Here is a 128090-nt window from a genome sequence, read left to right as displayed (position 1 = left end):
CTACTTACTTTCACCTCTGCAGGTGTGGCATAATGCTGAAGGAGCAAGGCGAGTTCTCTACCTGGGGGAGGGCTTAACTGGGCTCAGACTTCAGTCCTGGGTGGTTGGGTGGCAGAGACTTGGGGTGGTTGGGTGGCAGACGAGGGCTCCAACCTTGGGGCTGCAGACTCCAAGCCCTGGCTGCACAGCAGCAGGCTCCAGTCCCTGGCTCTGACCATGTGGTGCTGACCCCTAATCCCACTAGTGGCTGCTGACCCCCATCCGTGTACTCTGACCCCCAGCTCTAGTCACTGACTAGGAGTGCTGGCTCCAGGCGCTGACCTTGAGCTCCAGCCACTGCCGGCCCTGGGTGCAGATCCCCAGCACAGGATTTGGGCTCTGGCGGGTGCCGTCTCTGGATGCTGAACCCTAGCCCTGGGGCAGCAGGCACAGACCCCAAGCGCCAGGCCCAAACTCAGCATCAGCCAATCCCCGGCCCCGCACTCTGACCCCCAGCCCTGACTGTCGACCCTGGGTTCCAGCAGGTGCTGGCCTTGGGCACCCATCCCCAGATACCAGCCCTGAGTACAGATTCCCAGTCCAGGTCATGCAGCAGCAGGCACCAACCCCAGGCTCTGGCAGGTGCTGGCCTTGGACACCGACCCCCTGTCCTGGTCACACAGCAGCAGGCTTGGGCAGGTGTTGGCCTAGGACAGATTCCTAGCTCTGGCTGTGTAGCAGCAGCTGGCACAGACCCCAGGCATCAACCCTAGGTGCTGACCCTCAGCCCCAGTCACACAGCTGCATTTATCTGGATGTGTATACATGCATATGTATTTGTTTCTCCTAAAGTTAAATTAAGTAGTTTAGGGAAAAAAGTGTCAGTGTGGCCACTAGCAAGAGTTTTACCCATCTCTGACTCAATAACAGCAGGAGGGGCTTTTTTGCATGCGCGCCATTGCGAGGAAAGCATCCGCTGTTATCTTCACTCTGGTGTGTTGCCAACCAAGTGTGTTACAACGGGCCACAGTTTTGCTGAGAGTTAGATGGATTTGCAGCTTTGGAATAGGAAAATGTCTCTCTCTTCCCTTCCCACACCACCCCCGATCCTCTCTGCTTCTAACCAGGGCCAGCACATGTGGACCTTAAGAACTGATAGTCAGCCATACTTCTAGCCACAGGACATTCAAGAAAACTTACTTGCTCTGCTGCAGGGAACCCCTTGCCTGGGCTCAGTGTGGTCCATAGATGTACAGCATTCTTTGTTCTTCCAAGGACCCATTTGCCTTCTATTAAGGCAATCAAGAATATCACCAAAATTGGAGGCCTTGCCAGGAACCAGCTGGGCAGATCTATGTTGTCACAGCTGCATACACACCTTGCCTTACCTCTGCCATCAAGTACGTTCTCACTTTGCTGCATCATGAGCCACATTAACTATAATACACCAGTTTGGGATATTAGAAGCACAAGCACCAATAAACTCTCCCTGCTGCTTCTGCTTGAGCATAGCAAGTTAAGAACAGACTACAAGAGAGCTGGCTATGAAGTCTGCATCAATCTGTTGAGTTCCTTTTAAAAGGTAGCATTGCAGTGTGTGTGTGTTTTGGCAGCAAGCAATCATTGCAGAGGGGAAATCAAAGCTGAGAAAGGAAAAGCCATCAGTACACCACCTTGCCAATAAAGAACCTCTTCCCTGTTTTACAGGAGAGCTTACTACTGCTGCTGAGCAGGTTTCACTTTGAAGTGGAGAACAACTGCGCCCTATTGGACTGTAATCCCTGGCCTTACCTTGTGGGTTCAATAGACTGCTCCGAGACACAGCACTTCAGCAGCGACAGACACAGTGTTACTGAGACAGCTATACAGAGCTAGGCCCATGCACTAAAGGCCTCACATGAGCCGAGAATACTTGAGTCACCAGAAAACTTTTAGTGCAAGAACAATTCAGCATTGGTTCCCAGATAGAGATTTCCACACACACCCTGCACTGTCTATGGATTTTTTCATGTGGGAGCAGGCACATGTGTGTTTTCAACAAGCAAAAGAACAGATAAAGGCCACTCCCATTGCTGCTATGAAGGCCTGGTATTTTTAAATTAATCTTTAGAAAAAAACTAAATGCACATAGCCCTATGCTCCTCCAGCTGCAACCAGGCATTTAGTGCCCCTGTAACGAGGAAGATCTCAGGTGCATTCTCACCTATGAACATGAGCATGTTCACCTGGAACACTTTTTAAACCGACACCATACGCTGGAAGAAATTCCATCCCTCCTCTGAACAGAAAGACAAAATGTACCTAGAGCAGCACTTTGCTGGGGTTTGCCTCTACTGGTAATTCAAACAACTAACTTGCCATAAACCTCAGCCCAAGGTATCTCCCTAAAGCTTGGCAGTTCCCAGAGTTTTCCCCTAGCCCCAGTTCTGTGTCCAGAGGAACTCTCCTACACTCCCTTACACCAGGGTGGAGTTAGAGAGTCACATCTGCCATTATGAGTCAGCATCTCCCAGTAGGATTCCAACACCTGCTACCAATCTGGGTCAACCAAACACCCCCATGCCCTCCCATCAGACACACATCTTTCTGGAAAGAAAAAAAAAAAAATCTGTTACTCACCATCATTCTAAGCAACACTTCAGATTACTGGAATAGTAATGGATTAGAGAGAGGCAAATATTTGTCCTTTCCCTCCTCCATCCATGTTATTGTCTGTGTATAGCCAGTTTCACTGTTTCCCTTATGGCTGAGTCTTTCATACACATTAAAGGAAAGCACAATTGTAAAACCACTGAAGTTACCAGAGGACTCTGGGGATGGTGTAGTACACAGACAGAGCCACACACATAAAAACTAGTGTGCAATAATTACAGCTCCAGTCCTGCAAGGAGCTAAACAGGGCCAGAGCATGAGTCAAGTGGGGAGGGGAGGGTGTCTGCTGACAGAATGAAACTGGTTTTGCTTTAAAGCTGTTATCTGTTATTGATTAGACTGACAAGTTTAACATTAATGTGGAGAAGAAAGTGAGACTCTAAACGCCTTTCTCTAAGCGATAGGTATAAAATCCTAGGACAAGCTTTTCTAGGAGTGCTTGTACAATGGGCATAGACAACTGGGATCTGGGGAAATTTATTAATAATGAATAAAGAAAACAGTTCGGAATAGCTGCTCATCTCACTTTATTAAAAGTGGACAAGTTCAGTCATGGAAAAAATACTAAAGTTATATTCAACAGCTACTCTTTTGCAGCGCTACCCTCTGATAAGAGAGTTGTCTGAGGGCCGCCTGCAGCAAGTGGAGGAAGGGGCGGCAAGCACAGGAGAACTCCCCGCCCCAGCTCACCTCTGCTCTGCCTCCTCCCTCTGCATGCCATGGCCGCTTCTCTTCTCTAGCCTGCCGGGCCTGCGGTGCTGCAAGCCTAGGAGGCGGGAGAAGTGAAGCAGTGACGGCTGCTCTGGGTGGAGACGGAGCAGGGATGAGCTGGGGGGGGGGGGGGGAGAATGCCTCAGTGTGCAGGGGGAGAGCTGCCGCAGGGGGGGCTCGGGGCACAGAGGGCGCAAGGTGGAAGTTTGGCCTAAGGCACGAAACATCCTTGCACTGGCCCTGGAAGCTGGGCAGCCCCAGGAGAGACTGGGGAACAAGACACTTATCTGACCCCCATTCAGCCCAGCCATCCGTGCAGCACTGAGTCACCCCGGCAGGGAGCAGCGTCACCACCAATGCAGAAAGGGGGGGGAAGGAGCAAGGGGTTAGAAACAGGGTAACCGTTCAGAGAGATGTTTACAGGAGCACAAAAGCCAGCAGGACCCATCTGTGTCGATTCCCTCACCCCGGTACAACTGCCACACAGACACCTGCTCCCCTTGGGGCCGGCAGGGGTGTCAATCAGGAGAGAGCCCGCCGAAGCCGCTGAGTGCCACCTGCCCGGGGATCAGGCCTTTGTGTCGGGCAGAGAGACAACACAAGGCAGGAAGCAGCCGCTTTGCGGAAAGCGGAGGCACCCACACAGCAGAGCCGAGCTCACTCCCCACGGCGGGCGGGTTGGCGGCGGCCAGACAATGTGCTACGAAGCCACGCTGCCAGTCAGCAGCCGCCCTGCCTCCCCGCAGCCGGCCGGAGCGATCCCAGTGCAGGAGGGGGACACGAGCGGCCTCCCTCCAGCCCAACGCCTCCCTAGGAGACGTACCCCATCGCGGCAACAACACGCCCCCACTTCCCCGCGCACACGTGTTCCTACAGCCCGGAGGGGGCCGGGGGCTCTTCAGCAGGGTCTCGGCTGGCACCCAGCCGCCGCCGCCAGCACAAGCCGCAGCCATGTGTCTGCTGCGCTGGGCTCCCCGTGCACCGACGCGGGGACCAGCTACCCCCGGCTCCGCTGTCCCCCACTCACCTTGCCGCTGGCTGTGCCGCCGCTGACCCCGATCAGGAAGGGCTCCCCACTGCCGGGCTGCTCGTGCTCCTGCAGGCTCTGCTCGCTGTCCCCTGCCATGCTGCTGCTGCCGCTGCCGCCGCTCAGTCTCCGGCTCACCAGGCGCCTTGGGGGGGCTGGATTTATCTGATGAGTCAAGGAAAGGCCTTCCTCCCCGCCTGGTTCACATCCCCAGCGTACGGCTCCCTGCCAGGTGCCTGCTACAGCTGCACATGCTCCCACCACCCCGGCTGATGCTTGGGTTTGCAAACTGGCTGGGGCTCTGGAGCCGCAGAGACCCAGCATCCTTCCGCCCACTGCCTCCTCCAGCTCCTGCTGAGGACGGAGGACAAAGCGGAACGTCTCCGGAAACGCCTCCTACAACACCTGTACTCAGTTAACTCTCTCTAGCACCGAGGCCGTCTGCTCCAGGTTGACAGCACTGTGAGTTGTGTTATGCCTTTGAGGCTCCAAATCTTCCAATTATCCTACTTTGCTCGCTTCACCCCAGGGCTGGGCCCCTTTCATTTCCAGGGGAGGCTGCCCAGGGAGGACACCCTGATTTTGCACTGAATGCATTTGATGAATTCATTCTTTACCCGAAATCAGTTTAGAGCAGCCCTTTTAGCTATGAATTTCCCCAAGCCATTTCCAGAGATTCAAATCAGCTTCCACTGGAATGCCACTTGGGTTGAACCACCGTATTGCTCATGGTGGGAACTCAAATGTCACCCATCCTAGGTTCATCACCCTATCCCCCCATAGCCCTGATCCAAGCACTTATGTGCATAATGTATGCATGTAACTTTACACACACTAATAAACTTAAGCATGGTCAGGGCCCAAATTCCAGCACTGACCACTCAGGATACAAATTGTGAGAGAAGGAAGCATTGAGAGGAACTGGAGTCATCTGTTCATCAGTGCCATCTCTCCTGTCCCCACATCCCTGCAGAGTGTCTCCTGTAATGTCAGAGGGTCCCACCTCAGCACCAGTTGTGCTCTACTTCTGCTAGTGCCAAGTAAGTAAGTGCTATAGGCAGAGAAACAAATGAGAGATTCCTGCAACGGTGATTTCCAATGGGACTCCCATGACCCTTTACCAACTTTAAAGATGTGATTGGGGGCACAGTGCCAGGCACAAGGAACCATCAAAAGTTTGTAACAAATAATACAACAGTGCCACAGCACTTCAGTGCTCTGGGCATTATTTAGGCCTAGATCCTCAAAGGTATTTAAGAGTCTAACTTCCATTGGCACCTAAATACATTTGAGGATCTGAGTCTTAGCTGCATTTCTCCCATTGTAGCCATCTCTGTAACTATTCATAGTATCTTCAGGTCATTTTGCTCTCCTTGTGCCCACACAGATCTGCACCAGATTCTACCTTCTCTGAGGTCAGAGTTCAGTTTCTCTCCCAGATGCCCATCATTGATTTTCATCACCTATTAGTAGCCATAGTCCAATCCCTGTCTTAAAAACAGGGATTTTTTGGCATATAAAAGCAATTGAGAAAACCATGAATAAAAAGATAGGATCCTGTCTTGTTAGGATACTATGAAAAACTAGGCCAAGCCAGCACAAAGCTTATGTTACAAAATACAGAAATATTACCTATGGCATATCAGAATAAAGACTCTATCCCAGTCTAAAGTTATCTTTCAGTATCCCCTTTGTCTTAAAAAAGCATATGTAAGCAAGGCCAGGTCTTCACTACAGACTTACACTGGTGTAACTACATTGCTCAGGAGTGTGAAAAATCCACATCCCTGAGCGACACAGTGATGCCTACCTAACCCGATGTATGCAGCGCTCTGTTGATAGGAGAGCTTCTCCCATTGACATAGCTACTGCCTATTGTGGAGGTGGATCAACTACATGGATGGGAGAACCTGTCCTGTTGGTATAGTAGCTGCAGCATTTTAAATGTAGACCTGCCCAGTGTAACAAGAGCTCCTTTTCTCATAGAAAATATATATTTTGTATTTCCCCAAAAATTAAGATCCAAATCCTCAACGGTATTTAGGTACCTAACTGCCATTGAAATCAATGGAAGTTAGGTGCCTAAATATCTTGAGGATCAAGGACTAAATGCTTTGTAATGGACATGATAGGCAAGACACTACTTCAACTTTCAAAAACAGTCCAGAATGGTAAAATGGAAGTGAATCAAGTTCAGGTACCAGTTTGTGCTACACATAAAAAACAATACAATTTCCTATACACAGGCTAAAAGCTTACTAAAGCTCATCTGTCAGTCTTATGGGATCCTAGTCGGCCAAAGTCTTTCCCACCCTTCCACAAGGTTTGGGCCCCTGTTGGACAGAAGGTCCTGTCTGTTTGCTGGATCAGAAGGAATGCCCTGAGTCAGTTTAAATGCAGCCTTTTCATACAAAAGCCCCTTCTTTGTCTGTTGGTTTCTGGAGAACCCAGTTGGAACCATATATGCAAGCCTCCCCCAAGGGTGCTACCTCTTTAGAGATGTTACAATCTGAGTGATTCATCTTAATACCCCCCATTGTTTTTGGTTCCTGAAGGAGCCATGGTAACCTATCTGCGGTAGGTGTACAGTAATACATAAGCTGTAATACAATATGGTCCCCAAAGATAATGCATGCAGTTGCAATATCTGTCACAATTGATTTTTTATGCTTCTCCATCCCATTAAAGATTGTTATTTTGGATTATTTTTCCCCAGGTGTATTAGGTTGCATTTCTCCAATCTGAACCTCATTTTGTTGTTTTATACCCATGTGTCTAAACTCTTTACAAGTCTGATCCAAAGATCATTGAAGTCAACCAGTTTTTCCATTGACCTCAATGAGTTTTGGATCAACCTTAAGTGAGTCAACAAGTCCAGTATCCTCCCTTTAGCACAGTGGTGTCCAAACTGAGGTTCGTGAAATGTTACAGGGAGTTCTCAGGGAAAAAAAGTTCCTAATGGCAGACAGAGCTGTCCCTAGGGACCCAGGACAGCATGGGGCCAGCAGCCCAGCACCCCTGGACTTCCAGGAGCTAAGCAGATCAAAGCAAGCATATCTATAAGACTGAGGAGATTTAAACTTCAAGACTCCTTATAAGAAATGGAAAAGGTGGATATTTTTTGCTGTTTTTAAAATTAAATACACAGCTAGTATTGTTATTAAAATTATGAAGAAAAAGTTTAAGCTTTGTTTTAACATGCATTATTTGCTGGACTGCTCAACACCTGAATGCTTGTGTAGGAGGAACGATTTGAGTTGGCTTCTCAAATACTGCATTCTGTTTCACATCTGATACTCCTTGATGAAACACAGGAGCCTTGTCTTATAACAGGCTTATTCAAAGTGATACAAGCTATGAAAGTGAGATCCTGGAAGAGTGTTGCTGTTTTCATAATGTAATAAAAATACTGTAATGATCAATAATTAATAATAAATAGTGTGTAATAAGCACATCATAAAAACAAATTTTATATTTCCAAGATCGCTGCTTTTATAATTTATACTCAGGTAACGGAGAAAATCCCTGGAAACATTCATTTTTAGGAGGTGTTTTGTGAGACTTGACATTTTAGTTAAAGGGCTTCAGGGGTTGTTAAAGTTTGGGAACCACTGCTTTAGCAGTATCTTAGGTTTCATAGGATGGCTCATGGTGCACCTTCCCACATGTGCAGTAATGAGGGGAAGGAAGACCCATGAAGACTAACGATAAAGAGCAGGTAATGGAATATTTATAAAATTCAATTATAGAATATCAGCCAGTCTTGATGATCTGCATTGTTGAGTATTAACGGGATCAGCAAATGAACTGATTATACAGTTTTGAAAAATCTTGACAAAGGGGGAGGTATTGAAAGACTGGATGAAAGCAAATGTAATAGCAGTGTTCAAAAAATGAAAGGATCCCTTAAATTTAACATTTATTCTTATGAGAATAATGGAACAAATATTAAGAGGGAAAAAACCTGAACATTTTCAATAAACAGGTGGAGTTATAAAGCACAGATATTGCAAATCAAAAGGGGTCAATTGTGGCTTTGCACAGGCCCCACATATGGGCCAGTGCATTGTGTTGCCCTATGAACACATCAAGAAGTAGATTGTGACTGAGGAAATCAAAATGGCCAAGACTTGAGATCCTCTAAGTATTTAACTGTCTGATTCCAATTGATTTCAAATGGAGTTAGGCATCTAATTACCTTTGAGGATCTTGGTCAATGTGCCTACTAGTCCCCTCAGCTCCAGGTGAGGGGGGGAAACATACCCTGCCCCAGCTTTATACCTATACATCCCCCAACACTAAGCAGTGGTGCTAAGGTTACCTACTCCCCATCTCTTCCTGTCCAAATGTGCAGAGGGACAGCCCCTTGAAAATAGGAAGCTAGTGCAGGGAAGCAAGGGAGTACTTTTTGCTCCCTTACTCCCTTTTGTAGGATGGGCCACAATCTGGCATAAACTTTGATGCCTTTGTTTTGATAGTATTGTTACCCCTTTTGACATGAGTGGTTGGCCAAAGTTTGGGGCCCTACAGATTTTTTCCACTAGGATGGGGTCGGGTATTTCTTTGATGTAATCCTGTTTATTTACAAAGAATGTACAAAGTCATGTTTCCCAGACACAGCAGGAATCAAACAACAGCTTTGCTCACAGCTTCAAGATTCTTTTTGGCAGCACCCACCTTGAAAACTCTTTCTAGGCTTTTCTCACGGCCATGCACTGTGCTTGTTCAGGTCACCCGTGTCTGGACTCTGGAGCTTCCTTGCTGCCTTCTCTGGTGTTTCTCCCCGTTCCCTTCTCTCTCCCACACACATAACTCCACACAACAATACCCAACAAGAACCCTCCGCCCACATCATTCTAAGTCCTGAGCAGACTCACATGTGTGTGCTTGTATTCTGGTTTGATGCCCCTATTGTTTCTAACATTTATTCTGAATGAAGGACTGCTGCTTCATGCATCAGTTTCAATAATATTCTGCCCAGCCCACAACAGTATTAGGCCTAGTCTATGCTTGCAACTTAGGCCAACATAACTACAGTGCTCAGGGATGTGAAAAACCCATCACATAACCCTCAATGTAGACGCAGTTAGGTGGATGGAAGAATGCTTCCGTTGTCCTACCTACCTTCATTCAGGAAGGATGAGTTCCTACAATGATGGAAAAATCCCTTCCATCACTGCAGTTTGCATTTATGCTATGGGGTTACCAAGGCATAGCTATGGCACTGTAACTATGTATGGCCTGGTCTACACTAAAAATACCTCATGGATATGAAAAATCCACACCTGAGCAACGTAGTTAAGCCGACTTAAACCCTGGTGTAGACAGCGCCAGGTCAACAGAAGAATTTTGTCAACCCAGTGTGCCACCTCTCAGGGAAGCTGATTACCTATGCTGGTGAGAGAATCCTTCCCATTGGTGCAGGTGGTAGTGTCAACACTGAAACACTGCAGCTGTGCTGCTGTAGTGTTTCAAGTGTAGACAAGCCCTAGGCCACTAAAGCACCCATAATGTAGACCTGGCCTTATTTAGGGCCAGATTCTGCTACCCTTACTCATGGTGTGAAGTACCAGACTCTGCAAGTAGTAGAAATGATTTCAGTGGGCCTATCAGACAGCATGAGTAAGGACGGTGGAACCTCCAGATCCAAAGGGCTAGATTGTACTTTCAGACAGTCCTGGGCGAGCATCAGTGCATAAACTGCATGACTCCAGAAGCAGCCTCAGGAGGAAAGGTGACTCAGAGATATCTCTTGGAAGCACCACCTTCTCTTGGTTCCCCTCTTGCAGAAGGGTAGTAATCTACTGGTAGCCTATGCCAGCAGCATATTATAACACTTCCTTATCCCTCACTGGCTCAGATGTGCTGACCAGCACATGGGGAGGCAGACTCAAGGCTCCAATATTCCCTATTCTTCTCTGCTCACTAACTCCAAAGAATGAGTAAATGGGCACCACAGTACCTGTTTACTTTTGCCCACTTAAGTTCCAGGTAGCTTCTGCAGGGTGAAAGGGGAGTCTCCCCCTTATGCCCCTGTGCTAGTGCATATTTCAAGTCAAAATCTAGCCCAGGGTTAGGCAACCTATGGCACGCATGCCGAAGGTGGCACTCACACTGCCGGGGTCCTGGCCACCAGTCCGGGGTCCTCTGCATTTTAATTTAATTTTAAATGAAGCTTCTTAAACATTTTAAAAACCTTATTTACTTTACATACAACAATAGTTTAGTTATATATTATAGACTTGTAGAAAGAGACGTTCTTAAAATATTAAACTGTATTACTGGCACATGAAACCTTAAATCGGAGTGAATAAATGAAGACTCGGCACACGACTTCTGAAAGGCTGCCAACCCCGATCTATCCCATAGCTAGTGGATGAAGTAGATGCACTATATTTGACTTTTACTAAAGCATGTGATACCATCTTATGAATCACTCTTGAAATTACTTCAAATTGGCTTGAATAGGAACTCTGTCATGTGGACTGAAAAATGGCTGAAGGACCATAAACAAAGGGTAATAGCAATGTATTGAGCTACGGGGAGGATTTTAACAAGTCAGTGTTGGGTCCAGTCTTATTTAATACCCTCATTAATGATCTCGAGGAGACAGTAAAGAGCATGATATCACAGATGACATTGAGGTGGAAGGAACTGTGAATACCAGTGATCACAAAGAAAATAATGAAAAGGAACCTAAGGTCTGAATCAAACCCCACTTAATCCACTTTGACATTGACTTCAGTGGCCTTTGAGTCAGGCCCTTAATGAGGGTAAATATATAGAAATAAACCAACAACGTGAGATTCAATTAAAAAAAATGCAGACTAACACACCTGGAGAATAATAATCCAAAACCCTATCTAAAAGAAAGAAAAACTTGGAAAAAAGATAGAAAATAAGAGCAAATTAGATACAAGTTTGCAAAAGGACACAGCTGTAGAAAGGCCAGTAAAAATGTACACGGTAATCATTTCACAGCAAGGTAGGCTACAGCTCTTAACGTGATCATACCTGAAATAGAGTATTTTTTTGAAGAACAAATTACCAAAAAGATATTGACAAAACTGGAGGAAATTTAGAGAAATCAACAAAAATGACTAGGGAGCTGGAGGGATTGGTTCATAAAAAGAAGCATAAATAAATAGTTATTCCACGGTAGGGTGACCAGATGTCCCGATTTTATAGTGACAGTCCCAATATTTGGGGCTTTGTCTTATATAGGCACATATTACCCCCCACCCCATCCCGATTTTTCACACTTGCTGTCTGGTCACCCTATTCCATGGCCACTAAGAGAGAACTAAAGGGGATACATGTAGAAGTAATGGGATGAAATTAGGAAAGCGAAAAATTATGCTGAAAGACTTTGGGGGAGTCTCTTAACAGAAGTTCAAGAAGCCACATTGTTCCGGACACTTAAAATTAGACTGTTCAATACAAAATGTAAAGTAGGGAAAATCCCTCACTGAAGGACTATGCACTGGGTATTTGTCATCTATTTCCAAGACTGCATCACGGTGGAAACGTGTCCCTGATTTTCACCCAAGATAAGCTGGGGACTAATAAGGCATTCAGTCCTTGAGGAGGAAGCATGGGCCAATGGCTTGCTCCGGACTCAGGAGACCTCTGATTTGCACAGGCTCTCTTGTGCAAGTCACGTAGCCCCTCTGTGCCTGGGTTCCCCACCTATGAAGTGAGACTAGTGACATTGGGAGGCGCTCAGCTGACGGGGGCCATGCACGTACCTAAGGCAGCACTGGGCTCTCCTGGGTTGCGACAGCCCGGGGGCTCTCCGCGCTGCCTGCCAGCTGGGCGGGTCCCGGGAAGCACCTGCCCGCTAACAATGGCATCAGCGCGGCACTCTGAGGAGCGCTCGCGGGCCGGGCCCCCCAGGACAGGGCTCTGGGGAAGGCTCCCAGCCTTTGGGCGAGGGGCTGCCCGGGGCTTATCTACAGCGGGGCCAGGAGCTCGGCACGCGCCAGGGCCGGGGGGGGGGAGGACTCAGCACTCGCCAGGCCCGGCTCCGCACGCCCCGCAGGCTGAGGGGGAAGCCGCGGGCCGGCCGGGCACTCAGACCAGCCTGGCGCTAGGCACGCTGACTCCGGCGCCCCTGACCCAGAGGCTGCAGAAAAATCCCCATGACGGGGAGGCGGGTTCCAGCTTGAGGGAGTGAGCGGGCGGCGGGGCGCCGGCGCGAGATGAGTGTAACGTCACTATTGGCAGGCTGCTCGCCCAACTAGTAGCTCTTCCCGCCCCTCACCTGTAGGCGGGATTTCCACTTGGCGCTGCTCCTTGTTGCCGGAACTCTGAGCAACATCACTTCCGGAGACTGGAGCCAGTTGATAGGCTGCTTGTGGGACCCTTTGTAGCTTCCGGTCTAGTCGTGCGTGTGCGTCTTCCGGGTTTGGGGGCACCATGAGTACTATGTTCGCTGACACTGTCCTCATCGTCTTCATCTCGGTGTGCACGGCGCTGCTCGCTGAGGGTAAGTGGGGTCGCGGCCCGCGCTGGGGTGGCCGGGCTGCCGGGCGGTCTCCTAGGCCTCCGGCGTGTTCCAGTAGGGAGAGGGCGCCTGTCAGGCGTCACCTGGTGAGCAGCCTCCGAGCCAGCCCCTTCCCTGTTCAGGAGCAGGCAGGCTGCGAGTGGGGCTCCTCTCTGGTCACCCAAAGAGCCCACAGTCGGGCTCCGGCCTGGGTCCCCGAGTGCGATAGCCCTGAGGCCAAGAGCCAGTCCTGGCTCTGCCACAGCGACCGTGGGTGTCTCTGTGCCTCAGTTCGCCTTATCTGTGCAATGGGGGCAATAGCCCTTCGCGGGAGGTTGTGAGGAGAAATGCATTGCAGCTTTTCAAGGGCTCTGGTGATGGGGACTGTCCCCAGATGTGGCTGGACAGAGTGAAAATGACTGTAGAGCCTTAGCTGTATGTGTATCTATTTCTATAGATTTCTGAGGTAAATAACTTTCAGCAATGAAAGTGCTGGGAGATATGAGGTCTGCTTCTCACAGAGGTGTCTGTGCCATTCAGTGCATCTAATGCTTCCTTGACAAAGACAGCCCTATGCTTACTGTATGTTGCTGTTTTCTGGTTTCTTTCTCCTTGTTAATGAACCTAAATCTAAATATTGCAGCAGCCGTGGGGTAGTTGTAATAGAGCTGTACAGAAAGTCATTGTCTCCTTATTTTACCTGATGCTTTGTTTCAGGTATAACATGGGTGCTGGTTTACAGAACAGAGAAATACAAGAGACTGAAAGCTGAAGTGGAAAAACAAAGCAAAAAATGTAAGTGTTGCCTTTCAAACACCGTACGTAATATGGCTGTTCTTGTCTTCTCATTGTTTTCTGCTCCAGGATTTTTCAGAGTAGGGTCTGCTCTTGACAAGAGGTGCCTTCATTTGCTCCTGAGAGTACCTACCTCACCACAGAATACTTGGGAGCTATAAACATGACTACTGCCATTGTGGTCTGAGGGAGTAACTTTATCCTTTTTATTGTCCTTCACTGGAAGGAGAAGGGTTAGTACTGAGACCTGTCCTGATGTTAATTCCACCCCCTACCTAACTTCCATTGAAGAACAGGAGGAACAGAGATGGGTGTAAACCTCTCTTTCCTTAGTATGGTTAGCCAGTGGTTATGTATGTATAGATTCCACCAGCTGCGCTGAGGTGAGCTCAGGGATCCTGCCTTTGCTCTTTGAGAGGGACCCCAGATCTGGGGAGGAAAGAGGAAAGAACAGGAGGCGTTACTGAAAAGAAGAAAAATTGTGGTTGGCTGAACGGTATGAGTGACTAGGGAGCGATAAATGAGTGAGATTAACAGTGCCAGAGGAGAATGAGGGAGTATGATTTTTGTAATGGGAGGGAAAAAAAGTGATGGAAGAAAGAAGACCTTATACATACACATACAGAAGTTGCATGAGTTTAAACTGTTTTTGAAACTGATTGCATCAGTTTAAGTACAACCTCACTATATAAAATGATCCTGAAAGGACTTGGAGAAGGCTGGAGGGAGTACAATGCAGTAAAAAGAGAAAAGGAAATGAGGGATGGAGATAGAAGGAAGAAGATAGAGAGGTGGAGGAAGAGTTGGAAGATCTATGGTACAAGGTAAAAATGGAGCACAAAAGCATCAATAGAAATAATTGAAGTAAGGGGTTGAAGCAAGTGACAGCTCGACAGAATCAGAGGGGTAGCCGTGTTAGTCTGGATCTGTAAAAACAGCAAAGAATCCTGTGGCACCTTATAGACTAACAGACGTATTGGAGCATGAGCTTTCGTGGGTGAATACCCACTTCGTCAGATGCATGGATCTGACGAAGTGGGTATTCACCCACGAAAGCTCATGCTCCAATACGTCTGTTAGTCTATAAGGTGCCACAGGATTCTTTGCTGTTTTTACAGCTCGACAGAAGTTTGGCTTGGCTTCTGTCTCCCTCTCTCCTGAGCCTTGAGGAGAAGACCAGTTGGAATCATAATCATAGAAGATTAGGATTGGAAGAGACCTCAGGAGGTCATGTAGTCCAACCCCCTGCTCAAAGCAGGACCAACACCAACTAAATCATCCCAGCCAGGGCTTAGTCAAGCTGGGCCTTAAAAACCTCTAAGGATTGAGATACCACCACCTCCCTAGGTAACCCATTCCAGTGCTTCACCACCCTCCTAGTGAAACAGTGTTTCCTAATATCCAACCTAGACCTCCTCCACTGCAACTTGAGCCCATTGCTCCTTGTTCTGTCATCTGCCACCACTGAGAATAGCTGAACTCCATCCTCTTTGGAACTCCCCTTTAGGTAGTTGAAAGCTGTTATCAAATCCCCCCTCACTCTTCTCTTCTGCAGACTAAACAAGCCCAGTTCCCTCCTCCTCGTAAATCATGTGCCCAAGCCTCTCTGCTGGACTCTCTCCAGTTTGTCCACATTCTTTCTGTAGTGGCGGGGGGGCCCAAAACTGGACGCAGTACTCCAGATGTGGCCTCACCATGTATAGGCATGTATAGGCATCGATGCTGGGGCTGGAGCTACAGGTGCCAACTTTCCAATATGCCGGGGGGGTGCTCACTGCTCAACCCCTGGCTCTGCCACAGGCTCTGCCTCCAATCCACCGTTTCCCACCCGCCTCCCCTGAGACTGCTATGTCCTCACTCCTCCCCCTCCCCAGCCCAGAGCCTCCTGCACAACATGAAACAGTTGATCAGGAGGTGCAGGGAGGGAAGGGGAGGCGCAGATTAGCAGGGCTGCCGGTGGGTGGGGGAGGGGTGTGTGGAGCTGATGGGTTGGTGGGGCTGCTGGCATATTACTATGGCTCTTTGGCAATGTACGTTGGTAAATTCTGGCTCCTTCTCAGGCTCAGGTTGGCCACCCCTGCTGTAATTCTCCTATCTCTGGTTAGTGTTTCCACAAAGAACCAGATATGAGGTGCGTACACCAGTAATAATTGCTAATATTAATGCTTGTGAGTTCAAGCTTGAGTGGCAGAGCTGAGAATAACAATTTCATATTTGATTAGCATTTATTCATCATAATTTATCCACATATCTATTTTAAAAGGAGCACTTATCTGTTCTTTGACAATTCTTAAATATACAACTGTAAAATAGACCACTCTTGCCACACCTTTCAACCATTTGTCATTGTACCCACAGCAACAACCAATAAAACAGTGAAAAAAAAACCACGGATAAGATCACTAGGCTCCTCTGCCAGAACCTTGCCATTCTGTCACAGCTACAGAAAACAAATGGGTCTTGAAATGAATAAACTAGGGCTGTTAGATTGGGGGAGTGTTTATAATTTAATCTCTCAACAAAACATACTTGTGGTATATGGCACAGCCATGTCTCAAAACTCAGCAAGCCTGAACGTTTCAGGATAGATGTCTGATTATCTGGCAATGGAAGAAGTTGCAAGACTGAAGCATGGTTATAGTGAGAATAAAAATGATGTTGTGCCACTTTATTTACCCCTAGTGACCTTTCTGAGCAAACTTGCTCAGTTTGTGTCACCCTTGAATAATCCTACTGGCCTGCTTGAGGTGTGTGATAGTTTATGGATAAGTAAATTTCACCAATAACCTTTTCAGCAGCAGCATGTGGTAAAAGTAGATGAGTAGGTTTGTGCCTGGGCAGTTGGTTTTTTGACAATTGTGCAGGGTTGGCTTATGAGTCATTAGAATTTTATTGGTTAGCACCACAAATTCTCCTGTCATCTGGAAATTTAGCAGTAGTCTTTCTGTCTTGGTCATCACCAGGATTAAAAGTTCTGCCATTAAAACTGAGCTGATATACTAATATGTGAGACAGAAGTCTTCAGCACTGACGCTATGGGACAACAGGAGTGAAAATGGGTTTGTTGTTAAAGTAGATATACAGAAGTGCTGTTGGAAAAAGGCAATCAATATCACTTATCATAACTACTTTAACATTTATCATCCGATTTTCGTATTGTGATATTGGCTATATAAACCTGAAACTAAAACTAGGCTTTCACTCTCTGGGAATGTCAATCAAATTTCTCTGCTGCTGGAGGTGATTCCATTTGCAGAGTGAAAAGTATAATTGCTGGATCACAGTATCAACCGATCAGCACTCTGGCTTGTGACTATCTGGCTTTGCTTGGAGCAATCTGTAGAGTGTCTACTGTCTGGATTGGTCATCACTTGGTTTTCTGGTAGCCTTGATAACTAAGTTTAGACTAGCTACTTAATTTTTAATGTTAAAATATTGGAAATATTTCAGCCGTAACTGGATGACCAGCAAGAATGGAGCTGGTTGTGCCAGACTGTTGGCGCAGCACTTCCACTGAGAATGCCTGCCTGTGAAGAAGGGATATAACAGAACACAGGCCTTTCTGTGTTTTGTTTCACACTGCAGATAGCTAGGATCAGTGTTTCCCATAAAGCTTGTTTCATCACACTTGTTGAATTGAAAGTACTGTCTAGAATTCATAATGACAAATCAGCAAGGGCTGTTTAAACCAAAATGATACTCAAGCTCCTTGGTTCACAGTGCAATGGGCTCCTTTGCCAGGCTTTAAAAGTCTGACTTTTGACAGGAATTGAAATTGTTCTTTTCCTCAACTGGGATCAGGGCCTGGAAAATATTCCTGGTCTTGTAAACATTTGTACCAGTCCAGCTCTGGCAGGTTATAAGACATTGAACATATATCATAGATATATATCTGTATCTTGTTTCCTTCCTCCTCCTGTCTGCATGAGGGTTTTGGGTGTAAGGGAGAGGAAAAGAGAAGGGATTAGTAGCATAACTCTTCATTGTTTGTGTGAAAGTGATTCTATATTGGCTTTGCCCTTTGCAGTGGAAAAGAAGAAGGAAACAATAACTGAATCAGCAGGACGACAGCAAAAAAAGAAAATAGGTAAGATTTGGGGATGGGGGAGGTGTGATGCTCCAAAAGTGAGTGGGGGGTTGTGAGAAGAAGCTGCTGGGGGTGACTTTCCCTTTCCTTCTGCCCACCCCCGCCTTTAAAACTTTAACACTTTATTTGGGAATGAGAGGAGACTTGGTTCTTGATGGGATGGCTAGAATGTGACTTTCTCTTCTTTCCTGTGCACTCTTGGAGCCTATTTCAAGGGACCTAGCGTCTTCCCTTCTAAACTGACTTTGGGCACTGGGATTCCAATGCATGCTGCCTTATAAGCGAGACTGCTCACGTGGACCCAGACCAAGTAGTCTTTTAGCCTTAACTGTTCCCAGATGCTGTCCCTGAGAGCTCATTGTTGCAATGCATTATCGCCATGCAATAACTGTGGAACAATCGGAATACATGTTAGCGTTTGTGGTCCTAGATTGGATGAAACCTATCTTTTTAGAGGTTAGATTTTTCATTTTTTTCCTCATAGCATGACTGTAGGATGGAGTGAAGGGTGTATGGGTGTCATAACAGCATCTTACTCCCATTGTCTTCATTTGGACTCGAGTGCCTAGCACTCATGAAAAATCAAACCCTGAGGGTCTCAATCTGGGCATCTAGAAAATGAGAAACACATAATCACTGGCCATTTCTGAAAACAGAAGTATTAAAACCTATCAGTGGAAGAGGTGAGATTTCATCTCAAGGTTTCCTGGTTCCCAGCCCAGTGCAACTTCATCCAAAGTTATAGGGTATATTGATGAAGGGGATGGCAGGCAGGCTAGTGCAGTGCAGGCAGCTCATTGAGGCTTCGGACCATGCATGTTGCCCTTGAAACATTCTGAAAATTAAGGAGCAAGTGGTGAACAGGTTCTGTTGAGCATGTGCAAATTGCAGTTTACCCCCCTCCCCAGGGCTTCTAATTCAGCCAAAGCTGGGTTGATGTTCATGAGAACAGCAAGAAATACCTTTCTGAGCTCTTGACCCCCCCATGAAATTGTAAATTCCTGCTCCAAACAACAAAAGTGCTAGAGCTGTTCAAAGAAACAGTCCACAGTTTTAATATAAGGAAAATAATTGTTCTCAAATACAGCTGAAAATTTCCGAAACCAGAGTCATAAAGCAAGCCTGGGAAATTCTAGCCTAAATAGTTTGTTTGATAAAGTTATAAGTGGGCTTGGAAGGATTAGATATTTATTGGTAAATGTTTGTAAACGTCAGTTTCATTGTACACACGAACATGAAAAAATATTTCCATCTATGATTGAAGTTTAGATAGGCAAAGTAAGAAAAATGCTGCTTGAGACCTTTATTAGAGTCAAAATCCACCGATTTAGACTTTTGAATTCGGCTTCTTACAAATGGACTTGTGAATGAGTAGTAAAAAGAGAGATCATGTGGATTCAAGGATATTTATTTTGTATATTTTCACATGTGATGTTGACTGTTTTAATGGTTATAAAGAATTAACTTTTTGAATCTGTGTCCAGTCATAATTGTCTGACACCCCCCCCCAATAATTTACCACAACTGAACATTTAAATGGTTAAATCTAAAGAGCTTAAAAATAAACATCAATATTGTTTGTCAAAATTATTTTTAAAAATTTGATTATTGTTAAGCCTAGTTACGAGAAACTGGAAACGGGGCAGGGGGTAAAAGAGTTACTATTGCTTCACCTAACACTTCCCATTGTAACCTTCTATATTCAGCTGCTTTTAACTTTGGTGTTTGAAGGACTCTCCTGGTGCTACTGTCTCACAGCAACTGTGCTTTAGGGCCCACCTGTTGTGTTGATACCCCAATATAGAGATGCTGGACTCCCAGACACCTTGCACTGCCACAGACTGCTTCCCCCAGGCCTCACTCACATTCCCACTCCAGTATCTCTTGGTTTTCCACATTCCTACTCAATGCCATATCTGTGGCTTTTTTAGGCTGCCTCTGGATCTTTATCTGCTGAGAGGATCAGGACTGGCGAGATGGGGCAGTGGAAAGAGCAGATGGAACATGACAGTTCCATTGGCTGATCTTGACATAGCACAAAACAGCCCTCCTGAATAAGGGAAATAAAAATAACTTTTTAAAAAAAATTTAAGTGGCCTTTGCGTGAGATGTATCAGAGCGGTAGCCGTGTTAGTTTGGATCTGTAAAAGCAGCAAAGAGTCCTGTGGCGCCTTATAGACGAACAGACTTTTTGGAGCATGAGCTTTCGTGCATCTGACGAAGTGGGTACTCCCCCACGAAAGCTTATGCTCCAAAACGTCTGTTAGTCTATAAGGTGCCACAGGACTCTTTACTGCTTTTGCATGAGATGTTATCAGGATCGTGTGAAACTTAGAGTTTGTGGTGACTGAAATGGCAAGGGCAATGCAGCACAATGTTTCCAAAAGGAGTATCCTAAAGTATTCTGTGGAGAAAGCTAGTAGTACATATTTTACTTAAATATTGCATAGAAAATTCAGTCTTTGTATGAATGGTTCCTTAGGCTTTTGAAGTGTGAAACAGTAGGATTTTTATCCTACATTTAAATGCAGCTTTGGTGATCTGACCTTGGAATCCCTACAGACACCTCTGCAATGAAGTATGAGTTAACATATATAGTGCATTTCTGTACAGCAGTGGTTTTCAAACTTTTTTTCTGGTGACCCAGTTGAAAATGTTGATGCCCTGCGACCCAATGGAGCTGGGGATGAGAGGTTTGGGGTATGGGAGGGGATCAGGGCTGGGGCAGAGTGTTGGGGTGCAGAGGTGAGGGCTGCAGGGTGGGGCTGGGAATGAGGGGTTTGGAGTGCAGGAGGGGGCTCCAGGTTTGGGGTGGCTCAGGGGTTGGGCTGTGGGAGGGAGTCAGTGTTCTGGGCTGGAGTGTAGGCTCTGAGGTGGGGCCAGGGATGAGGGGTTTAGGGTACAGGAGGGGGCTCGGTTTGGGGGGAATCTCAGGGCTGGGACAGGAGGTTGGGGTGCAGAAGGGGGTCAGGGCTCTGGGCTGGGGGTGCAGGCTCGGGTGGGGCTTGGGATGAGGGACTAGGGGTGCAGGAAGGGGCTCCAGGTTTGGGGATGGGGCTCAGGGCAGGATGCTGGAGGGAGTCAGGGCTCTGGGCTGGGGAGCAGGCTCTGGGGTGGGGCTGCGGAAAAGGGGGTTGGTGTGCAGGAAGGGACTCCGGGTTGGCGGGGGGGGGGGGGGGGGGCGGGGGGCGGGGGCTTACCTCAGGCGGCTCCTGGACAGTGGTGCAGCGGGGGTACTAAGGCAGGCCTCCTGCCTGTCCTGGTACCACAGACCGCACTGTGCCCCAGAAGTGGCCAGCAGCAGGTCTGGCTCCTATGTGGAGGCACAAGCATCTCTGCGTGGCTCTCACCCACAGGCACCACCCTCCCCCAGCTCCCATTGGCCGCTTCCCAGCCAATGAGAGTGCGGAGCCGGTGTTCGGGAGGGAGGGGTCAGTGCGTGGAGCCCTGTGGCCTCCCCTGCCTAGGAGCTGAACTTGCTGCTGTGTGCTTCCGGCCCACAGCGTGGTGTCAGAACAGGTAGGGACTAGCCTGCCTTAGCCGGGCAGCACTGCTGGTGGGACTTCTAATGGCCCGGTTGGTGGTGCTGACCAGAGCTGCCGTGACCCAATGCCTTACGTTCTGTGACCCAATACTGGGTTTGAAAATCATTTCCTTACAGTAATAAGATTTGATGTGCAAATAATATTCTTAGAACAACACTACTTCAGAATAAAATATGCTGGCACTACCTGATTTTTATAAGCACTATTTGATTTTCTAGTTGACATGTCCGTATGTCGTCATGCCCATTGTCTGAGTTGTTGTGCATTGCCTTTAAATGTTGACAAACCTCATATACTTGTTCTGCTGCATGTTGTTCTGACTCAAGGACAGTTGGCTGTGTGCAGTTTTCACACTGTAAGGTCTGGCATACAGAGCTGGAGTCTGTCTTGGAATTATTCCTGGCTTGCATAGCAAGGAAGGTTTAGACTTCTTGAAAGTGAAATGATTCTGGTGTCTGGGTTGGTATAACGTCTCTTCTCTTTCCTGTTTTACAGAGAGGCAAGAGGAGAAGCTGAAGAACAACAACAGGGACCTGTCGATGGTAAGAATGTTGTAAATTAGAGGCAATGCCCAAACTAGTGAAGGGCTGGATCTTGAACTCTCCAAGAGGTGAAGGATCACCCTTAATTTCTGTACTCTTAAAGCACAGATGGTAGGTGCTCAGATTCACATATCTCCATGGGCTGCACTTCTGACATCTGCAAGCTACAGTGTGGCTCAGAGTTCTACACTAGTCCCCCCTTCACTCCATACATAGCTTCATTAATTCTCATTCCCCTCCACCCCCACAAGCTCTCTAGTGCTTCCAAAATAAAAGCAGTTTTCCTGACTTTCCACTTACCCACCCCATCGTCCTAGTGAGCCCACTGCTTTTGTTATTTCCCTTCCCTCCTCACAGTTCCTGTGGACTCCTGTTTCTTTATGCATGGTCAACCTCTTGGTTAACAGGACAGCCCTGAGCGCTCCCTTTCCTCCATAGGCTCTTTGCCCTTATGATCCCTTTCATGGCTGTTCTAGTACTCGTAGCTATTCAACCCTTCTAAGAGTTTTCTGCCTGGTCTCCTCTCCTACAAGCTGAGAGAGCGAGTTGAAAAATTGCCTTCTCTTCTGATCCTGGTGATGCTGCACAAAACCCGTTATTCAGCATTAAAGCCCCGAAGCCCTAACTGTGAGACTTACCTTTATTTTTAATCTGTTTGTTTCTCTCTGCATTAGCTGTCAATAGTGAATGACTCTGACCTCTCTGGTTGCAGGTTCGAATGAAGTCCATGTTTGCGATTGGCTTTTGCTTTACCGCCCTCATGGGAATGTTTAACTCCATGTAAGTATCAACTCTCTTCTTCCCTCCCTCCTCCCGCCCCTCCCCCCGGCTTCAAAGTGAACGTATCCCATCCCATCTCTCCTTTGCTACTTGGACTCATTCTACTGATGTTCATAGGGTCCCACTGAGAACTGCACCTAATTTGTATAAAATGGATCAAACTGCAGCCCTCCTCATCTTCAGTAAGGAGGTGCAGCCTGTGAATCTGCAGGTCACAGCACTCATTGCTTCTGCTCAGCTCAGCATGGAGCATTGCCGGGATTCTCTAGTCTGCACTTTAGCCACAACTGAGCATGCTTGCTGTTCTGGAATATGACCAGGATGAAAGTGTGGCTAATTCAGAATAGCTTTGCAGAGATCAGGCAGACTTCCACAGTCTTCAGACCTTTCTGTCACATCTGCATCAGCTGCTTCACTGCTTTCTAAAGCAGTACTGGCTATTTTTTGTTTTTTGGGGGTGTGTGGTTTTGTTTTTTTTTCCCTCCCCAGAAGCTGAGATTCTTGAAGAGAAAAAGATTTTGGAATTGACTAGGGTATTTATATAAGCTCTACTTTTCATATGGTTATATGTCTAAAAAGTACTGTCAGAATATTTTGTTTTTAAGAGTGCAATAGTAGAGCGATGCTTGAATTTTCTCGGAGGAACTACAAAACTTTTTCTTCCTCCCTACCCCCAAAAACAAACAAACAAAACTGGAGGATTTTTGTCCACAACAATTGTGACAGTAGTTCCGTGGTTGGCCTCCGGATTTGTGGATGTCTCAAACTTCACTGGTCATTCTAACAAATCTACCATGCCCTGGTTATCTGCTCGTGTTGTCACCTTCCCCATCACCAGTAAGGCCGTCCTCAGCTCCTTATTTGTCCACCTATCCCACAACCATCCTTGTGGTTTCTTCTGTGGAGGCCTTTGTGTGGAACACCCTCTCTGAACTGGACCATAAAGCCACTTTCTAGTCCCTCCTCAAGTCCCAACTCTGCCATGATGCTTACATGATACTTAAAGGCTGCATGAAGAGCCAGTGAGGGGGATAGTTGATGTACTTTGGGACGGCTGAATGCAGCTTGTCTCAGATGTGCACTCTTCAGATTAGGAAATCTCACTATATTTAGACAGTACCTAGTATATTGTGGGTGCTCTGTGATACAAATAATTTATGTGAAGGGACCTTTCAGTCTGGGGCCAGGAGAGAGACTTTCTGCTGGTGAAGTGAAGCAAAGTCTAGCCTTTTGTATTCAGGTCTGGGCATAAATGCCAGCACTTACAAATGTTCTGCCAATGACAATTCTTTGTTGTACTAAGGTCAGTTATAATGCAGCTATAGGTGCAGAACCAGATCTGTCCCTCACTAGCATGAAAAGATGGGTCCCTCCCCACTGAGGAGTCTACCATTTCATTTTGTCTTCACAGCAGCTGGCAGACAGGTCTATGCTGCCCTGCTGTAGAGCTTTAACAAAAGCACCCTTCCTTCCATAGTGTCTACTTTTGCCCCAGATTCTCCAGCAGTGCACTTGCAGGACTAAGTATGTGCCTCTTTCCCTGGCTGCTGAAGAACACTAGAGGCAGGAGCCCTTGTTCATCCACAGGGAGTTCAGTATGTTGGGCAAAGAGAGAGACAGAAATATACACTTTGTACCATTCCCCTCACTGAAGCACTCTGGAGGGATCTGCTTCTTTTGAAGGGCCCAGGTTATGCTCACAAGCAGCTCATTCTGGGTGAGAGTTGTTCTGACCCTTATCTCTGGGGAAGGAAAAGTCCATGGGAAGTGCAGGCAAACAAGCACAATTAGAGGAGCAGTCAACCATCTAGAACCACCCCATGCTCCTCCTATACATAGTTGGAAGCTGCACTACAAGGCCAGTGTTCTGCATCCACCCGGCAGAAGCAGTTGTGTTCTGTGTGCTTTGCTTTACGGAGGGCCTTGGATCGTGGTCCCAATTCTTTCTCTCCCCCCCCGCCCCCACCTCTCTGTGCAAGGTTTCCATGTTTGTCCATCTGCTAAAACTACTTTTGAAGGTTCTCACAACTATGTATCATTCCATCCTAGAACCTACTGATGCTTGTGATTAAACTTTGAGCCTTCTGTCTCTTGATGTGGTTTTGAAAGTTTCATTCTTGGTGGCCATCTTCTCAGTCTCTGGAGTACAGTCTGCTATCGCCTGCTTCCCGTATACTGTACTCACATGGGCCTACTAGAACTTGGGCCTCACTCAGTCTTGACTTTTAAAATTATCTTCTTTAAAAAAAAAAAAAATCTAAATCATGCCATGTTGCTGTCTGTGTTTTCTAAAGCTATCGCAGGAATGTGAAGCTGCACATCCTAGATGTTGCATCCCAGATGTCCAGAGAGCTTAGTTACTGTTTAAACAGGACTAACCCTTTTAGCAAGTCCAAGAGACTAGATTTTTCTTGAAGTGCCATAGACAAAGTTTTGACAGTTTTGGCATAATGGCAATCTAAGTGGCCAAGACTATGCTTCCAGTCTTATGAGCTGGCTAGTGTACCTGCATGTGAAGGGCAGCTTCAGTGACTTGTCAGTGCCATGCTCTCATCTGAAATCTGTAGGGCTGTTTGGGGAGAGGGGAGAGAGCTGGTTGACACCTTCACCAATTGCTGTTCTCTTGACATGGTATCAAGAAGAGATGTTGGTTTTAAGAGGATAGTGTTCAATCATTGTTCAGCTGGGCTCCTCAGGCCACTTCCTGGGAGGTCATGGCTACCTAGCCACCTACAGAGGTGCTCTGGATTCAGCGTTGGGAAGGAGAAAAGGCGATTGCTTGTGCTTGGAACAAGAGTCAGTGTATTGCTTTATTCACCCACTTCTCTCCCCCACTGCTGGAGAGCCCAAAGCCTAAAGTTTTGGAGGAGAGGGACTATAGGTTATCTGGAGTGAGCATGCTGTGTATACCTTTGGACAATAGAATGTAGGTTGGCTATGTACCCTTTCTGTCAGCTACTGTCTAAAAGCCATGGCCACACAGTTAGGCATATGATTCCTACAGAGAGGCTTTGTACATGCAACACACAGAGAGAGAGAGAGAACGGTAACTCGCCCCTTTCTTGCTGTTGAAAATGGGAGCTGTAATACACGGTACAGAGATGGGAGGGACAGGTGCAGGAAGGCAGGCTTGAACATTAAAAGCAGAATGCCAGGTTGAGGAACTAGCATGAGGATCCTGATTATCCATTCAGGGCAATCTTTTTGTAGGTTGGTGGGATCCAGGCAAAACGTACGTATGCTAGGGGTAGGGCGATCTGCAGGTGATACTAGACTGGGATCCAGGTAGATAGGGGTATCTAGTGAGAGAAGTTACCTTGGTTCTCTCTGGACATTAACATCTTACTCCATAAGTCCTGATCCATGCAACTCTGCCAAAGCATCAAGCCTTACAGAATTCCCTACAAGAGTGTGCCTTAGAACCTAGGTTACCTGCCAGAAGAGAAGGTAGATATCTCAGGGTACCACCTCTGAGCTACTCTACGTTCTCACCGCAGGAGTAACAGAATCCTAAAACACCGGGGATGTTACAGGGAGACAAACATCCGTTCCTAGCCCTACTGCCAAACTGCCTGTGAGATGTAAGCAAAGTCGGCACATGTTAGAACTATAGCTCTGTGTGAATGCCTCTCCACAGGAAAGAATGCTCGTTTAGGAGCTGTTGAAACCAGAAACACCTGGTAGAAAATCAGCACTCAAGAAGAAAATAACATCAAACGCTGAGCATACACTGATGCAGCATGATACGCACACTGCTTCAAAGGGTAGCGTTGGCTGTCTGGTTTCAGAGGCTGAATCTCTTCAGTCTGTCCAAATTCACACCATGTCTCCATCTCTGGAATGTAGTACTGAATGCTTCCCAGCTCCTGGAGCTGCACAGGTACCTTGGGGGAATATACAATGTCCCCTGCTTCTGAAGAGTGAATGCGGAGAAGGAGTATTGTATGAAAAGGAATTATCTCCATGGCAGTTGCCCACATCCCTTTTGGTAACTGATAAATATAGCAATCTGGAGAGAGGAAAAAAAAGAGTTGGGCTTTGGTTTGTCTTCTGAAAGCTGAGCACACACCTCTAGTACAAAAATCCATCAGTCTGCATAAAGTAACTATTACAGGCTTGTAATTCAGTCTCTTGACTCAAGTGTTACAGTACTCTGGGAGAAACCTGTGTGTGACTTGGATTTTAAATACACCTGTATCCCGATAGAACATGAATTTGGATATAACACGGTAAAGCAGTGTTCCGGGGGGTGGGGCTGTGTACTCCAGTGGATCAAAGCAAGTTCGATATAACACAGTTTCACCTATAATGCAGTAATATTTTTTTTGGCTCCCGAGGACAGCGTTATATCGGGGTAGAGGTGTAGCGGGTATCAGTACTTGAGGATGTTGATTAGAAAGTTCCTAGTCTTTGTCCCGCAAACCTTGGTCAGCAATTTATCCAACCAATAATCATTAATAGGTTGACCTCCAGGAGGGACCCCTTGTTATTCCACAGCATCTGCTGAGGGAGGCCTGCACAGTCCATCCAGTGGATGGCAGGCCGCTGTGATATGCGGGGGCTTTAGGATGGCAGGTGTGTATATTAGTCTCTCTAGAATTGTGCATGTGAAGGTGGGGCAAGATCACTTTTTTCTAGGCTTTTGACTTGATCTTGCATCTGATTTTGTCCTCTTGGAGGCCTGTTTCATTTAAAACACTTAATCTGTTTTTCTGCAATCCAAGGACCCAATTACTGTCCCAGAGTGAAGCCCTTCGCTAGGCTGAGTACTTGGTTGACGTCTCGCATTAAGTGATCTTTTCTCTTCCAGATTTGACGGCCGGGTGGTGGCAAAACTTCCTTTTATCCCCCTCTCCTACATCCAGGGCCTGTCCCATCGCAACCTGCTGGGGGAGGATTACACTGACTGCTCCTTCATCTTCCTCTATATTCTCTGCACCATGTCTATCCGGCAGGTGAGTGCTGAGCTGCTTCCCATGGGTGAGGAATGGGGTAGGTATTGATCTGCCACCCAGTAAGGAATAGCAAGTGCCTAATAACCAAATTTAGCACATGTAGGTCAAAGACAGACGACATTTGTTTGAAGCTTTCTTGTTGATCTCTGGTTCCCGTAGGCTTAGCTGTCAAAGGAAATATAGTGCAGAAAAGTCTAACTTTGTAGGAGGTCTTCTCTCCTCCCATGAGGGAGACCTGGCTAAAATCAGCAGGACTGCTCCACGACACTCAGACCAAGCCAGTGGAAATAGTTTCCACCCTGCTATGTGTCTCCAGGTAACTTTGTGGGTTGACAGGATCATTATTGGCAAAGAACAAGTTGCATGATTCGCTGACTTCACTGCAGGCTTCAGAAGATGCCTGGATTGTTAAGAAAAAGCCCTTACTAAAAACCTGTCAATACAGTCATATCAGAAAGAAAAACACTCCTCCTTTAGTGTACCCTGAGAGCATGTCTACACTGCCTGTGGAAGTGAGCCATCTAGCCCAAATTCTCAGATTCATGGTAGTGGGGCTTGTGCTATGTAGATGAGTGGACTCACCCCTGCGGCACCTCCTGCTGGTGAGTTCCGGGAATTAGCTCGATTTCCAGCCTGGAGCACCCTCTGCAGGCCAGTGATCCACTACTGCTTGGCCCCCATGTCCCTCCCTGGACTCCGGTGCTCTGTTAGCTGGGTTGCTGTCCCCTGGCAGTAACCCCTTTCTCTCAGGGTCTCCCCTCCCCGGGAAACCCCCACCCACTATCCCCACCTCACTTCGGTATCAGGCTACTGCCAATCATCGTCTAGCCCCACACCCTGGGGCAGACTGCAGTATCGGCCTACTCATCACTGGCAAGGTTGGGTTTGGACCTGCTGCCTTTGCCTACCCCTGGGCTGCCCTCTGCAACCCCCAGTACCTGTTGGCCTTGTGCTCGGCCACAGGCTGGAGCTCCTCAGCTCCTCTGCCTTTCCCCAAATTGCTCCACTCAGGTACCCTGTCTCTAGCTCCCTACAGCCAGGCCCTTCTCCCTCTACAAACAGAAAGAAACTCCCTGGGCTTCTGGCTCACAGCCTCTTATAGGGGCCAGCTGGGCCTGACTGGGGCATGGGCACAGCTGAGCCTACTTTCCCTGGTCAACCCAGGCTTCTTGCCCCAGCCACAGCCCTCTCCTGGGCTGTTTTAAGCCCCTCAGGGCAGAAGCAGGGGACCACCCCCCTACAACTAGCACTCTAAAAATGGCTGTGTGTACATGTTGTGGCTCAGGCTCTGAAGCCAGCGGGAGTGGGCTTGAGACCCTGAGATACGACATCAAAGCACGATCTGCATGCTATTTTTAGGCCAGGCACAAGTCTGTGGACCCAGGCTGGGATGCTTATTCCCAGATGCAATGTAGCCTTAATGTAAGCTGCTTTTGTGCTCTAAAAGGCTCAATTTGTGTCCAAAAAATCTGCTGAGGCAGCAAGGAAGTCGGGGGTTAAACCTGCATTTTTTTCTCAAGTGCCTTATTCTCTTCCCTCCCCTTGCCTGCTTAATACATGTCTCTCTTTGAAGGCTGAATAGCTTTCCCTTCAGAGTTTTGTCTATTCCCAATCACCAGTGGGTGGAGTAATTTATAGAATGGGGCTCTGATGTGACAAAATACAAGGTCATCTTAGAGAACACTGTTAAGAATTTGCCACCGTGGTGGACTGTGACCCATATACAGGCCTTTCTGCTATAAGGGGGAACTGCTGGCCCTGAAAATGGGAAGTTTCTTTGTGGTTGGGAATAGCTTGCCACAGTGATGCCATCATTTTATCAGCTGCAGTGCACTGAAGCAGGGATAATGGTGAAGCAGCTGTTTAACTGACAGTGGATCTGCTATTAGCACATGACTAGGTTGGATGGAGTGTCGGTCTATGTTGGTGAGGACCAGTGGAACTTGAGTGCTGCTGAAAGTGTGTTCTGCTTGTTGAATTTCCCCCAGGGAGTGGGGGGAGGCTAATAGACCCTGGAAGCTGGATTAATGCTGATGCACTTAGCTGGTTCTCTATTTTTATCGTTCCTCTCACTTTGGTTCATTTCCTGAATGCTTGCTGCTTATTTCTCCTTGATCTGCAGATCTCTGTTGCTTCTTCCTCTGGAGGTGCCAAGGGACTTAGAAACCCTTACACCAGGTCAGCAGAGGAAATGACTCTTGTGCCAACTTCTAGCAGAGGGGTCAGGATGGGCTTGATGAAATGGTTCAATAAAAGAATGAAAGCTCCTTTACCTCAGAATAAGTACATATTAATGGCTCAAACAGATTCTCTCCCTCCTTCCACAGCAAGATCCTTCATTACATCAGATCTGTGTCCAATCTTGTGTAAAGGAACAAGGCATACAAATTAGCAAAAGCCATCAAGTCCACCGACCCCTAATAAAATGCTGTCAGCACAGCAGATCTTGTCCAGTGCTCTTTCCCTGACCTGGAACTAGAATAGCAGGTGTTGTTGTGTGCTGAAGGGTTTGTCTAGTTTTTGTGTCACCCATTGGGAAGCTTTTGTGTTGTTTCTACAGTGACTGCCCCCCAGTGAATCTCACGCCAGATAGCCTGTGGTTTGCAGTACCCTGGGGAAACTCTCCCTGCCATCAGTCTCTGTTGCAATGTGCTCTACGCCTTTCTGTTTTGACACCAGTAGACTTTCTTTTGCACCCTGAAAGGCCACGAGCAGTCAGAGTGAAACTCAGATTGTGCTGGCTGCTGCATGTCTTCTCTGCACCAGTTGGATACTTGGAGAATTCGGTGGCTGAAAAATCCCAAGTGGCTTTTTTGTATGTTTTTAAAATAAAAAAAATCCCAGTGCATTCCAGTTTTGATGATTTCCTGCTGTCACCTTCTGCGATGAAACAGACTAGAAGTAGTGCGAAGTGAATGGCTAGGCATAAATACCTGGGTTGTTCAGCTTGTTCAGTCCAACAAGCCTTCAACAGAAAATTCCAGGAAGGGTCTTTACTTGTGACCAAGAGTCCCGGCTAATGGCCTGGTCGGGGGAGTAGCACCGTTGCCTTGGAAAGGGTATTTCAGCTGTGTAGCTTCATATGCCGCAGCCTCTCTACTTTAACGCTTTTTTTTATTCCCTGTAGAACTGATGTACTTTGTGTTCCCAGCACTGCATTAAAAGAGGTAGCTGCTCTTTTCATACTCAAGTCTTTACCTCTAAGCTGTAGTTTAAACCGGCCCCCATGGAGCTGGGAGGTGGAGGAATCCCTCTACATTCCATGAGGGCAATAGCCCAAGAGAAGAGCTGCAGTGAGGTGGGGCACTGGAATTAAATAGTGGGAGAGCAGGGGAAGATCCCAGAGTCCATTTAGGGGGATGGGTGTGGGAGAAAATCCCCAGAACTCATTAAGTTGAGGCAGAGCCTGGATTTAGTTCAGGGTGTGAGTGTCTCAATCTGCTTTGAGGGAGGGAGAGGACTAACTGGTGGGGAGCGATTTAAACAGGCATTGCTTATGGGGTGGGGAGTGGTAGCACAGCTATGCTTCACCTAGGCTGTTAGTCCTGAGCCCTGAGTTTCCTGAAGCTCTGGCTTGACACCTTTTTGTCTGTGACCTGGGGCCAGCATCTCCAGAAATATCCAACTTGCAGTGAGTAACTTCCTCTGTGCTGTTCCCGTCTCCCCCTGCACGTAAATCCTGTCCGGTGGTTTCTCGTGCCTTCCTGTTTGGAGAGAGGACTGCTGCTGGGAGAGGCTTTCTGCAGCCCTTGAGCTGCTGCCTTTCAGCTGGGGAAGTCTGCTGCTGAATTGGGTGTGATGCAGAATGTTAGTTATATCCTCTGCCCCTCCTCCTGTTAGTGCACCTGTCCTGTTTATGTTGAGTAATAAACCTTTATTACACAAGCGACAGAGTCCTATGGCACCTGATAGACTAACAGACGTATTGGAGCATAAGCTTTCTCTGGTGAATACCCACTTTGTCAGACGCATGTAGTGGAAATTTCCAGAGGCAGGTATAAATATGCAGGCACAAATCTGATCTGGTTAGGTCCTGTGATGATGTCGCTGGTGTAGATATGTGGGCAGAGTTGGCATCAAGGTTTGTTGCATGGATTGGTTCCTGAGTTAGTTACTATGGTGTGGTGTGTGGTTGCTGGTAAGAATATGCTTAAGGTTAGTGGTTTGTCTGTGGGTGAGGACTGGCCTGCCTCCCAAGGCCTGTGAAAGCAAAGGATCATTGTCCAGGATGGGTTGTAGATCACTGATGATGCATTGGAGAGGTTTTAGCTGAGGACAATAGGTAGTGGCCAGTGGAGTTCTGTTGGTTTCTTTCTTGGGCTTGTCTTGCAGCAGGAGGCTTCTTCCCTTGCAACTAGAAGAGGGCCTCATCCTCCCTGACTGAACTAACCTCGTTATCTCTAGACTGATTCTTGCCTGCATATTTATACCTGCCTTTGGAAATTTCCACCACATGCGTCTGACAAAGTGGGTATTCACCCATGAAAGCTTATGCTCCAATACTTCTGTTAGTCTATAAGGTGCCATAGGCCTCTTTGTCACTTTTTACAGATCCAGACTAACACGGCTACCCCTCTGATGCTTGATACCATCACAGGACCTAACCCGATCAGCCACGACATCACCGGTTCATTCACTTGGATGAATCACACCAATGTAATATACGCCATCGTTCCAGCAATGCCTCTCTGCTATGTACATCGGCCAAACTGGACAATCCCTATGTAAAAGGATAAATGGACACAAGTCAGATATTAGGAATGGCAATATACAAAAACCTATAGGAGAACTCTTCAACCTCCCTGGGGACACAATAGCAGATTTAAAACTTCTAGACCAGACTTCAAAGAGAAACTACTGAACTTCAGTTCATTTGCAAATTTGTTTAATCCTGAGCTGATGGTGTCAGTCTGTTATTGAGTGACCAGGGAGATTGACGTGTTCTCCTACTGGTTTTTGAATGTTATGATTCCTGATGTCAGATTTGTGTTCATTTATTCCTTTGTGTAGAAAGTGGCAATTCTTCAACAAAAAAACTTCAAAAACAGATTGCAATGTGAAACTGCAGAACTGGAATTAATCTGCAAACTGGACACCATCAGATCAGGCCTGAATTAAGACTGAGTGAGGCTGGGTCATTACAAAACCTAAACCTAATTTCCCCAATACTAATTTCCACCTCACACACCTTCTTGTCAACTGTCTGAAATGGGCCCCTCTCGTTACCCCTTTAAAAGTTATTGTTCCTCCCTTGGTATCCTGCTGTCAATTGAATTGTCTCCTTAGACTGACCTCACACGTGGTAAGACAAACCACATCTTTTCATATATTTATACCTGCTCCTGTATTTTCCACTACATGCATCTGATGAAGTGGGTTCTAGCCCACAAAATTTGTTAGTCTCTAAGGTGCCATAAGGACGACTCATTGTTTTGGTGATACAGACTAACGTGGCTACCACTCTGAAACCTGTTGATAGGTAGGTCTACTGTACCATGTGTCTTAGGAGAGAAAACACTGTTTCCATCTACATCATTAGCAAAGAAATCAGTTCTGTACTCAGACTTTTGGCAAGAGCTCAGCAATTCCTCTGGTGGCCGAGTGCGTGAGCCACTTCTGATTGTTTTGTATGAGATCCTTCCTGTCTCGGTTGCAGATTCTCAGGCTTTAATTACAGCCTCCCTTGACAGTGGTTTTTGGAATGTGTGAAAACAGAGAAGTGCTGCTCCTAGATTTTCTGCCTGTAAGCAGAGAACAGGAAGCTGCTACTGCGTATGCATTGTAGTTGAATTGCAAAGATATCTAATGTTGTTACCATCTTAATTTAAAGAAAACAAAATAGGCAAAGGCTGCAGCCTGCAACAAGAACTCTATTACCTGCCCATTGCCTTTATGACTTATGTAGGTGAAGGTGAAATTGAATTGCAGCCCTGGATTGGACCCCACTTCACCTGTGGGAAGCTTGATCAGGAAACAAACTCTGGAGCTTAGGCCCACCTCTAATTGCAGTTAATTATGCATATAAATCAGTTAATCTCTCTTGGTTGCATTTCTTCTGGGCTCTTTTGCATGGATACAGATATATCACATACAGGGGCACACCAGCGGGAGGTCCCCGGTCTTGCAGATTCGGCAGCGCACCTGCGGGAGGTCCTGCAGATTCAGTGGCATGCCTGCAGGAGGTCCCCGGTCCCGTGCATTCAGTGGCATGCCTGCAGGAGGTCCGCTGGTCCCACGGCTTTGGCATACTGACCGCTGAATTGCCACCGAATCCGTGGGACCGGCGGACCTCCCGCAGGGAAGCTGCAGAAGGCTGCCTGACTGCCGCTCTCGCATAGACCAGCAGGCTGCGCCGCACCCCCCACCCCACCGCAGCTTGCCGTCCCAGGCACATGCTTGGAGCACTGGAGCCGCCGCTGATCACATCTATACACTGGATAAACTGAGTTGTAAAACCCTGGAGGTTGAAGTTAATGAGAGGTTTGCCACTGGTCTAAACGGAACCAGGATTTCACCTGTGTATTGGCTTCCTTTTCACCACACCAGCATCACATCATTCTGTTTTTCATTTTCACAGAATATTCAGAAGATGCTTGGCCTGGCCCCTTCGCGGGCTGCCACCAAGCAAGCAGGGGGCTTCCTTGGCCCCCCTCCTCAAGCTGGGAAATTCTCTTGAAGTATAGTCATAACACCTTCTACAGCAGCTCCCACTGATGTCCAATATCAAAGACAGATTGCCCTCGGTTTGCAACAAGATTGGATTCCACAGCAGGCTTTCTATTCATTTGAAGCAGCCTTTGGGATGGGTAGTGCCTTCACAGAAGCATCTTTGTGTTTGGCGTGTTCTACGAGCAGCCTGTCATCATTGAAGCAAAGTTCTTGGCAAATAACGTGAGATGTGTTTTGTGTAATAAATGTTTAAGCCGTTTGCATTTAAAATGTAGTAACCTAATCTCATTGCAGGGACAGTGGAACTGTCTTACTTTATAGAACTACTGTAAGAATAGTAAAACCTTATTTGGAGCCATGATAGAGAACCTGCATCAGGTGACAAGAATCTGTAAAATAAACAGATTTTGGAAAGCCCTGCACCATCATGCTCTAGTACCGATTGTGTCCCAGTTCTCTTAGACAAACTGGCTAGATACCTCTGTGTATTAGGAACCCAGCTACAGGGAACTAGGCATGTTCAGTTCCATTCTATGAATGGGAGGGAAAATACATCGAAAGCTGGAGTTCTTCTTCATTAGTGCAGTACCCAGGTCCCCCTGCCATGCTCCAGTTAGCGGTTGTTGGTGCAATGCTTCTGAACATTCCCCCTCTCCTCTCGAGGAGCTCAGCTTGGCAGTGGTTTATGTAGCATTACGGTGCCCACATTCTAGTTGTCTGCTTAGCTGGAATCTGTTCAATTGCAGTCATAATGTAAACAAACCTGGCCTTTAGTCTTACCTTGATTAAACAGTTACACAATCTCTTGTTTGTTGTATGCCAGTGATACCAACTGCAACTACCCTTTACAACCTAAGGGTTACAATGTACACACACCACGTGTACCGGACATAGAAGGTTGCTGTGCTGTTCACTGTACTTCTAAAGCTGAGTGAGGGGTTTGCCTATCTCAAAGGCCTCTAGATTTGGTTACTACTCACCCACATGTTCTTAGTTTAGTTCCCGATGCTATTTCTACATTGCCAGATATTTACCTAGCTTAGTTTTATTAGCTGGAGCCCAACTCACTTTGTTTATGAGGGGGCTTAAAAAATAAATCTTGAAGCTAAACTTTTATCAGGCTCACTATAGACAAAGTTCTAGAACTGCTGAGAGGTGGAATTGCCTTAAGTATCATCTCTGTACTTCTACCGCCACAAATTATAAACCCCGCTGGAGGATGGAAGTCTGTACCTGTCTTTGGAGGCATTTATGTTGTGCTTATCACCCATAGTACCTCTGCACTAACGACTGAACTAAATGTGATAAGATGTGCTTGATTAAATGATGTGCTTGAGGTAGATTCAAGACTCTCTGTATGTGGCAGTGTGGGGCATATCCACTTGATTATTTTAAATAAATAATGGGAGAGTTCAGAATAATAAACCCTGCCCTTAAATCGTAGCAGAGAGTGCCTGTGCATATATAAACTTGGTTTAAAACTGGCTACGGTTGCTTAAATACCATCCCCTCAACACAAGCCCTTAAAAACAAAGAAATGCCAAGTTAAGGGACATATTTTTATCCTATCATGCAGATGGCACAGCATTATCAGCCAGTAGTGCCAGATTCTGCATCTCTGCAAGAAACTTTTTTGCCTCCAAGAAAATTACTACCAGTACATGCAGCACACGAAGTTTCCTCACATGCAAAACCTTCTACAGAATTAACAAGTATTCAGAATTGAAACTTGTGCACTGGTTAGGTGTGTAGTGTGATGGGTTTAGAGGAAGTATGAAATAGTAGTTAAGATTTGTGTTATCGTTCATTATGTTGTGTTTGTTCCCTTAGCCTTAGAGACAGAAAGGAGTTAATTCCTTGGTCAGACGCAGAGTGAGCAAACTATAGGTCACATCTTGCAGTTGTTGCATAGACAAAGTTCCTGTGAAGTTCCAGGGCTCATTTGGCCTTGTATAGAAACTACAAGATCAGGTCTTATTGGACTTCTTTTGTATAAACACTTATAATGGATTCAGTCATGGACTGCCATTAATTCCCATGTTCTCACTGAGCTAAAATCATGAAGTTTGGTTCAGTGGTAGTCATGATATAGAATCAATTCTCTCTCAAGCAGGATCTGTTAAAGAAAACAGCTTTCACACAGTTTGGGTTCCAGCTTTGTCTCACTTATTTATCTGGCACCACACCCTGTCTGGACCTCTTATACAGCTAATGGTTCAATAATGCACTGCAAGTAGGTCATTCCACCGAGTAGAGGAAAAATCTCATGTTTACTCCTGAGGGAATTCTATGGCCAAAAAAAAAGAATAATTCTGCACACAATTATTTTAAAATTTTGCAAATTTTATTTGTCAATTAATTAATGTGGAGGCACCAGCGTGGCAGTGGGGAGCACAAGCCACTGGCTGCACTGAGTTGAGAGATCACCCTGGAGCTCCCCCATCCCAGGACGGGGACTTAACAGTGAGGCTGCACCCAATCCTGACACAGTGAAAGGGCCTTGCCTGCCCCAGAAACACACTAGTGCCCTGCCCCTCGTTACCAGGTGCACCCGATGTGGGCAGGCAGGCTTGGCCCAGCTGGATCCAAGTGCAGAGGAGCTTAGTGTGGGTGAATCCAGGTAAGAAGGTTCTATGTGGGGGAATCTGGGTGTGGGCAACTCAGTGTGGGATCTGGATGCACAGGGGCTCATTGGGGGTTCTGTGTCTAAGGGCAATAGGACTCTACTGGGTATAAGTAAAAGTGTTCAGAGCTCAGCAGTGGGGGGTCTGGGTGTGGTGGAGATGGGGCTCAGCAGTGGGAGCTGGGGGAGTGGGGTGGAGGTCCAGGTGCAGCTGTTTGGAGCTCAGTGGGGCAGGGGTCCAGGTGCGGGAGGTTCGTCAGGGTGGTCAAGGGGCAGGGGCCGTGGGGCTCTACAGGAGTGGGGGAAGGGGGGGTTGAGATGGGCCTGCTTAACTGGTGAGCCCCTGCTGCTACTGAGAGGACACTGCATGCTGGGCTCCCTTTTGTCTCCCACCATTCCCCATCCCCTTCTCTTCCCCATCCCATTCACTTCCCCACACCCTCTTCCCCTCCTCTCCCTCCCACATCCTGCTCCCCATCACACTCCCTTTCTTCCCCACTGCCCCCCCCCCCCAATCCTCCCATTTCCCCACCCTGGCCCACTGCAGGCACTCACCGTTGTACAGAAAACAGGATGTGCTGTGTCAGAGTCAGGTTCAGTCTCACTGCCAAATCCCTATCCCAGGGGGGCGGGGAAGGCTGCAGGGTATTCTGCCACCTCCATGCAGCCAGTGGCCTGTGCTCCCCACTGCCGTGGTAGAGCTTCCACATTTATTTATTATTAAAAAAATCAGAATTTTAAAATATTATGCACAGAGTTTGATGCATTATTCCCTCAGGAATATGGGGCACTGTACAGCTGTGATGGTGGGACTGTGTGTGGGTGCTGGACAGTAGGGGATCTGTGGGTGGGGGAACTGGGCAGGGGGTAGGGTATGCAGGGTGCTGTGTAGTTGTGGGAGGTCAGCAGGAGGGGTCTCTAGGCAGGGGGTGCTGGGCATAGGGATCTGTGGGGGAAGTCTCTGGATGAGGGGGTGCTGGCATAAGGGCAGGGCACTGGGCAGGCGGGCAGTGTGGAAGGGGCACACTGGCAGCACAGGGCTGGGTGGACCGGTGTGCGTCTAGCAGTTTTGGGTTTGTAAACAGTGACCTTGTGCTGGGCTGAGTGGGGCCACTCCCACTGTGCCTCACTGCCCCCAACTGGCCCCTCGTGCTGCAGATTGCCCCCCATCACATGCCCTTTTTCCCCAGTGGGGTCCCACAAATATGTTTGGGGCCAGGCCCACAAATATGTTTGGGGCCAGGCCCACAAAAAGTTAATCCGGCCCTGCCCCTCCCATCGTGGAAACAACGCACAAACAGCTTTAAGAGCAGCCCCCCCAGCTGAGTCTCAGGCCTTCCTAGCTGCTCAGTGCCACGGCAGCCTCAGGAGATGATTGCTGTGGGCATCTTGGCCCGGGGGAGGCAGTGACTCCTAGAAGCAGGGAGAGCAGCAGCACCGTAGATCAGGGAGGTCTGGCAATGCCAGTGGGTGGCTGGGATCTGACAGCCCAGGTGCCCAGAGCAGATTGTCAAAGGCCAAACCCCTCTCACCACCGGCTCTGTAGCTCCCCCTTGCTTTCGGTCTGTCTTAGGCACCACGCTGGCCCTCATCCCCATGGCATCAGAGCACTGCCCAACCTCGATTGCATTTATTCTAACCACCCCCTGCAGGGCAGGGCCTGGTTGCTACCCCCAGTGTATAGACGGAATAAAGGGCTTGCCCGAAGGCATGCAGAGCATCTGTGGCAGAGCTGGGAAATGACTATGGGTCTCCTGGGTCCCAGGCTGGCACCTTCTCTTCCAACCTCCTGCCCCCTTTGTCCCTGGTTCAGTGTGAGCTGTGAGAACTCTCTGGGGCACAGAAGCTGGCTGGTGCCCAGATGGAACTATGTTGCCTATTGCACAGATCTCGCTTTTCCCAAACATTGAGTCTGCTGCTACAACCATAGCAGGGCCTGCCAGGATCCTTGCAGCTGGTCAGTGCTAAGTTATGAACTGTGCTAGGTAGCGACTGATATACCTGCTCTGGGAGTCATGGGGCCAGTTACTGGCTTGTGGATTGGCTGGAGCCCAGTACAGGACGGACTCAGCACCTTACAGATGGCTCCAGGGTGCGCTTGGCTTCCGGCGCCGCTGGGTACTGACATGTAAGGTGCCCCAGGGCCTTATCACCAGCCCATTCCCAGGCTTGGCATGGCAGTACATTTCCTTCCCAGTCACCGTCTCCTGGCATTAAACAAGGGACTCCGCGCTGGGGATGTGCACCTGGCAGCACATGGCCCCTGAGAACAAACAGGCCAGGCTGCGAGGTGAGGGCTCCCAGAGACAAACTGCAGGAGGGCAATGCTGGGACCTCCCAGGCCGTCTTCAGCTAGAGCACGAGGGTGCCCCGGCATCCTGGAGAGCACACATCTAGCTTCAGCTCAGCCTTGTCCCCGTCATTGTCTGCGCTAGATGGGTCGGTCTCCAGGAGGAACCTAACGGTCCATCAGGAGTTCCTGGCTTATGCAACGTCAGTTTCCAGCTCTTGTAAAAAAACTGGTGACTTCCCTTACATAGGAGCTGATGTTCTTCAGGCTGGGCTGTGCCTGTAGACGTTCCACTGTAGGGGCGTGTGCACCAAGGGCACGTGAGTCGCAGACGTTTGCCAGCAGTACCATGGGGCAGTGCCTGCACCCACGCTCTCCCCATGTGCTCAGGTACAGGCATCAAAAGGGCATGTCCACCACCTCCCTCTCAAGTCCTTAGCACCTGCGTGCTGCCAGGTGAACATCCCCATTTCTACTGAGGCCTCAGGGACAAGGTTTATGATGAACTGGCCCTAGACTTTTGCCACTCGAAGCAAAAAAAAAGGGTGTCTGGAATGCCATCCCTGAAAATATGCTGCCCCAAGCACGTGCTTGGTTTGCTGGTGCCTAGAGCCGGTCCTGGGTGAATCTCCAGGGAGCCCATTCCCAAGAGCAGTGAATGGCAGATGATGACTCCCATGGCTGGTGCCGGGAATGGCCCCAGAGCCGGCAGCCCCAGCTGGGCCTTCACCACCTCCTCTACCATCCCCACCCTGCCCTGGGGCCCGGCAGTTCCAGCTGGGGTCTCACCGCCCCGTGGCCCCAGCCAAGGCAGGGTCTGCACGAGTCCCTGAGCCCTTAGCACCAGCAGGGTGTGATCTGTCCCTGGCGGGCCTGTCTGGGGAGCAGGCTGCCCCGCAGCCTCTGTGGTTTGCTTTGCTCCAGAGCCCCACTAGCAGGCCCTGGCAGCCTCGTGGGGTGGCATCTGGCTTTGTCCTGGGTCACCCTGCTGATGCCTTTGCTCACTCCCACGGAAGGGGTCTCATTAACCCCATGGGCGGTGCCAGGAGCATCCGAACGGCCCCGCTGCAGTGTATCTCCGTGGTGGAGGGACGCTCCAAGACTGTTCTCTGTGTGGACACCACTGATGAGACGCTTTTCTCTGGATCCAAAGGTGCGTGCCTTTGGGGCGGGCTGGCTGCTGAGCTCTGGGTGTGGTCGCTGGGGAGTGAGCCTGTTACCGCGAGGAGGGGCTGATCCACCCTGAACTGCGGGGACAGGCCACGAGCCTCCTGCTTGGACAGCACCGGCCTGCCTGAGAGCCCCAAACGCCACAACGGGCCAGTGCAGTTCTGGGTCTCCCCAGCAGAGGGCAGCAATGCTGCACAAGTCATTAGGCTGAACAGCTGTGTGGTGACATCCATGAAGCGAGTTGTTGGGGCCTCTGCCCAGCCTCTAGTGGCCAGATGTTCGCCTCGCACCTGGCACTAATTGACCCTCCCCCTATTGGCAGTTCCGGGATGCCAGGGGCTGGATGGGCCACGAGGACTGAGTTCCCCTCTCGCCCCAGGGACTCCTTGAAGCAAGGGGAGGCAGTGTGTGTGTGTGTGTGGTGGGGAGCCGTGGGGGTCCTCTGCTGAGGATGGGAAGGTCCCGCAGTGTCATGTGCTCCTGCCTCCTCCCGCAGACAGGAGCTGCAAAATATGGAACCTGGTGACGGGTCAGGAAATTGCCTCGCTGAAGGGCCACCCCAACAATGTGGTGTCCATCAAGTACTGCAGCCACTTGGGGCTGGTGTTCACTGTCTCCACTTCCTACATCAAGGTGTGGGACATCCAGGACTCAGCCAAGTGCATCCACACCCTCATGTAGGTACCTAGTGCACTGAGGCTGCTCTGGGGGCCTGGCCAAGCACAACACACTGCCCTGCCAGTGTCCTGCACCCAGGACAGAATTGCAAGGCCAGGAGGCCTGTCCGGTTTCCAGGGCTGAGTCTAGGAATGCTGCAGTGCTGGTCGCCCGTGGCTTGGTGTTCTGCTCTCAGGGAAGTTGCTCCTCTCATCTGTTTCAGGGGCTACCGTGCACCCTCTACGATTGCTTTGATGGAGCAGCTGCCATTGTTTCCAGACCCCAGCGAATCAGCCCCTCTCTCTGGTGCCCAGTCACAGACTGAGACATCTCTTTTCCTGCAGTCCCTCCCCAGGCCTAAAATCTGACTGGCGGGAACGTGCCTGGGCTGCCTGTCAACATCAACTCCAGGCCAGGGGTGGGGTTTGTGTCGCTCTGCCCTGGGCATGGAGTGGGCACGCCTGCTGGTACGGGTCTGGCTGGCTGCTCGACAAGGCACTTCCCTTGGGGATGGCCCCGAAAGCTGCTGCCTGGGTCACCCTTGCTGTGCCATTGCTCTTGGCTTGAGGGGATGTGGGACTGAGAGGAGGTCTCATCCTGGCACCACTAGCGCTGCATGTGGCCAGGAAGTGGCGTTGCTTCACCCTCTAGATGGCTGGGGACAGATGCTCTCCAACCTTCTAATCAGTCCACAATGGGCTAGATCTTCCATTCCACACAATGAAAATTACCCCCTCCCTCCCCCGAGGGTCTCTGCCTTGAGGCTTACCTGTTTCTATCTCTATGGCTTAGCTCTTCGGGTCAGGTGATCTCCGGGGACTCCTGTGCCGGGACCATGACCTGCACCATCACCAGCATTCAGGGCGAGCACCAGATCAACCGATCACGCTCAATCCCACCGGCACCATGCTATACGCCGCCGCCAGGAACTCCGTCCGTATCTGGGAACTCAACAGGTCTGGGCAGGGCTAGCTTGGGCGCCCAGGCAAGAGCAGCCCCCGGCCTCACTTCCTCTCTCTCTTCCTTCCCCAGCGACCTGACAGTGAAGCTCTGGAGCAGGAGAAGAATCCTGAACGGCCCGACCTAGGTGCTGGAAAGGGGAAAGCCAGGGCGACTCTCAAGGTCCCTGGCGGCCCCAGGCCCCAGACCCTCTCCCTGGCCATGAAGAGCTCGGAGCGGCCTGGCCTGTGTGTGCTCCAGTTCCCAGGACTCTGGGGTGATGGCATCTCAGCTGGGGCTTTGTGCACTGCCAGCTCCCACGGCTAGGGGACATCATTCCCATGCAGCCCCACGCTGGGTTTTCATGGTGCATAGGGCTTTCTGCTGACCGGGGCGTGGCCAGGTAGTGCTTCGGTACATGGCCTTGCCAGCCACGGAGGGGACCCCAAGCTGTGAGACCCAATGGGATCATTCCAGTCTGTCCCGCAACCCGTTCAGCACCCCCCACACCCTGGAGCCTGGACGTGTGTGAGGAATCCTGCCACCTGCATCCTGATGCTGGCTTCCACACTGCTCTGGTGCCTGGGGTCTCGTGCCCTCTGGAAGCGGCTGCAGGCCCCTCTCCACACCTCGTTGTTGAGCAGAGCTGGGTTGTGCCAGCCGGTACCGAAATACAGAGGGGGCTTGTGTACTGCCCAAAAATCACCCCAGCACCACGCTCAGGGCCAACCCCAGCCTGGCACCAGCAGGGTGCATGGAGCACCGCTGGGGAACGACCCGCTCCCAGAGACGGCTTCCCAGGCCCAGCACTGCACTGAGGCTCCTTGCAAGGGGCTCCAGCAGCAGCTCCATCGCTGGGTCTCCTGACCAAATCTGCATGCTGCAGTTGTTGACCTCTGCATCTGACCCACCTCGTTCTGAGCCAGGGTGTCCCCCGCTTCTGCCCTGGGGGTGGAGAGAAGGAAGCTGGCACATCAGGAAAAATCCCTGTGGGCATCTCCAAGGAAAAGTGGAGTTTCTGGATCTGTTCACTCTGGGCACCCCCTGACCTGACTGAGCCTTAATCACGCACTGATCCGTTCGCTTTTCCCTGTGGGCCCCTCACTGCCCATTTGAACACCCGGCTTGGTGCCATCTCTGCTATTTGTGGGTCTAGCTTGTTCCCAGATGCTGAGGAAAGGGATCAAACTTTCATAGTGGAGTTTTAAAGAATATTTTAAGCACCCTTGAGAATGGATTGGGACCTGGGGATTTTTAATAGCCGGGAAAGGCTTTAATGCTGGGAAAAGGGCTAAGCTCTCCACACCATCTCATAGGAGGGGTTTAGGTTTCCTTGGGGCAGTTCCCTGTCTGCTGGCCTGTGGGGCCTGGCTTGGGAGAGGTCCAGGATTAGAGTAGTGGAAGGGCGGGCAAGGGGCGATTATATGGTCAGGAGAGAGGTGCATTGGCAAAGGCAGAGGGCATGGAGCGCTCTGGATGGGATCTGCAGCAGGGAGCAAGGCAGGGCTAGAATGGAGTTGGACGAGGGGAGGATGGGGGTAGCGTGAGGGGCCCACATGAGACTTGAGGTGCATTAGCAGAGCTGGGGGGGGCAATGAGGGGTTGCCTATGGCCTGCCCATGCTCTGCTTGCCACCTGCCTGCACTGCCAGTCTGGCACAAGAGACTGAATCACCAAGGTCACCCCAGATTTGGGTTTTATAATGGTCAAAATTCCGTAAGGTCTCTTGCCACCATCTCCCACCATGCTTGAGTGCCCCTCTTCCTCTGGGGCATCCACAGCCAAGTGCCTGCAGCTGCCATAGCCACATGGGCATCCCACAGCGCTGCACTCCCCAAAGCACATGGACTCACTTTCACTGGGGTCTTTTGCTACCTTCACTCCCTCCTCCCCTAATGACTGGCTAAGGCATCCCAGTCCCATGCAGCCAACGCCCAGTGCAGTCAGACCTTTCGTCAGCCAGCTTCTTGCTGCCGCTTAACACCTTGGGGTTGCAGAACTTGCCGCGAAACGGACCTGAGGGAACCGCAGCAGGCTGGCCGTTTTCCCCGGGTGTGTTTCTTGTGTCACTATGCACATAAGAAGCGGCAGTTGGAGTCTGATTTTACAGATTGATCCCAGTCGATGTGCTGGGGGTGGTGAAGTGTTGGCTCTTCAGCTAACTCCATCAGCAACGGATTGTGTGTTCTCTGGTTAACAGGTGATTTCCCCTGATGTCCTTCTACATGGCAGCTCGAAGGACAACGCCAAGGGGTTCTTACCCTAGATTTGACCTCGTTCAAATGTATAAACTGGATGGGAAATGTTTCAACTTTCTAAACAGCAGCAGCCTATTTATTTATTTATTTTGCCTTTTGATAATCCAGCTGCCACATCTTGTAGTAGCAAACCCTACAAAAACAATGATTGATCTCCCCCTGCTGGACAAACTAAAAATTGCATCCAATTGCTGCTGCTCTGCGGAACCAAAGCCTGTTTCTTAGGTGGGAAAATGTGTTTATTTCCATCATGCCTCTTAGCATCTGGCTACTGATCGGGATGGAGAGCTCTGAAGTCCTCCCAGGGTGCTAGCTCTGGTGGGATCCAAACACAGTGACTTGGTTTGCTCAGCTACGCATGACAACCACCCATCATTCTCCCACTGCTGTCACCAACTAAAGGAGAAGTGTCCCCAGGGCTCTGCTGATGCCATAGGGGAGGAGAATGCAAGTTAAAGTGTTGCATTCCAGCCATCGAGAGAGTGGATTATATCCAACATCCCCCCCCCTGGCCCCGATAGAACAGGATTAAACTGGCTGGGAGAGAAAAGATGGATTTTTTCCATTTGGCAACAAGAGGGACAAGCAAATGTGAATCGTCTGAAATGAAGAGAATGGGAGCAAGGGGCTCTGAGTTGCCACTCGTGTAGCTGGTGCGTGAGTAGGTGGTCTGTACCCTGGAGGAGGATGTCTGAGTCTCTGCTTGTCACAATGGCTGTTGAATGCAGCTGCTCTCATGGGGTAACGCTTGACACCCGCTCCGCCTTGGCAGATGTGAATGGCTCTGGGGGCAGGAGGGAGCCAGGGCAGTGGTGTCTCTGCTTTATTTGGGCTTCATCTGATCTTTAAGAGCCTGATCCAAAGCCAGCGGAAAGTCTTCCATTGACCTCCATGGATTTTGGATCAGGCACTCAGTGGAAGTCGCTGCATGAGAAGGGAAGATTTCACCTGCATGTAGCCCAGTGGCCACCTCTTGGGATTCCCTCAGAATGAAACAGAGGAGTGGGGCTGCTCTCTATGAGGAGGGATTGCACATGGCAGGGCAAGCGGCCAATGGGGAAGAAGCCAAGATCTGGGGTGGTGGGAAGAGCCTCCCTCGTAAATACTACGTGTTTTACCCCACTCAGGCAGGCTTCAGTGCACGGAGTCCCAAAGGAGGGGGACTGGCTTTTAGCAGAGCGGGGGCAGCCGGGGGCTCCAGTGACTGGGCTCTACCTAGCACACATCCTTCTCATCCTGCGGGCAACAGTCTGTAGGTTGCAGCCGGAGGGGGGTTGGTCCCCGAAGGCATCTAGGATCAGCATGGTCTGAGGAGCCAGGCAGCAGACCTAGGACTTGCTGTCCTGCTGCAAGCCTTTGAGGACTACGATTGAAAGGAAGGAAGCAGAGGTCAGAGCCATGGCGCTCAGGAGAGCCCGGGCAGACCAGGCCAGCGCTGTGCCTCTTGGCCAATGACAAGGAGGCAGCAGGCTGGGAACAATCAGCAACTCTCACTAAACGTCCCCTCCACAGCTGAGGGGGGCCTCCAGACACAGTCAAGAAGTCCCAATGAACCCTGTTCACTCACTATTTCTAGTACTCCCCCATCACTGCAGTTTCTGAGCACCTCATCCCTGCCTGTATTTACCTGTAACCCACATACCTTCTGGGTGTGGTGTTCTGTCCGCTCTAATGACACTGAGACCACTCAGAGAGAGAGAAAATGAGTCTGCTCTTCAGCCTTAGCTAAGAGCCATTTACTAAGCTCCACAGGTCCCAGGTTCGATCCCGCCTGCTGATGACTGGGGTCTGTCACCGTTACAAGTGGGGGGTTGTCTGGGATGAAACCTGAGACCTTGGGAGCTTAGCTAAGAGCCAACAGGCTCTTAGCTAAGACTGTAGCAGAGACTCCTCCCTGCCCCAAGTGGGCTCAGTGCTACTAGATGGGCCAGAACACCACACCCAGAAGGTGTGTGGGTTACATACCCTCCCCCTACCCCCCCCAGCTGGGCACTTAGGCCCAAGGAGGGGGCAATCCACAAAGGGGGCTAAGGTTTTGTCAGGCTGCGCCTAACTGTACGTGCCCTTCTGCTGCCATGCAGGCTTCCTGGATGCCAGCCTGCTGAGCCACCCCGGAAATGCCAAGGAGAGTGCATGCGCTAAGCCCGGCCTGCCCAGGGAACGCAGCCCTTATCTAGCTCCAGTTGGGAGGCCCAGCTGTGAACATGCTCCGGGAGTGAGGAGACTGAGCCATGTCAGCCCCTGCTTTTCCCCAACAAATGTGGAGGAGATGCTCGCCCAGGGGTCCAGACACACAGCAGGGAGGTGGGAGATCAGACGGCACCTTGGCCTCATTTGGAGCAGTGGCTTGAACCCAGGTGCCCCAGGTCGTGAGTGACTGCTCCAACCACTGGGCTAGTGAGTGCAAGGGGAAGGGAGGCAGCACCCCACCTTGGCTGCATTTGAGGGAGGACCCAATTGTTTGCAAAGGCCAAGCAGCTGAGGCCCTGCAGCTGAGGCCCAGTTTGGGGATCTGCCAGGCCACAAGCTCTGAGGTTAGGACTCAGGTGCCTGGACACATGCCCACACACGCAGGCATCTACAGGGTGAGGGGGCAGCTGATCGGGGGCTGGGGGATCTACGTTTTGCAGTTAGATACCTTAATCCCTTTGTGGTTTCTTCTATCCTGGATAATGGATAGGCATCCTTTCGGGTAATGCTGTTCAGTTTTCTATAATCCACCACCATCCCAAGAGCTCCAGTCTTCTTAAGCACCACCACCACATGTTGTTTGTTAGTCCCACAGACAAACTTTGGGAATCATATCTTCAAGGTTATGTATCCCAGGTGTGGAACCATTTGCCCTCCTGCCCCTTCTGTCTGAACTATACTGCTAATTGCCTGTAACTTTTGATAAGATAAATGCTCATTACAGAGTTTCACATATGCAAGTGTAAGCAGAGTCAGGATAAGCTCTACCCTGACATCTGGTGGAAAGAATGTGAGAGAGTGTATTTGCATAGACACGCCCACCCTATCCCAGACTGCCAAGCTGTGGGACTGCTTGGTGACAAATTGCTCACCCTCAGTTGGGTGGTACTGGCTAGACATGGGACATGGGTTCCAAAACCCAGAGAACTGAGGGAGGTTGAGGACAGGTATTTGTGCTTGGTGGTGTAGTTGCCTTGTGGAGCCAGAAGCACCAGTTGTACCCCCTCCTCTCTCTACTGTGGAATGTCAGAGTTGTTTTTTTATTCCCTTAAGAATTTAATTACAGGTTACTGAGCTGAAATCACTTTGGGCTAATGGTGCACTAGCACTGGGGCTCCCCTACTATGAGCTGGAATCACTAAGAGCTGAAAATCACTAAAGAGCTAAAATCACTGAGCTGAGAGCACTGAGTACTGTGCTAACTAGTGGGGAGCCTAAAGCTATACTGTGGAACAGAGCTGCTGGCGGAGTGGAGCAGTTTGTGGGGACGGCTGGAGTGGATCACGGGACAGCTGGTGGCAGCGGAGCGACTGGCAGAGCGGAGTAGCTGTGAGCGGCCTGCAGAGCTGAGCAGTTTGCAGGGACAACTGGAGCAGCTCACAGGACAGCTGGTGGAGCAGAGCAGCTGGCGGAGCGGAGCAGTTTCTGAGGACGGCTGGAGGAGCAGAGTGGAGCAGCTGGTATAGCGGAGCAGTTCGTGGAGAAGGCGGGAGCAGAATCCACGGAGAGGCAGGGCAGTTGGCCCCGGACCACGTAAGGTGCCCCTTTCTACCAGGCTGGGGGGGAGACCTGCAGATAGACTCTCGAACTTTGGGCTGCACTGACCCAGGACAGAGACTTTTGGGACTGTGGGTGATTTGGGAGTTGCTGGACTCAAGAGCCCAGGAAAGAGGACACAGCCCAATTTCCTGGGGTGGGTCTTTGCTCACGGTTTGGTCTATGAACTCTAGTAGAGGTGTTTTTCCCAATTTAGTGTTTGTTGTTTATCTCATGTATTAAATCTTTTCTGCTACACCGAGACTCTGTGCTTGCGAGAGGGGAAGCTTTGCCTCTTTGAGGCGCCTAGGGGTGTGTGTAAGATTTTCCCAGGTCACTGGGTGGGGGCTCGAGCTGGTTTGGCATTGGGTTATTGAAACGGAACCTCTGGATACTGAACCCGGCCCTTGTTGCTGCCAACTTAGAGGGGCAGAAGGGTTACACAAGTAACTTGAGAACCAGTATCTATTAGGCAGGTACTCTTTACTCCATCTAGCTATACAGAGCCATGACAAGCAGGTCCTGCTAACTGCCGGATGGCCTCACTGACACCCATTTGGGTAGCATCTGTCTCCTGAACCCATTGACTAGCAGCCTTGCTCTGAGAGTTGTTAGTTTCTTTTCTTGCTGGCTTAGACTTGCTCTGATTTGAATGTCTACCAGTCAGCTGCTGATGTATTAAATTGGGGTTATGAGAATTCTGACATTCATTTTGAAAATGTCCTATTTGCCCACAGTTAAAACATAAAGGATTTATTCTGTTAAATCTTGTTATTGCTTGTTTATTAAATGCTTTGGGTCTTTGAGGAGTAAATCGTGTATCTGCAATGGACATTTCAGAACTTGGCGGGGTCAACTGCAGTCCTACCAACTGCTGCTCAGCCTGCAGATATTTCTCCTTCCAGTCTTTTGCAGTGACTTCTTCATGGGCACTGGGAGTATTTTCATATGCCTTCATCAACTGCAAACTACTTCTACTCAATGGCCTTCCTTTTTCTTCTAGTTCTTGTTGAAGTTTTCTCTTCTGTTTATCAGAGTGCTCCCTTTCAACGGATCTCACCTCAAAAAGGAGTGTGGCATAAGAATAAGGAGTACTTGTGGCACCTTAGACTAACAAAATTATTTGGGCATAAGTTTTTGTGGGCTAAAGATGCTCTTTTTTTCTACCACTACAATTAATTCCTTTTAATAAGAGCGTATTTAATAAGGATTCATGCCAACAACCACGGAAAAATTGATCTTGTAGATAAGAGTCTAATTCAGTATCTTTTACCCCACCAGCCTACTAAACTTCTGGGGCTATTGTGAGTAGTCTAGTCAGGTACGCAGATGGTGGTTCTCTAGTGAGTCTCAGAAAATTGAGCCTTAAACTCAGATGCGTTTATGACACTTCCATATGCCTTCTCTAAAATATCAAAGCATTCTACAGCGGATGCCTTGTTACCAGTTCCTAAGGCCACCTTCAATGCTGGGAGTAATAAACTTTCAATAATCTTCCTTCTTTTGACTTTGTCAGAAATCTCACTGTCTTCCATCATCTCTTTGGCTTGTGCTCGCCAAGTAGGATAATTGTCTTCTCCATTGGGTCTGAGTGAACTACTGAAAACACATTTCAATTTTATTTTCGCATCAGTCACAGTTTAATTGGTAGATTTCAGCACCCTCTCTAACAAAAACTGTTGCATGTCAGGGGGAGACTCACAGCAGGAATAGACGCTTCTACTGGACCTCGGTCTATAACTGGTGTAGCATTTGTTAACCACCTAGTCTGTCAGTCACAGGTGTAACCACAGCCTGTGTCTCAGTTTTGAACCCTCTGTCAGAATACACAGAATATCCCTGATTCCTCCTGTGAGGTACTCTGGGCACAGAACCAGTGGATATAAATAGCAAAACCTCAAAATGAATAGGAGTCACATGGCATTTCTGCCCTAGCTTCTGCAACACACATTTCCTTCCTATGTGTCTCACAGAAGAAGAGTCTTCAAATTCACAGAGAATCGTATCTTTTTGGTCTCTGTTCACCTGCCTCATATTAGTCACATGCCCAAAAATTCTAATGGCTCTCTTCATTTCTGCTGTACGTACTATCAACAGGGGACACATCACTGACCAAAATGTCCTATAGGGATCTAACGCTAACTGTGTACAAGTTTCTATTATCTTAATAATATTAATACAGTGCACAATTTCAATAATATTCAATAACACCACATTCTTTTATAACTAATGGCAATATTCCTCAAAAGAATTCAGAGGTGAGCTCTGAGCAATCCTGAAGTCCCTGTCTGTTTGGGTGCCAATTTGTAACCTCACTTCATTTCCCGTCTCCAGTGCCTTAAATAAAAAAAAGCCCAACTCCCATAGAAAGTAACTGGAGACGCAGAGTTCAGTCTCTAAGGATTTTCAGCAAGGATTGCACAGGGTCAACCTCCCCACATTCAAATCCCAAAAGGAACAAAAATGAATTTAATTAAATAACTTTATAAAATCTTATGATAAAGAGACAAATAATCATCTAATTGTTACAGAATGACATGGCTATTTTATAATCCACAGACATTACCTTCACAGTTATACATAAACACAAATAAAGAAAACTAATTAAAATCTGAACAGTTCAGTCCCCACAGAAATAGTGAGAAGAAACTGAAAGTTCCCAAACGCTTAGGTTTTGTTCATCCAAGTCTCAGTTAGAGTCTTTGATCACCAAAACTAGACAGTCTACTGAGTTTAAAACAACATCTTCCCTCCATTGCTTGTAGGAATCTTCAGCTGGCATCCAGGCAGACTCTTCCTCTGCTGAAATCCCTGCTAGTCGACCAGCTGACTGTTAACCAACCACGCAGTTACGAGTCTAGATTTAAAGAAAACCCTGTTACATGAAAATACAAAACTGAGAAGAGCAAACTAGAAATGACTCTTTCTCCATTACTGCATTTAAAGAAAAGTTGGTGACTCAGAAGAGTTGAGACAATGTAACTAGAACAGTTTGGCTAAAATCAAAACAACATTCAAAACATACAATTAAAATAGAAGTTATTTTCCCTCCCAATTCCCCCTGGCTATAATTAGCATTGCCCATGCATCCCTGAAGGGCTGGCTGTAGGTTTTTTGCAGCCCCAAGCAAAAAAAATTTTGGCTGCCCCTGACCCCAGCTCTGGGCTCCTCGCTGCACCCCCTAGCCGCCCCAGCCCTGCGCTCTCCCCCCCCACCCACAGCCCCCTGCTGCCCCAGCCCTGGGCTCTCCCCCTTCCCACCTGCACCCTCCTTCCACCACAGCCCTGGGTCACTGGTAACTCACACCCAGGGCGGGTCATTCAGCAGGAATTTTGGATATGCACAGAACAGACAGGATTGGTTCCCATATGGTTACAGAACTGCAGTAAAGTGGAACAATTTTCAGCTTGTGTGATTGGAGGATATCTGGATGCATATTATAAGACTGTCCTATATAAATGAGGAGAAGTTGAGGTGCCTTTATTATTCTTTTGTTCCACTCTTTGTTTCCATGGGGAATTTGCCAATGCAATATCACTGTCTTCCTTTTAAACAATTAAAACTAAAAAAAAAAGAAAGGCAATGGCTGCTGAAAATAGCAATTCCAGTCCTAATAACCACTGGGAAGCATTTCTTGCTCAATTTTCTCCTACTTTTTCTACAGCAAGTTACAGTGGATCTGTATATTTGATTTGGGAGAAATGAAGTAACAGCTGCCTGAATTGAGTTTGAGCACTCCTGAATTTTGAGGTGTTCAAATCTGGAAGGCAGGTGCTAGATTTCCTTTCTGAATATTAGCTAAATATGGAAAGGAAAAATCAATTTCTGCTTCCATGGCTCAGAAGTGGAAATCCTCCTACATGCCTGGTACTGTATCTAAAGCTGCTCATGTCCAGAGCCTCCCCTCCCTTACTTATCATTTTAGCTTCTGGTGGGATCCACGTACCTCCCTTGCTAGGCTTCAGATAGAGAGGTGCACTGTCCATTTAGTCCACCCAATTCCTTCTTTGGGGGCTGCAATGTGAGGTCACACCAGTACCCCTAATCCAGTCAGGGGAAGCCTTCTGAACGGGATATCTGGGCCAAAGCCTACTCCTTAGGCATACTACTAGGGTTATCATACGTCCGTATTTTCACGGAAATGTCTGGGTTTTTGGGTTTTAAATAGACGTCCAGGAGGAATTTGTAAAACTCTCAAAAGGTCCAGGATTTCTCTCCCAATGCAGAGTGCGGTGCGGCTGACAGGGCAGCTCAGCCGGATTGAGCTGCTCGCATGGGACCTCCAGCAGCCAAAGTCCCTCCCCTGCTCCCCCTTCCCCTCTGCTCCCCTGCTCCCCCCCTCCCCTGCAGCCTCAGCGTGCCACACCGGCAGCATTGGGGGGGGGGGGGGCGCTGTGTGCTCCACAGGGGAGCACAGCAGCATGTATGCAGCAGCGTGTCTGGCGCCACGTGGAGCCAGACACGCTGGTCTGAGTGGCACGGTAAGGGGGTTGGGGGGTTGGAGAAGGGGTAGAGGGTTCGGAGGGGCAGTCAAGGGACAGGGAGCAGGGGGGTTGGATGGGGCAGAGGATCGGAGGAGTAGTCAAGGGCAGGGAGAAGCGGGGGTTAGACGGGTCAGGGGTTCTGGGGGACAGTCAGGGGACAGGCAATGGTTGGATAGGCATGGGAGTCCTGGGGGTTTGTCAGGGGACAGGTAGGGGGTGGGGTCCTAGGAGAGAAGTGGGGGAGGGGTCTCAGGAGGGGGCAGTTGGGGACAAGGAGAAGGGAGGTTTAGACAGGGGGTGAGGTTCCAAGGGTCAGTCAGGGGCAGGGGTCCTGGGAGGGGGCAATCAGGAGACAAGGAGCAGCAGTGCTTAGATAGGGGATGGGGTCCTGGGGGCAGTTAGGGGCAGCAGTCCCGGGATGGGGTGATCAGGGGACAGGGAGCAGGGGTGGTTGGATGGGTTGGTGTTTCTGTGGGGGGCAGTCAGGGCGTGGGAATTGGGATGCAGTGGATAGCGGCAGAGCAGGGCTAACCTCCCTTCCCGTGTCCTATTTTTTGAATGTTAAAATATGGTATCCCTACCCTTCACAGTGCAGCTCTCCATTTACAGCAGGCTGCAGAATGAGATCTCAGCTACCTCCCTCCCTCTCCTGTTGATGGTGGCCAAGGGAATGCTAGGAAATGTAGTTCTGTCCCTGCTCCAGGGCTGGCTCTATAGGCAGGGAGCTAACCAAGGAACTACAGCTCCCAGGGCCCCCTGTTGGTTCTCAGCTCCCATGCTGGATCCCTGCTGCCCCTGCAAATGGGCTGCCCCAAGCACCTGCTTGCTTTGCTGGTGCCTAGAGCCGCCCCTGCCTCCCAGGCACAGATGGGCTTTGAGGACTTCCTCAGCCATTCTGCAAGAAGCCAGGACAAGGCATTGCTTGTGAGTGATGAGAGGTGACTGCCCCATTCAGCATCAGGGCCAGCCCAGTTATTTCTGTTCCACCAGCACCTACAGATGCCAGCTGAAATCAGGGCCCTGTTGCAGGTGCTGCAGACAATCCCTGGGCTATAGGGCTCAGACTCTAACTAGCCACAGCAGCCAGCAGGGAAACAAGCTAAGGGATGTGCTCAAAGTCACCCAGCAGTACAGGCAGGATTAGAACCCAGGTTTCTGGACTCCCAGGCCAGCACCCCATCCCGCAGGCCAAATGGCCTCCCCTGGGTCACTCCTGCCTCTCCTTCTGCTGGTTCATAAGCTGCACAGCAGACAGCCTGGATCCAGCCACTCAGGATTCTTCCTGCCCAGGGATATTACCCTGATCCCTTCCTCCCAGTAATATTGGGGACATGGCAATTCCCAGGTGGGCAAGGCCAATGGGGTCGGGGAGCTGGGGCGGGCTCATGAGCAGCAAGAGTTGCTCAGACACCCCTGGAGCAGAAGGCAGGAGAGTGGCAGGGAGGCTGGTACCTTCTCTTCCAACCTTCTGCCCCCTTCGTCCCTGGTTCAGTGTGAGCTGTGGGAGCTCTCTGGGGCACAGGAGCTGGCTGGTGCCCAGATGGAACAACGTTGCCTATTGCACAGATCTCGCTTTTCCTGAACATTGAGTCTGCTGCTACAACCATACCAGGGCCCGCCAGGATCCTTGCAGCTAGTCAGTGCTTAGTTATGAACTGTGCTAGGTAGGGAAGGCAAAATAGATCTGCCATCACTAATGCAGCTCTGTGTTACTGGGAACTCACTGCTGGCTCAATCCAACCAGCCCTCCTCAAATGGAGCCTGTAAATCCTCCAGAGCTGCTGTTCTCCTTTGTATTTCTGTAGTGCCCAGAGGTCTCAGTCCTGGGGGTGGCACAGCTCTATTCCTCACCCAATGTCTCCTGCTGGCAAAGATGCTCTGGGCGACGTCTATGCTCTGGGCTTCCCGGGCTGGGAGGCAAGTGTGGCTGTCTCAGGGCGGTTCTGCTGACTCTTCAGCAGCTGCACTTCAGGTGTCCTAATGCAGCCCTAGTCCTCTCCAGCGCTCAGGGGCACTGTCCTGGCATCGGACTGTCCTGGTAAATAGAACAATGGCGCCTAGCAACCTGAGAATGCCTGTTCCCCCGGCAACCTCAGTGCCATTCCCTATGGAAGTGATGGTGTCAGCAAAGGTGATGGAGGTTGCCATGCCTAGTGGTTAGAGCTGGACTCAGGAGACCCGGGCATGGGTGGAGCGAGGCTGGAGCAAGACCAGGGCTGGAGTAGGACTAGGAACAGGGCTGGAGCAGGTTCAGACTGTTGCCTATGTCAGGCAGGAGCGAATTCCTGGCCCTGGAGTGATGTTGAGCAGAGTGAGCAGCTGCTGTGAGATGATATACCTGCTCTGGGAGTCACAAGGCCAGTTCCTGGCTTGTGGATTGGCTGGAGCCCAGCACAGGAGGGAATCAGCACCTTATAGATGGCTCTGGGGTGCTTGGCTCCCGGCCCCGCTGGGTACTGACATGCCAGGTGCAGGGGGCGAGGTGCAGTGCCAGGCAGGAGATTGGGGAGGCAGGAGCACTGAGGTGGGTCTGCGAGGGCAGGTGCTGAGGAGCTGTGGCTGGCTTGCCATCAGAGAGAAGGAGCAGCAGCTTGGCTCTGGGGGGCCCAGCTGCAGCTCCACACAGGGCGCTGCCAGAACCTGGCAGGTGGCTGGCTGAAGAGGCACTTTGTGATCTGGCGCGGGCAGGAGCTAGCTCCCCACATCTGAATGCTCCACAGCACCAATGGAGAGCCAAACCCGGATCTGGCTCCAAATTCACAGCTGGCTCCTTCCTCCTGATCTGGAGCGGCTGAGACTCCAGCGCTATGTGAAAGAGGATAACAAACACCAGCTCTTGGGGTGGTCATCCCCCCGGCTGCAAGGCAACCTCATGCTGGGAAGGGAGATTCCCAGAGCCGACAGCTCCACCACTCACACTCCCAGCTTCCTGGGAATGAGCCAGGATTAGAGCTCTGGGTAGCTTGCAAAGCCAGGATTAGCACCCTCAGGCATGCAAGAGACCCGCACCGTCTGGGGGTGCTTGATTTCACAAGAGAGGGGGCTTCCCACAGACTTTCCAACTCCCTCACTGTGACGAAGTGTGACTGTTCTTAATGTTTCTTCTGAATACTGTAAGGGTGCCTCAGTTTCCCCTATGCATTTCTAAAGTCTCTAGGTGGTAGGATAAAGGCCACTGTGCATAAATGGCCAACACTCTGTCTCCTGGCAACTAATGACTGGGGCCCTTCCCCCCTGCAAGGGGATAGCTAAAGGTGTTGGAGAACAAAGAGATCAGGTGACCTCCTGGCCTGGGAAAGAGACAAAGGCCAGAGAGGAGGGGCTGCAGATTTTCAGTTTGGAGATGGCTGGGGATGAGGAGTGAAGTGCAGATATGAGTGTCTGGCTTACTGTCCCACAAAATATACCCAGCTGAGGGGTCCTGTTCTCTGTACCCACAAGCTCTGTTTTAGACTGTGTTCCTGTCATCTAATAAACCTCTGTTTTACTGGCTGACTAGGAGTCATATCTGACTGCAAAGTCGGGGTGCAGGACCCTCTGGCTTCCCCAGGACCCCGCCTGGGTGGACTCGCTGTGGGAAGCACAAGGCGGGGCAGAGGATGCTGAATGCTCCAAGGTCAGACCCAGGAAGGTGGAAGCCCTGTGAGCTTCTGGCTCAGAAGACAGTCTGCTCTCAGAGAGGAGACTTCAACAGAGTCCTGATTGGCTTCATAGGGAGCAGCTCCAGAGCATTGCTCGGGGACTCCTTGACACACACCTCTCATGCTTCTTCCCATTTGCCTTTCATCACCCCCACATGGCCTGTGTTGGCCACCAGCTACCTCCCTGTCTGGACACTTACCTGGCCACATCATGGCAGTGGCTGAGCACACGGGTCTTGTTGTATTTAGCCTCTCAACCCCCCCGCGGAGCAGGGACTTGCTCTCCCTAGTTTGCTGAGGCCCAGAGTGACAGGGACTCACCTGATCTCACACAGAAGACTTACAGCAGAACTGGGAACTGAACTCAGCTCTCCTGAATCCCAGCCCAATGCCTCATCTACCAGCTGTGCTGCCTTCCCGTGCCCTGCCAGCAGCCCCACCAAACCCTCCTCCTCATTTCTGTCCCCTTCGGGCTCGACTGGTGCGACCCCTTCTGTCTAGCTGCCCCAGACACCCTCCTGTGCTCATGCCACTGCCCACTTCCTCACTGGCACCAAGCTAGACAGCTGGCACCAGGGCACTTGGCAGACGTGCGCTGCCCAGCCAGGAGCTCGGGGAAGGCTCGGCGTGGCTGGCGATGCAATGGAAAAGCAGAGGTGGGCAACAGAAGATTCTCCTACCTGGAGTCAGGAGTGGGCAGAAGCCGGTGTGTATATGTGCTACCCACTTTGTGCTACCAACGGCGGAGCTGAAATGGCTCCCCAGTGGCACGTGCCAGCACTTGCTCTGCCAGAGCCAAGCCTAGCAATGAGGGGGTGAGGCTGTGCCAGCCAGCATGGGGCATGTCACAATGGGCAGACGAGTCACAAGCCAGCCAATGTGTGACTGCCCAGCCATGGGATGCCCCAGCCCAGACTAGTTCTGGTCTTGCTGGGGCTTTAGAGCCTGTCCTTCCCCACTGGGGTCATGGGAGGGACCTGTGATGGGTTGGGTCACAGAAATCCCCCGGGAGCTGCCACCTGATATGCCAAGACTACCTCTGCTCCTGTTTTCCCTGCTAGCTCAGGATTCCAGCACCCTGTCTTGCTGAGCCAGACACTCCTGTCTGCTCCAACAAAGACCCAAGGTCTGAATTACTTGCCCCAAAGCTGCAGGTTTACCTGAAAACAGCTCACAGAAGTGTTCTTGTCTTTAGCACTCAGATGCCCAACTCCCAATGGAGTCTAAACCTAAATAAATCCGTTTTACCCTGTATAAAGCTTATGCAGGGTAAACTCATAAATTGTTCGCCCTCTATAACACTGATAGAGGGATATGCACAGTTGTTTGCTCCCCCAGGTATTAATACAAACTCTGAGTTAATTAATAAGTAAAAAGTGATTTTATTAAATACAGCAAGTAGGATTTAAGTGGTTCCAAGTAGTAACAGACAGAACAAAATAAGTCACCAAGCAAAATAAAATAAAATGTGCAAATCTATGTCTAATCAAACACTGAATACAGATAAGATCCTCACCAGTTCCAGAATACTCCCTTTTACAGACTAATCTCCTTTTAGCCTGGGTCCAGCAATTACTCACACTCCGTTGTTCCAGTTTCTTCCATGTATCGTGGGGGGTGGAGAGGCTCTCTCTTTAGCCAGCTGAAGACAAAATGGAGGGGTCTCCCATGGATTTAAATAGACTTTATCTTGTGGGTGGAGACCCCCACTCCTCGCTCCTATTCAAAGTCCAGCTCCAAGATGGAGCTCTGGAGTCACCCGGGCAAGTCACATGTCCATGCATGACTCATAGTCTTTACAGGCAGAAGCCATTGTCCACATGATATCTTGTATGTCTCCAGGAAGACTTCTTATGTGGATTGGAGCATTCCAAGATGCATTGTTCCCCAAGTGCTTCCTGATCGGGTACTTAAATTCCTTCCTAAAGAAGCTGACCAAATGCCTCACAAAGCTTACTTAGAAATCAAGAAAGTATACGGCCAATATTCTTAACCTCAAGTACAAAATGATATATGTGTACAAATAAGCTGAATAGATATAGTAGACCTTAACCTTTACAGAGATATGTTACATGACACAGGCAGCACAAAACATATTCCAGTTATGTCATGTTTCCATAAAGCCTTATGGGAGGTACTGTCACAGGACCTTCCACTCCCCACAATCACAGACATTAGGCTGGAACGGACCGCTAGGCTCGTCCAGTCCCAGCTCCTGCAGACCCCAGGCCAGAGCCCCTCCTCGTATCTATGCAGCTGGAGCCAGGAGAGTCTCTGGATCCCCGAGTGGGAGAATCAGTTCCATCCCAGCTCCTCCTCTCCTGACAGCGCAGAACTGGACTTCCCGAACTCTCCCTACCCCCAGCTCCCAAGCCCACATGGGCGGCTTTTTGCACCTGCCCAAACTGCCGGGCGCCTTGGCCATGGGATGTAAAACGTCCCCATCTCTGCTTCTCCTCCCCAGTAGCGGATTTGCCATGGCGCCATTGGTAAATAGCAGTGCTTAACTACTTTTAGCACTTGAGCATTTTAATTCCTTGGCATCCTGTGGGAAATCCAGCAATCTTTATCTAGATCATTCTGACTTTGGAAAGGCTTTGATTTTTTCACTTCTGAATGTTCTGAATTCAGTTATGACCTCAGCTGCCCATTGGTGGACAGCTGGAGAGTTGAATGCCAGTGCAGCCTTCAGAAAGCACTGCCTCGCAAATTGATTCCATGCCCCTTGCTCTCTCGTAGATTCCAAGATCAGAAGGGACCATTATGTTCATCTAGTCTGGCCTCCTGTATAACACAGGATACAGATCTTCCCCAAAATAATTCTTAAAACAGATCTTTTAGAAAACCATCCAATCTTGGTTTAAAAATTGTCAGTGATGGAGAATCCACCATGAACCTTGGTAAGTTGTTCCAAAGGTTAATTACTCTCACTGTTAAACATTTATGCCTTATTTCCAGTTTTTATTTGTCTACCTTCAACTTCCAGCCATTAGATCATCATGTTATACTTGTCTGTTGCTAGTTTGAAGAGTCTGTTATTAAATACTTGTTCTCTACTTTTTTTCAAGGCAATGATGTTCTGGGGTTGTCTGTATAATTTCACTGTAATTGGTTTCTTTCCTCTTGTTGCAGCTCTTAATTAAACACATTGGTTCATAACTAACCTCAAGTGCCTAAGCATACTAGTGAGAACACAGGAAAGTATATGGGGTGTAACTCCCTTGGCCGGGTTTTTCTCAATATGCAGTTACTAATATTTTAAACCAGCATTCCTGATGCTCCTGCGTACCCAGCATTGACTTATGTAGAGAGGCATCATCCACCCAAACTTCAATATTTCAGCAAGTCTCTGGGGAATTGGCAGATACACTGGAACCTTGGGGGAAGTTTTTCCTACACAGCAATAAATTTCTGGGCGATAGTTCTGGGTTGATGGCCACAATCTTGGGCATTTTAGGAATGTAACCTCAGTGCAGCAAACAGCCAGTTCTACAACAGAAGCTTTTCTGTGTCCTGCAACTGTGTGATTGTAACAAACTCCCTCCACCTTGTGTGATCCTTTCTATTACAGTGTTGCCAAATCTCATGTTATTTGATGTTTTCCTTTAAAACCCCAGTACTTGGAGTCATGTGATTATAGGAAAAACACCTTTTTCATTAAAAAAAGTTTCTAGCTCAAAGGATTGCACAGTTTTAAAATGTGACTCTGAAATGCTTCAAAAACCTGAAGGCAAATAAAAAACAAATTGTATTATTATTAGAAAAATCTCATGCTGTTTTGGCAATGACTCATTACAGTTTTTGAACACTTGGAGTTGCAAATCCTGCAAACCTCACTGGCATGCTTTTTGCTTTTCAAAGCTGCATTAACCCTATGCAGGCACACAACTCCCTGGGAGATTGGCAGCCACACCATTACTGCATTTAGCCAATCTGTGGCATGGTGCTAGCACAGATCTGCACACATGCTTTCCCCCATCTGTGATAACACCAATAGGGTGGTTGGTTGCAGGATTGGCTGCATGCCCCTCCTCTTACCCTTGAAATTATCACTGCCTATATGTTGATGCTTGTCTGTTACAGAAATGCTCTGCTGTCTGGGTCTGAACACCTGCTGTTTCATTGGAAAGACTGTGAGTTCAAATCCTGCTTGAACAGTGGGAATTTTTTTGGAAGGCTAAAAAATAAGTTTTAAATAAAACATAAAGTTAGTCAAAGCAAATTGGGATGTGATCCTCTCCTCAAATTCTAAGGTAACTTTGGGAGTATGCAAATACTATGATGGATTTTAGTGGATCCTAATTTAGATTCTGTCACACTGTGTGGAGTGGCTCACAACCGTGAGTGTCTACCTCAGCACAGACTGTCAAAAGCAGACACTGCAAACTGGTGGTATGTTCTATAATTAGATTTCACCAACTTTCACCAAATGCGAAGTCCCAAAGTACCACAGTACTCTTATAATGGAGCCACAGATAGGCACTCCTCTATCTTGCCATCCAGGCAAGCTGGACTATGTGATAAATGGCCACTTACACCAGAAATCACAAATATTCCAGGTTACACCCAGTCCCAAGAGACTTGTCACTCACCCATGTTAATTTGCACCTCAGATCTCACACCAAAGACAAAGCCTGTAGTAAACTAAGTAAAGGTTTATTAGCTAAGAAAAAGGAATGAGAGTTACTGAAGAGGCTAAAGCAGGTAAAATATATGTACAGGTGAGTCACAGTCTATACATCCAAATGGTCGTAGAGAGGTAGTAATCTGCCAGTTTCCCAAAAGTCTCTCAAGGCTACCCAGAGTAACTGGGGATCTCTGTCTTCTCATTCAGTTATTCTGTCCTGTTAGAATCCAAACGGTCAAGAGATGATGAATTTTTCCTTGTGTCCATACTCATAGCTTCTCCTCACAGAAAACAAGCTGACAGGGTAACTACCCACATGGGGTCCTTCTTGGATGACAGAGAGAGAGGAGTACATTTGATCTCTGATTATCACCACAATGACCACTTGCTTTCAACTGTGCAAGAATTAGCACTTTCCTGTTAAAGTTCTTCATTTGCATTGCAAAAGGCTTCTTTCTCATTTGATTGGTTATTTAGTTATGGGATATATGCAGTATAAATGTTTTCCATGACATTATAAGAGAATACAGATAAGTGAAAACAATGCATACAACATCCCATTAATTTTCATTAAGTTTAAACGTCGAACACATTCTTATATATCTAACCGTCATTTTGATCTATACTAATACACAAGTGAATTGGCCTAGCTTCCAGCTATGAGTCTGTCTGTTCTCAGCTGATGCTGAGGCTTTAGTCAGAGCTGGCACTTGGTTTCCCAGAATCACAGATTCCATCTAAGGACCCTATCCAGACAAGTGGTAAGTTCTCTGACCTCCAATTTACTTGAGTGAGACTGAGGGTGATCAGCACCTTGCAGGACTCATAGTGAGGAAACTACAAATTTCAGCTATTCTACATGTTGTGGGCCAGATCCTCACTAGTATAAATCAGTGCAGCTCCATTGAGTTGAATGACAAAATTCTCTTTAGCTACAGAGTGCAGAGGGATAATGAGAGGTCCTCCCAGACTACTAGCATACCCATTCTCTCCCTCTGCATCTCACGGTAACTTTCAAAGAGGGGCTAGTTTTAATGTTTCCTCTGCTAAAGTTATGAAACTTAAAAGGAAAAACCCAAACTCAGCCCTCATAAATTGTAGGTAAGAAAGTACATGTAGACACACTTCCCTGCATGCATTCCTTCATAAGCTATTTCTCAATGCAGCTGAAATCAAAGTTAAGGGTTTTCATCTGAGTGACATTGTGAAGAACTGAACATGAGCCCTGCATAAACACTTCCACATTAGGAATGAGAAAGAGTGTTTGTGACTGCATGCAAATGGAAGAAGCTTTGGGCATTAAGGCATTAGGCCGAAGGGCAACGAGTGTGTTGTAGAACCTACCTGGAGTTTCATTCCTCCCACTAACACCTCACTGAGAGCTTGCACTCTGGGTTTAGGGTCCTTTTGTTTATAGGCCTGAGAGCAGAGAAGGGAGAGTAAGGGAGGAGGGGTAATTGGCCCAGGAAGAGGTGTCCGTGGGGTTACACCCAGTCCCAAGAGACTTGTCACTCACTCATACTGCCCTAATCACTGTAATACCCGAGCACCTCCAAGTGGTGCATTAAGTGTAATGATTAACATCTGTCATTGTATTAGAAGTAATTTTTCTTTATTATAGTCCTGTCTAAAGGCCAACCAAGGAAGTGGCCTCATTGCACTAGGTGCGAAATTGAGTAGTAGCTAGTCACTCCTCCAAAGAGCTTGCAATAGAAACAGACCAGAATGACACAGGGGAAGAGCACGCCAGCAGAGTGAACAATGTGTAAGGGTATGTCTACACTACAGGATTATTCCAATTTTACATAAACCGGTTTTGTAAAATAGATCTTATAAATTCGAGAGCACGCGGCCACACTAAGAACATTAATTTGGTGGTGTGCGTCCATGGTCCAAGGCTAGCGTCAATTTCTGGAGCATTGCACTGTGGGTAGCTATCCCGTAGCTATCCCATAGTTCCCGCAGTCTCCCCTGCCCATTGGAATTCTGGGTTGAGACTCCAATGCATGATGGTGCAAAAACAGTGTCGTGGGTGATTCTGGGTAAATGTCACCACTCATTCCTTCCTCCGTGAAAGCAACGGCAGACAATCATTTCGTGCCCTTTTTCCCTGGATTGCCCTGGCAGACGCCATAGCATGGCAACCATGGAGCCTGTTCAGCTTTTTTTTACTGTCACCGTATGTCTACTGGACACAGTACTGCAGCGCTACACAGCAGCATTCATTTGCCTTTGCAAGATAGCAGAGACGGTTATCAGTTGTTCCGTACCATCTGCCCAAACCTTACCTCACCAACCCTACCCAAATTGCACAATACCCAAACACTAACCACAACCCACGCAAACCCTACTTATCTAGCCCTACCCAAACACAATATCCAACTCTACCAAAACCCTACCTATCCAATCCTACCTACGCTACCCCAAACCCACCCAAACCCTACCTATCCAGCCATAACCAAATGCTACCTCAATCCCTCCCAAACACTACCCAAACCCTACCTATCCAACAGTACCCAAACACTAACTCCAACCCACCCAAACCTACTGTGAGGTTGCACTCTATCTGATTTTATGAAAGTATGCTGATGAGTATGAATATAATGTAACTGGAATATGCTTCATGCAAAAGGTCTCTTATACGGTATCATTACAAAGCTTATAATCTACTGTGTGGTCAGCCTATTTGTATATGGGGTGACTAGTGAGGAGCCAATACATTTAGCACACAGGTTTGTGGAAGCTAAAGTGGGCTATCTGAGGCCCTTTGGAGGGGACTAGTGAGTTGGTATAGTAGGGAATGTGATTTGTCGGGACGACAAATTTTTGGCTGGGGGAGGATGTAAGCAGAGTTAGGATGAGCGCTACCCTGACATCTGGTGGTGAATTGTAGGGAATGTGGAAAGAATTCCAAGAATTTCAAAGAATGGGGAAAGATTTGCATTGGCATCCACCCTCCACTTAGCATAAGCCCACAGCAGACTAGGATAGTTATTTTAACAGCTCTGGGATCCCCAATTTCTTTGTTATTGGGGCAGGAGGAAAAAAAAAGTTTGTCACCCTGATTGTGTGAATGGGGAGCTGTGGGACTGCTTTGTGACAGAGATGACTCAACCTCAGTTGAGTGGTACTTGCTAAACATGGGACATGGGTTCCAAAACCCCATGAAGGAAGAGAGGTTGGGGACTGGTGTGTGTACCTGATGGTATAGGCCCCTTGTGAGGGCCTGAAACACTAATTGCACATCTTCCTCTCTCCACTGTTGAAGAGTAGAGCTAATTTTGATTCTATTAGCAGTCTATCTAAAGACTGCTGAGCTGAATTCATGTTGAGCCAATGGTGCCCCAACACCAGGGCTCCTCTACTAAGAGCTGAAATCACTGAGTGCTGTGTTAACCTGTGGGGGAGCCTGAAGACCTATTGTTAAGCAGCTGGCAGAGCGGAGCGGTTTGCAGTGTGTTGGAGCAGCCTATGGAGCAGTGAACAGAGTGAAGTGGTTTGCACGGACAGCTGGAGGAGCGGCACGGCTGGTGTGGTGGAGCGGGTCGTGGTGAAGGCTGCAGCAGAACTTCACGGAGAGGTGGAGCAGTTGGCCCTGGCCCACGTAAGGTGCCCCTCAACACCCTGTGTGGACTCTTCCCCCCTCTTTCCACCCAGGCTAGGGGGGTAAAACTCAGCAGATAAACTCTTGAATTCTGGGGTTGCACTGACCAGAGACTTTTGGGTTGTTGGACTTTGGGGTAATTGGACTTAAGACCCTAAAGGGGAAAGGACATTGCCAAATGTACTTGGAGGTGGGTTTTGTTTATGGTTTGTGTTATAATCCTGTTTGTGGTGTTTCTCCAATTGGATGCCGCATTGTTTCCTTCCTTTATTAAAAAGATTTTGCTACACTCAGACTCCGTGCTTGCGAGAGGGGAAGTATTGCCTCCTAGAGCCGTCCAGGAGGGTGTGGTATGTAAGTGTCCCAGGTCACTGGGTGGGGGCTTGCGCCGGTTATGCATTGTGTTATTAAAACGGAACTCCTGGATACTGAACCCGGCCCTTGTTGCTGCCAACTCAGAGGGGCAGAAAGGTTACATTGGGTTCATAGAATAATAGAATATCAGGGTTTGAAGGGACCTCAGGAGGTCATCTAGTCCAATGCCCTGCTCAGTGCAGGACCCATCCCCAACTAAATCATCCCAGCCAGGGTTTTGTCAAGCCTGACCTTAAAAACCTCTAAGGAAGGAGATTCCACCACCTCCCTAGGTAACCCATTCCCGTGCTTCATCACTCTCTGAGTGAAAAAGTTTTTCCTAATATCCATCCTAAACCTCCCCCACTGCAACCTGAGATCATCACTCCTTGTTCTGTCATTTGGTACCACTGAGAACAGTCTAGATCCACCCTCTTTGGAACCCCCTTTCGGGTAGTTGAAAGCAGCTATCAAATCCCCCCTCATTCTTCTCTTCTGCAGACTAAACAATCCCAGTTCCCTCAGCCTCTCCTCATAAGTCATATGCTCCAACCCCCTAATCATTTTTGTTGCCCTCCGCTGGACTCTTTCCAATTTTTCCACATCCTTCTTGTAGTGTGGGGCCCAAAACTGGACATAGTACTCCAGATGAGGCCTCACCAATGTCAAATAGAGGGGAATGATCACGTCCCTCAATCTGCTGGCAATGCCCCTACTTATACAGCCCAAAATGCTGTTAGCCTTCTTGGCAACAAGGGCATACTGGTTGGTTTGGGATAGCGTTTGAGGAGGGTTGGATAGGTAGGGTTTGGATAGAGTTTGGGTGTGTTTGGGGTAGCATTTGGGTAGGATTGCGTTGGTAGGGTTTGGTAGAGCTAGGTGGGTTTGGGGTGGTGTTTGGGTAAGTTTTGGGTAACATTTGGGTAGTGTTGGCTAGTTGGTGTTTGGGTACAGTTTGATTCGGTTTGGCGTAGCATTTGGGTAGGGTTGGATAGGTAGGGTTTGGATAGAGTTTGGGTGGGTTTTGGGGTAACATTTGGGTAGGGTTGGATAGAGTTTGGTGGGTTTGGGGTAGCGTTTGGGTAGGGTTGAATAGATCAAACTGTCTGCAAAAAGTATGGGGTGGGGTTTTCTGAGGCAGGCCTGCCCAGAGGATTCAGGGGTCCTGAGGACAGGGCCGGTGCAACCATTTAGGCAAACTAGGCGGCCGCCTAGGGCGCCTAGTGGTTGGGGGTGCCTAAAAGTCCCCTCAGACGAGGAGGTGGAGTGGAGGTGAGCTGGGTGGGGGGGGGGCCGCGCGGGGAGGGCTGCCCGCAGTAACGAGGGAGGGAGCGCACAGGGGAACAGCTCCCCGCCCCAGCTCACCTCCACTTCGCCTCCTCTGCTGAGCACACAGCCCAGCTCTAAGCCTCCTCCAACCAGCCCCGCAACCCTGGGCGGGGAGAATTAGAGCAGCACCCCTGTGCTCAGTGGAGGAGGCGGAGCCGAGGTGAGCTGGGGTTGGCTACCCAGGCAGGGTTAGCTTCCGCAGGGGGAGGAGAGGGGGGAAGTCTCCCCAGGCAGGGCTGGGGGAGGGGGAAGAGTCTGCCCAGGCAGGGTTAGCTGCCGTGGCAGGGGGAGGAGAAGGGGGAAGTCTCCCCAGGCGGGGTTAGTGGGGGGGGGGGAAGAAGTCTGCCCAGGCAGAGTTAGCTGGGGGGGGGAAGAAGTCTGCCCAGGCGGGGTTAGCTGCCATGGCAGGGGGAGGAGAAGGGGGAAGTCTCCCCAGGCAGGGTTAGCTGCCGTGGCAGGGGGAGGAGAGGGGGGAAGTCTCCCCAGGCAGGGTTGGGGGAGGGGGAAGAGTCTCCCCAGGCAGGGTTAGCTGCCGTGGCAGGGGGAGGAGAAGGGGGAAGTCTCCCCAGGCAGGGTTAGCTGCCGTGGCAGGGGGAGGAGAAGGGGGAAGTCTCCCCAGGCGGGGTTGGGGGAGGGGGAAGAGTCTCCCCAGGCAGGGTTAGCTGCCGTGGCAGGGGGAGGAGAAGGGGGAAGTCTCCCCAGGCAGGGTTAGCTGCTGTGGGGGGACAGGGGGAGTCTCCCTGGGCAGGGTTAGTTGGCATGGCGGGGACAAAGGGGGAGAGGGGTTAGCTGTTGCAGTGGGGGGGAGTAGCTGCTGTGGGGGGGGGGCTCCCAGGGTGGGGGGCTGAGTTAGCTGCCATGGGGGGGCAGGGTTAGCTGGGTGGGGGGGGGAAGCAAGGTGGAAGTTTCCCCTAGGGCTTGAAACTTCCTTGCCTAGGCCCTGCCTGGGGAAAGCGGGGGAGCTGCAGTGCCTGTTCTCACCCAGCGGGGGTCCGGGTCATTTCAGCGGCGGGAGGGCCCTGCAGTCACTCGCATCTTCGGCAGCACTGACGGCCCCCGCCCAATACCCAGACCGCGCTCTCTGGGCGGCCCTGCAGAACGGCGGCAGGATACTGGGGCAGCGGAGTTCTCCCCTCCCCCCGGCGCGTGTGGACAGAGGGGGAGAGGGCGAGTGCCGGTCTGACCCGCCCCGCGCCGGGGCTCAGCCTGGGACACGCAGGACGGCCCGGGGGGGCGCAGACCAGCGTGTCGGGTCACTGCCCGCGTTCCAGCCCTGCTCACTCGCTGGGGCAAAGGGAGCCCCGCGCCCATGCGCGCGCTCCTCCAGCGCGAGCCTTGCGGGGGGAGCTGGGTGAAAAACGGGGCTGTCGCTCGCAGGGCGCGGGGCGGGGCCGAGCACACAGAGGGCGCTGCGCCGCCTCGCGCCGCTCTGCGCAGCCCCAGGGTAAAGTCGAGCCGTGCGGCTGCACTGAGCTGTTCTCGGGGTGAGTGACGCCGGGTGCGCGGACGTGCGGCTCTGTTCTCTCAGCCGCGGGGCTCCCGCCGCCTGCCCCGGCGGTAGCTTTGTGTCCTCCCCCTCGGATTTGCCCCCACTCGGCGCTGTGCCCCGCGGGGGTTTATGGGGGATTTCATACAACGCCGCTCGCTCCTCCTCCCCCGTATGGCGGCTGTAGGGGATTCCATGTCTCTTCCCCCCCGTGCCAAGGTTCCCTCTGCAGGGGGGTTCTGGGGGAATACCACACCCCTCCCCCTTAGTGCCAGGGTTCCCTCTGCAGGGGGGTTCTGGGGGAATACCGCACCCCTCCCCCTTCGTGCCAAGGTTCCTTCTGCAGGGGGTTAGGGGGTATTTCATTCCCCTTTCCTGCTCTTCACCCACCAGTGTCAGTGTCCCCTACTCAGGGAGTTATGTGGGGTTTCATACCCCTTCCTTATCCCCCTCCCAGTGCCCAGGTCCCCTATGCAGGGAGTTATGAGGGATTTCATACCCCTTCCCTGCCCCTCCCTCCAGTGTCAGGGTCCCCTCCATAGCAGAGTATGGGGGTTTTCATACCCCTCTGTCCCCACCCAGTGGTGGGGTTTTCTCTGTAGGGGGTTATGGGGGATTTCATACTCATTTGTCCCCTTCTGTGCTGCGGTCCCCTCTGCAGGGGGGTTATGGGGACTTTCATACTTCCTCCCACTCTCCAGTGGTGGGATGCCTTCCCCTGGTGGGATTATATGGGTCTTGCATATCTCCCCTTCAATTCTTCCTCTAATGCTTAAGGCCCTTTCTTTTCCTTGTGCATGGTGATGCTGGTGGTTCCTAGCAATGAGCCTGGAGACTTGGTGATTGACACCTGTCTCTGTTTCTCTTTCTCTATAGCCTGTTCCTGTTGCCTTGCCCCTTGGATGCTCCTACGGCCCAGCCTGTCCCTTCTGCCTCGATTCTGCTCCTTCCTCCCCTTTGCCACCATGAGCAGCAAAACCAGCACCTTCCACTTGCAGCAACCACTCAACTACCGGGCTGGGGCCCGAATTCAACCTGTGGATGGAAGCCACAGTGAGGAAGTGTATGAGCCAGCGACAGGTAACTGTCTGGTTTCTGTGCCAGTAGGGCATCTGGGATCCTGGATATCTTCAGAAATTGCCTGAAGATATATAACAACCTGCCAGTGCCCATGAACTGGATTGGAACGCTAGATAGACACAGCAGATGAAATCCCAAGCTTCATTGTGAGGCCCAGCCCTCTGCAGTGTCTCCAAGTAACTGTCCCTTTGACTTGGGGAGACAAGGTGAGTTAGATAATATCTTTTCTTGGGCCAAATTCTGTTTGTGAAAGAGACAAATGTCCATGCTCACACAGCTTTTTTTACTAATCTCTTTCAGCAACAGAAATTGGTCCAGTAAATCATATTACTTCACCCACGTTGTCTCTCTAATATTTTGGGACCAACACGGCTACAACAACACTGCTTCCCATTTGGGTAACACTTACACAGCTTGTCTTACCTATAAAGATGATGTTTAACAGGTTCTCTTCCATTTTGACTTGCATGGGATAGGAAAAGGATATCTGATACAAGGGCTCTGGAGAAAGAGAGTTAGTGCAGCAAATATTACTACAGCAGCTAAGTGGCCTGGATTTTGCATTCTGTTACATCAGCCCTGGGGATAGTTGGGTCCCAAGTTCTCATGTGGACTGAGCCCAGTGCTTTCTCAAACTTAACAGAATGGGGCGGGAGGCACTCGGCAAATCCCTGGTGTGCTGAGGTAGACAGGAAAGCATGGACTTCTCTCATCTCTAGCCAGGTGCCCTGCACTGCGGCTACACACCTATCTCCCTTCCCTTTGCCACCCCTGAATATCCAGCATCACTTTCTTTCCTGCCAGCACCTCTACTCTTCACATCAGTCTCATTGTCTGTGAGAATAGCTGTAGATACTGTGCAGTGGCATTCGGAGAAGTGTGAATTTGCCTTCAAGCCAGTATTTGGCTCAGGGAAATTCATCACTGATAATCCACAGGCTAGTTAAGTAGAAGCTTGTGCTTGCATTTCCTATATGGGAATTGCCTTTGGTGCTGCTCTTCAAATGCTTGAAGGATTTAATGTAGCTGCTTCTCCTTTCTTCCCTGGCCACCCTTCACGCTAGTGAATTATGCTCAGGTTTTTAAAAGTGTCTTGTAACTTTTAAGTGTCTCAGGTTGAGATATCTTAAACCGTTCTGATTTTCAGAAGGCATTGGGCACCCATTCTCTGAAAGTCAGATCCCTTTATGGTGTCTCAAGGAAGGCACTTGATCCCTAGCTCCCTGGGGAAAATCGTAGTTCTAGCAAATAGCAGTTGGTGCTAGTAGCATAATGGTCATATTCAGAGGCAGTCCGTCAGTATTTTAGCAAATAACACTTGGAATTAGTGTCAATACCAGAAGCTGGCTCAGTCCATACCAATAGCAACCTCTGCAGCCCAGCCCTGCACCCAGTCCATAAGCAGTATGCCCACTGCCTTTAATGGAAAATCCATGCAGAATTCTACAGGCCCTTGCTGATAGTAAAAATCTCTTCCAGGACCAACATCTGGTACTGGCAGATGACCTGTTCAAAATGTATTAAACTATAACTATCTTTAAATGCTGGGATTAAAAAGCTTTTTGGGAGAGGATGTTTAGACGAGGTGTTGTTGGGTTATCCCAAGTCCTACAGAATCAACGCAGGGAGGAGATGCCTTAATCTTGCAGATAAAAACATAAGATCCAACAAGTGGAAGTCAAAGCATGACAAACTCTAACTGGTAATAGTGAGCAAAATTTGAACAGCAAAGTTAACTAACCATTGAAACAGTTCACCATGGGTTGTGGTGGATTCTTCATCACATGAAATCTTTTAAAAAGACATCCAATCTCAATTTAAAGATGCTGTAGTTCAACCACAAGTTATTGGGTTCAGTGTAGGAATTACTAGATGAAATCCTATAGACAGGAGATCAGACTAGATGATCACTGATTCTTTTTTTGTGGCCTTAAAATCTGTTCGCATACATGCAAAAGCAGTAAGAGACAGAATGAACACTTCTTCTGATACTCTAAACCATGGATCACATTGGTGCTACTCCTAGAAATGCTTGCTGACAGCGAGGTTAGTGGCAAAAATCTCTGAATGCAAGCTCTAAAATATAAACCTTATTTTTTCTTAGGTCGAGTGATGGGCAAGTTTCTATTCTCTGGGGAGAAGGAAGTGGATCTGGCTGTGCAGAGTGCCAAAGCTGCCTTTAAGATATGGAGCCAGAAATCGGGCATGGAGCGGAGCAGGGTTCTGCTGGAGGCTGCCAGGATTATCCGGGTATGTGGTGAAGCTTTTCTCTTGTGTTGGAATGGAGTGGTCCTGTCCTTGATCCTCCTCCTGAGCTGTTTTAACCCTTGACAGCTTGCTGTTTGGCTGTGCTTGCAGCACTAGATAAGACCACTAATGCAGTAACATTTAATCAAACTGCATGAATAATGCAGAGTTTGAAAGGCATCTTTGATCAGCACAGATAGTAGATTTCCTTGGGCAGAGCTTGGTCTCCAGTCTCATCAAGGCAGCTTTGTTGCATGTGACCACTAGCTCAATCTTTTGTCTCTTCAGAGCCCTAAATGTGCCTGGCTGTCTTCCTTGTCATTTGGGTCTCCCATGTCGCAAAGAATATAGGCCAAATTTATGCCTGAGTTGAGGTCTCTGGATTGCTTATCCCACTACTGTAGTTTCTGTGTCCTTATAGTAAATTTAGTTTTGTTTGCATCAGACATATAAAAATCCATGTAAGCTGGCTAGAAGTGAAACCTCCCAAAGTCCAGAACTTCTGTGCCTGCAGAAAAGTACAGGGCTCTATCCCTGTCTCCATTTGCTTTTGGAACTTAAATTGCATAACTATTAGACTGCCTGATCTTCATAACTACTAAGGGCTTGTTTACACTTAGCTACACTAAGCTGCAGGGCTTTGGAGCGGAGCCCGGAGCTGGAGCACAGACCAGTAGGTTTTTGCCCAGAGCTGGAGCAGAGCCAGAGCAGAGCAATTCAGAAATTTGATTGCTCCAGATCCCTGCTAAGCTGTAGTGCTCAGTGAAAACACTGCCTACGCCGATGGGAGAGTTTCTGTCCCTCCTGTCGACATAGCATTTTCTACACTGGGAGTTATGTCAGTATCCCTGTAGCTCAGGGGTGTGGATATTCCACACCCCTGAGCAACGTAGTTACACCAATATAAGTTTGTAGTATAGGCCTGGATTTAGTGCAGTAACCCTGTAACTGGAATGCGTTAGAATGGGACTCTTGCTAGGGCAAATGAAAGAATACATACACTGAAAAGTACATACATACTTGGCTGCATTTCAGGTTTGCCTCTGCTATATTTTTGGAGAGATTTATGCTTATTTTTCCTTCATAGTCCAGCTTCTCCTACTGTCAGACCCCTACAGTGGCATTGTAACGCTGTGTTCATGGCAGTCTGGTGATAAAGATGATTTACCAGCAGAATTTATTTTTAAATCCATGGTTCTAGCCTCTTTAGGTCCATTTTGGATTTTTCTTGTCCTTGTTGTTTGCAGTTCCTCCCAATTTAGTATATTCTGTGAACTTCCTTAATGTTTTGTTTTACTCCAGTTTCTAAATCTAAATGATCAATAAATCTAAACAAGGATATTAAGCAAGAGTAGACCTATGGCAGACCCCCAGCAGGTCTTTGTTTAGATACTCCTCTACACCCAGCTCAACACACTGGTGAACTGGTAAATGGCAAACACAGCTTTAGAGAGGGTTGGGTCATCACTGATGGCAAAGATGTCTTCACCTGTGTTTGGAAGGCAGCTGGCATGCTGTGGGCGGTGCCAGTCTGTCTAATGCTGTTACTGTGCTGCTCTTACAGGAACGGAGGGAAGAAATTGCCATCATGGAAACCATCAATAATGGGAAATCCATCTTTGAAGCCAGAGTAGATGTTGACATATCTTGGCAGTGCCTGGAGTATTATGCAGGTTTAGCGGGAGCTATAGCAGGTGAGAGCTGTACTGGTCACTGGAGCCTCATTCCTTTCCCCCAGCTGTGAGTCAGTCATTTATATACTGCAGTGATTGTTTAGTCAGATGATAAATCTTAAGGCCAGTGGAAAGTCCCTGGCTATTTGGAATAGGGTAGAATTTTGGAACCATGGTATCACAACACTTTTTATGCAGTGGTGAGTTAAACCTGGGCAAATTCCGTCCTGCTTTAAAACCTGTGTGACTCCATTGACCTCATCAGGAGTGCCTGGGATTAAATTGGGCTGGAATGCAGTGACCAGGTAAACAGGGCAGCCATTCTATATGCAGCAAGAGTCCATTTATCATCTTGGGACATTGATGCTGATTGTAATGGGAGAAAGGTAACTGACTACACCTCCAGTGATATCCCTGTCTTTAGTGCAGACTGGACCTTGGTTTAACATCTCTTAAGGGTGGCTCTGCTAGTAAAAGCTTGACCATAGTCTGGAGGTGGTAGCTCAGCTATGAATATAAATGGATAAGGCTGTAGTAAAGCAGGTAACAAATGGAAGTTTTCTTTTTTGTCTTTATATTCAGGGATCAGATTCACTGTTAGCTGGGGCTTTCAGATCTGGATGAGATCTGGGCCCTGTTTTGCTAGGATGCTGTTTATACATGTACTGAGAGAGAGTTCCTGCTCTAAAGAATTTACAGCATAAATGGACAAGACAAAGGGTGGGAGAAGAGAGGCTTCTTCTCTCCTTTTTACAGATGTAGAAACTGAGGCACAGAAAGATGTAACTTGCTCAAAGTCACACATGAAGCCTGTAACAGAATTGGAAATTGAATCCAGATTGCTTGACTCCCAGGCCAGTGCCTTAACCACAAGACCTTCCTGCCACTGTTGGAATAATCAAGTGCAGCTGGTTTCAGTGGGCTTGCAGGCACCCACCTGGGCCAGCAATGAATTTTTTCTTTAGTGTCTTTCCTTTTGTTGGTTCCAGTGGCACCGTGGGGATTTCACTCTAATTCACTAAGGGGAGGAGCTTTTCCTTGAGTCAAGATCTTAAGACCTCTTTGGGCAAACCCCATTTGGTGTTACTGGTCTTGGGGCACTTGCAAACCTGTTAGTATAGAAGGCTTTGCTAGATCCCACTTTGGGAAGTGAGGCAGGGAAGTGAGTCTGAAGCTGTCTAAGGCTTGAAGGTTCTTTGTTAGTTTGTCCATCTAACTACATATATTCTCATTCACCTGTATTTATCCCTGCCCAGGTCAGCACGTCCAGCTTCCTGGGGGATCCTTTGCTTACACCCGAAGAGAGGCGCTTGGGGTATGTGTTGGGATCGGGGCCTGGAACTATCCCTTCCAGATTGCCTGTTGGAAGTCTGCCCCAGCCTTGGCTTGTGGTAATGAGACCCCCTGTCTGTGCAAGATTTTTGTGATTTGGTGATCAGGTGGTGAAGGAGAGAGTCGGGTTAAGTGTTCATGGACTAAGAGCTCCATTAGTGGGTGACGAAGCATCTGTTTGTCTTAGATCTGTTTCTAAGAGACCCTTTTTCTGGCTGGGAGGGGAGACAAGGGCAAGGGAGAGTTAGCAAATAAGTTATGGGGTGGGATCATGACAGGAAGGGGGTGCTGCTGTTGCCTCACACCAAACAGGTAGGAGTTTCAATGGAAGAGGGAGAGAAAGGGAATGGAGCAAAGAGGTGAGGCCAGCAAAGCAGTAGCCCTGCTCCTCCTCCTGACTTAGTTCCAGTAGCAGGTGCCATACTAGCACCCTCCTGTGGCTGTGAGACTTCTGTTGCATTTGCCCCCCTTTGTGCCCTCATTTCATCAGTTTCTGAGAATATGCATTTGTAAATGCTGTTGCTGCCCTGCCTGGATACCTGTCTGGATCAAAAGGGGAAAAACTTCCATTCACTCTCCTGTTTTCAGTGTCTTTGCAAAATCCATTGTCCTACTGGAGGGTGAGATATCTGAACATGCAACCCCCTGCCTCCCTGTCCCCAGTGTCTCTCAGATTTTAACACCCCTTCTCTTCTCCACTCCCCGCTCCGGCTGGATTCACATAGGTAATGCCATGATCTACAAGCCGTCTCCCCTCACCCCCATCTCAGTGGTACTGCTGGCAGAGATCTTCAGCCAGGCTGGTGTGCCCAATGGGCTATTCAACGTGGTGCAAGGGGGAGCTGCCACTGGCCAATTTCTGTGCCAGCACCGGGATGTGGCCAAAGTCTCTTTTACTGGGAGCGTACCAACTGGTATCAAGGTAAAGACCACCCTGTGCTAGGGGGCAAGGCAAGGGACTTCTAATTATGCACAAATACTAGAGGACATGCAGCAGAGGTAGACCCTCCTACAAGCCTGTGCACAAGCAGCCTGCCCTGGAGAATGGGTGGGCACATGGGGCATGCCTTGCAGCTGTTCTGCTGCGGCACAGAAATGTCAGACACAGGGCTGTACTTGTACTCCAGGCTGGCCCTTATAGCATTAGTTGTGGGGTGTTTTTTTTCAGGGTGGGGGGCTTGAAGGTTGCCTCTGCTCTAGAAAGGAGCTATTAACCAGATAAAATCCATGGAGAGTCTCTGTTCTGATAGTTTTAAACTCCTCAGCCTGTTATGGCCTGATGAAGAGTGTTCTCTAGCAGAGAATAAATACAGGTACCTAAATGGGTAAACTTGGGTCAGGATGTGTTTTGAACTAAGTGGTAAGACAACACATGAGAACTCCTGGAAACTAATATGTTTCCCTCCAATCAATCCAAACTCAGGGTAAATTAATATCCAGAGACCTCTCTTTTCCCAGGGGGTGGAGGGAGGAGACGTAGCAATCATTGTTAGTAATTTTATACCCCACGTAATTGGACATCTGTTTACCTAGCAATAGTATCTTGGGGAATAAACCCTGACCTACAGCAAATTCCACTCATGTGCATGCAGTGAGACCATTAGTTCTTTGGAGCTGAGGAAGATTTATCCTGCAGCCATGTGAGTCTGGAACTCAAGCATTTCCCCCTAGAGAATCAATCCCTCCATTAGTGTGGGATACTAACTGATCCTGGCCATTTCCTGTGTTGGGGATGGGGATCTAGCTCATTCCCCTCAGTTTCTAGTTGCAGCCTTTTCCGAAGCAAATGAAAATACTCACTCAGTCCCTGACAAAGTCTCTTTGCTGAGAAACCAGAGCCCTTGTCCATTCCCTGAGGCAGGTGAGGCCCCCAAAAGATGTGAAGAAGAGAGTAGCACAGCACAGACTGGGTCAATCTGCTTCTGGTATTGTAGATATTTTCACACACACATGCCCTATGTGCACCCTTGGCTGGTGCTGTGTGTCTGGATCCTTGCACTCAGTCTTATTACATGTTAAAATTTATACACCCTTAAAACTGTAAATCTTCAACATGCACAGCTCTTTGGGTTTCAACTACCATTTTAATCAGCAAAAAGTCTCTTGTGCCCATCATGGGGCAGCAGTCTGGGAACAGTCCTGAGTGCCCCCCACCAAAAAAAATGCAGTCCCCAGTCTTCTGAATGTGATTTACTTCTGTTGTTGCAAAGGGCATGTGTGTGGGCCGGGAGTGAATTTCTCCTCTGTCCCCCTTCTCTAGAATGGGGGCACGTATTTGTGATCTCCTGTGGCCCTTCTGGACCTGATTGGGCCCTCAGTCTCATTTGTGTTCATCCCCCAGCAGCCTGTCCCTTCTGTCTTTGTTTGTATTAGATCATGGAGATGTCAGCCAAAGGGATCAAACCAGTCACCCTGGAGCTGGGGGGCAAGTCCCCCCTCATCATATTCTCTGACAGCATCCTAGAGAATGCCGTGAATGGAGCCCTGATGGCCAACTTTCTCACGCAGGGCGAGGTGTGTAGCTCCAAGGAGATGTGAATGCTACCTGCTTACTCTCTACTCTCATGTTTCCCTCCTCTCCCCATCTGCAGCCCCACAGATGCTACAGCGATTGATGTCCTAAAACACTCAAGTTATATTCACTCTCCTTGTACCTGATAGGAAAAACTTCCCTGGGGGCAGTGCCCATGATGGAACCTGTTTATGAAGTTTCTTTCACAGGCCTGGGGAAGGGAACACACTAGAGCTCTGTACAGAACTAATGTAGAGCCCTGCAGCGGGACTGGGGTCCAGAGGAGCATGTGGTAGTGGGATTAAGAATAGTCCCATGCAGGGCTATAGCACACACCTTGATGTTTGAGGGGATGTCTCCTGGATTCTGCCTCTAATGAGAATCCTGATAGAGGGCAAAACTGGGGTTCGAATGCCTACTCCTGTGCCACCTCTAGCTCCTTCCTCACTTGCCCCAGCAGGTAGAATCATTCTCCAGAGTGGTGGTGGTGGCTCCAGGAGCTGCTTCTGTGTAAGATACCAGCCCCTAAGATCAGCTATTGGAATTAAGCCTGCAGCACAGAGATCAGAATGTCTGGCTCTTCATCCCTACTGCAGCCTCTTTGGATTCCCTTACTGACTAGATCAGCTGCTGTGAGTCTGCAGCAGTGTGGGGATTTCCTCTCTTGCTTGCTGATGATGCTCCCATCCCCATGCCAGCTTGCAAGATGTTTACCCCCTGTGGGCCCAGCCCCGGGGGCACTTTGGGGCTTTCTGTAACATTTATTGCCATAATAGCTAAATGCTTAAGTGTCCCTTTGGGGTTTGAACAGCCAACTCTGATTACACTGCTCTACAGCCAAAATGCTTCAGAAATAAATATAGTCCAACTTTACTAATTCTGGGTCACTGAGAATGAAAATGATGCTTAAAATTGTTGATTGGCTCTCGTTTTCAAGATATGCTATTGGGTCAGTATATACGACCCTTGACTTGGGAATGGTGGAGGATAAGTGAGTTATAAAGGGAAGGGATCTCAATTTAAACCAGAAATGACTAAAATACATCTTTGACTGGATCTATGAATAAATCTATGACTGGGTTTGGACAGTATTTGCTTTTTAGGCAAAACAATGAATGATGCAATCTGAAGCTGGTATTGCGTCATACATGATATGAATTGCATCATGTTATTCCTAGAAGTCATGGATGATGCAATCATAACAAAGCTTACATCACTCTGCTGAACAAATTGCCCTATATCAGCTCTAGAAATCATACAGTGTCGTGCTCTCTTATTTGTCAGTCTTTGATTTTGCAAAGGGACACATTTCTGTTTAGCCAAAGTGAGCAGAGATGCTTCATACTTGTGTGAACAGTGCAGATAATTTCTGCTATGTTTGTGGTGAAGTGACTTTTGCATCACAAAAGCGCAGTATAACCACTATGGTTAAGAAAGCCTATCACCTTTATTTTGGCTGCAAAATTGGAGAGCAGGACAAGAGGTGGGCCCCACACATATGCTGCAACACTTGTGCAACAAATCTTCGCCAGTGGTTGAACAGGAAATCTATGCCTTTTGCAGTGCCAATAATTTGGAGAGAGCCAACGGATCATACCAGCAATTGTTACTTCTGCATGGTGCCTCCAGTTGGGAAAGGTGTGTCAAAGAAGAAAAAGTGGACTGTGCATTATCCAACATTCCATCAGCTATACGCCTAATACCCCACGGAGAAGGACTGCCGGTTCCTGATGCACCAGAATCATTCTCACTTGAGTCAGATGAGGAAGAGGAAGAGGATGAAACTTCTGGTCCTGAACCATCAATGTCACAGGACCCACATTTTCTCCCATCCTCTTCCTCTGAACCACACCTCATAACACAAGGTGAGCTGAATGACCTTGTCAGGGATTTGGAACTACCCAAGAGTAAGGCAGAGCTGTTGGGCTCCAGACTACAGCAGTGAAATCTCCTGGCAGCCTATCAGGGCAAATGGAGCCCATCAATGCTTGCGGACTATTGCTGGACAGTGACAAGAGATGCTCCATTTAATGAATACAAGAGACAAGCCAAGAAGCGCCGAGTAGACACTGAATAGGACTAAACTATGTACTTAATAGTTTTTTGCCTTTTTGTTTCATAATAAATTTTAGTTATATAACCCTTTTGCTGATTTTTAAAGTGTTACATAAACAGGACAGGTGAAATCTTATCATGTAAAGCAACCATAAACACATGAAAAGACCTAGGTTTACAATTTATGATTAAAACTCTACTATCTACACAATATACATAGACATAAAATGTAAAAACTTAAATATCTTAGAAACAGTAGCCAATCAGTTGTTTTAATTGTCATATTTGAATTCAGCACATCAAAATACATAATATCACATTTTATCTCTGAAGCAGACGACTTCTCAAAAATTGTAGACCAGTGTTATCCCCTGCTGGTGGCCAAATGTATTTTCACCACTTGGTGGCACCGAGACCATTAAAGTACAGTAGAGTTGCATCATACGTGAATTTAACCATATGCGCTCGGCAAAAAAAGAAAAATAACGATTCTGCCACCATTCCAGTCAATGAGCATATGCCCCAGAGTGAGCATGAGATGGGAAACTTGAATCTGCTGTTCCCTCAGTCTGTCTCAGTTTCTGTATGCCTCTCATAGTGTGAGCCTCTCGCTGCGCTGAGTGTGATTCTAGTGTTTAAAGATACTGTCAGAAGTGAAAGTAAGCTGGTACAGCATACCGGACCACACCGGCTTCCCCAGGCTGGCAATTTAAAGGGCTGGAGCCTTGGGCCCTTTACATTGCCTCCCAGGCCCTGCTGCCAGAGCCCTGGTGTAGTAGCTGCAGGGCTCTGGCAGTGATTTAAAGGGCCTGGGGCTCCCTGCAGCGACCTGAGTCCTGGGCCTTTTAAATCACCGCTGAAGTCCTGCCGCCACTACCCCGGGGCTCCGGCAGCTGGGCTCAGATGGTGATTTAAAGGGCCTGGGGCTCCATACCAGCTTACTTTCACATCTGAGTATACAGTATTGTACTTTATGGGCAATTTAAGGGATTTTCAAGGGTAATTTTGACTGTATATGCAGTTTTCGCCTTACGCGCTGACTTCAGAACCTAACCCCTGCGTAAGATGTGACTCCACTGTACTTGGATGTGATGTGTTTTGTGGTGAGGGACTGGACAGCAAGCAATCCCTTTGCCTTGATTGCCCCTGGGGTTGGACTGAGCTACATAATGCAGTTTGCTTCTGTATCATGTCCAAACAGCCCCTGAGTTGGGAGGGAAGGTGCCTGGACTGTTTTGAGCTCCTCTCTAATCAATCAGACTGCCATGCAAACAGTAATCATGCTAGTGGCCCGTATGGAGCAGGTGATGATAGAGAGGAGCTCAAATTCTTCAGCTCACTCCCAATATAGAATCATAGAATATCAGGGTTGGAAGGGACCTCAGGAGGTCATCTAGTCCAACTGCCTGCTCAAAGCAGCACCAATCCCTAGACAGATTTTTGCCCCACATCCCTAACTGGCTCCTTCAAGGATTGAATATGTTTGAGGGAAGATAGTGAGGGGGTTAAACTTGATAGCTACATTGGTCACTTAATAGACACTTGCAGCCGAATCCCATTTCTTGGAGGTAGTGTAAGTGAAACAAGTGGTTGGTGCATGTGCTGCTTCGGTGGGTGGGATAATGTGCCATGTGGGGAGTCCTGTGGGGGGCCATAGTATGTTACATACTCCTCTTCCTAAAGAGCCTTGTATAAGATACTGCTGATTCTGATGTCCCAGGTTTGCTGCAATGGCACTCGAGTGTTTGTGCAGAGGGAGATCCTGGAGGCCTTCACGGAGGAAGTGGTGAAACGCACCCAGAAGATTAAAATTGGAGATCCACTTCTGGAAGACACAAGGATGGGGGCCCTCATCAGCCGCTCCCACCTGGAGCGAGTCCTGGGGTTCATTACTCAGGCGAAGGAGCAGGTGAGAGCATCTGGCTTTCTTGGATTTGAGGAGGCTTGTTGGAAAGAGTCACACACGTTGGGGAAGGGACTTTCCATCTCCCTCAGCTGCTAGTTTAATAGACAGGCAGCATGTTCTCCCTACCCTTTCTGGGGTGAAGCCCTTTCTCTGCTGAGGCTGAATTATGCATGCCAAGAGGGTACATATAGAAGGGACACCTAGATTAAAACTTACACAATGGCTTAATGTTGAATCAGAGTGGTAAGATGATATGCCATTCAGATATTAGTGTCTCAGCAGGGCTATGGGCTCATGGGGCTAGATAGTGGACATTGTAACATGTAAAGCGGAGATGGCAAACACCTGGCTTGCTTGAATACTGTAGAATCTCAGCTTTCATTTAAAAACAAAATGATAGGTCTTGTGTTTGTAATGAGAATCTTCTAGACTTGACCCAAGCGTAACTAGTGAAGTGATGGGTGGCTGGTCTGCAGGCAGCCTGGATATAATAGCTTTGAGATAGGTGAACTTCCCAATCCCTGTTAATACCTTTTGGTCTAGTCATGCTAAAGTCTAAAGATGTTCATATGTCAGCACTAACTATTTAAAGGCTGATCATTTTAGCAGCAGGAATAGGGAGGGGTCTGGGGTGAACCCTGGAGGGGGTAGAATTGGGGTGATGCAGAGAACAAAATGCAAGGGGGATGAAAGGAGGGGACAGACAGGGAGGAAGAGAAACAGAAAGGAAGGAAGAGAAACAAATGACAGAAGGGTCATCCTGAAGTGGAGAATATTTTCCTGCTGAACATGACCATGAAATGAACAACTAAGGTCCAGATCCTTAACTGGTGTAAACTAGCATTGCTCCACTGGAGGAATGCCAATCTGCACCAGCTGAGGGGCTGGTCCAAACTTATTACATACAAGCCAGATTTCACCCTTGATCTTTGTGCAAACTTCCTACTGATTCCAGCTGGAGCTCTGCTATAGGTCAAGAGGAGACTATTGTTCTGAACTTGTAGTAAGTGCCTTCAATGAAAAGCTGAATTTGGTGCTCTCCCCACACTGAGTCTGACAGTCCTGGTTTAAAGTTTAACTGCAGAGCTCTTTGTTTAACAGGCCAGGCCAGTAACAGATCACCTGGGCAGATTCAAATTACAGCTCACTGGGCTCTTCAAACAAAGCAGTGGGAAATGCATTCTTCCAGTCACAGGCCAAGTCTAGGGCTCTGCATTACCCTTTCTGACATACTAACAAGGGACTGCAGCTCCTGGCTTCACCAGCCATGTTAGCAATATCATCATCTGTAACAGGAGAATGACAGAGCCCTGAACTTTGGACGCTGGCCAGCTCTTAATACAAACAGCTGAAAACAGTTTTCTCCTTTATCTGCTTGTTGCTTGGGTAGGCTTTCTCTTAAATGGCATGGGCAGCAGCAGATGCTGTCTGCTCAGGCTCTGAGTGGCTCTAAACTCAAGGGTTTTCAGTTCTTAGCTGATAGCAAACACCTGCCAGGGAAAACATGAAAGCCTGTCAAGCTAGTACCCAAGACATTGTAAATTTTTTTGCTCCACTGAAACTGGAAAAAGCACCATGGAATATGATTCCAGTGGGAAAGCTACAGGAGAAGCTGATGTACATTTTGAGACACCTAAAGATGCAGTTGCTCCTATGGCCAAGGACAGGTCACGTGCAGCATAGATATATTGAATTATTCCTGAATTCTTCTCCAAAAATAAAACAAGATTGCTAGTGACAGTGGCACAGTCTCAAACTAGGATGAAGCAAGAAGTATTTTGTTTGCTCATCATTCTTGGAACTAGAATACAGGTGCTCCTGTTCAGTAGCAAAGATAAACCATAACGGACATCTTGGTTTTTTTTTTTAAAAGGCAATTCAATTTGTATCTAAAATTATTCAGTGCGGGTTTGTGTAGTAAAGCATCCAATAAATTGTGTTCACACTGTGGGGGAAAAAAATAGGTCCCAGCTTTATTTACTCCAGAGTCAATGCTGGTCACAGTGATGTACAATGGACAAGGCACTAGAGCAGGGTGCCTTCTGCAGACATCTGCTTTAACCCCTTCCTTTCCAGTCCACCTGAGAAAAGCACTTATTGCTGGGCGATTAGCACATGCTTTAAAAAATTAGAGCAAGGTCAAGCCAAGGGTGGTAGTGGGGATGCCAAATGACTAACGTCCATTCTGCTGCCTGCGGTGGTGCTGGTAGAGTAGAGCAGACCCCTTTCTCTTCTGGGTGGGGTGAACATCCCCATAATGTATCTGGCCAGTCACATGCTACTCAGGCCTTTAGGCATCTCAGCTTATGTGTTGAAGTTCTTGGAGAAGCTTTGGAGGGGAAATGTCAGACCTGCTGGAGATGAAGGAACCAAAATAACCTTGGGAATCCAGCTTGGCTTCCCCAAACAGGTGGTGCAAGCTGCTGCTGTTCTCTTGCACTTCATGGGCATAAAGGGAAGGAGGGAGGGAGGGAGGCTTCGTGCTGTTGGGGAACTGGCTAATCCTGTTACTGAGAACTGCCTGCTCTGGTCTCCACATAGCCACAGGGTGACAGCTCCAGCTTTTTAGCCAACCAAGCAGTCCAGGGCCTTCACTGGGCAGCTCTCTTTGAAGCTGATTTGACTGTTGCCACCCCTTAAACCTCCAAACTTGTGGACTCCATCATTCCTGTGACTGTGGCCAACTCCAACTACCTTAGGCTGCTGCTGGCCAACAGGCACATCAGGGCGGTGTGCTGGCTCTCTGACACCTGTGTACCTTCTAATTTGGCTTATTTTCAGGGGGCAAAGGTGCTGTGTGGTGGGGAGCTGTATGTTCCTGATGACCTCAAGCTGAAGAATGGCTACTACATGCGACCCTGCGTGCTGGGTATGATTTCTCTTCAGCTCAGTGGAGCTATCTTTCACGCATAGGTTTAATGCTAACACGTTCCTGAGCTCAGTCGGACCCTCTGCCTAAATTGGAACCTGTGAAATGTGTACCCTTTTCAGATAGTTTGTATAGCTCAGACAGCTGGACCCAACACACAGTACTCTAGAGGCATAGGGACATACTGGGTAAGATCAGTGGTGTATAATTTCTCTGACAGTGACCAGAATCTGATGCTTCAGAGGAAGATGTATTAATACCCCCAGGATGGACAACTGCAAGAGAACTGGCACAAACGGGTGGAAATTTCTCCCTAATCCTGGGTAGATAGTGCTTGCTGTGTGTCCTGAGACATGAAAGTTGATATCCCTTTTAAGAAGCTTTTTCCAAGTAATTTGACTGTAGATGATGATCTTCAAAAAACAAACAAACAAAAAAAACCAACAACCTAATTCTCCTTGAATCTTATGGGGCTCTTAATCTCATCTAGTGGTAGTGGGTTCCTCAGGCTTATTATCATGGCTTTAGTTTTAAAAAAGTAACTTTCTTTCATCACTTTTTAAAATTAAGGCATTTCCTTGTTGTGTGAGAGAGCAGTTCCTGATCTACCTTCTGTGAACTGTTTGATGCACCTCTGGTTGCATCTAGTCTTCATTTACTCTCAACTGAATAGTCTCAATCTTCCCAGCTTCTGTAGGCCTCTTACTATTTTTAGACCGTTGACTATGTTGCAAAGGGAGTGACTAGAACTGACTATAGGGTGTTCAAGGGCAGACTTTGTATACAGTGTAGCAATATTGTCAGCATTTTTGTCTGCCTTCTAACACCCGAGTGCTGCTGTGCATTGAGGAGAGGTCCTTGAGCTGTCCATAACAATGCATAGGTCCGTTTTGGAATCAATTTTGAGCCCAGGAAGGATTATGAGAAATTGTAAATGTGTCCCATAGTCTGCATTACCTTGCAACTTAGGGCATTTCAACACTGCAATCAGAGCTGTGATTGCAGCATTTGTCGACAGACCACAGCTAGCTTTGATTGAGCTAGTTTGAATAACAATAGCAGTGCAGCTGCAAGTGCTAGCAGTTCAAGTATGTATTCAAGGTGGGGGAGCTTATACATGCTGCTGTGGCTTCACATCTGTTTTGCTCTAGCTAGCTTGAAACCACTAGCTCAGGTATGTCTGTGTGCTGCAATCACCCCTCTGACTGCAGTGTAGCTATACTCTTGGCCCACATTAAATTTCATCTATCACACTGCCCATTTTGCCTAGCTTTGTTATACTCTCCTGAAGCTCCTGCAACCCCATCTAGTTGTTCAGCCCCAGGGCTGGTGGTACAAGAATGGAGGGTGGGTAGGCTTAAAGGGGAATGTGAGGGAATGGGAGATGTGAAGCAGCAGCTGAGGGCTTTGAATTGTGGGCAGGCAGCTTGCCAACTTCCTGCATAATGCAGAGCCAGGGTAGAAGTCATGTATCCAATGCTATGTCTGGACATGATCTTTACTTGTCGGAGGATCTTATAGGCATGATACAGGCAGAAGACGTGCAAGCTTGTGCACAGCACCACCATTGCTCCTGCTGCCCCCCCAGCCCACCCCCCAGTCTGCCAGTACATTCAGGGCTTGTCTACATCACAAAGTTGCAGCGCTGGGGAGGGGGTTACAGTGCTGCAACTTAGGAGGTGTACACATCTGCAGGGCATTACCAGCGCTGCAACTCCCTGTTTGCAGCGCTGGCTGTATTCCTGTTTTGTCTCGGGTGTAGAGGATCCAGCGCTGGTGATCCAGCGCTGGTAATCTAGTGTAGACACTTACCAGCGCTTTTCTTGACCTCTGTGGAATAAGCAGGTATCCCAGCATACCTGAGGATACCTCTCTGGTAATCAAGCAGGTCTCCTTCCCCGCGGTTTGCTCCGGTGTTCTCCGAATCCCCCCCCAAGCGGGTCTCCTTCCCCGCAGTTTGCAGGGGAGTTCGGGGAACGCGAGAGCACACCGCGGGGAAGGAGACCTGCTTGCACGGGGGTTCGGGGAACGCGAGAGCACACCGCGGGGAAGGAGACCTGCTTGCACGGGGGTTCGGGGAACGCGAGAGCAAACCACGGGGAAGGAGACCTGCTTGCACGGGGGTTCGGGGAACGCGAGAGCAAACCGCGGGGAAGGAGATCTGCTTGCAGGGGGGTTCGGGGAACACTGGAGCAAACCGGGGAAGGAGACCTGCTTCCCCGCCGTTTGCTCTCGCGTTCCCCGAACCCCCCTTGAAGCCGCCCAACAGCGCTGCAGTGTGGCCACATCTAACACCACTTGCAGCGCTGGTTGCTGTAAGTGTGGCCACTCTGCAGCGCTGGCCCTATACAGCTGTACTAATACAGCTGTAACAACCAGCGCTGCAAAATTGTAGATGTAGACATACCCTCAGTTCTGACTTGCAGTACCTTCCTTTGGTCTCACACATAGCTCTGCCTAGCCCTTCAGTCCTGAACTGCAACATTCCACATAAGTAATATAGATAATGGATTCAGGTTGCAGTGCAAGGCATATAGGGGTTCATTGGTTTAGGAGCTTTGAGAGACAGTGGATGGCACATGGTGGCCTTGACAGAGAATTGGCACACAAGTTGTAGATTGGAGCTCAGTAGAGTGACTAGTCAGAGGGATGAGTGCAAAAGTTCATGCTTGCTCTGCATGTGAGAGGTAGGACATGCCACCCTCCCCCACCTGCATTCTACCCTAAGCCCTTCCCAGCTTGGTCAGTGGAGAGTCAATAAAGGTGCTCTGTCAAGGACAGTTGTGGGCGGGCTGGGATTTTACATACAGAATTCAGCATGGCAAATTCACACGTGCTGCAATACTTCCAGGGGACTGCAGAGATGACATGACCTGTGTGAAAGAGGAGATCTTTGGGCCTGTCATGTCCATCCTACCATTTGACACTGAGGAGGAGGTCCTGGAGAGAGCCAATAACACCACCTTTGGGCTGGCAGGTGGTGTTTTTACCAGGTACAGCTGGGGGGCAGTGTTCAGTCCTTGAAAGGTACTAGCAATAAGGGAAGAATGTTACCAAACTAAACACCAAGTCCTAGTGGCAATTCTGCTTCACAGATGCTCTCTTAACAGCCACAGAGAGCAGCAAGATGGCTCAGATCAAAACAGAGCACTATTATTTATTTTTTGTATATAATCATAACACCTAGGAGTCCTAGTAATGGATCATGACCTGGAACAAAAAGTCCCTGGTGCTGTGTGTTTCATCTAGGACTGGGGTCCCACTGTGCAGACATAAATGAGGAAATGGCCCCTTTCCCAGGAGTTTGTAATGTAAAAGATTAACAAAGTGCACTATGCTGGGAGTACAGAGCTTGTAAATGACTGACTGACAGTTGTTGATTTCCCTCCTCCTCCCCCCCCATTTCCCCTTTTCTAACAACCTGTCTCCAACTGCCACTCAAACTCCTTCACAGCCCTGCCTGTCTTCCCTGCCACAGGAAGACTCTCTGCCTCCTTTTGGGACATGCACACACCAAGTGTCCAAAGGCAGCTTTTGCCTGCTTTCCCTTGCAGTGCTGGGGGAGAAGACGGAACTAGTACACATGGAAGGCAGGCTAACAGCTCTAAGTGCTACCCTAGGTTTCCTGGCAACTAGCTATTACAGTGGAGTCACATCATATGCACATTTACACAAATTCAACTATGCGTGGTCTGGGGTTCCATCTGCTGGCTCCTGCCAGCCGGGGAATGCGGCCCTGCTCAGCCTGCTTCTGGCCCGGGGTTCTGTCCAGTGAGCTGAGTGGGGCCGGTGGCTGAAACTCCAGACTGTCGGCTAGCTGAGCCGCTTAGCCCGCCATGTCTGGGGTTCTGGCTGCTGGCCCCGCTGAGCCCAATGGATGGAACCCTGGGCCGGCAGGGGGCTGCGTCCCCTTGCTGGCAGGAGCTGGCGGACGGAACTCCAGACTGTCAGCTGGCTGAGCCACTTAGCCCACCACTGGTCTGGGGTTCTGGCTGTGGGCCCCTTGCAAGCCAGGGTCCCGGCTGCTGGCCCCACTCAGCCCGATGGATGGAAGCCCAGGCTGGCAGCAGGGCTGTGTCCCCTGGCTGGCAGGAGACAGCAGACGGAATCCCAGACCGGCGGCGGGCTGAGCTGGTCTGGTGTTCCAGCTGCCAGCTCAGCTCGCTGCTGGTCTGGGGTTTTGACTATAGGCGATTTTCGCCTTATGCACTGGCTTTAGAACCTAACCCCCACGTAAGATGTGACAGTTCTGTACATAAATTGGGCAGGCACAGGTTGGATGCCTCTCTCATTGGGGTCAAAAACCCTGCCTGCGAACTAGATTCTCGGGCACTTCTCCACAGCTTTGCTGCTGGGCATGGGGAGCAAAGGCTGCTAGTGGGACTCGCTGCCTGCCACTTGAGCTGTCTGCAGAGGGCTGGGGGAATTGGTGTGAAAGGCAAGCTTGCACTAAACCTTGTCCTTTTCCCACAGGGATATCCAGCGCGCTCACAGGGTGGTGGCTGCTCTCCAGGCCGGAATGTGCTTCATTAACAACTATAACATCAGCCCTGTGGAGCTGCCCTTTGGAGGATACAAGATGTCAGGTGAGCAAGGCACCAGCTGTGCAAAACCTACTAGAGCTTCCCTTTTAAATCTCTCTAGCCTACAGGAATACATGTCCCTACTCCAGTGATAGCAGAATCAAGTGGTGTCAGCCTAGGCTGACACACCAAAAACTGAGGCTGTCACACCTGTGGGAAGCGAAAAGCCACTCAGCAGCTTGGTTGCTATTTTGAGCACCCAGGGCTGCAGTTAGAAACTGAAGGCAGGAGGTTGATAAGGGGGCTGCATTGTTACACACAGAGAAAGCAAGGGAAGGGAATTTACACGGCCTGCTATGGCTCCTAGCTCAGAGCTGACTCAGCAACGCAGTTTAGAGATAACTTGAACTGCCATGCCAAGAAGCTAGTGATGCTGTACTGCTGCCTACGGGCAGGGTCATCCTTCTTCCAAGGGCCAGAAGCGTGCACGGCTGAGTCTGATCACATGGCTGGTGACAGAGCAACAACACAAAAGGGTGAGTGGCAATGACTGGCACTACCATCTCACTCTTGAATATGGTGTCTGTCCCTTCCAGGGTTCGGCAGAGAGAACGGCCGGGCAGCAATGGAGTATTACTCGCAGCTGAAAACAGTCTGTGTGGAGATGGGTGATGTGGAATCTGTGTTCTAATGGCATGGGCCTCACAGAAGAGCAACAGGCTGTCCCACTCAGTCAGCTAGAGATTTTTACTAAACTTCTAGATGGCAGTAACAAAGTGCTCTGAATGTCCTGTGCAAATGGGGGAAGCTGCGGTGGGGTAGTGTGCTGCAATCCTGTGCATTTGTGAGTAGGGGGGCCATGGGACACAGAAACAGTTGGGGTTCTGGTTTGACTGTCCCATTCTTCACAATTTGCCTGGGGCGCCTAGGACTAAAATCAGATTTAGTGACCTTGATTCATCACCAGCAACTGTTTCTATTGAAGTTAGAGCCAGTAGACATAGCAGCTGTTTAGTGTAACAATTTCTGATTAACTACTGGGTCATGCTCTGACAGTTCATTGTGCATGAAGAAAACCTACAGTGATGCTACAGTCTCTGTAGCCAGAGGTTTCCTTCATGCACATGGAGCTGTATGAGAGCCTTGGTAGAAGCATGACTGACTTCTCCTAGACCAGTTCTGAACAGCAATGCCCTTATCCTAAACTATTTCAGCATAGAGGGGCATTGGAACACTGGCCATCTCTATAGAGGAATGGTTGCTGACAGAGGCTTGGTTGGGTCTTTTTCCAAATATAGCTCATTGTGCAGTGAGAACAGCAGTGTATAACGGCATCCACCTGCACCTATGGAATAGTGCTAGTGCTCTACCCTAGAATCACCTAGGGGTATTTGCTGGTTTAGTGAAAGTTGTTTTGTTATCCCCCAGGGCACTAACAATTAGGCAAGCTATTCTTTATTTACACATGCAATTGGAGAAAAAGTGTTTTATACTCCTTTATTTTAGCAATCAAATAAACGTGCTGGTATATGGCCTTATCTGAAAGATCTGTGTATGGAAGAATGGGAGCTGTAGCTTGAAGTGCTGGCTTCCAGTGAGAGAAGACTGTTAGTATTGTAGCAGTCAATACAAGGGTCACTTGCAATGCAGTTAAAGAAATCTTGCCAGTTGTTTTAGAGAGGAGCTACAACTCTCAAATGTGGGGTAGAGGACTAGTATGTGAGCAGGGAACAAGCACTGAGCAGGCTCAAGCCATCAAGCTTGGAGTTTAGCAAAGTTAACTCATAAGAGTACCATCTACAGCAGAGATGCTGCCTAGATCACTCACTGCATAAAGGACCTAAAAGGCAACAAGATCTTTAAATCAAGTGTAGTATCAAAGGGAAAGGCTCAGAAGAACTGATCTGATGGGTACAGAAGGGCACTGCCAAGTGCAAAACTGCCTCCTGTGGCTCTTTCAAGAGATGAGTTTCTGCTACTCCTCCAGAAAGGTGGCAATGTACAATGCAGTTAGCATAGTATTCAGTTCTAGGACACCAGCAAGCTAGTGCTGCCCTGGCAGCAGTTGAGAGCAGACTGCACCCACCCTTAAAGGCACTGACTGTGGAAGAATTAAAAAGCTGTGTATGGCTAGCTTAGCTAAACAGAAGTAGGTAAAGAGATTAACAACACTGAGGCGTTGAGCATAAGGAACAAAAGGATGAAATTAAGGATAACTGGAGTTTTGCCTGTTCAAAAGTTAAGTGCATTATACTGAACTGTGGCAGTTTCCACTTCCTGTTTAAAACAGTAGAGGGAAACACCCAGCATTGCCTGCCCTAGACAATCCACTACATCCCCCATCTCTGAAATCAAAGCACAGAAGGCCTTTCCAGCAGAGAAACTCCAAGGAGCAGTTGAAGGTTAGCAATATTATACCAACAGGAGAAGCTGAGATGCAAGGATGGTGCTAGTGCTCTTCCCCAGGGCACAGCTGCTTTGGCCCTCACCACCTCCATCTGCATACTTGCTCGTCTGCCTGAAGTACAGACTGCAGGGTAAAACAACACGGACAAGGTCTCACTTGCAAAGACTGCAGCAGAGGTACCAAAGGACAGCTCCTTCTCTGAGAAGAGGGATCATAGGATTCAAGGGCTAGGCTAAGGGCCACCTTTGGAGTAGAGGGGGCAGAATTTCCTACTTCAGCTGCTTTGTTCCCTTCCATTGCTCTTAAATGCTATAATGCTGCTTTAACTGTAGTCAGCAGGATGAGATCTTAGTGATAAGTGTCAGTGATCCTGCTTTTTATCTAGTTCAGCTAGCACTGCCTGTAGCAGAGGCTAAGCCTAACCCAGGAACAAGAACTGGGTAGTAATGTTAGGCCAACACCATTGCAGGCACCAAGTGATCATACTTGTGCCTGCAGCTCACTATAGGGAAAGGAAGAAACATCTTCCTGGCTAAGACCTGGACACAACTCAACCTTTTCTGATCACCCACCCAGAGGAGTCACTTGCTGTTGGAGATCAGATGCGACTGTACCGTCCTAGCACATGGATGGAGATGGACGAGGAGGCCCAGTTTGATCTCTGACAGATCAGGTGAGGCCAATATTATAGAAAAATTCCAGTTTACTGGACTTCTGTATCCCAGTAAGTATAGTACAGGCTTTTTTCTAATCTCTCTCTTTTTATTATTGTCCAGGACTACTATAAAAAGCCCTTTTACCCAAGATTTCAAGATGTAAACAATTCCTTTTAATTTTAATTAGGAAAAAATTAGTTAAGTTTATTATCCAAAAACACCTTCCCCAACCCCCCCACCATTCTACACCTTGGAGATTCTCCACAAAGCTGTGAAGGGGGTGGAGGCTGGCTACTCTCTGGAGACCCACTCAAGGTGCTGGAAGGCTGAGTACAAAGTGTTCCCCACCAATCCAATGAGTGCAGCCGAACCAATAGCCCCTCTGTTTCGCTTTCTAGGATCTGTAGAAAGAGACGAGAGACCACAAAGACTTAGCTAGCTCAGCATTATCCCATGCTACAAGGAGGTTTAATACACGTTTAACAAGGTAGCACTTGGGGGATGGGGGTGCAGGTCAGGGCTCAACTTGCTGTAGAGGAAGTTCATTCTCAGCTGCCTAGTTGGTTCATTTTTGAAAGGGAAGCCAAAAAGCTTTTATGGAACGTCAAAATTTAAAAGCACGTGGGTAAGACTGTTGCAGGCTCAAACCTCCAAGTTCAGCCCCACAGGTCCCTTAAGGTCTAAATCCTGAATTCAAGATTCCAAGCTTCCCCTGCTCCAGTTGGTGTAACTGACACCCTGTGGAGCTGCATCGTCAGTTACCCAAGTTCTGTTCCCCCTGTGTGTAAATGGATGAGACTTTCCCATCTGAGTCTGCAGTCCATCACTGCTTTGGAGGCTTGTGACTTTTGTATTTCATTTTACACAAATGCTTTGTGTTTCTTTAACCCTATCACTTTGACATGCCACTCAAGCCAGCCGCCCAAAAACCGATGAGGTTCCAGGACTAGATTGGCAGGCTGTAGCACTCCACCCAGAATACCCTACTGAGAGGAGACTGGGTCTGTGGGCTGCACACCTGAATAATGGTACTTTGGAGAAAGTGAGCAGCCAATGAGTGACAGGGGATTTTAGCTCTTCTGCTTACTGAATGCTATCCTACAGCTGGAGGTTTAAAGGGCTGTTGTCCTTCCACTGTGCAGTGTTTGCACTGCTTTTTGGGGAATGGGGAAGAATCATCTGTTTTCCCTATTATCATCCAAGTATTTATAGAAGCACCAGCACCGTATTAGGTAGGTGCTGGGGACACAATTAAATAGTACAGATTTGGTCTAGAAGAGCATGCCTGTCATGGATTGAGGGAAAAAGAGATAGTTGGTCAGGACTGAAAGGACTTGCTCTTTAAGTCAAAGGATGCCACTTGTATGTGTTGGGAGAAGCTATCAACACACACCTCAGTCTGTTTTTTCCCCACTGTGGACAGAGTTTCTTTTCTTAGAAAGGGGGAACATGTGCTGCGGTTCTAATTAGGCTACTGTACCTTTGAGACTAACGTGCCTTCACAAACTCAGAAGTGAACAAGGGACCAGGAACTAGAGTTCAGTTTCAGGGCAGAGCAACAGATACCATGGCACTGGGGGTAGCCATATTTAGCTCATCTTATTCTCAGAATAGAGCTCCTTATACCGAAGGACAAGTGTATGCAGACTCTATAATGCCAAGTCTTTGCTGTCACCCCAACATATGGGGCAAAGCCACCAGCCTCCCTTCAGTGGTACAGGAAACCTTATTCACACACCACCACCCCTGACTCGCAGGGCAACCTTCCACGGAAGAGGCTAGGTGATTAGCACTGGAGACCCCAAGTCTCAACTGGGGCTCATCCTTTGTCAGTCTAAAGACTCACCTCCTGTGTAATAGCCATAGGCATAGAGGACTCTCCCAATGATCCAGGTGATGCCAAGCCCAACAGCGACACGCTAGAGAAAAGCAGGAAAGGTTAAGGATTTTGGAGCTGAGGAAAACTTACTATGCTCCTTTGGCTGCACAAACGGGTACTCTGCTTTATAAACACTGGCTATCAACATGGTAGGGAGTCAGTATAGAGAAAGAATCTGTGTCTCTAATAATTCCCTCTTGTTAAGCTGTGGAGTCCTCGCCCAGTCAGCAGCACCAGAAATCAGTGTCGCAGCGGAGCACAGTGTGGCAATGCCATGAAATATAGCATGTGGTGTGTATCAGTGTCACATTACCACCCCACCCTTGTCCCTCCCGCAGGGAGTACAGAGAGACACAGATGTCATATTATATCATAAAATTGATCCTGGTGTCATGAGTCTGTGGCATGTTCCCTCCTTTCCATCCACCTCCCAACATCCCCAGTGACCAGCCAGGCCTATGACCACTCATATAGTGTAGCCCTAATTTACCAGATCCGGGTTAACCAAACTCTTACATCCACCAACTGTTTTCTTCACTGTGGTCCAGATCTTTCCCCTCATTCAGTGTCCTAAGCACAGTGGAGAGAGCACTACCTGGTGCAGACTTGACAGCATTAAAGGGACTATGGTAATTAGAAATGGCTAGTCCCTACAGCCACAAGTTGTTCTCTGCTCCAGGCATGTTGAACAAAACCAACCAGTTTTCATAAGCTTCTGGAGTGGACCAGAGATAGGAACCCAGCAGAATTATCCCTCACTCGTATATTGCAAGTAATCTCAGCAAATACAAACACATAAGAATGGCACTTCCCCATTTGAAGACACTGCAAATTTCCACTTAACAGCCTAGTTCCTGCTTCTCAGGCTGTGGTTCCAGTTTGCCAGACTCAGACCTCAGTTGAACCTGCCAGTGCTGCTGCCTCCAGTCCCTCTGCACCAGTGCTTCGCAAAGGACAGCAATTGGTTTTTGCAAAAAGTTTCAAATCTTGGCAAGTTTTTCATGAAAGTCATCTGGATTTTGGAAGACAAACCCAAATCTGAATATTCTTCATTCCTTGTCCCCAGCCCTTTTTGCTAGCAGCAGTTAGAAAAAAACATTTTTGGTTTCTCAATGGAAATTTTTCCATGGAGATTTTCATTTTGATAAATGCTTTAAAAAAAAAATTGTTTTTGACCGAACAGTTTTGACCAGTGATCTTGCACATGCTGCAGCCCACCAGGAAGACTGGAGGGTCCTGAGGCTCACTAGGGGTTACAGTGCACCCAAGTGAGCTGGAGGCAGCAGCAGCTCCAGATGGCCCAGCACAGGTACATGGCTCAAGTTGGGAGGCAGCAGCCTCATGTATGATGCGCTACACAGATCAGGAACCTGTCTTACAGAACAATGTCTCTCAGCTGTGCAAGGTGATTGATGGCTCCCACCAGCACCTCCTGAGCAAGTACAATGCACAATGGGCTAGAGTGGAGCGTGCTGAAGATTGATCAGGCAGACTTTGCCTCCTCAGGAGATTTTAGCACATTCTCCTGCACCCAACATGAAGGAAGGGGAGAGTAGGAACAGTCTCTAATCATGTCAAACCTGGCCAAGGACATGACTCACCGGGTGGTAGACTCCGCCCACAGCTAGGAAGAACAGAAAGGAGGGATAAACTTCCAGTCTGAAAATAGAAGACAGATTTGGACTTGTGACTGAACTCTAAGAGGTTTTTTGTTTTGGTTGTTTTTAAAAAGATCTTTGTGGAAATCTAGACAATCCCTGTCCATCCCACCTTCCCCCACACTTCTTAGAATTGGGCAACATATTTTAGGGAACACCCTCAGCCTGTATAGAGACCTACAGAAAGGGACTGGACTACTCAGAAGAGGCCTCCAAGCACTTTTAGCTGCCTCTGCAAGAATGCTGTGACAACCACAATGGTGTCTCCACACTGTGTGTGCAGTATGGATGCACAAACCCTTGGGAATCCGGAAGATCCCAGAGCCACTGCCCAGGATCAGCAACACATTTGTTTACAAGGCCTGTAGTTCCCTTTTGAAGTCATTGCCAAATGCTAAGCCACTGTTTACTAGCAGGGGAATGGGAATACACCAGCCATGCTCAGTTTGAGAGCCATGTCTCTCTGGGCCGGTGACCAACAGGCCATTAATTCTCTAGGAGAGTCAGGCGCTCATCAGGCAGTTGAGCAAATGAGACCATCAAAAGGCAAGGCACGACCTACCCCACTAGAAACACAGAGCTTAGGATCTGTCCACAAGGGCAAACTGCCAGGGCTGTGATATAACACGGTAGTCCCCACCCAGGTGGGGCCAGACCGTGACCGGAAACGAACCCCTGGATGAGGGCCTGTCTCATCTACTGAGCATTATGCTGCAGTAGAGCCTTACATTTTCTCAAAGCACAATCCAGACAGTCACAGACAACGTGTTTAGCAGCAACAAATGCTACACTCCAGGCATCAAGTGCTTAATAACTTAAATCTTCAAACCAGCCCTCAGGACTGTCCGATACTCACGTGTTCTGGTGTGCACGCTGGATACAGTTGAAGAGATGCCCATGTTCAGGGTCTGTGCTATACATGGTTGGATACTGTTAAAGACAACATAGCGTTAGCAAACACATGGAGCTCTGCGGCCTCTAACAATGAGGTCACTTGCCGCTTCCTGCGGGGGCTGTTATTTCCTAGAGCACTCACCCTGGGCGAGCTGAATCTCTGCTTGTTTGGCAAAACGACTTTACTGCCACTGAACGATGGGCTCCCCATAAACAACACATCACAGCCAGCCTTTTATGTTCTGATCCAAATCCCCCTGAACACCCCATTCTGTGCGCTCATGTGTAGGGAAAGAGCAGCAGTGGTGCACATAAAACCCTGCACCCAGATGCTGCTGCAGCCTCATACACATCCACTGACTGGCCGTCTTGGGAATGTTTGAGGGCTATACCAAACAGCTCTTCCACGCCTTCTCAAGTTTCTAGAATCACACCCTGGAGGAAGTGCCCGAAGTGCCAAAGCTGCTTCCAAGCACAGTAGGCTCCACATGCCAATGTCTTGACTCACAGCGGCAGCCGTTAATAGTTCCCAGGGTGGATTCCGAGATGAAGTTTATTTTGCAAAAGGTCCTCTTTGCTATTGTTCCTCTTAAATGTCTCCTTTACATTTTATAGGCCCTCCTCACCTCTATTTTTAAATGCTCCTCTAATATCTCACTTTCTCCTGTCCCAAATCCAAACTGGGTTTTTCCCAAAAGCAAGATCTACCCACCTAGTAGCAGGGAAAAGCATAAGTAGATAGGGCAGGGACTATATGGTTATTTGCTTGTCACCATGGCCTCCCAGAGGATTCAAGGGGCCTGGGGCAAAGGGGGGGAGCAGACAAAAAAAAAAAAAAAAAAAAAAAAAAAGGTACCACCCCTGCAGCTCTTGTACTAACCGGCGGCGCTATGAGTCTGTCAGCGGCGGGTCCTTCACTCACTTCGTATCTTCAGCAGCACTGAAGGGCCCGCCGCCGAAGAGCCACCGAAGAGCTGGAGCGAGCGAAGGGCCCACTGTCGGGTGAATAAAAATTAAAAAAAGACGCCTGTAGCTAGGGAAGGGATTCTCGGCCAGGGCTTGTGAGGCCCCTGTGGGGCCCGGGGCAAATTGCCCCACTTGCGCACGCACACACACACACCCCGGGCGGCCCTGCTTTTCGCAGGTCTCTTAAGTTGCTCTGTTTCAGACACCCTTCAACAGCCCCCACTCAATCCCAAGCAGCCAGTCTGCCACATTGCTAGCTGCACAGATCTAGCTCTCGAAATCGGCACAGAAACACCAGTTCCCCACCCACCCACTCACACTCATGGAGGCATATTGCCAGGCTAACGGGTGGAGAAAACCTGTGTTTATGTGCAATGTTCTAAGTTTTGGAGTACTGGAAAGTCTTGGGTTCTGCAGCTGCCTAGGTTGTGGGGTGGGGGTGAATAGAGCTAGAAGGTGCTGTAGCAGGGAGGCAGCAGCCTATGCCCGAGGACAGAGGTTAGAACACATCAGCAGAGCCAGTCCCATTCTGTCTCCCCCAGCCTGAACTCTCAGCTTGTTGTTGCCAGGTCCTACACCTTGCCTCTCCTGGGGAAAGAAATGAGGGTGCCTAGCAGCAGCAGGAGACCTGGCACAGTGACCAAGAGGGGGAAAGCTTTCAAATGCATCTATGTGGATACTGGAAGGAGACTGCTGCAACTGGGAGACAGAAGCAGAGATTGGGGCTGAGTCAATAGCTCTCTTCCACTGATTTCAAATCTTAAGGGTAAGAATACCCACTGTGAGGGTAATTGCAAGCACCCCCCTAGGAGGATCATACAAAGGTTAAGAGAATAGCTAGCACTGTGGGGGCAAGCTAGCTAGGGCTCTGGCCCAGGCAATAATGGGGAATCACTGCACAGTTCTAAACTATTTCACCTCACTATTTTCTCCCATTTAGGACTGGCCTACACTAGAAAATTATTGACCCAACTACATTACTCAAGTGTTTGAAAAATCCACACCCCTGAGCAATGTAGTTAAGATGACCTATGTCCCTCTGTAGACAGTGCTAAGCCAATGGAAGAATTCTTCTGTTGACCTAGCTGCCACCTCTCAGGGAGATGGAATACCTATGCTGATGGGAGAACCCTTCTCATTGGCATAAGTAGTGTCTACTTGGATGGATGGAAAGAGATCACGTGATCATTGCCTGTTAGGTCCACTCCCTCTGGGGCACCTGGCATTGGCCACTATTGGTAGACAGGATACTGGACTAGATGGACCTTTGGTCTGACCCGGTACGGCCGTTCTTATGTACATTGAAGCGCTGCAGCTGCACTGCTATAGTGTTTCAAGTGTAGACAACCCAAAGAGTCAGTGATAATGTGACTGCTGCTATCTTGGCCAACTTCCCGGAGACAGAACCAGGGACTCCACAGCTATAAGCATGAGACTCTACAGCAGGAGTAGGCAACCTATGGCACCTGTGCCGAAGGCGGCACGTGAGCTGATTTTCAGTGGCACTCACACTGCCCGGGTCCTGGCCACCGATCCGAGAGGCTCTGCTTTTAATTTAATTTTAAATTAAGGTTCTTGAACGTTTTTAAAACCTTATTTACTTTACATACAACAATAGTTTAGTTATATACTATAGACTTATAGAAAGAGACCACCTAAAAACATTAAAATGTATTACCGGCCTGCAAAACCTTAAATTAGAGTGAATAAATGAAGACTCGGCATAGCACTTCTGAAAGGTTGCCAAACCCTGCCCTACAGCTTGAGGTGAAGAACCAGGCTCTCCAACTAAGAACTGTAACAGACCCGTCAGACAGGGATGTATATGTAATACACATACAGTGACTAGCTGGTTACAACGTTTGCTGAGTGGACCACCACCATGGATATGCTCCTCTGCAGAGAGCTCCTAGGACATGGTGAGGCATAAGGCTAACAGCCAAACACTGGAGAACTGTAGTATTATCATGATATCCCCTACTGCGATGTTCCTTATGTACTAGGATCTAGACAAGACCAGATTCCCGTTCACCAAATTACGCACATAGAATGGGGACTAGTCCACGAAGTCTTGGGTTTCCCCTAATTGCCACTGCTTCTGCCATACTAAGCCAGCTCATGAGATGCCTGGGCCTCTTTCCTTCAAGACAGCCAGTGGAGGCATTCTTGGTGCCTCAAGGGCAAGACCAGCCACACGACATACTCACCTCCACCTTGTACTTCTTGCGTGCCTTCGCCACATTCACAGCAAGGTGCGTTATCATGATAAATCCGGCAACACCGGTCAGGACCACATAGCTGTATTCCTTGGAGAGAACCACCATCTTGACACTGTTGAGAGAGGAGTGTTTGATTACAATCTCAGGACAGGACTGAGAATCCACAAGAGACTATTAACCCCCAATGGTATGAAAAGTCTGGATTTACTGAACACGGACCAACGTCCTTCCAGCATGGGGACCTGGCTGCCTGAGGGAAGTGACAAATCATGGAGCTTTCAACTCTAGGCTGCTTGCTGAAATCCAGCCCAAGGAGTTAAGTACTATGTGAAATGAGTCAGGGTCTCTACATCCAGTTTATATTAGGCAAGTATGTGCAGCATAACCCTCACCATCATAACTGTCTCCTCACTGGCACTTTCAGTAGGGGGGCCACAGATGGATTGGGCCCTGGAGTCAGAGTGCCCCATAAGTAGTTCTTTAGATCAAGATCAGGCAACCTTGGGTGGTGCATGCAAGGAGACAATGGATTGAAGCTTGCCCCAGTACCTGTACCTCATCTGTGACTGTGGTCTGGTATACACTTCAGTTATATCAGCAGAATCTTTTCACTGAAAAAGTTATATTAGTAAAAGACCTAGTGTGGATTCAGTTATACTGGTATAAAGGTGACATATTGGTATCATGACCTCCCCTCCCATACAGGAATAGCTATACTGCTATAACTGCATCCACATGGAGGGTCCTTGTTCTGCTTTAACTGTACTGCTATAATTAGAGCAGTACAACTTTTAGGGTAGACAAGACCAGTGATGGGACAGCTCTCTCTTGAGGGGTCTAGCTGATACATTTTCAATAGCACTAAATTCACTTAATTGTTTAGAATAAGTCTTAATAGCAAGTATGTAAATTCTACTGTTGCAGCTGTCCCAAATTCTAGATTATGGCCCTTGTCCTCCTCCCACTGAAGTCAATATCAGGATGACTATTGACTTACATGAATGGTATCACACCAGAAGACAACAGATACAGGTGACCTGAGTGAGGAGATGTTACAGGAGGTTTAACCCTAGACAAAGCACTGCAGACGGCCTTCCAGAAGCCGTTTTATCTCAACACTAGCTGTTGCCAAATGGTCACTGACACTGCACACAGCATGGGAGCTAGTGGGAGGCAGAGCAAAGTTGACAAATGTACCCATGTGAGTGAAAAGGGGAAACCATGCTTCAGCCCAGCTAGCCATTGGCAAACTGAGTAATGTTCTTCCTCCCAGCAGCTAGAGAACAGTGCGAGGGAGCGGGCTCAGATTAACAAGCACACAGCAGGCCTCCAGAAGCATCTAGTCTCTGGTATTTACCAATAGTTGCACATGCAGCTCCACTGGCTAACAGGAGAAGACCTTGCAGAGGTGTTGTACAGAAACCACGTCTCCTCATATACAACCCCTAGCCCTGAAAATGAGCTTTCCCAGTTCAGTTGCCTCTCTCCATCACTGGGACACGGTTCTCTCCATTTACAGGGTCAAGTCAAACCTAACTGATCCTTTCCATCTGGTGATTCCACTGTGCAGTGAGCCCTCCTACCCTTCACTGCCACAGAACCAGAGCAGTCCTGAAAGAACATGTTACCTTAGGGAACTGGCACCTGCAGCATACCATGGCTACGCTGCCAGCACTCCTGAGCAATGGAATGGAAATTCATAAGGGAGCAGGTTTAGTCTCACACTTACAAGGATAATTATAAACAGCATGGAAAGGAATGAGGTTATCAAGGACAACGGCTTAGACTTTGCACATGAAATCTTGCAGGTAGTTATTTTAAGCATTCATGAGAACATTGCAAATTAAAGCAGATTTAAGGCTGTGAGCACGAGCAGTACCCCTTGTTAGAACGGTTACTACACTTCATTTAGACTACCGTAAATGATCAGCATTTCACAAACACAACAGGTCAGCAAACTGAGGGTCTTTTTTTATTATAAGCTGAATGCAGAACACCAACTGCCAGTGGTGATCAGGAGCAGCAGACCGCTACTACTACAGAACACGACAGCGCCATTACCCAAAGGCTTTCACCCACGGAAGCGGACACCCACACTCCACCAAGGCTGCTTAGCCTGCAAGTAAGATTTGAGGCCTTATGATTAGTATTGAAAAGACTTGCATTGCATAAGACCAGCCTGTCTGAATGACTACCTGTCCCAGAGGCTGCAAGGCTGGAGCTGTGGAGTATAAGCAGAGCACTTCTGAAATGCCCTCTCCTTCCACAGGCACCAGGGCCATACTGCATGTAGAACTCTTAGGGTTTGTCTACACTACCACACAGGGTCAATCTAAGATACACAGCTTCAGCTATGTGAATAGTGTAGCGGAAGTCAACATACTTAGATCTACTTACCCTGGCATCCTCACTGCGGTAAGTTGACAGCTGACACTCTCCCGCTTGACGTCGACTGCGCTTGCACTCCTCGTTCTGGTGGAGTACCGGAGTTGACGGGAGAGCACTCAGCGGTCAATTTATCACATCTATACTAGATGTGATAATCGACCCCCACTGGATAAATTGCTGCCTGTTGATCTGGCAGGTAGTGTAGACAAGCCCTTAGAAGAGACTCAAGAGGTTTCACTTGTGTTAATTGAGGGGTGCTTTATTGGCTGTGTTGAAGGAGCCCTGCCCCCATTTTTGTACCAGCTTTGGCTCAGCGAAACACCCAAATAAGTTACTAGCCAAGAATACTGTTTAAAGGGGAGTCACCTCTCGAGCTTGCTAGGATCATCTGGGTATCTTTCACCTTATCAGTTCCCTGCTATTGCAAGGGTGTTGGGCATAGGCAATGCCTCAGTTTCTCCTTTCTCTGCCTATTTCACACAACAGTTTAGTCTCCTGATGGACTAGAGTGCTTTGGTTTTACTATTGTCATTGTGCTCAATACAGGGGTATTGGGATCTAGTTTAAGGCCTGTGATATTCAGGTCAGACTAAATGATTTAATGGCCCCTTCTATGAAACGATGAACCCACCACCTTGGGGCAGCATCCCTTCATGTTTCTGTAAAGTCAAAATTGCTATATCAATTTCAGCTCTGTACTAAGACTCATTCATACAGGGCCCTTCACTAGAAAAGGGTCATAGTCCAACAATCAAATGCAGCAGCCTGACTAAAGAACTTTTAAAACTTATATTGGAAGATTAAAGCCCACTCAGCTTTCCAAATAGCTAACTAGATCATAGGGCCTCATGAAGCCAAATGACTCCCATTGAAGCCAGTGGGGCCATGTCTACGCTAGGGAATTTTACAGAAGAATTCCTGCTTGTTCCAACACTGGTTCAGCTGAACTGGTGTTAAGAACCATCATAAGCTCTACTGTAGACAAGACTGCGCTGTTTTTACCAGTGTCAAACCTACTGAATGGGTAAAAATGGGTCTGGCTACAGGGGCCTTGTGTTTACACTATCACCTCTTTATCTGAACAGGTAGGATATATATTTTGTAAGGCTCCCCCTAAACAATGCTTCTGAATCTTTCCATTTACTTTAGTGGAAGTTGGTCAGGGCCCCATAGTTGGTCATTTGTATGTTCCCACTTGCAAGTATTCAGACCAGAGACTAACAACATTATAAGTCAATAATATACTTTAAAATCATACCAGGAGTGCACATAGATTTTTGTAATTAGAATGGTATGGTCCAGGTAATCAGGTTTTATTAAAAAACATGTACAACAGCATTCTGCACCGATTATCTCCAAACACGAATTGGAAACAGAGAACAAAAATCACAGAAATTGCTAGGAATAAAGACATAACGTCTCCACATTAGGATTACTAGGCAGATACTGATGCGAACAGTTCACCAATATAGTAAACTGGGTGCAATCAAACAACATGCATTTTTATAGCCAAGTGCAAAGGCAGACATTTAAAAACAAAGAATGTAGGTAACACTTACAAAAAAGCACTGACTCTGAAAAGGACGTGGGGATCATTGTAGCTACCAAACTGAGTATGAGCTCTCAGAGCAATAGGGTGGCTAAGATGGGTTATACCGATACCTGCATGTATAAACAAGAGGATATACTGAATAGGATCAGAGGGGTGATATTATGTCTGTATGGCCTTGGCTACACTGGCACTTTACAGCGCTGCAACTTTCTTGCTCACCCCTGAGCGCAGCAAGTTACAGTGCTGCAAAGCGCCAGTGTAAACAGTGCCCCAGCGCTGGGAGCGCAGCTCCCAGCGCTGCAAGCTAATCGCCACGGGGAGGTGGAGTACCTGCAGCGCTGGCGCTGCAACCACATTCGCACTTCAAAGCACTGCCGCGGGAGCGCTCCTGCGGCAGCGCTGTACGGCTGCAAGTGTAGCCATATCCTATAAGACACTGGTGAGAACATTACTGGAATACTTTGTCCAGTTCTGGTGTCCACACTTTAAAAAAAATGTTGGAAACTTGGAGACAATGCAGAGAAGAGCTACAAAAATGATTCTAGCTCTGGAGAACACAGATCGATTTAGCTCATCAAAGAGAAGGTTAAAAAGTAACTTGATCCTGGTCTGTAAACCCCTGGCCAGGAAGAAATCAGATACTAGAGAGCTCTTTACCTCTAGCAGGCAAAGGCCCAGTGAGTTCCAAGGACTGGAAGTTGAAGTTAGATGTACATTCAAATTGGAAATGAGATGCAACATTTTAAACAGTGTGGGTGTAGCAGAGTGGTCATCAAGGGATTAACTGGGTTACTCAAAATATTATGGGTTGGAGCCATGCTCCACCCCTCCCTTACTTCCTTATTTAGTGTGCCCTGCTCCTGTTTGCATGTAGTTGAATACAGCAGTATTTTCCAAGCCTGAAATACTGTAAGTAAAGTGTGTTTCTTGTGCACTGAGCAATTCCTTTACAGAAGAAGGTAATTAACCAGTGGAACAACTTACCCAGAGAAAGGGTATATTATTGCTCATCACTTTGAATCTTTAGGTCAAGACCAGATGTCCAAGAATATCTAGAGAAATCCATAAGTTATTGGTCTCACTACCATTCTCTTATGTGGTAGGAAAGAATAATTCACTGCAGGAATGACTAGGTGAAAATTCTAGGACCTGTGTTATGCAGAAGGCCAGGCTAGATGATAATTGTAGTGCATTTTGGCCTGGATCTGTGAATCTATAATTTTGCAATATTAAAAAGACACGAAGTCAGTTTTATTTCATAATAAAATCAAAACACATAAGAAGAAGATGAGATCAAAGGTAACTAACTTTAAAAACTGCATATGGTAATTTAAGAGTATCATCAAATGAAAAACAGGAAACAGAAACATGCTTCCAAACTTCAAAGATAGTAGAAAAAAAATTAAGAAAGTTACTTGTAAGCGTGTCACTGAGTATGTTACAGGCCCATTGCTCACTAAACGCATGTTAACCAGATAAATAGTCGAAAGGAATGACTAAGCAAGGAGTAAAAATGTGTTCTAGGGAAGAGTCTGCAGACAACATCTGAAGACAAGTGTGGGAATACTGATAGCAACATAGAGACACTTTCACCTGATGCATGGAGTCTTACCTCTGCTTCACAGTGGCTTAAGTCCATAGGTCACAAGCAAGTCTTAATGACCTTGGCATTGCAACACTGCTATAGATGTTGCAAGTCTGGCTTTCATGATGACTCAGCATTGCTGGAACAATTCTGCTAACTGAGCCAGGACTGAAGGAAACTATGATAGCTTACCTCTGTGCACAGTCAATCATCAGTCTAGCAGTAACAGAATCACAGTTACAGTGCAGTGAGCCAACTGACAACTTTTACAACCACATGGCATAGAACTACTTGGGGTTACTCATAGACTCATAGGTCAGAAGGGACCAATCTGATCATCTAGTCTGACCTCCTGCACAAGGCAGGCCACAGAACCCCACCCATCCAATTTTGTACAACCCCTATCCCAGGACCGAGTTATTGAAATCCTCAAAAATGGTTTGAAGACCTCAAGCTGCAGAGACACCACCAGCAAGCGACCCGTGCCCCATGCTGCAGGGGAAGGCGAAAAACCTCCAGGGCACCTGCCAATCCGCCCTGGAGGAAAATTCCTTCCCGACCCCAAATATGGCGATCAGCTAAACCCTGAGCATGTGGGCAAGAGTCACCAGCCAGCACCCAAGAAGGAGTTCTCCGCAGTAACTCAGTACCCATCGCATGCAACATCACCCCGCAGACCATTGAGCAGACCTGTCTGGTGGTAATTCAAGATCAATTGCCCAAATTAACGATCCTATCATAACATCCCCTCCATATACTTATCAAGCTTTGTCTTAAAGCCAGGAAAGTCTTTTGCCCCTACTACTTCCCTCGGAAGGCTATTCCAGAACTTCACTCCCCTAATGGTCAGAAACCTTCGTCTAATTTCAAGTCTAAACTTCCTAATATCCAGTTTATACCCATTCGTCCTCGTGGCTACATTAGTACTAAACTTAAATAATTCCTCTCCCTCCCTAACGTTAACCCCCTTGATATATTTATATAGGGCGAGCATATCCCCCCTCAGCCTTCTTTTGGCCAGGCTAAACAAGCCAAGCTCTTTGAGTCTCCTTTCATAAGGCAGTTTTTCCATTCCTCGGATCATCCTCGTAGCCCGTCTCTGAACCTGTTCCAGTTTGAATTCATCCTTCTTGAACATGGGACACCAGAACTGCACACAGTATTCCAGATGGGGTCTCACCAACGCCGTATACAACGGTACTAACACCTCCTTATCCTTGCAGGAAATACCCCGCCTGATTCATCCCAAAATCGCATTTGCTTTTTTAACAGCCGTATCACATTGGCGACTCATAGTCATCCTGCTATCAACCAGTACCCCAAGGTCCTTCTCTTCCTCCGTCGCTTCCAACTGATGCGCCCCCAACGTATATCCAAAATTCTTATTATTAGTTCCTAAATGCATGACCTTGCACTTTTCACTATTGTATTTCATCCTATTTCTATTACTCCAGTTTACAAGGTGGTTCAGATCTTCTTGAATAGTATCCCTGTCCTTCTCCGTGTTAGCAATACCCCCCAGCTTCGTGTCATCCGCGAACTTTATTAGCACATTCCCGCTCTTTGTGCCAAGGTCAGTAATAAAAAGGTTAAATAAGATCGGTCCCAAAACCGATCCTTGAGGGACTCCACTGGTGACCTCCTTCCAGTCCGACAGTTCACCTTTCAATACGACCCTCTGGAGTCTCCCCTTTAACCAGTTCCTTATCCACCTTACAACTTTCATATTCACTCCCAGCTTTTCCAATTGAGTTAGCTGGAATGATCATGTCAGTTGTAGCAAAGGCCAACACAATCATAGGTTATATCAAAGTCAGTATTATAAAAAACATTATATGCTTGTACAAGACTACAAGGAGGTTACACCCAAGTACAGTAAAAGCAGGCAAAGTATTTCAACGAGACTCAACTTGTCTTATTTTTATGACCTGCAGATACACTGTATTTCAGCACCCTTTGACCGCAATCACATAGACTCTGCTAACAAACTGAATGACATGAGTCACAAGGTTGAATTCATTACCCCTGAACTGCAAGTACTTAGGGCTTATCTACACAAAGAAGTTTTTCCAGAATAAGGTAAAGTGTGAATTTAAAAGCAACAACTATTCTGGAATAGTCAGCATGGGGAGTTATCCCAGAACAGCTATAGCAGAATAGTTATTCTAGAATAGCCATGGCCAATTTCCCCAAGCAGACAAGACCTTAGCGACTTGATACAACTTGAGCTCAAAGGATTGAAGAAGATGCAGACCACTACATATTCCAAGACTCAAAAGCTTGTAGCAGCTCAGTAGGCAACTAATAGTAATGAATAAAGAAATACATATTACTAATTACAGTGTAGATTGTGTATTAGTTATCTAGACTGTAAACTCTTTGAGACAGAGCCAGAAGTTTGTCTGCACCTTTCTCAGCAAAGTGCACAGTGCGCTACTACTGGTTCTTTACAACCAGTTAAATATTTTGTCTTTCCCTAGGACCAACCCAGTAACAATCTCACAGCACTTTACAAACATTAATGAATTCACATTAAACATTTTATTAGCTTGGAGATAAGATTATTCAAGAGCATTTCCTTTCAACACCCTCACTACAAACCAAGGGGATCACTAGTTAAGGCCACAAGTATTCAGAGCAAACTCAGTGCTCTGAATACTTGGTATTACCATCAACACTTCATGTAAACCTAATAGGCTGTCAGCTTCAGAGCAGTCTCTAGCTTCCAACACATGACCATCTACCATACCCAATTAACACTCACATACACAGACTTCATTCCAAACGGGAAGGAAACATGCATTTGAGTGAGGCATTTTCCTTCCAGGTAATAACATATTAAAAATGTTTGGATTGAGAGATATTGGAGAAGCAAGCTTGGGGGTCAGTTGTCCAGGCTGAAAGACTTGATGCCTGGAAAATTAATGGAACAGTGAAATCACAAGTGCTGACAGTAAGAGCTGAGTAATTGCAATAAGAAATCAAGGTGGTTCAGAAGCCACTGGTTGGTTGGTTGGTTTTTGTTAGTCTTTCAAGTTAAATAGGACTTATTTTTAATAAAGGAAGGCTTTGTAATAGCCAGCACCTCTACAGATTCTTTTAAGGTGTTAGGGTTCAATAAATGTCCTGGAACTACGCTCTAAAACCATGGTAGATCACACTCAACTTTCCTGGTATTTCTATGGTAAAACAAGCAGTACATATTAGAAACAAAACCCAACATTCTTCAAGCCTTCTTTATATATCATAAGTAGCAAAAAAGAAAGGGAGGGGAGCACAAGCTCCATTTCGTTAGTGCCCACTGCAGGTCACCTTTAAGAAAGCTCCATGCATGCAGTTTTGGTCATCATTTAGGGTATGTCTACACTACAAAAAAAACACAAAACCAAACACGGCAGCGAGTCTCAGAGTCTGCCTCAACTGACTGGGGCTCACATTACAGAGCTAAAAACAGCAGTGTAGATATTCCCACTTGAGATGGATGCTGGCCTCTGAAACCCGGTGTTGAGCGGAGGCTCTCAAGAGCTCAGGCTTCCAGACTTCAGTCCAAATGTGAACATCTACACTGTTATTTTTAGCCCCACAGCATGAAGCCACGTCAGCTGACCCAGGCTCCCAGACTTAATATGCTGACAAAGAAAAGTGACCCCTAGATTGCTCTAGGGATGTGGAACAGGAATCTGACAAGGCACTGGTTTGTGTGAGCACATGGCTTGAAGGTCAAATGGGAGGAAGTGGGCCTACAGAGGCAACATGGAAACAAGCACCTAGGTTGCAGAGGCTAGTGAGCCCAGCAGAGCTGTGGCAGGAGGACCCAGAGCAGACAGGGAAGTCTCCAAGAAGTGGCTGTGGGCTAGGCAGGGATCAGTACAGCCTGCAGGAAGAGCCCACAGGTTTGGCAGGGAGCCAGGGATGGAAGAAGCTGCCCACCGCTGAAGTGCAGGGGAAACTGCCAGCCTGAGGAAGCCCAGCAGGAAGCGGCAGTGTGCAGGAGCTGAGCCTACACACAGACCTCTTGGGGGAGTGTCATTAAGTAGAACAGCAGCTGGGGCAGAGGGCACAGGGACACTGACACAGCTAAACCAGGAGGAAGAGGACACGGAGGTGGCTGTAAGAGGACCGAGGTAACGACACTTTGAGCAACCCTCCCGTTTTCCAACTCTGGAGCAGGATCTGTTTCTGTCGTTACACCGGCAACATCCCCTGGGCCAGGCCCCAGCCTCGCCAAGCGCACTGAAGGGCCAAAGACAACTTTAATCTCCAAAAGAGAATGACTTTGACTTTATGCAACAGCCCAGCTACTAGGTCTAGAGATCCTAGGCGCTGGGAGATTTTCCGTGTCCCCCCGCCCCTTGGCCTACACCCAGAGTTTGGGGGCAACAGCCCCATGGCCTCTCCTCCCACCTGGGGGAAAAGGGGCTACCCGGGGACGCAGAGCCAGCGGGGGAAGGGAGGATGCTTGGGGGCCCAGAGCCGGGGGCTAGGGACTGTCCGGGGGCCCAGAGCCGGCGGGGGAGGGGGAAGGGGTTGCCCGGGGGATGCAGAGCCGGGGGGTGGGGGGGAGAAGAGGGGCTGCCCGGAAGGCGCAGAGCAGAGGGGGGAAGGTGGCTACCCCGGGGGCGGGTGGGGGCTGCTGTCCCGTGCCTGCCCGCCCCCAGGGGCACAGAGGCGGGGCACACGGGCCGGGCTGCCCGCCGCAGGCCGAGGCGCCAGGCCCGAGGGTGGCTCCCAGCTGGCTAAGGAGTCGCCCGGACTCACCTGCTGCCTTTGCCGCGCAGACGCGATGCCGGGAGGTGCGGGCAGCCCGGGCACGGCTAGTGACTATCTCCGCCAGAAGCCGCATCCGGACCCGCCCCGGGCTCCGCCGAGCCACCGCCCCGGGGGCGGGCCCGCAGCGCCGCGCACACCCGCCCCCTGGCCCTCAGCCCGCCCCACCCAGCTGCCGCAGTGGAAGGTTGCTGGGCTTCCGAACTCCGCGTTACCCAGAACCCTCACAGCGTCCGCAGAATCACCGTGACACCCCACAACACCCCTTCTTCCGGTGGACACCCCCCACACCCCATAATCACTGTGATATCCACATCTCTTCTGCCTAGAGGGACTCACTGCACCCCCAGAATCACCGTGACACCCCACAACACCCCTTCTTCTGGTGGACACCCCCCACCCCCCATAATCACTGTGATATCCACATCTCTTCTGCCTAGAGGGACTCACTGCACCCCCAGAATCACCGTGACACCCCACAACACCCCTTCTTCCGGTGGACACCCCCACCCCCCATAATCACTGTGATATCCACATCTCTTCTGCCTAGAGGGACTCACTGCACCCCCAGAATCACTGTGACACCACACAACACCCCCCTCTGACTTGGGGCACACACAGTGCCCCCATAATCATTGTGACACCCCACAACACCCCCTCTAACAGGGACAACACCCTTATAATCACCGTGACACCATGCCACACATATGCAACACCCATCTGCCATCACCACTGAGAACAGCTGAACTCCATCCTCTTTGGAACCCCCCTTTAGGTAGCTGAAGGCTGCTATCAAATCCCCCCTCCACTTTTCTTTTCTTCAGACTAAATAAGCCCAATTCCCTCAGCCTCTCCTCATCAGTCATGTGCCCCAGCCCCCTGATCATTTTCGTTGCCCTCCACTGGACTCTCTCCAATTTGTCCACATCCTTTCTATAGTGGAGGCCCAAAACTGGACACAATACTCCAGACGTGGCCTCACCAGTGTCGAATAGAGGGGAATAATCACTTCCTTCAATCTGCTGACAATGCTTCTACTAATGCAGCCCAATATGCCATTAGCGTTCTTGGCAACAAGGGCACACTGTTGACTCATATCCAGCTTCATATACATTGTGACACTCACCTATCTAAAGCCCCCCATATGAACAGTCCCCTGTAATCACTGTGACAACCTCACTCCACAGAGTCCTTTATAATTATTGGCTCTCTCCAAAAGACCCCCTCAGTCACTGACATTACCCCTTGCAGTGTCCTTTTTATTCACCAATATGTCCACCCAGCTGCTCCCATTTAATCACTGGGAAATACTCACAGAACCCCATATAATCACGAGGACACCCCAAAGAACCTTCTATAATCTCTGACACCCACCCACAATATCCCCTCAAACACCGCTCACAAAGTCCCCTCTTAATCAGTCCATCACAGGGTCTCCCAAAATAACTCACTCAGCCCTCCATGACCATTGAGGCAATCTCACACGGTACCAATCCTCAAGATATCTCATATGCATATGGCCTCTTATGGATAGGATAGATGATTCTTTCTCCTGGGGCAAAAGGTGCTGACTGAAACAGAACCAGAAGATGACCCTGAGTCATATACTGACTGAGGCATCTGAACCTTAGACTACTGGGCTGTTAAGTTGATGAGGGAGCCTGCAGGGCAATGGATTCATCTTCACTGATGATTATGGACTACTTAAAGAAGCCATTCCTGGTTGGCCACGACTCACTGAGGTGGGCTACTAGCGGTGGTTCAGAGTAGAAAGGTTTGTCTTGTAATATTGGCTTAAAGCAGCAGCATGTTGGCTGTGAGATCCCAGCAGCCAGAGACCAAATAAAACCAGAGGCTGACTCCCTTGAGGAAGGAGTGGAGTTGATGGCATTCACACAATTTTGTGCGATCCTGCTGGCTGGACCTAAGGAATGGGTTTATTGTCACTTGGTTGCCAATCTAAGAGGTGCTGTACTCCTGCTGGAGAATTTTCTAAGTGCTGAGCTGAACTATGGAGCTGTAATCCTAGCTAGGAAATCAGGGTTTAGGTGATGAAAAGCGGGTATGCAGTGAGGGGACAGTCTTGAAGAACTATGGATGCCATTTAAAGGATTTTAGTGGGTTGGAATTTCTTGCTTTGAGCCATTACACATTCCTGGGTTGAGAGTCACAAACAGCTCTGCCTAGTTTCACATGGCAGACCTACAGCAGCCTCTACTGTTCCATTCCTGGCTCTCTGCTATTCCTCTGACAGTGCATCTTTTTTAACAAGGAGGAGATGCGCAACCTCCCCCTCATCCAGATGACCATAGTGGACATGTCCAACATGTCACAATTAGCCTCCTCTGTTTGTCTTGAGGACTTTCTGAATGCCACAGTCAGCAGAGCATCTGATTACATCGCCTTCCCCAGGAAAGCAACCATGGTGAAGTTCTACCAGAGAGCCCACTTTCTATTGGTGCTGGGAACCATGCATAACACCCATAGTTCCTGGAGTGCTCCCAACTATAACACTGCAGCCTTTAGGAACAGGAAACATTTCTATTCAATCCATGAAGGTGCTGTGTGTATGAAACATGCAAACTGCCAAATTTTACTTTGCAAACTTTTGAAATTTTTGTCCATAGCCTTTAGATCTTCCTGCATTGGGAGACTTCTTTCCTACATACTCAGAGGAGGTCATGCACTTATAGAGTCCCTATAGTTATCTGTCAAGCTAAGAGTTAATTTGACCATAGTAAGACTATACCTTCCTTAATCAATAGCAGGTGTTTTTTTCTCTTCCACATGTGACCAATTACATTTTTAGCTATCATAATAAGATGGTTGCCAAGATTTTGATAAAAGTTAATCACAGGAGTATTTGCACAGAATCCTAAGGGGGGAAATGGCTGGGTAAAATGGAATGTGGAGTCCTCTGATGCCATTTGAAATGTCTTTGACCTTCAACCAGAAAACTAGTATGACTGTACAAAACCATCACAAGTGGCTAAAGAAACCAGTGACAGTGGTTTCTAATTTCTCCATTTTTGGGTGTCCAGCCCTAGCTTGAGATACCTTGAACAGGCCTGATGTTCAAAAGGCAGGTGCTTATCCCTTTCTGAAAATCAGGCCCCTTAAAGACGTCTCAGGTTGGGCACCCAAAAATTGCGGTCTCTAAAATGACTAGTCATTTTTGAAAACTGAAACCCAGACCTGTTATATTTTCATTAACATTTATAGGAAGTATCTTTTTATTTGTCATTTTTCACATGTGATGTATCCTTTAAACCAGTTTGATCTGAGTTTCTTTCACAATATAGAATGACACTTTGACATATGGTCCCTAATGAGTATGTGAGTCCTAATAAGTCATCTTTGTGATATATGTTTAAATTTCTCTTTTCATTTTTAAGATAGGAGACATCAGCTGAACAGTAAAATTTAAACAGTATCTAAGACTATCTGACTGTTTTCTGTTTAACCTCATGGGCCAGATTGTGATACCTTTACTCATGCTGAGTTGTATCTTCCTATGCAAGTAGTTCTATTGAATTCAGTGTGAGTACTCGCTCTGTAATTATTCAGCATGAGTATGAAGATCATCTTATGGCCTCTTTGAAGTAGCTCATTCTATTACAGTATATATATTTTATCAATATAGTGCTTTCTTAGTACACTGTGGTGTATCCTCAATGAAATTATATTTAAGATAACTGAGTGTTAATTCCAGCCATAGGCTCATGAGTCGTTTTTACAATCTATGTTCAGGTCATAGCATAATTGCTGTAAGACAATGTGTGAATTTTGACTATGCTTGCTGAAATTTTCTCATTTTTGTCCTTTTTCTTCAACAGATGCAACTTGAATCAGATCAAGAGGCCAGAGTTTCACACGTGAAGTTGCTTTCCTTGTTCAGTGTAAGGTGATGATTCTTTTGGCAATCAACAGCGCTTGTGATACTAAGGATCTTATTTCTATACATTTTACATCTGTCATGTTCTGTATACATAACTCTGAGGTGATTTGTATCACAATGCCTATAATTTCTGATGATACTGTCACATGTAACTAGTAGTTTTGAACATTGCCATACAATATGAAAAAATTTTAGCTTCAGTATAGCATCTGGTACAATATTTAGAGTTTTGGGGCTGGATTCTCCCATCATCTAAGGCCACAAGCAGTAGAAACCAGGGGAACAAACTGCAGGGGGAAACCTGGCAGAGATAACTCTTCTGCCTCTTGCACCAGCAGCTCCTCACCTCATCCTTGAATATGAAGGGAAATATGCTGGTGGGAAAGCTTAGGCAGGAGGGGATTCAAGCCTTCTTCTTTAAAGCACTGATCCAGCAAAACATTTCTGCCCGTGCTTAACTTTAACATTGTCTTAGGACTACTTAAATGCTTAAAGTTAAGCACAGGCTTAACTTTGCTGGAATGGTTGAAGTGCTTGCAGGATCAGGGCCTTTGTCTCCAATAGCTAAGGAGATGTCTGCAAAAGGTTGATTTTCCAAACTGTATTTATCAGGCCTTGTGATGTCTACAAGGATTCTTCACAATTAAGTAGAGCACCTTTGATTTCTAAGCAACGGTTGTCTGAATGGGAGGACTATCACGCCAATATGGCTTTTAGGTCTTGTTTACATGAGAAAGCTGCATTGGTTTAATGCAAGACATCATTTTAAACTAGTTTAATTAAACCAATGCAAAAGCCTGTGTGGACACTCTGATTTTGGTTTAAATAAGGCTTATTTCAGTTTAGCTTAAGACAATTAGGAATCAGTTTAAACTAAACTAAAATAAGCCACTCTCAGTGCAAACTCAGGTCTAATTTGTAGTCTCCTAGCAGCATTTCTGTTTCCTAGATTTCTCCCACCTTTGAATATGTAGGTTTCAGATCAGTATGGGCCAGACTGTAAACCTATTACTCATACTGGTGACCAGTTACTCACACAAGTAGTCCCCCTGAAGTCAATGGCAATACTTATTTGAGTACCTGCACACCAATGTGGATGAGGGATTAACAATCTAGCCCTTTCATTGTAAACTCTTTGAGATGGGAACTGTGTAATATATACGTGCACAACACCTAACACAATGGGGCCCTGACTGGACACCTTAAGTGCTACTGCAATACAAAGAATAATACTCTACATATGCGTTAGTGTCATTTTCACAAGACTAATCTTTTAATTATAACTATTATTGTTTTCTACCTGCATTTTTAATCACTCTTGATCTCTTTGAGTTAATTCTGTCTTTACTGTTATTTTCAGCCCCTCCCAAATTAGTCTCTTTCATGAAGCTGTTAAGGAAGTCCAGACCAAACAGATCGCTGCAGCATCCTACTAAACATCTTCCCCAAACTCAATAGATTGCCGTTTATTGTTACCATATATTTATTGTCCTTCAGGCAGTTTGTTTTCCAGCAGCTCATGTCCAAACCAATCTGCATTAATCTTTCAAGTAAGATTCTATGAGACATGCTATTAGTTTCAGCCAGTAAGAGCTAAGTTGAGCTCTTCCTGGCTGCAATATTAAGGGGATGTTAAACATATATATCAGCTAGAGGTCACTCTATGGTGATCTTTCTGTAACACTTGGCTGCTTCATCTCCAGCATCTTTTGGGGAATAACTTGTATATCTTTTACAAATCATACTTAGATTGCAAGCTCTCTGGAACAGGGGCCATGGCCAAAATTTTCAAGAACAGGAGCCTGAAGTTGGGTTCCTAAATCCCTATTTAGGCTCCTAAATAAATGACCTGATTTTCAAAAGCATTTAGCTCCCAGCAACTTCCAGTGATCACCATTGCTCGACATTTTAGACATTTTGAATGCTCGACATTTTTGAAAATCAGGACACATAGTCCAAGAGCCTAAATATGAATTTATGAGCTTGACTTTAGGCCCTTATTTTTGAATGTCTTTGCTCATGGCTTTCTACATATGCAGGAAGGTTCTTAGCTATTTTGGGGCACTCCACAAAGAACAAATACTCATTATCTGGCTAGTTGATAGATGAGCACTTACCATACATTTGGCAGGCATCAATTAGTTTGTCAATGGCCCAAGCCCAGGGAGAGAAAGAAATTTTGGAGAAAAGAAGGAGGAAGTAAGAAATTCCCAAAAAGAGGGTTAAATTACAGCAAAAAGATTCCTGCAGTTATATTTTTGGTCACAAGAATCTCATCTGGAAAGGCAGATAGATGGGGAAAACCCAGGGGGACCAAGAGAAAGGTACATCTAGTATCAGTCTCTGGCATCGCAGCATAGTTATTCACCAGAGCTTCAGAGGCTAGTTCTAGGTGGTTGCTTCTTCGTCTTCATCTTCGTCTTCATCATCCTCCCCTCTTGTTGTGTGGAATTCATATAGCACTACACACATTCCAGCCAACCAGGCTGCCACAGTGCCCGCAGAGAATATACAGAAGCCAATCAGACCCAGGAAGGCATAGTCTGTATCATGTAAATGAAGGAGACATGTGTAGTGTAGCTTTGACTCCACCCCAGGCATTGACCAGCCATGTAGAGCTGCTGGGCTGTAGCAGGAGATGTTCTCAGGATCTGTAGAGGAAACACAGAAGAAACCCTCTCTTGTGTATGCCTTGAGCAACAGTAAAGAGGAGTCCGGAGGCAACTTAGAAAAATAACTTGTCTTCATGCAAATGTCCCTAGTAATAAAGGATGCTGGGGAGGGTAAAATCAGTATGGTTTTATCTCTGTATCTGAATAACATATGGGATGAGCCTGAACACTCCCAAACTTGGGGCAACTTCAGTTTTGCTTGTGGATCCAAACACAGCTCTGCATAAAACGTTGGTGCTCTGTTTCCTTATCAGGTATCAGTAGCTTTTAAAAGGCCTGGCTGGGGCATTGTTTTTTAGTACAGTTGGGCTCCCTGACTTGCCCATAAGCTGCAGCTGCCCTCGGGTCCCCCTTTGCTGGTGGGATTGGTTTGGATGCATGAAAAATCCATCTTATCTGTACCATCTCACTTGTATCTGTGGCAGTGGCTCACATGAGCAGGGAGCTTCTTATTTCCCTCCCAGCTGGAAAGAGAGGTGCTCTTGGTCAAAGGCTCTCAGCCTGGATATGTTTACCCGCAGCATTAAAGTTTAACTGCAGTTCTCACCCTAGTCCCAGGGAAACATAATACCTCCTGCCTGTTTCACACACAAAGTGTTGCTGGAAGGTAGCAAAGCCTGACAGGGAAGAGAGTGAGAACTGACACATAGGCCTTCTGCCATTTCTATCAACTCTTTATTCACCTCTCTCTGGCACCTGTGAGTAGCAGCCATGATGCTGACAGGGAAAATTCCTCTTCTCCCCCTCAGTCCTAGCAGAAGCTGCTCTTGTGATGTTATTGACACAAACTGTGACCGTATAGACCATTGTTGCAACCAACGTTCTGTAGTGGCACCAAATCTTGTACAAAGGAGGTCAAGTAAGGTGTCTATGGAAAGGGTATGATTTGCTGGTTATGATTATGCTATCTGTATGCATGTATCATTTTTATATTTAGAGTTATAAGTATTGGCTCTATACTGTCTATATTTCAAACTCGTGCTATGCTTCTGGGTGACACCCCAGATAGCTTGGCATCAGCACTGCCAAGCCTGCTTGATGGCCAATTAAGGACCATCAGCTATACAACTGACCCATTGAGAGAAGGCAGATACACCTTATGACTCAGCGAGGCATGCAGGGACATGCCCATGGAGGGAACTCTAAGGCTTTCAAGCCATGTGCTGGGTAGCTTGTGTTTGAGACAAAGGAAGCACAGGCCACATGGCAAGAGGCTATAAAAGGCAGCTGCATCTTCTCCATCTTGTCTTCAATCCTGCTTCTTACCTCTGGAGGAACTTTGCTACGCTGAAGCTCTGAACAAAGGACTGAATGACCCATCCAAGCTGTGGATGTACTCCAGAGACTTGATTTGAGCTTGCAGTTTATTCCAATACTGCTACAAGCTTGAACCAAGAACTTTGCCATTGCTGTATGTCAGTAGCGTAGCTACAGGGGGAGCAAGGGGAGCGGCCGCTCCCCCTGACCACATTCCCCAAAAGTGGCGCCTTTTTAATTTTCATACTCACTCGGCTCCGCTTCCAGGTCCTTCTGCTTCCTGGTCTCACTTAGCGCCTGCTCCAGCCCCTGCTCTGGCTCTCCCCCATGGCCCCTGCCCCTGCTCCACCCCAGCCCCACCTCTTCCCACCCCAGCCCTGCCCCCTTTCCCCTGAGGCCTGCAGCCAGGCCCGACCTTGCACTCACCGGTAAGTCGAGCAACCCGTCCCCAGCCTGCTACGCTCCCCTGGCTCCCAGCTGTGCTGCTGGGGGGTGGTTCCCCCCTCCCCCCAAGCCTGGGAGCCAGGGGAGCAGAGCAGGCTGGGGCCATGGCCCCCAGGCCTCCAGTGGGAGGCCTCTGGCCACTTCCTGTGAGAAGTGGAATGACCCGGTCCCAGCCTGCTCCACTACCCTGGCTCCCAGGCTTGTGGGGAGGGGGAAACCGCCCCCCAGCACTCACCAGTGGCGAGGTTGGGAGCCAGGCGAGCAGAGCAGGCTAGGGCCGGGTCACTCCACTTCCCGCAGGAAGTGGCCAGCCCCCTGTCTCCCACAGAGGCCTTGGATCAGCCCTTCCCTCTCCCTTGTGGAGGCCTGGGGCCAGCCCACCCCCCTGCTCCTTCCCATGGAGGCCTGGGGCCCCACACAGGCCCCCTCACAGGAGGGCTGCATAGGGCACCAAAATAGCTAGGGGCAGATGTTTTCTTGTTTAATTTTTCAGTAAACTCCTGCTCTCCACTGCAGGAGAGAGGTGGGTTTGAGAACAACAGCCCAGATCCCTAAAGATATTTAGGGTCCTAATTCCCAATGGGCCTTAGGTACCTAAAACCTTTGAGGATCCGAGCCAACTAGCTCTGGAGTCCTGCTGTGAGTCTGATGGAGGAGATGCAATCTCTGAGGAGGAAGGGTAGCGGACAGATAACACTGGTCGTCATCCCTGCCTGATGGCTATTACATGAATGTATGAGTGCTTCACCACTATGGATAATGTCCAGATGCAGCTGACATTTGGGGTGGGGGAATAGGGAGGAGAGAGGTAATGCTAAATAATAATTAACAGCATGGCCAGCATTGCAGCATGGAATGAAGGAGGGACAGCAAAAATCCCCTGATCCTGCTCAGTCCATCATAATAGGGTTTGAGTCTGAAAGCCCGCTGAGGTCAGCTGAAAGACTCCCCTTGACTTTACTGGCTTTGGATCAGTGAGTCGGGGTCTCTTAGAATAGACTGCTGGGGGCTGAGCCTGGGGACTGCTAGCAACTCTCACTTCCTACTCCCTCAGCATCTTGCAGGATCAGGCCTTTCATCGAATAGGGTAGGCTGCTCATGTCAACCCCAGAAAGTTGAAGACAATACTGCAGAGCCCCAAAATGGGCTCTACTTTCAAAAGTTTCTGACCTACTGGGGAATTTCCTCCAGACTCCAGTGCCTGTTGGTCATATTCTGTTGTCTTTTATTTTCAGGGGCTTCCTTGGTCTCTTTCTTCTTTAACTGCAGAATTATGGTTCACCCTTAGGGCTGGATTCTGATCTCGTGTTCAGCTGTGTAAAACCACTGAAGCCAATGGAGCTGTGCCCAAATATGCCACAAAAGAATTTGACAGCGGGGATACTCCAAGTTTTCACTATTGTCACTGAGAACAGGATCTGGCCCTCAGCAATTAAATGGCTGCTTTTTTTACGGCCAATGATCAAATTATCCTGTAATAGCTTCCTGAAGGGATTGGCATTGATCAAAAGAAAGGGTGGAAGTTGTCTTCCTGTTAGCACAAATGACTGAGGTACGAGGTGGTTCTATTCTCTCACCTCTCTAGTTCAGTGTATATATCACCATCAGTGGGCTGTTGAGCCTTCAGTATGCAGATGATACACAGTTCTGCATCTCCATTTTATGTGACTTATACAGTACATGAGGTGAGCCTTCTCAGTCTCTAACAGAGATGGGTACCTAGATGTGAATTAGCTGGCTTATTCTTAATTTGAATAAGAAATAAAAGTGGTAGTTTGGGGGAATCAGCCAGAAGAAGTGGCGAGATTTACAGCAGTTCTTTTACCTGAAGGACTATGCCTACTTTTTGTTAGTCATGTTTACAACCTAGGGAATCTTGATCTGGATATTTAGAGAGCAGCAGTGGCCAAGAATAACATTAATCTCTGTTTAGGAAGAAGGTTGTTAACTTTTTTGCCAGTTACATATCTTGCCATGGTCCATGCCTGATGAGAGTCTTATGATGCATTGTGGTGGCTCAGTCACAGGGAGAGACTGTGGTGCATCATGGTAGACAGTGTAGCTGGGGAGTAAGGCACGTAAAGGAGAAAGGCAGCATGAGGGAACTGGCATTATAATTTCCTTGAGGCGCGATGGCTGCTCAGCTGGACACAAAGATTGTTGTTTGAAAATGAAATATTTCATTTTGACTACACAAACTAAAATTAAAATGTTTCTGTTCAATGAAAAGAGGCCCAAGGAAAATTTTGGGATGTTTCTGAATAGAGATTTTTTTGGGAATTAATTTTCTGTGAAGAATTTCACCTGGAGCCAGTAAAAACTCAGAATTTCCAGAAATTCTGACATTTTGAATTTTGTTTTCAAAATGACCTGGCTGCCGTGTGGACAATGTTTTTAATTAATCACCTCCAGGGCATTTTTAGCCTTCCAAAATGGGTGGCGCCTTCTTTTATGTGTTCGTTCCCCCTGATGTTAGAACCTGGCTACACCACTGCTGTTTGTAATTGATTACTTTGACCAGTTTTAGCTCTCATCTATATTTCTTTCTTTTTATGAATAAACCTTTAGATTTTAGATTCTCAAGGACTGGCAACAGCGTGATTTGTGGGTAAGATCTGACTTGTATATTAACCTGGGTCTGGGGCTTGGTCCTTTGGGATTGGGAGAGCCTTTTTTCTTTTACTGGGGTATTGGTTTTCATAACCATTCATCTCCATAAAGAGTAGTGCTGGTGGTGATACAAGGGAACTAGAGTATCTGAGGGAATTGCTTATATGACTTCTGGTTAGCCAGTGGAGTAAAACCAAAGTCCTCTCTGTTTGACTAGTTTGGTGTGCCTTAGTAATAAAGGTCATCCAGCCTTGGGCTGTGACTGCCCTGCTCTAAGCAATCTGTCCTAAATTGATACTCTCAGTTGTGGCCGCTTCGTTACAGCTTCCTTACAGCTCCTCCTCCTTCTGTCCTGCCACGTGAATGTCTCCAACACGCACATGAAATCTGTGATGTGAATATTGAGACTGACCTCTCTCCTCATGCAAGAAAAAACGCACTTATTATTAAACACAAATAACCAAAGCCCCCAGTTTCCCACAGCTATTGCATGGGGCTTCAGGACTGATGCACACAGACATCTGCTATAACCCTCTTTTGTATTGGTGCCTATAATAATACACATGGTTTCTTACACTCCGATGTACTTTCTCCCATCTACAATATTATTACTATGTTGAGTTCTTTACACAACTCCATAGGCATGTGTAGCACTTACAGGCAAACAAAAGAGCTTCCTGCCCCAAGACAGGTACTTAAATAACTTTAACTCTGCACTGAGTAACACCAGCCTCCAATTTTCCTTTCTTTGTTTTTACTGAAAGTCTTGCACAGCAAATCCTTAAACAATTACTATTTTCAGAATCCCCTCTCAGCATTGTGCTGTGTGTAGTTCTTTAAAGACTGGGGCTTGTGTACATTTGGAGTTGGGAAAAGCCAGCATACATTTCAGTGACTCTCAAACACGCTCTTACTCTTGGGACCAAAACAACTCTGGGAAAGTGAAATGGAGACTCTTCTACCCTGTGCGTAAGCAGTAGCTACAATCCAGTTACATAATCTTTTAACTGAGGCAGAAAAAAAACCATCTGGATTTAGGAATTTCAGGAGACTTAAGAAAAAAATCATCTTTCAGGCCCCAACTTGGGAAAGTGTCACTTTTGAGAATAGCACTTGAGCATGTGCTTAATTACCACTGGAGTCAAAGGGATTTAAGCAGGGGCTCATGTGCTTTCCTGATCCAGGACTTCATGTTGTAAATTGAGTCAATTTGCTCTGGCATCCTTGAGAATGAGAGAGAACATATGGGAGCCCTACAATAGCTAAAGCACAAGAGAGACTTTCCTGAGTACGATAACACTTAATGTCCTATTTTACACTCTGTCAATCTCCCTCAATGTAGGGCCTGATCCAAAGTCTGCTGCAGTTAGTAAAAGGACTCCCACTGGGCTCCCACTGGGCTCTGTATCAGGCCTTTAATACTGAGTGCTGTACAAAAGGTATCTGCATTCAGGGCAAAACCGACTGAGATAAAAGTGCTGTGATAGTCAGTGTGAGTAGAGAAATGGTTTACCCCTGCTCCAGCAGAACAGCTCTTACTCTTAGGGAAAAGGTCATTGCCTGTACCGCTCCTGTAACAAAAATATAGTCAGGGTATGAAAGTAGAGTGAAGTCCTGGCCCCACCCCACTGAAATCAATGACAAAATTCCCACTGACTTCAATAGGGCCAGGATTTAACCTGTGGAATCCTGTCCCAGGTAGGGTCCGAGAGGAAAGGGAGCTGACTCAGTTTCATTCTCATGTGTGTTAGTGCACATAACAAAATTGCCATACAGTTGGCCCAAATGAATGTCTACATTCAAAGAGAGACACCCAGGAATGGAACAGCAGGACGATTTACAGGTTAGGATAGGGGTGCATTGGCAGAACCATGGGGAGCTCTGGGTTGGAAAAGCAGGGTACTAGAGGTCAGAACTGAGGTGGGCTGGGAATGGTGTGTGAGGCCCCAGGGGTGGAATAATGGTATCTCTTGCATTTTCACTTGAGGGTTTTTTTAATCTATCATTAAAAATGCAGAAGTTTAACACCACTAGCAAAAAACTATACTCCAGAATGGAACTACAGAAATGTCCGGAAGTTCAGAGGAGCCGCTTTCCCCATCCAGATCTTGCCCCAGAACTGCCTATGGGTAATACAGAGGACAGACACATGGCACTTTGAACTGATCACAGACTACAGTGTCACCAGCTGAGGCTAAAGCAGGAATTTTAAAGGTCTAGCAATCTCCTTGTTTCTTATCACTTAAAGCCAGTTCTTGATTGTTAGTTTAGCACTTTGTGCTTGCACGTGTGCACACACACGCACACACACACACGGGGTTGTTTGTATGTAGCTGAGGGGAGATATGATTGCTCGCTATAAATACATAGACGGATAAATACCAGAGAGGGAGAGAAGTTATTTAAATTAAGGGCTAATGTGGACACAAGAACAAATGGATATAAACTGGCCATCAACAAGTTTAGGCTTGAAATTAAATGAAGGTTTCTAACCATCAGAGGAGTGAAGTTCTGGAACAGCCTTCCAAGGGGAGTAGTGGGGCAAAAAACCTAACTGGCTTCAAGACTGAGCTTGATAAGTTTATGGAGGAGATGGTATGATGAGACTGCCTACAATGGCTTGTGGTCCATCTATGACTGCTAGCAGCAAATATCCCCACTGGCCAGAGATGGGACACTAGATGGGGATGACTCTGAGTTACTGCAGAGAATTCTTTCCCAGCTGTCTGGCTGGTGGCTCTTGCCCACATGCTCAGGGTCTAACTGATCGCCATATTTGGGGCCAGGAAGGAATTTTCCCCCAGGTCAGATCAGCAGAGACCCTGTTGGGGTTTTTTTGCCTTCCTCTGCAGCATGGGTCACAGGTCACTTGTTGGTTTAAACTAATGTAAATAGTGGATCCTCTGTAACTTTAAGTCTTTCAGTCATGATTTGAAGACTTCAGTAACTCAGCCAGAGGGTAGGGGATCTATTACAGGAATGGGTAGGCAAGGTTCTGTGGCCTGTGATATGTGGGACATCAGACTAGATGATCATGATTGTCCCTTCTGGCTTTAAAGTCTAGGCACGCATGGGTGCTCTTGTATGTGTTTGATGGTGTGTATATTGTTATGTTCAGAGGGCCCAATCCATGGCTAAGGTAAATTGGCACATTTCAGTTGACTTCAATGGACCTGTGCTACTTTAAACTAACTGAGAATCTGGCCCATAATTTGAAGAATAACAGTGACATTCTGATACAGAAAGCAGAACCATCTGCTTAGTTCCAGCCAAATCTTGGGGTGTCTGGGCTGGCCCACAAAATCCTCACCTGGGAAGTGAATGCCACTCTCTTTCATCCAGATGGTGAACTCCAAGAAGGAGCAGTTACAGTTCCAGAGGTTTTCACTTAGACCCAGGGACTTCAGATTGGGCAGATCCTTGACAATGCTAATATCCAGGAACGTCAAGCCAGTCCGGCTCACATCCAGGTGCCTCAGCCAGGTGTTGTTGGCAAAGGAATCCTTCTCAATCTCCACCAGATTTGGGTTGTCCGAGATCTTCAGCACCACCAGGCTACTGAGCTGTGAGAAAGTGGTGAAAGTGACCCGGGTGAGGTTGTTGAAGCTGAGGTCTAGGTAGATGAGCTTGTTGAGACTGATGAAGGCGAAATCCAGGTCTTCACTAATGGCATTCTCCCTGCAGTCCAGATAGACCAAGTCACTTAGGAAGTTCAGCTCCACCAATGGCAGGTAGGAGATGTTGTTGGTAGCCAGAATCAGCTGTCTTGTGTCCAGTGGAATGGTCGTGGGAAAATCTTGCAGCTGCTGCCCTGTGCAGTTCACTTCCAGGTATTGACAGGTACACTTTGCTGGACAGTTCAGGTTCTTTGCCATCACTCCCATTCCAAAAAGAAGCACCAGCCACAGGGATTTGTGGCCATTAGGAGGGGACATGACACGGTACCTTATCTACTGTAGGTCCTCCACACTGCTTCAGCCCTTCAGAGAATGCTGGGGCAGAGGCCCTGGAGCACTGCAAAGCACCAGTCCTGTGCAAGCAGTTTTCTCATTCCAGTAAGACCAAAGAGGAGTTGAGCTGTGAGGCTGTTTGGAAGCTGTCTGTATCCCTCGCTCATGCAGCTCCCTGGCAGATTGCCTACTTGGCTGCTTAGAAAGAGTTCACCCTCTTTGTGCTTGAAAGTAAAGAAGAGCTGCTTGCAAGTGGGAACATCTTCGAGTCACACTGGTTGCCAGTTGACACCTTTGTGACGTCAGCAGCTTGCAAAGGCAGCCTGGCTTCAGAGAGAGAATTCTAACCTGGCCAGCAGTGCAGATCTGTGTGTTTGAGCGTGTGTATACAAATGTGCCTGTCTCTGTCTCAGGCATGCACAAAGCTCTGTGTGTGTGGCTGTACTGGAAGAGTGTAATGTTTGATGCAAGGAGGTCCATGTGAGTGCAGTGCCTACATATACAAGTGTGTGTTTATGTAATAGTGGTATAGCGTGTAGTGGTTAGAGGTGTTCATTTGCTCTAGTAAATAGATAGGTCTGCTTGACAGAACAAATAGGCTTGTATATATATCTACAACGTGTGTGTTTGTGTGTGTGTGTGACTCTTGGTTTTGTTTCCTTTCTTTGGATACATAGATCACACAAAAGAGGCTTTCACATGAGCTTACACTCAGGGTAAAATTTTTAAACTGGTTAGACCTTCTAGTCTCATTTGTGTTGTAGAACCTTCACTTGATGATTCTCTGAACACCAGCCTTTTTATTGAGAAGATCTATGTTGTCTTTTGGCCTGTAAGCTCTTTGAGGCAGGAACTGTCACTTATTATGTGTTTGTACAGTGCCAACTGATGTGGGGACCAACCTGGTTGTGGCCTTCAGGAGCTACTGCAACATATATGTTAAATTACACCCACACAAAGTAAATTTAAAACATTATTAAGGTTGCAAAGTCAAGACTTCAAAAATTAGAAAATACCAGTATTATTATTATTATTATTAATTATTCCTTGCTTTTACAGAAATGTAGGGCTGGAAGGGACCTCAAGAGCTCATCTAGTCTATCCTCCCCTCTGAGGCAAGATTAAGTATAACTAGCCCATCCTGGACAGGTGTTGTCTCACCTGTTCTCAAAAACCTCCAATGATGGGGATAATCTCCCTTGGTAATCTGTTCCAGTGCTTAACAATCCTCAGAGTTAGAAAGTTTTCTCTAATATCTAACCTAAATCTCCTTTGTTGCAAACTAAGCCAATTACTTCCTGTCCTACTCTTGGTGGACATGGAGAACAATTTATCACTGTCCTCTTTATAGAAACCCTTTAGATATTTGAAGATTGTTACCATGTCTCCCTTCAGCCTCCTCTTCTCTAAATTAAAACATACCCAAATCTTTCAACCTTTCTCCAGAAGGTCAGGTTTCTCAACCTTTTATTTTTCTTGCTCTCCTCTGGAGTCTCTCCAGTTTGTCCACATCTTTCTTAAAGTGTGGTGTGGTCCAAAATGGACACAGTACTCCAGCAAAGGCCTCACCAGTGCCGAGTACAGTGAAACAATTACCTCCCATGTATTTTATAAGATAGTCCTGCTAATGCATCTCAGAATGACGTTTGCTTTTTTTTTTTTTTTGCAACAGCATCACATTGTTGACTCATATTCAATTTGTGATCCACTATAACCCCCATATCTTTCTCAGAAGTAATACTGCCTAGCCAGTTATTCCCCATTTTGTATTTGATTTTGTGCATTTGATTTTTCCTTTGTAATTGTAGTACTTTGTACTTGTCTTTATTGATTTTCATCTTATTGACCACTCAGACCAATTTGTCCAGGTCATTTTGAATTCTAACCCTGTCCTCCAAAGTACTTGCAACATCTCCCAGCTCAGTGTCATCCACAAATTTAATATCTCTACTTCATCACCCAAGTCATTAATGAAAATACTGAATAGTACCAGACAAAGGACAGACCCCTGCGAAACCCCACTTGATATCAATGATTCCCGTTAAAGTGGGAAGACATAAGTACTCTTGGAGTATGGCTTTTCAACCAGTTGTGCATCCACCTTATAGTAATTTTATCTAGACCATATTTCCTTAGTTTGTTTATGAAAACGTCATATGGGACAGTGTCAAAAGCCAAATGAAAGTCCAGATATATCATATCAGCTGTCCCTCCTCCCCATCCACTTGGCTGGTTACCTTGTCAAAGAAGGAAATTACAATGTTTTGGCATGATTTGTTCTTGACAAATTCATGTTGGCTATTGCTTCATACCTTATTATCCTCTAGGTGCCTACAAATTGATTGGTTAATAATTTGTTCCAGTATCTTTTTAGTTACTGAAGTTAGGCTGACTGCTCTATAATCTCTGGGTCTTCCTTTTCTTGTTAAAGATAGGTACTGTGTGTGACTTTCTCCAGTCCCCTGAGACATCACCACCCTCTGTGTGGTTCTTAAAGAGGATTGTGAATGGTTCAGAGTTTGCTTCAGCTAGTTCCTTATGTAGTTCCTTATGTAGCATCCGACGAAGTGGGTATTCACTCATGAAAGCTCATGCTCCAATACGTCTATTAGTCTATAAGGTGCCACAGACTCTTTGCTGCTTTTACAGATCCAGACTAACACGGCTACCCCTCTGATACTTACGTAGGGTGAATTTCATCAGGCCCTGCCAACTTGAATACATCTAACTTATCTAAATATTCTTTAACCTGTTATTTCCCTATTCTGATCTGCATTACTTCCCCCTTGTTGTCAATAGTAATTGTGGAAAGCATCTGGTAATACCCGTTTTTAGTAAATGTGGAAAGCAGAAAAGGCATTAAATAATTCAGCTGTCTCTGTGTCATCCATTATTTGCTCTCTTTCCCCATGGGTCTACATTGTCCTTTCCCCTTCTCTTACTTCTAATGTATTTATAGAACCTCTTATTGCCTTTTATGTCCTTTGTTAGCTGTAACTCATTTGTGCTTTAACCATTCTGATTTTCTCCCTACATGCTTGCCCTATTCTTTTGAAATCATTCATAGCAATTTGTCCTTGTTTTCACTTTTTATACAATTCCGTTTTGATTTTCAGGTAATTAAAGAGCCTCTGATGCAGCCATATTGGTTTCTTCCTATTCTTTCCATCTTTTTTCTGCATCAGAATTGTTAGCTGTTGTATCTTTAATATTATCTCTTTTCAAAACTGGCACCTCTTCTGAACTCCCTTTCCCCCTTAGATACTCTTCCCATGGGATCACATCTACCAATTCTTTGAGTTCGTTGAAGTCTGCTTTTTTGAAGTCCATTGTCTTTATTCTGCTGCTCTCACTCCTTCCATTCCTTTGAATCATGAAACACTCTCATTTCATGATCACTTCTATGAGCTTTTCATCAGTAGCTCTCAAAGTACCATTATAAAGGAGGTAATACTGGAAAATATACACAAGGGTGTTTACTTCTGGGTATTTGCATCACTAATTCTCAGAGTAATTTCTTTTTCCTTTTCTTTTTTTACATTTTGTAAGAGTCAAAATGAAAAGCAACTTGAGGGTGATATTATGGGACCTGATTCTGCTCCCATTGATTTCAATGGCACAATATTGAATCCTTAACAATTTTTTTAGAAATGGCCTTCCATTCATTAATAAACTACTTTACTTGATTTGTTAATATTTGGATACACTAAGGTGGGTGTTTTGCGTTGGTGGTTTATACACACACCCACAAATAGAGTAATATGATTGATTGATGATTGGTGATCCCTTGATTTCAAGGAAGATCTCTACAACGGCTTTACATATGGGTCCTGAGATGACTCAGGAGTCCAATCCTGGAACCACAAATCCGCCCGGTACAGACATTTCGTGGTAGGCCAACTGCATGCTGGGATAATGTTATTCCTTTTTCCATCCTCCTTGCTCTCTTTTCAGCTTTGAGGGCAAGGCGCTTCTCCTCAAAGCTGGTCACTGTCTGATGGAAGATATGGCGCCATTAGGGTCGGTTGGTGGCTTGCTCTTCCCAGCTTGTGATGGGCCTTACAGTCAGCTCACTCTGTCCCATTGTATGGCCCTTTAAGATTTTGGGAGCTCTTATGGAAGCAAGAATCTAAGAAATAGGATATATTGACCAAGAGAAGTGGTCTCAGGAACAAGTAGTGTTTTTCTGGGGGAACCTGTGACTGCTTCTTTAAAGTGGCCAGGACTGGGAGTCTTGCAGAGTGGCTGAAGCAAGGCTCCCCTCTTTCCTAGCCAATTGGGATGAACTTTGGGAAGGGGATGAGCATATATGCTGCCTTTCCTCTCATACCAAGAGAGACAGCAGCTTGTGGGAGGCCTCTATGCTGAACTTTCTTAGCCTGAGGGTGAAAGGGCTAATTGGGAGGAAAAGGGCCAGCTGGAGGAGACCCTCCAGCTGGCTTACAGTACCACCCAGTGCCCAGGAGGAGGGCTAGGGCATCCTGAACAGTGGGAGGAAATCTATCAGGACTCTTACACGGCCCCAGAGTGGGTGTGAACTCAACACACTAAAGGAGTGGTTTGTGCTCTATAAAGGGAGTATTAATAAATCAGAACCATGAAGTGGGGTATTTTGTTTGAAGTAATCTGGGCTGGATGATTGATTGGAAGAATCTGAGTGGGTGCTAAGGGCAGTA

The 128090-nt window shown here is 47.9% G+C and overlaps 5 protein-coding genes across 12 annotated transcripts in view; 2 read left to right on the top strand and 3 right to left on the bottom strand.

Moving 5' to 3' along the window:
• Window positions 1-12359, bottom strand: part of UCK2 (uridine-cytidine kinase 2) — a 44648-nt gene extending 32289 nt beyond the window's left edge. The window contains exons 1-3 of one of the 4 annotated variants that reach the window (XM_050963348.1): window positions 12118-12359; window positions 5260-5420; window positions 4370-4534 (exon numbers count right to left, since the gene is read on the bottom strand). In XM_050963348.1, coding sequence (XP_050819305.1) covers window positions 4370-4468 — 99 coding nt within the window. In that variant the 5' untranslated portion in view covers window positions 4469-4534; window positions 5260-5420; window positions 12118-12359. Of the gene's footprint in view, window positions 1-4369; window positions 4786-5259; window positions 5421-12117 lie in introns of those variants that run through there. The other 3 variants (XM_050963347.1, XM_050963349.1, XM_050963346.1) reach the window with 3 other exon arrangements.
• Window positions 12360-12699: 340 nt separating this feature from the next.
• TMCO1 (transmembrane and coiled-coil domains 1) lies at window positions 12700-35030 on the top strand. 4 transcript variants are annotated; one of them, XM_050963398.1, is made up of 7 exons: window positions 12700-12857; window positions 13572-13649; window positions 17677-17736; window positions 21777-21823; window positions 22536-22603; window positions 27396-27558; window positions 29681-34124. In XM_050963398.1, exons 1-7 carry the CDS (start codon window positions 12788-12790, stop codon window positions 29948-29950), a joined length of 756 nt encoding a protein of 251 aa, XP_050819355.1. In that variant the 5' UTR covers window positions 12700-12787; the 3' UTR covers window positions 29951-34124. The 4 variants fall into 4 exon arrangements, with proteins under 4 accessions (XP_050819355.1, XP_050819356.1, XP_050819358.1 ...); XM_050963399.1 differs by having other exon boundaries at window positions 12707-12857; window positions 27414-27558; window positions 29681-34121; XM_050963401.1 differs by lacking the exon at window positions 29681-34124 and adding an exon at window positions 34136-35030 and having other exon boundaries at window positions 12714-12857.
• A 32257-nt stretch (window positions 35031-67287) lies between these two features.
• On the top strand, window positions 67288-89150 carry ALDH9A1 (aldehyde dehydrogenase 9 family member A1). The gene is made up of 12 exons (XM_050963222.1): window positions 67288-67413; window positions 68292-68495; window positions 70600-70745; window positions 72307-72436; window positions 73672-73806; window positions 74473-74669; window positions 76121-76261; window positions 80035-80223; window positions 83002-83089; window positions 85941-86082; window positions 87563-87675; window positions 88209-89150. Exons 2-12 carry the CDS (start codon window positions 68318-68320, stop codon window positions 88301-88303), a joined length of 1554 nt encoding a protein of 517 aa, XP_050819179.1. The 5' UTR covers window positions 67288-67413; window positions 68292-68317; the 3' UTR covers window positions 88304-89150.
• A 1675-nt stretch (window positions 89151-90825) lies between these two features.
• MGST3 (microsomal glutathione S-transferase 3) lies at window positions 90826-108690 on the bottom strand. 2 transcript variants are annotated; one of them, XM_050963437.1, is made up of 6 exons: window positions 108575-108690; window positions 98280-98403; window positions 95069-95142; window positions 94156-94213; window positions 92522-92594; window positions 90826-91076 (listed from the first exon to the last, which is right to left on the bottom strand). In XM_050963437.1, exons 2-6 carry the CDS (start codon window positions 98394-98396, stop codon window positions 90967-90969), a joined length of 432 nt encoding a protein of 143 aa, XP_050819394.1. In that variant the 5' UTR covers window positions 98397-98403; window positions 108575-108690; the 3' UTR covers window positions 90826-90966. The 2 variants fall into 2 exon arrangements, with proteins under 2 accessions (XP_050819394.1, XP_050819393.1); XM_050963436.1 differs by lacking the exon at window positions 108575-108690 and adding an exon at window positions 100689-100894.
• A 6179-nt stretch (window positions 108691-114869) lies between these two features.
• LRRC52 (leucine rich repeat containing 52) lies at window positions 114870-123399 on the bottom strand. The gene is made up of 2 exons (XM_050963371.1): window positions 122775-123399; window positions 114870-115132 (listed from the first exon to the last, which is right to left on the bottom strand). The coding sequence occupies exons 1-2, from the start codon at window positions 123397-123399 to the stop codon at window positions 114870-114872; spliced, it is 888 nt and encodes a 295-aa protein (XP_050819328.1).
• Between the last annotated feature and the right edge of the window lie 4691 nt (window positions 123400-128090).

Source organism: Gopherus flavomarginatus, chromosome 7 (assembly GCF_025201925.1).
Source record: "Gopherus flavomarginatus isolate rGopFla2 chromosome 7, rGopFla2.mat.asm, whole genome shotgun sequence".
NCBI classification, from domain to species: Eukaryota; Metazoa; Chordata; order Testudines; family Testudinidae; genus Gopherus; species Gopherus flavomarginatus.
Note: the sequence above shows the minus strand (reverse complement) of the source record. Positions and strands in the feature narration are given on the sequence as shown.

Bases quoted from the DNA above. Each gene is read 5' to 3' on its own strand.
- TMCO1 (XM_050963398.1), top strand. From the start codon at position 12,788: ATGAGTACTATGTTCGCTGACACTGTCCTCATCGTCTTCATCTCGGTG. The intron at 22,604-27,395 runs GTAAGTATCAAC...TCTCGCATTAAG, and splicing joins ATGGGAATGTTTAACTCCAT to TGATCTTTTCTCTTCCAGAT. The intron at 27,559-29,680 runs GTGAGTGCTGAG...CTTGATCTGCAG, and splicing joins GCACCATGTCTATCCGGCAG to ATCTCTGTTGCTTCTTCCTC.
- ALDH9A1 (XM_050963222.1), top strand. From the start codon at position 68,318: ATGCTCCTACGGCCCAGCCTGTCCCTTCTGCCTCGATTCTGCTCCTTC. The intron at 76,262-80,034 runs GTGTGTAGCTCC...CTGATGTCCCAG, and splicing joins ACTTTCTCACGCAGGGCGAG to GTTTGCTGCAATGGCACTCG. The intron at 80,224-83,001 runs GTGAGAGCATCT...GCTTATTTTCAG, and splicing joins TTACTCAGGCGAAGGAGCAG to GGGGCAAAGGTGCTGTGTGG.
- MGST3 (XM_050963436.1), bottom strand. The intron at 95,143-98,279 runs GTGAGTATGTCG...TGTCTTTAACAG, and splicing joins GCAAGAAGTACAAGGTGGAG to TATCCAACCATGTATAGCAC. The intron at 91,077-92,521 runs GTGAGTCTTTAG...CTCTTTCTACAG, and splicing joins CTATGGCTATTACACAGGAG to ATCCTAGAAAGCGAAACAGA.
- LRRC52 (XM_050963371.1), bottom strand. From the start codon at position 123,399: ATGTCCCCTCCTAATGGCCACAAATCCCTGTGGCTGGTGCTTCTTTTT. The intron at 115,133-122,774 runs GTGAGGATTTTG...TTTCCTCTACAG, and splicing joins GAGTGGCATTCACTTCCCAG to ATCCTGAGAACATCTCCTGC.